Source organism: Seriola aureovittata, chromosome 18, assembly GCF_021018895.1.
Source record: "Seriola aureovittata isolate HTS-2021-v1 ecotype China chromosome 18, ASM2101889v1, whole genome shotgun sequence".
Lineage (NCBI taxonomy): Eukaryota > Metazoa > Chordata > Actinopteri > Carangiformes > Carangidae > Seriola > Seriola aureovittata.
In genome coordinates, this window is record NC_079381.1 from 15439668 (window position 1) to 15583846 (window position 144179).

At 38.9% G+C, this 144179-nt stretch overlaps 1 protein-coding gene and 1 long non-coding RNA gene across 3 annotated transcripts in view; both read right to left on the bottom strand.

The window, feature by feature from the left end:
- Positions 1-1588: 1588 nt before the first annotated feature.
- brinp1 (bone morphogenetic protein/retinoic acid inducible neural-specific 1) lies at positions 1589-112352 on the bottom strand. 2 transcript variants are annotated; one of them, XM_056403128.1, is made up of 8 exons: positions 111953-112352; positions 86795-87062; positions 62738-62928; positions 52827-52996; positions 37452-37557; positions 21580-21816; positions 17078-17300; positions 1589-7930 (listed from the first exon to the last, which is right to left on the bottom strand). In XM_056403128.1, exons 2-8 carry the CDS (start codon positions 87010-87012, stop codon positions 6790-6792), a joined length of 2286 nt encoding a protein of 761 aa, XP_056259103.1. In that variant the 5' UTR covers positions 87013-87062; positions 111953-112352; the 3' UTR covers positions 1589-6789. The 2 variants fall into 2 exon arrangements, with proteins under 2 accessions (XP_056259103.1, XP_056259104.1); XM_056403129.1 differs by lacking the exon at positions 111953-112352 and adding an exon at positions 111181-111716.
- Positions 112353-128180: 15828 nt separating this feature from the next.
- LOC130186617 (uncharacterized) overlaps positions 128181-144179 on the bottom strand; it is a 16403-nt gene continuing 404 nt past the window's right edge. Inside the window, exons 2-4 of the long non-coding RNA XR_008830315.1 lie at positions 143891-144011; positions 129652-129903; positions 128181-129108 (exon numbers count right to left, since the gene is read on the bottom strand). This is a non-coding gene — a long non-coding RNA (uncharacterized LOC130186617). The remainder of the gene's footprint in view (positions 129109-129651; positions 129904-143890; positions 144012-144179) is intronic.

Sequence of the window (144179 nt, forward strand, 5' to 3'; positions counted from 1 at the left end):
AGATGAAACTTATCTAGGTTCATTTGAAACATTACATATTGTTCACTATTAAATGCTCACTGTAAACTTCTAAATTTAAAACAGTGGTACGTGCATATTCAAAACTGTGGTCTTGATCATCACAAAAAAATCAATTCACTGAGATTTTAGAATTTATTCACCTCAGAGGACTAAACACATATCTTGCCTGCACTAATGTGAAGGGTGATACTGAGATCTCCACTGCAGTATGTAGGCCTAGTCCAGGTCTGGCTCAAAAACAGTGGTTTTGATGCGCAAGACGTCACGCAGGTGAGAGTCACTTAGTCTCGTCCTCACGCGGCTCTTGTTAATGTTCATAACCGAGAATGTCTTCTCGCACAAGTATGTCGAGCCAAACAAGCTCAGCATTTTCTTAGCAAATGTTTGAATCTCTTGGAACCTGCTTTCATCCAGCTGGTAGAAGTTGACAAGAGGGAGCTGTTGGTGCCGACTGCTTCGTAATTCAGTAGAATAATACTCCGATTTCCACTTGTCCTGGAAGCGGCGGCCCTCGCTGTCAACTTTTCTTTTTTTAGTTACAGTCGCCATGTCAGAAATGGGCTGAAAGGATCACACAAGGGTCACGGCGGCGAGAGTGCGGCCACAGGTCTACTATCTTCTGGTGAAATGTAAAATAGCTTTTTTTGTACGCGTGTATCTTATACTGTGGTCAACAGTGCTGGCGGGCCGCATATTATTGATTTTATGACAGAGGCTGCGGGCCGGTGAAAATTTGAACACGGGCCACAATTGGCCCCCGGGCCAGACTTTGGACATGCCTGGTCTAAACACACCCAGTATTAACACGTAAGTATTGTGTTGATGTGGTTTCAACAATGACACTTCCATTAAAAGAACTTAGATGTTTTTAATGATGCCATCAACACTTAAAATGTATGTACCACTGGATCTTTGTTTGTACAATATATGTCATGTGTATTTATTTTTCATAAAATGGCCACCAAAAATAATGCAACAACAGCTCAGTGTTCTGAATTCCATCCACACAGCCCATGGTGTTGCAAGTGTCAGGAAATGGCTTACAAATCGCTCACATTTCACCATGGGCCCATAGTTTGGATGTATACACATTGGACTTCTGCTCTGATGCTGGTGGCCAGCGCTGCTTTTAGCCACTTGAGTACAAAGACAAAAACAGGAAATGATGAAGTGGATGAAAGGATGGACAGAACTATTAGGTCTGTATGATACCAAATCTGGTGGTGATAAATGCCCCTGACTTACTTGGTTTGAATCCTTGAGCCCGAGCATTAGTTCTTTCCTTGCAGGCAGCAAACAATAAAATGTGAAGTCACAAAAAGAACTGGTTGGCCAGAGGAAGAAATCTTTGTTATCAGCAAACATCAGAGACAGGATAATGCTCATGGTGAGAATCTCCTGTAGAACCACAGACTCTCGTTAAGAGAAGGTATTTTGTCATACATTGACCAGGACACTAAAATTAGTTCGCTCTTAGGATTTGTCTACACAGAGTATGTACTGCTTTGTTGTGTGCTACATACTCTTGTAGTTCCTATAAAAGGGAAATGGTACAAACAAGCCTTGCTCTTCTTATTAAATATAGCCTTTTAATGAGAAATAGATTATAATATGAAACATTCATTTGAAATAAGCTGATATAATGATCCCAACAGAACAGCAAAAAAGTACATAGGCAAGGTATTAGGTGTAAAAATCTTCAGACATAGTAATGGATACATGTAAGCAACACTGTGGTAGCATAATGCCATACGAGTAAATGTGCTTGTTTTATGGACCTTGCAAGTGGCTCAAAACTAAATTGTAATGTACAGTATGTTTTGACAATATAAAAACAGTCATAAATTGTCATGAATCTAATTAGATACATAAGACATGGGTGCCCTGTACTTTGTGCTAGTGTACTCAAATAGAGGGCTTTTTTTTGAAGTAGTCTTTGTATTCCCTTTCAATACTGTTATATTTTTATAATATCGTTACTGTAGCAGAGCATTGTTACTGTAACAGAGTTAATATTTACAGATATATTGTACAACAGGGGACAAAAAAATAGCCACCATAACTTCAAGTCATCCTTTGTCTCTGTCTGGTGGTTGCATTCCCCACATGCACAAACCTCCTTGAAGCTTAGTCCTCAGGAGGAGATGAAAAGTGTGTTTTTGATCATGTATGGTCTTCAATTCTGAAGCGAATTCAGTGTCACTCTTCTGTGTAACATCTAAATGTTTTCTCCAGCTCTAAACATGTTAAAGGGATAGATAACAGGCACTTAATAATAATAATATTAATAATGAAAATAATAATACTAATAATACTAATAATACTAATAAGGTAACAATTCATTTGGATACTCCAATGTTGATGCTGAACAATCAATTCTCGTATTTACTGCATCTCTATTGATTACAGGATTGTGGCCATCTAGGTTTAGCACCAGTATGTCAGAATTAGCTCTACATCAGCTTAAGCAAATCCATTATGAGATACTGTCATGGCATGCAAATGTTAGCAATGGATGCTAACATATCTGCAAAACTGTAAAAGCACTACAATATTAGCATGAGCAAGCAAATAAGCTCAAAACTGAGCCTGACAAACTTCATCAATACCACAGATCTTTGAAACGGCTGCCCTCTAGAGAAGTTGGCGTTTGCCTCGGCAGCAGCAGGATGCGACTCTGCGGCCACAGCTGCCTTCTACACCCCAACAGATGCACTAGTCACGATACAGTACATTCAAATTCAATCCACCCGTCCGGGCGCCCCTCTTTCCTCGCTGCTGCTGTTTACTTCAGGCCAGCGCTGTCATCCTTTCGCACACAATATCATACCAGTGATGACTGCTCACTCTTTGAAAAGCAGCTTCAGAGGTATTGAGCTATTAATCTGACAAAGATAAAGACTGATGAAAACTGTGTACGGTGAGATCAATTTAATAACATAGAGCTGAGCCTGACAAGCTGAGCCTTAGTCATCCTAAACTGGCCACCACATATGCACTAACATACAATGGAAATCAAGACAATTGAATCACCTGAAATCCATTAGATTTTGGAGTGATACATTATTGTTACATAATAAATAAGTGACTAAGTTGTTATTTATAAAGCACCTCTCAAGTGTTAAAAGACTGACAACAGTAAAATAAACTATAAGGACAATCATTGTCACACAAAGCCAGACATGATTCCGTTTGCCTACACCATGTCCAGAATGCACATCGAGAGACAACTATTAAAGTTGTGATTGCGGATGTAGTGAATTTTTTCTACTCTTTATTATACTGCAGATTTAACGCTAAATGGATAAAATTGCAATTTCACTCATCGATCTACACTCAATAACCCATAATCACAAAAATCTGTCTGTTTGTAAGTCGGTTCTTTACAAAAGTATTCAGACCCATGATTCTGTACTTTGTGGAAGCCCCTGTGGTAGCAATTAACAGCTTCCAGTCTCTACAAGCTTTGCACACCTAGATTTGAGCAGTTTATCCCATTCTTCCCGGCAGATCCTCTTAAGTGCCATCAGACTGGATGGGACGCGTCTGAACTGCCATCTTCAGGTCTCCAAACAGATTTTCTATGAAGCTTAAGTCTGGGGCTTTGGTTTGGCCTCTCACTGACAGTCAGAGAATTGTCCTGAAGCCACTCCAGTGTTGTCTTGGCTGTATGCTTAGTTGTGCTGACAGCTGAACTGTCACCTCACCTGTACACTACACCACATTTTCTTCAAGGACCTCACTGTATTTGGCTGTATTCATCCTTCTGACCTGGCTTCCCTGTCCCTGCCACTGTCTGGAGGATGGTATGAGCCAGATGATGAGCAGTGCCTGGTCTTCACCAGACATGGTGCTTGGATTTCAGACCAAAAACTTTTGTTTCATCACATAGGGTGTCATATGCCTTTTACTCAAAGAAGCTTCCATGTAGCAACTCTACAATAAAGGCCTGATTGTGAGTTGGACATCCTTCAGGCAGGTTCTACAGAGGAGATGCTCTGTTAGAGTGACCTTTGGGTTCTTGGTCACCTCCCTTGACCAAGGTCCTTCTTGCCCTGTTATTCAGTTTAGCTGGGGGAGCAACTCTAGGAAGAGTCCTGGTGGTTCCAATCCTCTTCCATTTCACAATTACTGAGGCCACTGTGCTCCTGGGAACGCTCAGAACTTGCCTCACCACTGTTTTATCAAGAAGATCTACTGAGAATTCCTTGGAGTTCATGGTTTGTGTCCTGACACGCAGTGCGAATTGTGGGACCCTGTGTGTGGCTTTCTTAACTATTTCCAACTCAATTTGCCACAGGTGGACTCCAATCAAGTCCTAAACACATCTCAAGCATAGTGAACAAGATGCACCTGATGATTTGCTGTTCCACAGCAAAAAGTCTCAATACTTTATAAGTGAGAGATTTCTGTTTTTAGCTTTAAATCGATTCACAAAAATGTGTAAAAGCATATTTTGACTTTGGGTTATTGAGTGTAGACTGATCAGCAGAAATGGCAATTTTATCCATTTAAAATTAAATCTATGACACAATAAAGTGTGCAAAAAGTGAAGGGGTCTGAATACTTAACTAAGCCACTGTATGTCCCTAAAGTTTTGTTCCAGAGCTGCTGCAATTTGTTGTTTCAATTGTTGCCCCAACTTTGGCCACTGTATTCAAGAGGTGTTGAATCCTTTGAGGAATTCCAAAGCTGGTTTCCAGTTTCGTTGTTGCCCCCCCTCCCACAAACACACACATTTATGTCACAGCCCACAATTGTTATCCTGAGATATATTACATATCTCTGTTTACAGCTAACCCTGCAAGTAATCTTATCACAATGTAAGACAGCAATTACTTAAAAGTACACAAAAATTAAACAAACAATACCAAAGCAACCGAACTATAGCAACATCGAGAGACCAACAGACACAAAGAAAACAAGAAGAAAAACTGGAAAAGTATGAGTTTTTAGATGTCATTCTAAAAGCTTGCAACCGGGCTGGCAGCTTTTACACTGGGATGGTGTTTGAGTGACATGGCGGAAAATATTAAGTCGCCTCTTTTTTTCTTCTTTTTTTTTCTTTTTTAAACCCATGTATGGCTGAGACAGTTAAGTTGTACAACATGGGGGACCTTGCCTTTCTTGTTAATGAACATGCAAGTAATGGACTGGACCTACAAAAAGTCATCGGTAATATCAATGTTTCAGCATCGGATTACCCAAATAAAGAGTGACCAAAAATAGACACTGTAGGTAGTGTTTCATATTTAACTTTGATGATTGAGGGTCTTAAACAAGTTGCAGCTCTGTTGGTGTTTCCAGCAACATGCAAACAAAAAGTTAAAATTTCATATCTGGAAAGAAAAACAGACATTTTTACATGTGGGCATAAAAGCTTACAGATTACTCACTGCCAAAAAGGTATTTTAAGCTTTAATATAACCATTTCTTCTTCTTCTTTTTTTTTTTTTTTTCCTGTGACACAACATCGAAATTCAATGGCTTTCAACACAATTCGTATCCAACATAAATATGCCCTCTCTTGTCATCTGCCTTTTTGCTGTGTTCTTATCTGAAATCAACTGAGAGAATAAAACAAAAAAACACACAAATGGGACAATTCTTTTCCATGTTATGAAGTAAGTTCTAAGTGAAACAGGGATGAACTTTATGTCTTACTTATGTCTACCTCAGGGAAGTGTATGGCTTTAAGTTGTCTTGCAAATGTGCCCGAACGATGAATGTTTACATTTTGCTCTTGGTGCTGAAAAGCTCCACAAATCAGCAGTCACAACATGTACATTTTGCAAAGCTGTACAAAATAGCATTGATTGTTAAATCTTCAGACCACAATATTGCACTCACGCACCAGGAGGTACTGCCTTGTGAAAAACACAGCTTGAATTTCAAACACGGGAAGAAGCGCTCCAAATGCAAGATTCAGCTTAGACTGGAGTCAATCTCAAATGACACATTCAATTAACGAACAGCAATAAGCATCAAGCCAAAAAAAGGTATGTGCACACTTGCACACTCACATACACACACATTCACTCACATATATATGTATATATAAACAGCTGGCTTTTGTTATTTGACATGACTATCCATTACTGCCCTGCTGTGTGCCTTATGTGTCAGAACAATGACAGAGTGCCTCATAACTCACAAAGAGCAATGCAGATTCACTGTGGGTTTGAAATGTAATAAAGAGTCTATAAGTAATGTGTTGACTACTTATTCTCTAGGGCTATTTAATCCTTACAATGTATAAACATCTTTAATATTAAACTGTCCATTATGTCTGAAATATTTTGCACATTAGCTGAAATAAAAGGATATCTGGTCTGCCCTTGTGTTATGTCATTATTCCTTTAAAAATGTTTTTTTCTCAGTAAAGAATGGCAGTTTCAGATATAACCTTTGATCCCTCAGAGTAAAATCAAGGCCTCTTTTTCACCAGTACATAGATTTAATATTTCTTTTTTTTTTCTTTCTCTCTCTTTTAAGTTCTTTAAGGGAATGACAGACATGCTGGGACAAATATGATACAGTCCTTATAGTGGTTCCATTAATCTTCGTTATCCGCCTGAAATGCTTTTCATCACTGCCTTTTTCCTTTTTCTCTTTAAGAATTCTGCTTACAAAGTTAATATTACATCAAAAGGCAGAAAAGGTCCAAAAATGAAAAAGAGAAAACAAAATTAAGATTAATATCCCCTTATAGTTCATTTGTTGGGTTGTTTGTGTTTAGTTTGCTCTCTTGTTTTAATGTTATTATGTTCAGCAGAGTTTAGCAGTCAGGTGATCTGATTGTTTTAGTATCTCTGTGCTGTACATGTCCAAGGCATGATTAACTCGAATCATTTCGCTGTTGTTGAGCTTGAGCCTATGCTTTAGCATACAAGAGAAGAGGTCCAGCTGGGGTTTGCCAGGTGCAGATGGAGGGGCTAGGCGGTTAATCCGATCCCTAATGTCCAGTAGCAGGAGCATAACAGATGAGGATGAGTAGAACTGAGTTCCTTGAGTGTACGACTGGTTAACCTGCTGCACAGCACTACGGAGCAGGTCGGCATTAAAGCGCAGGCTGTAGCCGAACACTTGGATATCAGATATTTTTATATAGATCTGGCGCTTGTTAGGGTCTGCAAGGTCCACTGGGCCCTGTCCTGTGTCATTGCGTAGGCCGGTCGGGATCTTAGCACGGCTACGCAGGTAGATGTGCACGGTCTCGAAGAAGGTCTTCCACCGGTTGCCAAGCAGGAGAGTCCAGTTGAAGCACTGGGAGTTCTGCAGTCGTACTTTTTCCCAGCGTGGGTAACCATGTTCACCAAAGGGCATGCTCCAACCTTCTGAGTGACTACCACTGAATGGGTTGACGTAAACAAAAAACATGGGGTCGATACTGCTGTTTCGCATCTGGCAGATCTTCATTGATAGACCGATAATCATGTGAAGGTAGTCCATCCGGTTTTTGTTACTTTTGAGAGTCAGGGACATGCGCTTACGCCATCGAGGGTCAAAGAATGTCTCTAGGCGGATCTCATTACTGATGAAAGTAGTATGAATGTACAGTCGGGAATCCATTTTCTGTAACAGGTATTTGAGTTCCAGGTCCTGAAAGTCCAGATCAGTTTCAAAGCTGATGAACTGCTCACTACGTTCTGAGTCCACATTCTGGGGCTCACAGCGACCACGGTACAACTTGTAGCCCTTGTTGCAGGAGCCGCATTGTGAGATGTTGGCGAGGCTGCACATGGCACAGCTGTTGTTGCCACCTATGACACAAGGGATGGGTCGTTGGCACAGGGTGACACCTGTGTGGCACACGCATGTCCTTTGGCTCTCCAGGAAGGTTCCCCAGAACCCATTCTCATTGCAGTAGAGGAAGGACTGAACCCTGTTGAGCCACTGCATCACAGACCTACAAAGAGAGAAGGAAAAAAAATGGATAGAGGCATTAACAGTGGTCAGATGGAAAGCACCAATGCTGGCAAATCTTCCACAGCATACCATGGTTTTTGTTCATTTTTTTTCCCAGAAGACCTTTGGTTTTCATTCATCTCTGTAAAAATGCATTGTTGAACTGTGTTTTAATTTTGTGTAAATGCACTTGAATAAAATGTTGAAAAACATTTGACCCTTTCCACTGTTATACCACTCAATGGTACAGTAGCATACAGTAACTGACAAAAATAAACCTTTAATGAAGTTAACTGGGGTAGATTACTGTAATGTACCTATGTCAAGTAAGATAAAGTGTGTGCAAGTTGACTTAACCAAATGGCTTCAAGGTATAAAAACATATTAAAATGTTAAAAATCAATGAAATACAGTGCTTTGTTAAATTGTGGCATTAATGTATATATAAAAAAACATCTAGTCTAGATAGTGAATAGGATGATTTCTTCCCTTCAAGAAGGAGGAGTTGGGTTATTTCACACGAGTGGAAGACATTATTTGCTATTCTTATCTTGTCTCTTTATTTCCCCTAAGGCATCTTCTCTTGTCATCTTGACAGTCCTGGAACTTCTTTTCTGAGTATAGGAGGTTAATTCTGAATCCTGATTTTTGAGAGAGGAGAGCTAGTCAAGGTTAGCTTGACATGTTAATGAACCTAAGCATTAACTATGATGGATGACATTGCATTCTCAGCAGGCCAGCAAGCCCCCAAGCTATACCCAAAATGAGCCCAGAACAGATCACCTATAGAGGACAATGGAAGCACAGAGATGGATCCTGATAACTCTGCCTTCATACTGATGGGATAAAGTGACGGTGTGATATGATTTTCATGATCCCATATTCCCACACCTTTTCCCAAATATTAAGGCTTTTGAGGTCTGCATTTTCAGTGGTAACTGAATGGCTGGAAATCAATTCAGTGCAGCCTGTAGATTGTTGTCTTGTTAATTTCAAGGACTGCATGTAACAACAATAGCTTCTCAGTTGTGATTGGCCTTTCTGGTATGGCAGGCAAGAACTGTTTTACATTTCTTTAAAAATAATTCAATAGTTGTGTTTTAATAAATACTCAACTTTCTGCATGCAAAGTAACCCAACATAGATGTAGTGTTTCATCTACCTTTCACAATTCAGGGCTGTATAAGTCAGTGACATCTTTGTTAATAGTTAACACCAAGTTATCTGAAATGCTGTTAAACTGTTAAATGAAGGAAACTGAATCAATGCTGTGAAACTGCAGAATTTAAATTATGCACTCTTTGTGAGGTTAAAGCGCTTTGGAGGGGTTTGAAATGTATACCAATAAGTCATCAGCATAACATGATATTTTGTACTTTCTGGAGGGACATTGCACAACCTGAGATTGCAAGTTGCTCAATGATAAGCATTAATTGGAGAGGGGAAAGGGGACAATCGTCTCAACATGGTAACGTGACTAGAACTGATGCCCTTAAGCTATACTGAAGAATGAGGATGGGAATAGAGTAATTCCATTTAAACAAACAAATATAGGAACGAATCAAAACTTTGACAAGGACATAACAACTCATCTAAGCTGATTGACTGTAGCTATGAGTTGCGCTGTAATAGGATATATATATATATATATATATATAATATATATATATATATATATATATATATATATATATATCTACTGTATATATAGATATGTGAGTGTGTGTGTCTTGGTGTAAACCGGTCGTTATCATCAACCTGTGGGCTCACTTGCCTGTAAAAACATTTACTGAATCAGAGACACACTTGCATGATTAATTGTTGGGTCAAAACCAACATATCAATTGCCATATTATATATATATATATATATATATATATATATATATATCTATAAGTAGATATAATTAGAATAAAAGAGATTTAATCACTAAAGTCTGGGAAAGAAATGGATACTTAGTGCTGCATATTATGTGCAGCCTGAATAATTTCCTGTACAGTGATAGGTTTTTCCAGGAACTTCTTTCAATGTTTGGAACTTCAGAAAAGGAAAAAAAAAAGATGAAGCCTTGGTAATATTCAAAAGAACATAACTTTATATATGAAGATTTAAAGGTGTTATTTATCTTCTATATATGAAGTGTAATGTCTCTAATTAATCTACTTCTAAGCATTTCTTAATTTAGTATGCTTGAATTTTGCCAACTGTCATTAGCAAAATTTTTGTTTTGCATAAGTCACAAGGTTAGTTTTCTCCATGGACAAAAGCAGACTGGAGAGGAACGCTTGTCTTCATATGGAATCTGATGAAGGAGAAACAGAACAGATGATGCTGATCTCGTTTCTATATTTTGTCAGACTTTAAGTTTGAATTTTCTTTTTCTCTGTGCAGTTTCTTGATTAAAGTGCTGTATAATAGAGGATGTCTGTGAACACATGCTTTGAGTGTCTTTAGATTGTTGTTTTTAGATTTGCATTGTGAAAGTGGCTTTTTTTCTCTCTTGCTCTGCAAATATTTAGTGTGATAGAAAGTGCCACATCTTGGTTGTGTACTAAGGTTTTTTTTGTCGTGATATTTGTTTGCAACATGGCATTACAGACTCTGAGAAAGCCTGAAAGCCTCTGACTCATGCCAAAAACATGAGAGCTGGCAGCCCTTAAATATAAACTACCCTCAGATGTGCATTTTTTCATGTATTTTGTTGTATTCGTGTGGAGCTGCTATTTCTTGAGCTTGTTTGCTTATGTGCACTAGTGTGCTGCTATCTACTTTTGGCTCTTCCTGAGAGATGAAATGTCTTAATCTCCTGGTGCAGGCAGTGTATTTGTGATTTTATATCACTTTCCACTGCAGTGTTGCAGTTTGGCCCAGAGTGTCTTCAGAGAGATGGATGTATCATGTTATCCTCCTCCAGTTTGCTGTCCACTCCAGCATAAATATAAAAAGGAGCTACCAAGTACAGACGTGCCAATACATTGGGTTTACTATATACCGTGGTGAAACATTTGAATGGTAACACTGCCAAGAATATCTGTTAGCGTCATTATTATTTTCAGGGGGCACCGTGAGCACACCGCAGAACTCCTACCTTCTTTTGCAGTTTTGTTTTAATTAGCCATAAGGGAGGCAGAGCAGCAACCATCCTCCATGACTGTCTAGCTTTGAGCTCTATAGGTACTCTTGCCATTACTTGCTAGGCTTACATTAGCTAGTTAGTCTGCTGCTAGTTTTGTAATATTCAGTGAGAGAGTGAGCATGCATTTTACATACAGTAACTGGAAAAAAGGAAACTTTCTGCCTCAAGGTTGCGCAGACTATGTTCTTCCTCACAGGTGTGCTACACATGCCTGTGTTGGCAAAATATACCCATTTGACTTTTCGATTCTTTAACAGTGATTCTTTAACAGCACCTAAAAGAAAATCAGTGTGTATTGTGATGGCACATGCCCTGCCAGTGTGTGAGTGTGTGTGTGTGTGCATGTGAAGCCCAGTCAGCTCTGGAGCACCTGGACCCAGTGCGCCACAGGACATGAAAAGACCCAGCCCTCAGCAAAAAAAGAGATGTTTCCTTGTGCATTAAAACCTGTCACATGTGTCAGTTTACTGGAAAGCCGAATCAGAGCATTAAGCCAGCTCTACTGCAGCCTGTTCCCGCTGTAAGTGAACCACTTGAACATCTTATTGTAGACTGTGTGGCTCTAAATCTGGCTGTAAATATCTTCTTATGGAGGTTACAAGATATCCAGCTGCTTATCCACTGCGGTCAATAACAACTAAAGCTGTTGTCAAGGTGCTGTCTGAAATCATTTCAGCGTTTGGCATCCCGAAATTCATCACGTTTTCTAACGTTTGGCCAGGTGTTAAAGCTTTTATGCATAAACCATAACCAGACCGCTCACCAGCCTGTCTGTGTGGGCGCAAGTGTGTGTGTTTTCTTCCTTTTGTTGGTGTCAGAGGAGCCTGATTGCGAGGCCCACTCAGATCTGGTGCACCTGGGCCTAGTTCTCCCCTAAGGCCCTGCCTTCAGCATGGCTCTCGCTCGGCCATGCCCGCAACCCCATTCTGTTTTGTTTGGCCTTTGGTTTATTTCTACACCTTACAACACCTCTCACTACATTGTTCACACACACATTCACATTTATACCGCTGATGCTACCAACGCATACACCTCACATTCCAAACTATTTCGTTTATTTATTTTTTTGTCACGGCCCACAGGCTAGTTACGACAGGGTGCACTGCACATAAAATCTAATAGACACAGACAAATTTTTAAAAATTTGTAGTCAACTGTCAATCAGTCTAGATATGTAGATGTGTCCACCAAACCTGCAATACATAACTCACTGTTCAATTTGTTAGGTTTTATCAATTTTTTTTTTTTTCTATATCTCAGCTCTAATAAACATTTGATACCAATACATCCCTACTACTAGCTAATGCAAGCTAATGCATTGTGTATCTTTATAAGTAAGTAGATTTCAGTACACAAGGTCATGCTTTCATATTCATTTTACATTATGTAATTTGCAAATAGTGCAAACGATCTCTTGGCTAACCATAAACTTGGATGTGGGTAACACACTGGACATCTGTTAAGTCAGGATATTGTAGAATACACAACACATTTCAAATATCTTTTATTTAGAACATAAAAATCTTTGCCTGACAGGAAATGGCACAGAAAAGAGATTGGTTTCAGAGGTGCCTCAAATACAAAAAGTATTCCCATTATTTTTTATTGGCTATTCATTATTGAATTGGACACAGGCCCAGTCATAATGATCCCTCCTTTGAATCTATTTACTCTTGAAATATCCAGTCTGAAATACTGAACTGAAATATATTCTATCAAAGAACTGCCTCCCTCAATAAGCTACTTGAGTGCACCATGCAGCCAGTTTTATTTTTGCCTTATTTGTTTCCATCTGAAGCAATGGGTTGGCTCAGATTCGACATAGGAAATTAAATGAAAACACACTGGAATGGACGCTGTTTGTTTTCTGTGTTTGCTCTGTGTTTTTAATAGGGCATCAAACAGCCCTGGTGTTCTGATAACATGCATCATAGCTCCTCCCTATCTAGGAGCAAGGAAAAGAGAAGAGGGAAAGAAAACATCAGAACGGGAGAGAAGAGTCTGCCGCTGGAGGAAAACAGAAAAAGAAAGACCTGCAGATGAGGCACGCAAATTTAAAGATGTACATGAATGTGAGAGAGACCCATACCCTTGATGATTCCATGTGCATTAAATACTAATAGCTGGTCATGGTATGTATAAGCAAAAACTGAAAATGTAAGACCTGTAATTGTAGACATAGGCAGAATCACGTCAAAATCAATATAAATTAGGACAAACTAATTCATCATATGGAGGGTACAGTCATATCTGTAAATATACTTGACTTTGAACATGAATAATTAAAGCCAATGCATAGCCAGAATGCAAATGATTTGGCTGGGAGTGATGCTGCTTCATATCTGTCACTATTAATCATTTATACCAAAGACAAACTGTTATGTTCATTCTACTTGAAGCAAGCCGCTATACTCATTACAGGAAATGCAATCGCAAATCCAATATAGTTCACGTATAAAGTTTCCGCACAGTTATTGCAGTGGGTGTTCACAGCAGGAATTTACGATGCTTATAATGAATGGATTCCTTGTGGTGAGGTAAAACTAGAAAAATGATAAGGTGATATGCATTTGTAATTATGGACAGCCAACAATGCATCTGGTGCCTGTCTTTCATTAGCTGATGTAAATATGTTTATTGACTGACCTCATTTAATATGCAACAGTGAAAGGTGATTTAAAACTTAAAATCTTTTTTGGATAAGTTTGAATTGATAACACAAGTTTACATCATAATAATTGCACTGAGTAATAAGCAACTTCCCTTTGTTCCATTTTGCATCCATAATTTAATTAAACTAAAATGCACTAGGACCGGCATAATATGGATGCCCTGTTAGGGTTGCATGTAAGAAATGAAATGAAACTAAAGAAGAACTGCTCTATTGAGGATGCATTATCTCTGAATGTTTAATACAGTACCTCTGGACAGTTCCTCTATTTTTAAATTAGTTATGAATATACTGTACATTTACACACATTCACAGTTATATCTGCACGAACAGTGTGTACCTGATAGACATGACAGACACATTAAATTGCTAGTTGGTCACTCAAATGAAATATAAAAAAAAAAAAACACACACTCACTCTTGTGCGTCCAAACTCCATGAGTGAATTAGCTTTATTATCTAGGTTGCCTAGGCAACAAAGCATAAGCAAAAGCTTTCCTTTTTTTTTTCAGGCACCAGACATCAATGTAACGTAAATTAGATTGTGGTTGGGAATGAAAATTGGGTTGACGTCAAAACCCAGTGTTGACTAATTGACATTGTGACGTTTAAGCAGAGGTTGGGTTCTGCTCATGACTAGAATGGCGATATTGCCGTTGGCATGAGACATTTGGAAGACGCTGGATTTCGGTAATGTAACAACAAAACTTAAAATCAACAAAATATCATTGTCAGCTGTTGTCAGTATTCTATGTCAGGCTATGTTTCCAGCACATTGGAAAAGACTGTCTTGGCCACCTCGCAGCACCTTGGCAAAGCCACAGCTCTCTTAGAAAGATATCAGCCTTCTTTTCCCCCCTTCATTTCCCCTCTTTGTCTTTCATGTCAGAAATAGCAGTCCAAAAACTGATATTACAGTTTTCTTATTGGTTTTAATAAATCTGAAGGCTGACTTCATGAACCATTAGTACCTCATCCTGTTGTCTTGGTTCCCTTGACACCCTTTTCAGAGTCAAGGGAACAAATACAGACGGATAAAGTGTCTTAGTAAGTTGTTGGGCTGCCGCATGCCACCTGAATAGATTCAATGCACCTTGGTATTGATTTTACAAGTCTCTGGAAATCTAGTGAAGGGATGAAAACCCTTCCAAAAGATATTCCCTCATTTGGCGTTTTGATTAAGGTTGGTGAAGATCCCTCTCTGACATGTTGATCCAAAATCTCCCTTAGCTGTTCCATGGGGTCGAGTTCTCGTGACTGCAAAGGTCATAGGATATGATTCACATCATTTTCAAAGTCATCAAACCATTCAGTGACCCCTTGTGCCCTATGGATGGGGGCACTGCCATCCTATTTCTCCACTCATTTTTTCAGGTTTTTCCTTTATTTTGTCACCAGTCTGTATTTCTCCTTCCACCCCCTAAAGAGATACACTGCACTATCAACAAGTTTTCAGGGAACCTCTGAAGATGATTTTGAATGGCCCCTTAAGTGTAAGATGTAAAGTTTAAAGCAAGCAAGATAGTACAGACCCTGAGGAGATATTGTTTTTTCCACCTTCTGATCTGACACAGAGTGGAGTAGCGTTCAAAACAGTGGTACGCCAGTGAGGTAAGCTGTGATCCAAGTGACCACTGGGGCTTTTACATAGATAGCTCAGCGGATCTCTCCCAGTAGAGGAGCCTGGATGGTGTTAAAACCACTGGAGAAGTCAATGAACATGATTTTCACAGTGACTCTCCAAGTGGGAGTATGCAAAGAATAGCAGCTGGATGACAATGTCATCCTTCCCATTGTGGGCCTGATGTATGAACTGGAGAGAATCCAAATGGTCTCTCACAGGGGATCTGGCCTGCTGTCATTTAGAACCCTGGTGTGCCCATTCTTGGCCACTGGGGCCAGGCAAGATGTTTTTCACATCATCATCAGCACACTCTAAGCCTCTGCAGTCTCACTGACAGGTTGAAGATGTGCTGGAAGGCCTCCCTGAGGTGGTTGGCACACACCTTGAAAACACTTGGGCTGATGCTTTATGGGCCTTCAGCTTTGCTTCAATTCCCTCATCCTTTGATCAGCTGTTATAGGCTACCCAGAGGAGAGGTGGGACGGGGATTCATTCTTCTTGAATCAGGGACAAAGAAAAGGCAGGTAGACAGTAATGCAATGATAGCACAAGTGACTGATGACAAGCACTGGGCAAACACAAATAAGTAATAACACATAACCTTTTAACATCTAATCTCTCACGATACAGTTAAATATGAACAAATGACCATTTGTTTTCATTACACATGAAGATAAGGCATAATAGGGGTTGATGCGACTTGGGATGGAATGACACTAAATCATATTCTGGAAAACAATTCATCATACTCATATGAAAACATAACAATATATAAAGTAGGAGGAAAATGAGTTCAGAACCCTGTGTGAGCTATAGACCACTCACACATGCATCCAAAGCGCACTGTCACGCACAGAGGTGATGAAAACAAATAAGTCCTCCATCTGATGCAAAGCCGTCTCACACAAGCAAGCAAATAAACATGCTGCTCTTATTTCCAGTGCCATCAGGCACCCTTGATGTGTACTCCATGGAAGAGGAAGCGCATACTGCGGCTCTTTGATAACACTTCAGAACAAACCTTTGCCAACTCTCACACACAAATGTGGGTGTGCTCCTTTTCTGTCAGTGACAGTTCACAACTGCTCATTTTCAGACCACTTAAATGAATATTTTACGGATCCTGATTCCATTTACATGGTGACATCCCCTACATGGAACAGTTTTAGGGGGTGTTTCATGTGGCAGTCTGGAACTTATATAGCATATTTTGTGTAGTGTTTTCTGATATTTGCTAGAGCGAATGGGGAAATTCCTGGCATTTCAGGCAGTGCTGACACCACAGCACATCCGCAGCAAGGCTCTTAAGCTGCAACTGCAGTAGGTGGTGACAGATGTGTGCAATGACCTATCAAGAAAACTCCCACAGCTACATTTTCTTTTCAGACTGCAATATGAAATACAAGAGTGAGCAAGAGTGCTTTAGGCATGTGCAAGCCTCAGCACTAAGTTGACTTGATGGACAGAAACAACAGAACCATAAGTTGAAATATATAATGGATGACATACTTACTGTGCATGCTTCAAGAACTAACAATCAATATAAAGCCCCTACATCATCTCAGAGAAGAAATTTCCCTGAAAGATATCACTCTTCTGTGGGATGCATTTTCACATTTACTTTTCCAGCACTTGGAAAAGCAAATCTTTGGTTTATATTGCTGAGTAAATCCACATCCAATTTCCATCATGATATAGAGGTCGTATTTCTACCCACCTCTCCCTAGGCATCTGGTGGTTGGGGTTGTGGTGACAACGGATGCTGAGGCCAAAGAGCTTGCGGGCGGTGCGCTGGATCTTGAGCCGCTGTATCTCCAGGGAACTCTGGAGGAGCCTGTAGCGAGCTTGCAGGTCCCAGTCGCTGCCCCACAGGAGATGCACACTGCCGATGGGCAGGAAGTGAGTGGAGGGCAGCCTCTTCAGGAAGGACTTGAACTCGTCTGGGTAACATAGAGAGACGGAGTGAGGGCGTATTGCAAAACAGAGAGACAAAGAGTGGGAAGGGAATGTGGTGGTGTGACAGAAAAAGTGACAGATAATTACAAGTGTGGATTTATTTTACTGGAATACTTAGAAAGTGCTGAGTTAGTGAGAAGGGGCAATTACATTCTTCCTCTTCTGAATAAAATTAATTCATTTCACTTTATATGAATATTTTTGTATTGTACTTCTTAGTCAATATAATCATAATAACAATGATAATCAATATATAAGCAACACTTTGCCAGAGAGGTAAGTTACACTGATGTTTCCAGACCAAATTTGTTCAAATGAGATATAGAGAAATAAACAATCTCATGTGTGTACCTATGGATGTGTTTTAACCAAAGGCTAAGTGAGTAAAACATGAAAAAAGTGGTAAGTGGGTTTGTTTTCCAAAAAAAAAACCCACTCATTTATTTGTTCAACAATAATCTTGCAAGGCATCCTGGGTAGAATTACAAACAATGAGCAGATTGTTTGCGGGAGTCATACTGGTGAGTGACAAAACTCTTGAATGTGTTGTCAAAAGACTTAGTCAGTAAGTTGTCATCTAAAATGGATGTTTACTGTAATAACAATCAATTAACAGAGCAGAATGAACCTTTATTAACTCTTTTCTTTTGTATTGTAGCTTTCATGTATGTTATTGCTCTATATTCAAGCTGACCACTGTTATAATTTGATTAACTAACTAAATAACTAAATAAACGAAATAAAATAAAACATCGCACTCTTCTCTAGAAGTTTCCAAAGGTTTATACACATAGAGAAGACAACTGTCTAAGAAAATAATCACAAAGGAAAGTGCTTTCATGTGTATTGATGTTTATAGTTTATACAGTTTATGAAGGACATAAAACTGTTGTCATGAGCAAAATGTGATAATCGATAAAGTTTTGCCTATGTTGCTCTGCAAAAGGATCAAGGATTCTATACCCCTCACATTTTGAAAGAAACTGGAGAAGAAAGTCTATATTTCTATATTTTCAAATGTGGCTGAGGTCAGTGAGCTCCCAGAATCCTGACGCAACTTCGTCAAAGGTTGCTCTTATAACATGTTGTAGAATGTCTCTGGTTTACTCTTTTGAGTTGCTTCTATTGTGCGGATTTTTGAAGAGAAATAAGACCTTGAGAGCAGTAAACACCCTCTTAGTCTGTACTCCCACACACTTGTTGAAGAGCAACAAATCTGTTCTCAGCCGTGCTGATCACTGTCCTTGTGTTCCTCTCGCTGCCTCTGATAATTCTTGCTTGTCTCCTCCCTGGGCAACCCGTGAGCCCAGCTCCCTGACCCTTGTTTTCAACACTAGCTCCAATTTTTACCATCAATGGACATGAAGATAATTTTAAAACTCCAATGGAAAATACACAAGGACATGAAATCTTTTATTTGGTGTGCTAATTAAATGAGTCATGACTCAAAGTTGCTCATTACTATCTCTGAAGATAAATTTAAGCACATCATTAGACATAATAAGTAAACAATTCAATGCCGAAAAGGTCCCCTTAGCAATAGCAGCGGTCAAGCTCAAAAGTAGCCGTATACAAACAAAACTGTCTCTACTCTGGCTCTGAATTTTGTCTGCGTACTATCCACAGCTATAATCTTAAAATTAATGCACGTAATGTTTAAAACCTCCAGGGTTAAACAATATTTATTGTGGAGGAAAAGATAACACAAATATTCTCAGAGAGGAGGCAAAGCTTCTTCACACCCCAGATCCCCATATTGAAGACATGTAAAGACCTGTACAGTATGGCAGCACCCTCCTACAGACCTATCCAAGACAGTTTAACGGCATTAACCACAGAGCTCAGAGCTCTTTCTCAGCCGCAGCCGAGAAATGTCAGAATTTCCTCCACTCTTCTTCCAGGCGTGTCAAGAGTTCCCTTCCCCCTTTTCTTCACAAGAAGCCAGATTCCTTCTCCTCCCCTGTTTTGAACTTGCCATATTCCTCCACCCAGTTTTCAGAAATGTCAGGTGCCGCCCTCTCCCTTTTCTTAGAAAAGCTGGGTGTCTTCTGCACCCAATATTCAGAATAATCTGATTCCCTCACTAAAAGAAAAAAACCATTATCAAGTCACTCCCCAATGCCAGGTCAATAGCTGCCAAGTCCTTTCACATAAGCATTAAAGCCTTCAAGGATCCCATCCATGACATAGATTCCAAAGAGTCCACATAGTCTCCTTGAATGACTCTTATCACAAGTCACCCAGCACACCTTATCTAAAGATTACAGCTCTCAGTCTAACTCCACTTCGCCCCTTTGTGCCATTACATCACAATTTGTTCACTCTCCATACTCCTACCCTGTTTATTCACCATTGAGATTTATGTTGTAATTGTGCCAAAAAATATGCTACAAAAAGAAATAAAAAAAATAAGAAATGAGGGAGAGAAAGTGATGTACAACCAAATCAACTAAACTAGCTGGCACTCTTGAAATAGCTAGTGCACTTCTAAAAAATTGACATGTGGTAATTTTCACTACAGTGGAAGATCTTGCACATTATCTGTGGGAGTGGAGGATGGTAATATCAGTCATGATAAATCAAACCACCTCTTTTACTTCCTTTTAAAAGGCAACGGACTAGGCCAAAAGTTTCTCCCAAGAGGAAACAGGGAGTCTTTGTAGGGGAGGTTCTGAACATAATTACCATGAGCAGGAGAAAAGTGTCTTGACATGATGTATCTCATTTTCTTAGCATTTTACTTTGGTAATAACAGTGGTTACTTGCCCAATCAGATTTGGTGGCAGTGTGAGTTTTTTTCTTTCTTTTTTTCCCCCCGTGCACGAGGTTTTCATATCAGTGCTTACTTTGCCATCGTACAGTATGCTACTTAGACATTAATGGCACACTCCAACGTTGGTGTAATCATAGTAAGTCAGCGGAATACTAAGTAGGCTGAGGTGAGAAAAAAAAGTGATTCCTGATAAAAAAAAAAAAATGTCACTATGCAGAAACACATGACACATAACATAAAAAGCTGTTCATGTCAATTTGGCAAGTCTACAGCACATCTCTCAGTAGTGCTTAAGTAAGTGTTAAATGTATAATCACCCCAGTTTTTACATGTTCTTATGGTCACATACTGTGAATCATAGAATAGAATATACTATATTTTGGGGTTTTTGAATCTGCCATTGAGTATATAAATCAAGGAAACTCTGCTGTCCTGTCTTTAAACCAAAGACAAAGGATTAAGAGTTTAGTTAAACACTCCCCACACAGACTCTCGGGCACTGAGAAAGCTATCGATTCCTCTATTGCTTCTTTTGGTAAGAGTGTAAATTGCATTTTGGACCTGCAGTTCAGGTCAGTTATATATTTGGATAAATCCTTTTTTTGGCCTCTTTAGGCGCACTTCATTTTCAAGCACCGCTTCACAGATGCTGTGCACTCAGTGACCTCCATGACTCACATTAACTTTCTTTCTCTATGGGCCATAAATATATTTATCTGTTGCTGGCAGGTTTTATTGGGACACTTGTATATCACATCAATAATACATAGAGCAAGGTGCCTTGCCATGTACCAGCTGGGCACAGTTGTGCGCTTGTCTTCACTGTGTCCAATATTCTACTGTCTCCTGTTGTGTTTGCATTTGCAATCAGTGAAAATTTGCATAGAGGAGAATATTACTTGCCACGACATTCAAGCATCTGACATATGAAATTTGTCTTAGTCATTCCTTATGTCCAACAAATCCTCATACTGTACGTAAATAACAAAATAGTATTTTTTGTCAATGCATTCCAAAGAAGAATGTTTTCTGATCTGTTTCCCCTTCAAAACACTCACAATGATGGTTAAAGAAAATCAATGTTTACCACTGGTCCAAGACAGGAAGTGAACCGTCTTGTCTTTGGTGTGGGAATAACAAGGCTGCATTCTTCACACATTCATGCACCTTGACCTTCACACCTTCACTTTCTGCAGCAAAGCTTTAGTTTTCTATTAATTATGTAGATTTGTCAGTGAGCAAGAGATCTAAGATCTAAGCTGCCAAATAATGAAACATGTTTATTTAAGGATCCGAAAGCACAAAGAAAATAGTGAGACTGAGATGACCTTAACTGCCTGAGTTTTATAACAAGAATTATTCCTCTTCTACACCCCCCCCCTCCGAAAAAAAAAAACCTATACATCTCAATTTTAAATGCAATGTTGCTCCTCACATAGTATTTACATAATTTTCATGTTAAATAAAAATTGGAGGGATTTCCGTCTTACCAGAGTTCTCAAAGTCTTTATAAGAGGCAGCCCATGACTCAGACATCCCCAGCAGGGTGTTCTCCATGATCTGGATGTCGGTGATGGGACAGTTGCACTGGGGATACTCCTCGGCGCACTGACAGATGCACTGGTTGTTACGGCACACGTACTCTCCCTCTCCGTTGCACATAATGTAGCTAAGAGCTGACTGGACAAATTTTTCCTGCAGGTATTCTGGGAAAATGACCTGAAGACCTGAAACCAAGACAAATGGGAGATTTAGTGAAACATAATGCATAAAAAAAAAAATCATTACAGAATATTATATGAAGTATAATTTAAGAAAAAATAAAGTGCATTCCAGTGCTTTTTCAATTTTCTTCACATTAGAAATCGATGAAGCAACTGGACACAAAAGGAATCCGAAAAGTGTAGCCGTCACGCTTTTTACACCATATCTTTCTTTTAAAAAAGCTCAAAACAATGTCTGATAAAAAAATCATATTTCATTCATTTTCTAATTAAATGTATCGTATACTTGTGTTCTGAGTAAGACCACAACATAAACGGTATCTCTTCACAGATATAATAAACACATGGGGTCCAAAAGTGGGATCCACTGTGTGCGAGAACAAGTTAGCAGAAATGAGAAAAGTGGCTGTGAAAGGGTTGACTGCCCTTCCAAGATTGCTCCGTGTTATAAGCACTCATTTATTTTTCTAAAAGATGTGCTTCAAAGTTCGCCTCTATTCAACTTCAGCTGTCTGTTCTGTGGCGGGTCACTCAAAATTTGACAAAGTGTAACAATGATTGATGTCTGCTCTCTTGTGCTGCGCGCTGGTTTATTTAGCAAAGAGCATTTTTCTTTTTTTTTACCGTTTGTATTTGCTTCATACATGCAGCATTCTGCTTATTATACACTAATGACAATCGCTGGATTTGTAATCTAGAGGCCAATTTAAGGCTGAGGCTCAAAGTACCTCTTCACTCTCAACACTGACAAGGTATTAATAATTTTTAGACTCTGAGCCAATCCATATCTCACCCTGGGGATCTCATAGAATTGAAGCTTGGAGAGCTAACAGTAAAGGCTTTCTCTTCAGTCCAGGCCTGGGAAAATAAATCCCTAGCTCTACAAGCCACTGGATTGGAAAAGAACTAAATAGATTTTTTCCTTGTTGTATGAAACAGCATCTTGGCGAGGCAATATTTTCTTAATAGGTTTACTTGAGCACAAACAGTGCTTCAGCAGAAAATATGCAACCAGGAACCAGAACATAACATGTTATTGAATGATGAATGATTGCATTATTTTCTCCACTCACGTATTGTTTTCACCCAAAGGTGAAAATAGGAATCCATTTATGCAAAATCAACATAATGTTGCTGAAATGAAAGGGAAAGTAAGCATATAATTTCATACTATACACATGAATCATTTTCAGGGTGTTGTCATGGAGTCAAATGATATCTCTTATTATGCATGTGGCAATTAATGCTCAGCAACAACACTGGCTAAACGGATAACTATGGGTAATTTAAAGGAAAATTAAAGTTTTTAATATGGTATGTGCAAAGATTGGGCTCTGAAGACAAAAGACAACATCCATTGTCATGGCGACGGCCTTTGAAGAAGAGTAAGACATACCCTGCTTGTGTTATTAATCCAGCAATGTTTGCCAATTTCATATTCAATAGTCAAGTCATATCTATATATAATCATGATATAAATTACATTAAAAAAAACCAAAAAAAAAACAGTTCCTCCTGTTCTCATATGAGACTACCACAAAGGAAATGTTTTACCTCTGTATTTACACTTTCAACGGTGCAAAGCTTTTTATACTAAACAACCTTTGCTTGTAAAACCTTGAATATCCGTCGGTTCCCTTCTCCTCCACACCTCATCAGAACCACTGCCCATCAGTGATGAAGGGAACAGACGGAGGGAGGGATGGGGGGAGTAAAGGGGATGGATGGATCATGTCTGACCACAAAAGAGTTGGGTTGCACAGGGCTTTTTCTCCATCAGGCCTGTCTGCGGCCCCTGGATCCAATATTCATTTAGCTTGATGTATTCCTGGGCTTGAAACTTTAATGTGATTTGTGGGAGAATCCAGATGGCAAGTTCACGGATCAACGCTGCTCACTGACAGTGCTGGTGCCAGCGGCCGGGTGCACAATAACATCGAGTGCCTCAGCCCTCCCTCTTTCTCTCTTCTGTCTTACCATACCTCATACCCCCTAACCCTACCATCAACACACACACACACATTTCCCTTTTCTTTTCTTTTTTTTTTCCCTTTTCTTTTCTTTTTTTTTTTCCCTTTTCTTTTTTCTGATATCAATGTGTTGGTGCTTGGATATTGCAGAAGGAACCATTTGATATGCTGACACTCTGGTCAGTACTATCAGTCCAGCGATCTCTTGTTTCCACTCTTCCCACAATGTCTGTGTCTCTTCTCTGTCCACGCCTCCCTCTTTCTTACCTCTGACTGTCTCTGTTTTCTGTACACATCTCGTCTGTCTCACTTTATTACACTCACTCCTACTCCCGCCACACTCATGCGCATGCCCCTTGACTTGGCCCCCCCCCTCTCCCCATCATCCTTTGGCTCCCATTCACTCCATCAATCACTTTCCTCATTCCTGTTTCTTCACCTCTTCTGCTCTCCTCTACATTCTCCCACTGAGCACGTACGCAGCTATTGGAAATTTGATGTCTTGTCCACCCACTCCAGTATAGAAATGATGTCATGCAATAAAAGTAAATCCATCAACATTTGTTAGTGCAGTGGGGAATGAGTAAGAGAATTGGAGCCCTCAGGCCAAAAATGAAATGAGAACCTAATCAGAGTAAAAAACATTTATCTTGGTGACTTTTCCAGCTTTGCCATGTTAGTGCAGTAACATGTGAAAACACTGAGAATGATTGGACTATAAAGCTACAGTTTATATGGCTCTGAGGCAGGTTTTTGTTGGGGAAAACACTAGATATTGGAGGAGGGAGTCACACTTACCATCATTAAAGAGCTGCTGATGAAATGAAAGGTGCATATTGGAATTCCCGTGCAGCCATTTGATAACCTCCAACTTCATGCTCTGTCAGTGCACATAATTCCCTGCAACCCCTATGCCTGGCTTGCTCTAAATAAATAGCACCTCAAAATGGCAGTTAATCTCATTGCATACATCAGAGGCTGATATATTTTCTTCACGTATGCTGGAGGATATAGGCCCTCAAACATTCCATGAATACAGAAAACGGAGACTCTGCGACTGTGACTTTGCCTTTTCATTATGTGTCTTTCTAGAGTGCTCTATTTTTACATGGTGATAGATGGAGAGTGTAGGCCGCAACTGAGGCTTGTAACTGCCTTGGCAAGCAGTTGCCTGCTTATTGCAATGCCACGCTCCGCCTCATAAGTTACAGTTTCATTAAAGATTAATTGACCATTGTGTGGCCGCAATTTCGCAAAATAATCATTACTTAATCCACCGGTGCAATAAAGTGCATTACTTCAATGGGGGCATTAAATTACCATTGGAGGTTATCGTTGCAGCCATGATACAGAACCAAAGACCTCTGAACTGGAAGACTGCCTGTTTCTCCTCAGTCCAGGCTTTGCCCAGTCTGCCCTGCTGATCCCTGGATACTTAATACAGCAGGGGCATACAGTTTTAAGATTTGCTGCGTTGGCCCATTTCACGAGTGCTCCTCCTCCACAACTATGAGGTAAAGGTGCAGCTAAAGTAGCTATTTATCCACTTTTCATTTCTTTGCATAAATTGCTTTAGGTCTCTGACAGTGTGTGTGTGTTGGGCCTGACAGCGAATAACATGTTCCACTGGAGCTATTCTCAGCTCTCCGAATATGTTAGCATTTTTTAAAGTTCTGAATGAGGTGTACTTAGCATTGAAATGGAGAATGTGTTGCTGTGTCTGTGCTGAGTAGATTATCGTAGATTATCATAAGTGTTCTAAGCACTCTAGAAGGCAACAGCTTGTGTTGTCAAACAGGACTGTCGACTCCAAATGCTGTATTACAGTCTTATTTAAGAATTAGTGTGTAGAACATTTGTTATTTGAACTATCTAATCAGTGTTTTTATCTCAAATATCCTTCCGTGTTTTATGTGCAGCGCTTCTTTTTCTTCCATTAGTTTTCTATTGAGTTTTTATTTTTGGGGATTTTTATGGTACATGAATATTTAGACATGCATGAATTGGGAACAGCAAAACAACAGGGAAATGGAAAATCCCATTTCCTAGAACATATTACAACACGAGAGCTTGCATATGCATATGTGATACATCACACTGTATCTGTGTGCAACAGAAAGACTCGCAGATCACAATGTGTTTCGCACAATATCCCTATATAGCTTTGAAGAAACCTACTCATTGTTAACACAAAAAGCAGAAAGGATGCAGGTGCAGTAATCATGGTAAAAGCATAAATTATATATAAAAATGGTATTGGCATCCAGGGCTGACGGCTCCTGCCTCATGAAAAAAAAAAGGGAAGGGAATTGCTGAAATTGCACGTTGAAGCAGTTGCTGGATTGAGGAGGGCAGGCAGTCTGGAGAGGTAGATGAGCTCTCCATGGTGCTGAGTTATTGCCAGTTGTGTTGCACACTGGACACAGACACACAAGTTGAGTCAGAGTAAAAGTAAGTTAGTGATTACTTTTCTCCTCCCTCCCCTGTGTGCAAGATCACAGTAGGACAACAGCAATTTTGTATTTTATTTCTGGAATGATACCTTCCAAGAGTCAGTCTATGCAAGTTGAATGTAGTAATTTTGTTTTGAAGTTTGCAAGATACTCTCAAAACACACTGGATATTTACTGTGTTACAGATTATGGCTTCAGCATGTAATTATAGATGTGGTTGCTGTTGGCTGCTCGTGCTCTTCGGTTGCACTGTTCAAGCTGTTTCATCATGTGTTGCCATGTGTCCCTGCACAGCAGTAGCACTAGGGCCTCGGCTTGTGAGATTGTACTACTGTTACACATTCATGTGCATGCGCACACACACATACGCTCATGCATGCGCACACATACACACCCTTTGTGGGCTCTTGCAGAAATCACATGTTTTACAAGAACCCTGGAGAGGGGAGGAGAGACGTATGACAAGCTCTGACATTTCCATTTCAGCGAGAAAAGACACAACTGCCCTCAAAGTGTCAAGATGTGCTGTGTGCATGTCTCAGATCAAAAGCCCAGATTTATCACAGAAATTACATCAAACATAGCTAAATACATAAATAATGTTAATCTATCTGTATTGGAAAGCACATATTTGCTTTGCACTTTGTGCAGAGTTAAAAACTGAACAATCTGCTGATTCACAAACAAACTGTTGTGCAGTAAGTGAGATCTTGTGCGTTGCCTATTTAGCTATGTACAGTGGCCCTGAGAGTTCGGTGCAGCTTTATAAAACACATGCAAACTCAGGAAACATCTTTTTGTCAATTTGACAACACGTGCGACGCAAATACACACAACACAATCAAACAGACAGACGTGATACAATAACACAACCAAATGCAGAAATGTGCGCATTATTCAGATATTACTGCACGAAGCATTAAACAACAAGCGCGTCCGTGCTGGGTTCATCATTTTTTTTTGTGTCCCCTGGAAACTCTGTAGCTGTCGTCGTCTGTGCTACTTGCAGAACGCGTGACTAACTGGTTGTGCTGTGTGTATTTGCAGCGTGTGTGCTTTCAAATTGATGGAGATGTTTTCTGAACTTGCACGTGTTTTCTTAAGTTGCAGTGCGTTGAGCTTTCAGAGCCACTTTAGGTTTGTGTGGTAACATGTCACTCAAATTGTCAAATATAAGAAACTGTATATCATCTTACTGGCACCATAAACGAATCATAATTTTAACTGCCTCTCATATCAAATACATTTTAATTCATATATATTACATATTACAGTCTACTGTAAATGGTGTATTTAGTGCTAAATAGATTACACATTTTTAATATTGAGCTTATGGTGCACTAAAGTTTTATAGGTTATTATGACTTTTTAATTATGACGTGCCACTTATGCATACATCATAACACCCAAATGATGTATGCACATTGATTTATCAATAATTTAAGTAATGAATTACACAAAGTGTGTGTAAAAACAGTTCATGCTACTGAGATTTCAAAGCTGCGAGGACCATTCTAAATACAAAGCACAGAAAAGTAAAGAAACCCCCAATCAATTGATGACAGAGAGTCTGTCAGACAGAGAAAAAAGACCGAGTGGAAAACCATGGCACTTGCAGAAATGGCAGCCTGCAGCTGGCAAGAGTGAATGGGGGAAAAAGGAGATTTATGGTCATGCTGGCCCAAATGGAAACTCACTCTTGATTGACCACTTCCAATTGAAAGCTGACCTCCAGGTCAACATGGAAAGATTTCATCAGGTACTGGGGTTTCAGCATGTTAGAGAGAAGTGAAAAAATATGTGCAGCCATCCATCTTGAAAATGATCCAGTGTTATCAGTTCTCTCAGCAGAAAAAGAAAAAAAAAGAAAAGAAAAAAAAAGGCACATGTTTTCATGGACGCCTCCGTCCGACGCCACGAGCCTGTCCGAGACGTGGTTCAATACCACCGGACCACCACTGTGACAATCCATGGCGTACAGCCCAAGTTACCCCATTATTTCTAAGAATGATCACATAAATATGGATCTTTTGGTTTTATAGTGTGTCCATGTTTGTATGAAAGAAAAAGAGAAACAGTAAAAAGGCCAGACTATGTTTCTATGATTTCTTGTGTGTGTGTGTTTAGAGAATGACGCAGAGCAAGAGAGAGAGAGAGCTGGGTCAGAGAGAAAGATGATTTAGAAAAAAAAAAAAAAAAAAAGCCTCCGTGTGTTTATTGCTGCTCTTCCAACATTTGCTCTCCATGTTTTTCATCAAAGACTTTTCTTCCGTAAACGATTCTCTGGTTACCAAGGACGCTGTGTTTACTGATATACTTGAGTCCTCAAATCAATTTCTCAACAAGTCCGTCCTCAAAAACAACTTAATTGTTCTGTATGTTTGTTTGTCTTCCCCATAATGTTTGCAGCTTTTTCACTTGAAAAGAGGGACAGGCATCGAGCGACAGAGCAATGAGTATCTAATTCATCACTCTCCGCACGACTTGCCTACAGGGCCAGTTTAATTTATTTTCACTTCACCACTTTGAAAACTGTTGGCTCAGGCTATTCTAACATATTCATAAATCTTCCAAGATAGGCTCATGGCTCTTCCAAGATAGGCTCTTCAGGAAACAGGAGAAAGAGAAAAGAGAGAAAGCATGTGGTGGGGGTTGAAAGAAGCAAATTAGTTTGCTTTTGTTTTGGTGCTAATTTATGACAGCCATATTGGAGGTGATTGGGTCCTTGCAAGGTAATGGCTTGTGCAGGCCTTTCATCTGTCTTTGGCCCAGTTAAAATATGTAACCAATTAGCTATATTCAGTATACAAATTACGCGAAAAATATTCCAATCTTCTTCCTAATATACCAAAAGCCCCTACTGTTTCCTATAAAAAAACAAAAAACAAAAACAAACAAATTCAAATGAGGACATCAATGTGAAATACTGACAGACGGCAGGGAAATAGGATATGAAAAGAATATAAAAATAAAACCGCTTTCTCCCTACAACCTGAAACATACTGTATAATAAGAGTTTAAGTAAACAATGAAAATCCTGACAATTTAACTACCACATGCTAATTCCCTCTTTCATTCAATTCTCACCCCTCAATAAACTATTTTTACTTCTAGGTCTCAGTGGAGGCAGAATCCAGCCAAAACCAATATCGTCGGGTTTCTAAGCTTTAGCCAGGAGAGAGGACAAACAAATAAAGAACAAATTAATGTAGGAGAACAAAAGTGTATATAAATCCCAACTGTAGTAAAGCTTAATAGTGTGGATCTTTCATTCAGATTAAACTTGAGAGAATAAACAAACTAGAGTTCTTAAAAAAATAAAAAAAAAAAAGCGTCTGTTCCAATGATTCACAGGATCCATTAAAAATGTGAGGTTCTCATTTACGTTTATGGCTTTTTGCTACAGATGCTGAATTCGTCTTTTGTCCGGTTGCTAATTTGAGACACAAAACAGGGCAGTTATATCATGTTCACAGTCATCAGTGTGTGCAAGGGTAAACTGTAATTCATGTTGGGTGACAGAGCCAGGATCAATGAGCTCCTCTTGCATGTCCACAAATAGTCTGGTAATGGCACATTCAGATGCCCACTTGTGATGCACTTGGTTGCCAGTAAAAATGGTGCATATACATGCGCTCAGAAGCTAAACATGCCAATATATATATATATATAAAAACTGAAACCTCCACAGTCATATTAAGTTGGAGCAAAGGAAAAGTTTAATGTTTAATAGATCAAAGCTTTGCTAAGTCATGCATGAAATCTAATGTGAAAAAAAATCGTTCCAGTGCCATCCTTAATTCTGATCATTGTTGGGGGGAAAAAAAGGGTGAAAAAAAGGGAGAAAGCACAAGGTGTTGGTTAATTTGCCAAACATTTTACAAAGCAAAACTGTGGGAGAGAAGCAGACTGAGTTTGGGCTTTGATAGGTAGCTCCCTTGATGTCAGATTCCACTACAGCATTCTAATCTAAATCTAAGTAAAGCAGAGGGAATATCCAGGGAGTGTCATATCCGCATTGTGTTATCTGTAGTTCGCAGCCCCACCAGCTCACAAAGAGCAGACCACAAGGGTGAGAAGGAGAGAATAATAATAATAATAATAAAAAAAAACAACTTTTAAAAATTCAGCCTAAAGTGTCTCCAGGAGAAATTTGACCACAACTAAATTCACTAGCTTGCTTATTTTTTTGCCTGTTTATTCAAACCAGGATGCTGTCCAGACCATTCTAAAGCTAATCTCACCAAACCCAATCACTAAAAAAAAAAAAAAAAAAAAAAAAAAAAAGAAAAACCCAGTGAAAATGTTTGGTTACAGGCTTGTAGTTAATTCCGTGTATATATTTTCCACCCAAAGTTTTGCAGTTACATGTTTGCCTCAAGGTAGATAAAGTGCTGAGGTCTGGAGTGAAAAAATAGAAGTGCAAAAGAAAAAGGCACGATTAAAAGTTTAATTAGAAGAATGAAATGGAGTGGGTTTTCTATTACTGCATCCTTGTTGTAACTCACATGGTGCTGCATACTAATATGATCCCCTTATTTAATTCATAAGCAATTAAAATAGCTGGTCTAGATCAAGGTTTTTTACAAGTTTATTCATTTCCAAAAGATGGCGTGGGTGCAGCAGAATTATACATTAAGGAGTTTTTGTTCAATATTTAACAAGTGGTCAAAGATAATCAAAATGACATGTTTAAAGTGTCCAAAATATGGATCATATTTAGACAACAGATGGAGTGTGAACAATCCATATGAAAAACACAATGTTTTGATGGGAAGCGGAAAAAGAAAAGAAAGCTGTGCTGGACAGAAAAAAATCGAATAAAATTGGTAGAAAAGTGTAGTATGGGATAGATAAAGCAACATGTTGAAAAAGTTTCCAAAAGAACAATTATAGAAACACAAAACTGAGGTAAAAAAATAAGCGAAAATCCTGACAAAAAGTTCTTTGCATGGTTTGATCTTGGCTCACCAGAAATGGCTCCAGCAGGGCGGGAGATCACACACACACACACACACACACACACACACACACACACACACACACACACACACACCCACACTAACACCAGTCTGACATGCCATCTGGTTCACACAAATAGAAAAAGGAGATGTGCATGAAACTGTACTGTATGCGAGTCTGCAATTGCACTTTCTAAAAGTATTCAAAAAATTCAGAATTTGTTTGCGATCTTTTCTTTCCCTTACTGGCGGTGATTTAGACAGCCTGTCTGAAAAACACTTTCCCAGTCAATCTGAATGCAGGCAGAGGAAAACACATGGAGGCTACATGGAACTGCCATAAAAACCTGAATAATGGAAGTGAGAAAAAAAACAAACATTTGGTGTATGTTATTTTCAGTCAGATGACGCTGCATATTGTACTTGGTTATTCTTACTCAGCCAGGGCTAGGTAGCTTATTGTATGCTAATCTGTCTATTTTTTGTTAGCCAGCAAATATTTAGTTTAGGGTGAATTTGACAAAGTGGCCAGAGGCATCCCTTTGTTTGAGAACACACTGAAGACTCCTCGGGCTGAAAGCTAAAACCTTTTTCTGTTTTATTTTTCTGTGCTGATAAATGAGAAGAATGAATTTGGAGACTTGAGGCAAATTCAGTGAGCACAGACCTTCGTTTCTACATTTTGTCAAAACTTGTTTAAACGAACCAGAGCAAAGAGGACAGAGATGCACTTTTATGGTTTAGATGCAATCTTGTTATTTCAAATACCATGAATCAACACTTTTCCTCCTCAGAATCAAAAGCACAAATCATCTGGGTGACATAGTGTCACGGTCCTGTGAAAACCATGCATCTCCGCAACAAACACAGCTGGGGTTAAAGATGATTTATTCAGCTTAAGAAGTAGGAGAATTTCAACAAATCATAAAGGCAACATTAAGTTCACCTGACAATGTTACTTTAAATGCCAATAGTGGAGATACATGGTTTTCACAGGCTAGTGAAGATGTGCAGGGTGCGCGCCGTACAGGTGATTCAAATCAGTGAGCTGACAGGGCAATCAAAGTGAACATAGAAATAGAGTTCATGGAGAGGTCACTCGTTCAAGACGGGCCTAGAAAAACATTCAAATTAAACAGTGATTCTGTAAGAAATACAGACAGAAATACATGAAGGCATGTGTAAAACCCAGTAACTCTTCCTTTGTTTATCCTGAAATACCTCAAGTGCTGCTGGGACATGTTTTGGTATTCATGTGCTTGCTTAAGGCTCAATTCAAATTTATACATCAAATACATTTATTCATACATCAATGTAAACTACATTGAGATTTTTACTCTTTTGGTGGTTTTGAATCAACTGGTTTGGAAAATGAAAACATAAGAGTAACCTTTCTATTGACTCTGTTTCTGCGATTGTGAGCTCATTCATTTGAAGCAGCTGTCCTACACAACATATGTAGGTCACTATGGATGTTTAGGATTTTTCATCCAAACAAACAAAAATAAAACCCAAAACAAAACAACGAAAAAATATATCTATAAAAATAGTGACTGCATCAGAGTTAAAGTGTGCAGCTCTCCTCCTTTTTTAATATCTACCTGTGAGCTGTTACCTCCAAGGATAGGTGTGCATTTCCCCTCAGTGCCTTATTGACTGAACCACCAAAATTCTGTTTAATGAGGTGGTTGAGCACTGTGGAGATGTGCAACACAAGTTCAGTGTGTTTGTTTTTTCATATGAACTTGGATAGAATAAACAGGTAGATATCACTGTAGAGAAAAATCTGCAGTAGCTTTGGATAGAACTGTCAAGGATGTTTAATCTTTCTTTAGAGGTACATCTATATTGGGGTGAATTATTACATTTTTTGGCTTGGCAAGACAAAATGTTGCATTCGGTAATTACTATAAAATATAACATTGAATCTCAACTAAAAATGTTGCATGGTGTGCATATTTATATCAGACAGTGCTACCAGTTATCGTGATCTTCCGTACTAGACAGATGTGACTCCTCCCCACAGTTTAAATACCAAAACCTTGCATTTTAGCTAATTGTCTGGTAAAAGGTCAACAGGCGTTTGAAAATGAGCCACACGGTGGGTGTTCATTAGATGTGCTGAGAGCTGCTAGTGCTTATTAGAGCAGTCCTGGGCTCAGCCAGCATCGCCTTCCTCCAGGGATGGCTTGTGAAGTCCATTTGCAGCGCGCCGTCAAAGGACACAATGATGTTACAGCTGTTACTTTTTGGGGCGCTGGGATACAGTAAATCAGTCAGGAAATAGAACTGTGCTTTGTGTGAATAAAAAGTGATCAAGCCACTTTGGGAGCTACTTTGGAGGTTCACAAGTTGTTCTAAATCCCTCAACCATTAACGCGCAATTTTCTCCATATGCAGTTTTTCTAAGTGCACCCAGATAAAGGAGTGTATGTGCTTTTCTAATCAAACAATTGTCACTTTCACTTATCAAAAATCCATTTCTGCTCCAAACAATTGATCAGTTTAATTGGAGGCACAGAAAAATAGAAGAAGCATTTGTAGCTTGGGACCTGTTGGTTCCAGGAATTTAATGTGCAGCAGCGCACTTGGTGGTGTTTTTATAGAATACGTATGGCACACTCAGAAAGTGGTGTGGGATAAGAAGAATCCATTATTATACATACATTATCATTGGGTTTGTCAAGGGTTGGTTGGGGGCTGGCATCAGTCGTGGCCAATCAAATCAGCTCTTCTCCCTTCGTCCCTTTAAAAGCAGTGTTCGCCCCACCATGAGGGCCTGACAGTCTGGTTATGGAGTGACTTATCCATTTCCACTAGACCTACATGAAAGCACACATGCTGGGCAGTAAGGTGAAAAAAAAAAGGTGTTCTGTCTGGCTACTTCCCCAAATATTCCTTTGGTCAGTCATGCGCATCTCTTGATATTTTCTTACACTGATTTTGTGGATTTACCCCAAAGAGGCTCAATAAAATCAGAAAAAGGAGAACATCACCAAGGAGTACACTTCCTTGTGCCCATTATCTTATATTATCTACATGTTCTGGATATGCATGCTCCAGTTAAAAAAAAATCTTTTTAGCATGTTAATTATTTGAGAATATTTTAAATTTACAGAGAAAGAGAACACACTACAGGATTTCCTTGGTTTGGATTGTCCCCAGTTTGTCTCTGTGTGTTTGTGTGGACTCGCTGGGTGTGGCCTCCTGCTTCCTGCTCTCGCCAGTTCTCCAACGCACCTGCTCCTGATCACCTCTTCATCTCAACAAACTGCTGCAGTATATTTACCCTGGCTCTTCACTCCACTCCTCGCCAGACTGTCTGTTCGCCTTTGTGGTAACAGCATCACAGCCAAGCTCCTAGTACCGCTGCATGAGTTTTCTCTTTGTTTGTTGTTTTTCTGGATTCTGACTAACTCCTGTTTGCCTGTGCCTTAGGTTCATCTGTGGCTACCCTTCGTGTGCATTTTGTGCATATTGTCTACAGGTCTTGACTCCAGTACCTGTACACTGCCTGCCCAGCCATCCGCAACCACCCACCCTAGTCCGGTCCACTTCTCTGCTGCCTGTCCCTCTCCTCAACCCGATCCCCTCTTCAGCTTTACTTTGATAATAAATCATTCCTGTGCACTGTTCAAACTGTCTCTATATCTTGAGTTCTATGTTTGCGTCCCAAAGAGAGACTTTTTTGAACATAATGCTGCTGTAGAGCCAAACAGACAACTCACTAGTTGTGGCGTATGGTTTGAATGTGACTCCATTCGGACCGATACTTTGTAAAAGGGTGGTGAGGAGGCAACAGTCTGGGCTACGGCTCCACGGTCCCCATTTGTGTCACTGTGATACTGAAACATTCAAACTCAGTGCTCTAATATTATTACTGCAACTTGGTTGTTGACTGTTGCACATATGTAGTTCACCTTAGCCTCCAATACTTTTATAGCCCCTTAGTGCTTCGTTGTAACCACCCCAGATCTCATTAGCAACCACGTACAGACAAAGCTGTGACACCCTAGCAACCAGTCTTACTTACAAAGGAACCAGACTCAAAATTACTTTAGGGAATGTATCAATTTCTAGTCCATGGAAAAACAAGTTTCTTTTTCTTTAAAAATAATTAAATGCTTTAATCTTCAAAAAAAATGTACACACACGACAAACACACCCTCCAATGTTGTATGAACACTTTCAACTGCGTGTCATTTTGCTATTTCAAATGTTGTTTCATATGCTGGCAGTACTGATAAACATATCAAAGTAAAGACTGTGTCTGTGCTTCTCTGTCATCTGCTTGTTTGTTGACACAGAATGTGGAGAAAAAAAGAAAAAAAAAATGGCCCATGGACATCGCCTCATGTATCTTAATGTAAGTGCATATTTTTCAAAAGGAGAGAAGCCTAATGATCAAGAATAAAAAGCAATGGCTCTATAATGTACTTTCCAGTATAGGGTCAGAAAAAGTAACACTGATTCTGAAGCTGACTGACTTGCCTGGGCACAATGGGGGGGGTTCCAAAGCATTAATCCCACCAGCGATGGACTGGATGCAAACCACAGCCCATGAACCAAGTGAATGGAAAAATTTAACATAACAGCAATTTTATGTGCACAGGGGGAAAAATTAATTTCTAAATGCACATGGGTGGCTTGATTTTTAGAGAAATATTCAGTTAACTAAGAGAAAAGAATTCTAACTGTTACTTTTGCTCTTGTGTTCATGACAGAATGGAAAGTGTAGGGTGACTTAAATGATTGGATCTCATTATAAATATATTTGCGCAGCACAGACCTTAAAAGCTCTCCATTGACTACATCGCCGCTTCATGGGCTGTGTGAAGTGCCATCACTTTGAAGAGCACTGTGACTGTTTGAAGAAGTTACACCATCAGCTGTCTGTCTAATTAAAGGCAGAGACCATAATTGCTCTTAAAAGAATGCACTTTCAGGAGAACTCTCAGCACCTCTGCGCGCCTTTTGACCACACACATAAACACACACAAGCTCACACTCACCTATATAATTTGGCCCATAATACGAAAACTCTAAGCCGGAAACCAATCATAACAGCTTTTTGATTCTTTTTTTGGGGCTATTATCAAGTCAAAAGAGAATCTCTCTCAGGCCTGTCATCTATCAATCAGGTGACAAAACAGTCTTCAAAGCACAAGGCTAATACATTTGGAGCATGACAGTAAAGCTTTTCTCAAAACCTATAGAGTCCTTTTGAGTAAGCGGCAGTAGAGGACTTAAAAGTGTTTCTTTGACAAACCACTTAGTTCTCTGATTTTAGAGCCCGAGTTATGATTCCTTCGGTGGGGAATGAGAGAGAGAGAGGGAGGGAGGGAGGGAGGGAGGGAGGGAGGGGTGATAGGGATTGGATTGAAAATATGCCTCTCTGATTCTCAAACCAGTTTTAATAACCTGCGTAAACTGGAATAAATCAAAGAAGCAATCACTCTATTCAAACACTTGACCACGGTGACACGGTCTTTCATCATTCCTTTTCCCCTGGGTGACTGTCACTGCGAGCGATTCCTTCTCTTAGGCTAATTATTACTTGTGTCAATGTTTTAAGACAGAACTATTTTCGCTTAAAAGAACATAACCACTAATGGATAAAAGTTGCTATTTGAATCCACTGATGTGTGATCCGTGAGTGAAATGCTAGTAGATTCATTTTAGAGGAAGCACAATAAAAGTGACTCATTTATGTGTTGAATACATGTCTTAAGAAATATATTTCTTCTTAAAAATCCTGACGGATGACAAATAAATCTGACCTTAACCCTAATAGGCCTATTTACCTTTTTTGTATGCTGTTTGTAATCGTCTCATTATACATTGTACTTGCATGGGGAGTGCTAGTTTCTGCTTTAATGTCTGAGTAGTTTGCACAGTTCATGCAACTGGTTTGAATTTAGGCCCGTCTTTGATCACAGCCTTAAGAGAGACTTAAGAACACGATCACGTTAGAACATGAGCAGACATCTATAACCACAGAGAATCATATCACAATCCCCAGAGGGAACAGGGAGGCAGATCCATCCCAGTCCTAGCCCCAATTAAAAAATGCATTGACATTCAATTTCTGCGAATGCACAAACCATTTCCATTGTCCACCTATGAGCATTTCACATACGACTAAAGATCTCCTTTAATTTCAGAGGCCAAAATGGAGTTTGACCCTGCCGCCGTGTTAGGTCGAACATCGCGGGACAGCATATGGGAAATATTGGTAGGCTGGGTTTGTTTACCTTGCAGATGAAGCTTGCTCTCAGGGCTCTGCAGAAGGATTGAGCTAACTGAGTCCAGATTGTCATAGCTGCTGCATCCCAGTGGCCCCGTCCGTGTCTCAGTCACCTGCAAGAGAATTATGGCTCAAATGAAAGATACATTTGAGAAGCGAGCAAATGCACTCATGGCATGTGTGTGTGGAAAATGTGTGAGTCTGTGCAAATGTGTGCAGTAATGGTGTATGAGTAAGTAGCACTCTGTTCTGATGTATTCCTATTACAGAGCTTCACACAAGACGACAGGAAAGGTTCTCAAGACCAACCAGCCATTAACAATGTCACTTGTTAACAGCTGTTTATTACATCACGGTTATTTGGCAATTTTCTGATTTTGATTGACTTAAACTTTCACATGTGCAAACTGCATGAGTTCACACTTGTATATTTAACACGCTGTGGCCCACAGACACTGTGCAGTGACAGAATGTATGGAGACAGGTTCTCACACACAGGAAGCACGTTCTACTTATGAACCAGCCATAATGTTAGGACTAATCGATTCAAGGCTAAAAAGAAGCTTAATTGCATTTTAAGCAACACCTTTTTATGTAGTACGTCTTTAAAGCAGCAGCTGGTGACATGTCCAACTTGTAACAAGGATGAATTCTTTTTCTCCCTTCTTTTTAGAGGCACTTTAAAAAAAAAGGCTTTTTGGAAGACAAAACATTAATGGTCGTTTTTCTCCAACCACGTCCTTGTTCTGTTCCAAACAAAAGCAATGAGACTACAGCAGCGGTTCCTGCTGCCCATCCTAAACCACTGTCAAAAGAAATAATGACGCTATTCAGATGTGAAGAGGCCGCTTTTTAAAATATACAGCCTCCACAGCTGAGACCTTGAAGAGGTTGCACTTGAAAAGAAAAGGAGTAAAATCTCTCCTCTCTTTTGTTGCTCTTGCTCATTAAGTTCTTCCAGTTGTTCCGATGACTACTTTTTACAAGATTCCAAGAAAACAAATGAGACAGTGCTCAGCAAAGAACACTAAAGGAGACAATGGATGCATCTTGTCAATAACCTCAAGTGTTTTTTTTTTTCTTGCGGGTCTTTGTTGAGCACAAAAGACAAAACATACCAAGTAGCAGACTTCTGCTTTGAACAGACCAGAAAATTAAGAAATAATCCAATAGGAATTGGAAGAGTACTGGTTGTTCCAAACATCTTCCATTTAAGATCTGATCTGAGCCTTGACCTTTGCTCTGATATGTATTGTCAGCTTTGAGACTTTATATAAACAGGTGTGTGTGACTTTCCAAATCATGTCCAATCAGTTGACCACAGGTATAGAAACATCTGAAAAATTGTCAAGAGAAATGGGAGGCACCGGAGCTAAAGGGTGAATAGCAAAGGCTCTGAATACTTATACCAATGTAATATTGCTTTTTAATAAATTTGTAAAAAATTCAAAAATTCTGTTTTCACTTTGTCATTAGAGGCCATTGAGTGTAGACTGCTGAGGGGGAAACATGATATCTTTGGAATAGGGTTCAAAATAAAAAATGTGAAAAAACTGAAGGGGTCTGAATGCACTGTATATTGTCTTTAGCAGCAAACACAAACTGTGAACACATTGACCCTTTTTAGCTGATATAGTGAATTTGGTAGCAAAGAGTTGCTTATTGATGTGAGTAAAACATCTGGCTCTTAAGCTATAATTATGTTCATCAGCTTCTTGCTAACTTTGTCCCTCTTGCAGTGCTGAACAGACAGCGTGTAGTGGTTTTATCACAGCCTTTTGCTTCCAGCAGCAGGCCCGAAAAACCAAAACAATGAGCTCAAGGTTGCTGTAAAGCTCTGTAGAGTTGAGGGGCATTGTAGAGACGGATGTGAGACTGTCAGCCATTAAAAAAAAAAAAAAACAAACAACCCCATAAGTCTTTTGTGCAAGCAGCTTAGTCTGAACTTCTGTTTTAGCTTGTCGCTTAACAAATCGTGTGAGACAGCATCAGTTTATTCGTTTCATCAAATCGAATGTCAACATTGTTTCTTTTAACCATGACCGCAATCATTCTGACCTTAACCACATTTTTTTATTTTTTGTAACCATGGCAAAGAAAGTTCTCTCCCTTTCATTAATTCATTCAGTAGTTATTTTTATCCAAACTATGAACTTTCCCTAAACCTAACCAAGTTGTTTTTGTGCCTAAACCAAACCAAAGCTTTGTCATAAGAACATTTTTCAACTGATGTCTATCTGTGGTATTATCACCTCAAGCCTTAGGGGCACTAATTCAGGAAACTCAGGGTCATATCAGGAGGGAAAAACAACTTGTATGGTTGTTTAGGTTGGAGGACTTGTTATAATCCTCTGTGGGTTTGTAACTACATGTGACCCCTTTCACATTGATGATGCATCCATTTTGAATAAAAAGTTATAATGCTTTAAATGAAATCCCAGATGGGAGGGTAAATGGAAAGGATAAATAATTAAAAAAAAACTGTTGGTACCAGTACAAACTGAAAACCTTACTAATGAGTCAGAGGAATACATTTTTAGAAAATAATAAGCTTTGTATAAGAAATTACCTTTTTACATTAATATGATTAGAGAGCTTGGATACAGTTAGATGGTGTTCCAAACTGATCCACAGTATTGGGAGGGGGCTGAATAATCGGTTTTCACTGCAGCATTGTGCATCAACTGTCCAAACACTCCTTTCCATTCTGTTAAAACACCAAATATATCAGCTACTTTTTAATTTAACTTAATTGAATGTGCTTAAGACTGAATTGATGTCTTGAGGAAGGGCTTAACATCTGTACTGACACTGAACCTGACAAAGCATCACACTGATGGATAAACAAAAAAATACCAATTTGTCTGTAAGATGTCCACCACTATGGCCTTAGTAATTTGTGCATTCCACACTAGTGTGAGTGTGTGCATTTGTCTGTGATTGATGGTATGATACCATTTTCCCTGTCTTAAATGTTGATACTGCACCAGATGGTGGGCTGACAAGCAAGAAATTAGATAGATGTATATCTTACCCTTGGCACCAGGCTGAGGGGGGAAAAAAATGGAAAATAAGGGGAGAGACAGAAAGGAGCAGAGTCTGAGACTATACAATCTTAAACTTCAGTGAATTGGCTCCAGAATAAATCCTGCTACAGTGATTTGTATCATGTCTGGACACATGACAGTGCTGTAAATTAATAACTGTGTTCTTTAATCGCTTCCACTGTTCAGGAATATCTGAATACACTGCACTGAATATAACTGGCATCTAATCTAAGGGTGGTAAATTGGCACCATCAATATGCTACTGTGCATTGGAGTGGCATTCTTAATGCAAATTAGTTAAAAAATAAAAAGTTTAGGCTGGAGTGATGGAGAAACACCATCTATTATAGAAAAGCTCTTGTTCATATCACGGAATGATAATGCAATCTAAATGACACAGTATAGGATATTTATGCTACCAAGTTCCTAATGGTTGGTGAGATGGCTTTTTTTTTTTTCAAGCAGTTCTGTGTATATGGAAATTTATGCATAATGAAACTGAATTTGTTAAAACCTAGAACTGTTTCTTAACAACTTTTAGACTTTAAAATTGTTTACTAGATATTAATGATCATCTCATCTGCATTTTTCATCTAACTCCTCCACACTTCTCAAGCATATCCCCTTTCTTTATTTTCTTCCAGCCAAGCAGCGGACTTTGAAATGCACCGCATGGCCTTGCATAAAGTGCATGTGCAGATTGATTACAGAGCTAGACTTCCCTATCACGCTCTGCCATCTTGATGGCTGCTGACAGTGCTCTTTTCCCTCCCTTTTTGTTGTGCTTATCGCGGAATGAATTACTTCCTTCAAAAGGTTGTGTTGCATGATCCATGGTGACTGAGCAAAGTGAATATCTGTCCTCTGTCGCCTACGGACATCTTCCCAGGTGGCGAAGCAGGCAAATGCACCATCTAGCTCAGGCACATTTACATTAATAGCTAACACACACACATCACATATACACGCACACACACACACACTCAAATGCATGTGTATACACACGAGTGCAGCTTGCCACAGCCAGTTTACCATACAGTCATTTTTTCTCCAAGAATTATTTTTTTTCCAAATTGTGCACAGACATACCCAGCTTTATGGATTAGAGAGTGGCCCTTGTAATCTGAATGACCTTAGTGGAGCAGTATGCAGCACTTGTTAGGTTGTCTCTTTTCTTTCTCTCCAGCACACACCATAAGAGTGCTGTGCACCAGATTATGAAAATGGAGTATAACGTAATAAAAATACAAGGAGCAATCAAAGGACTGAAGTGGGCCGAAGGGGATTTAGAGGATTTGGATTATTAAGCAGAACACAACAGTGGAATCCCACTGGACCGAGACTGTATCACAGCCCACAGTCAGAAACCACGGTTCTGGAACATCCCCTCGAACTGTCATCTCCCATCAAGAAAATCATCTAACCAAGTAAATAAGAGATGATGCACATGAGATCCTAAGTTTCCTCTCTTTCTGTATTTTTTTTTTCTGTTAGCAACCAAATATACATGTACTATTCCCCAAGCCCCAAATGTTGGAAAACCAAGCTTCTCTTGTCTGTGCAAAGTTCTTCAAAATGAACGTTCATCCTGGTGACATGCATACAGCTGCAGCTGCAGAACATCAGGTGTGTGTTGGCGAACGTGTGGATACTGGATGTTTGTGTGTGTGTGTGTATGTTTGTGTGTTGAGAGTCAATTAGCCCATATTGTTTCTTTCTTTTCATATTAAAATTAATCCTGTGTCTCTCTTAGTTACATGCATAATCAAGTGTGGCAACAAAACACTGTGACCTTGAGCACTTTTGTTACATGTTTAAGTTTCATGCCACGCAGTCATTATAAATATCCGAAAGTTAGAAGAGAAATAGTTTGTCACTTTATGTGATTGGAAGCGGCCTTGTTGACCTACTCTAATTAGGCAGCTGAAGCAAACAACATACTGTATTTATCTTACAACTGATCCCAGCGCTGTCCGTGTGTTTCCAGCCTATTCACTTGTATGGTTGACCTCTCAAACGCACGTGCCTTTTTAATAAAGCACCAATTAAAAAAAAAAAAAAAAAAAAATCACATTAGGGATTCTGGAGCTTGACAATTTACAGTTTCTTAAACACAACAAGACAACGTGGAAAGCACAGACTGGCTCATAACGGGGGAAAACGCAAGCTATTCTTACACGAAGCAATGTAAATATTGTCACAGAGGGTAATTGCAAAACAGACTTAAATTATCATGGAGCACTGTGAAATATCAGGGATAATTGTGGGCTTCTTAGAACATCAATTGTAAAGTAAATGTCGTATGACTTCCTCATGCCTAATTAGAGAATTAGGTCATTTTTAACCAAATGAAAGGTTGTTATCAACTTCCTTCTAACCATGTAAAAATGAAATGTTATAATTTTAAGAGACTGCATGTGAGTTCTGCACATATGGTCTTATCTGAATCCCCATGTATCGATTGAAAATACAGTAAACATACATTCCTTTTTATTTGCAATACATAACTTAAAATGTATATTTCTATAGACGTCATTGGTATCAGCTTTACAATAGTACAGCAGCCATGTGAGAACGGAGATAGAGAAATCATGTGCATTAGATAGGCTATCACCCTTGGATGTGTCTGAGCGGTTCACTTGTGCAATGAAACCACTTCTCACCAAGTTCATTAAAATTATCACAGCATATGGAGCTCTCATTATTTCTATAATTCCTGTAACTTGTCATGGGAACAGTGTGTTCTCATTTCTGTTTTTCAAATCACACTGAGAGCAGTGAGTTTTATTCGCAGAAACCAAACTTCACATTATGCTGTGTCCCCAAGTTGTGTTTCAACTTGAAAGGCTGCGGAGAATAAAAAAAAAAGGTGGTTTGAAGCTATGTGAGATAAGGAAAACAAGGGATGAAGGCAATAAGATGGGTGAGTGGGACAGGGGAGAATACTGTAAGGTTGAACTGTCTTCATTACATATCGCCTCTGCTGAGCCTTCCTAATCTGCCCATCACCTGCCATTCTCTTAATGACTTGCTATTTCTGGCTACGCAGAAATGAAGAGACGTGCTCCTCAGTAATTCTCCAAGCCTGGTAGTGGAAGATCTCTGAGGACATTTTTTTTTTTTCCTGCCTCGTTCAGATCATCTCACATATGGCTACAGAGTTACTGTAAGTCACATTAGAAAGACATCCATATTTTGCAGAACTCGTATAGTAGCACAGTTGTCTTGTATATCTAACATCCATTGTATGAATATTTAAATAAGCATTCTTTGGAAAATTCTGAATGTGTCAAGCGTAAAAAATCATTTTTAATGTAACTCATTTGTTTTAAGTGATACTGAGAATTATCAACTTTGGGGCATTTCTAATTATAACCGTGGCACCCTCAAGTGCAAAACTCAAGCAACACTGCATATAAAATCTGTCATGCTCGCTTGTGGCGAATGCAAATGAGATGTGCACGGCTGCAAACTTGGCTCCTGCAGACGACAAAAATCTGGGTCATTTTGTTTACATGTTAAATTTCCTTTACCTCACACGGGGCACACATGACTGGACTGTGAAATGAGAAAGAGGATAGTGTGGCTGTGGGTGCTGCACTCACCACCGCCGCCACCACCACCACTACCACCACCAGCACCACCACCACCACCACCACCACCCACAGCACTGCAGCATCATCAGGAAATATGCATATTGAACGCTGGTATAAATCAGCCCAGAGTCACTGTATGGATAGGTGACCTTGTGAGAGATGCGGTAAGCACACTACCCCCCCCCGGCAGCAATGCATTCTTGCACAAGTCATGCGTGAGTGAATATACAGTAGACACGGCACAGTCAGACGCTCATACCGCATGCACACTCATATACATAAACACGATAGCGCGCGGGCACGTATACACACACAGTCCAATTCCTAATCATAATTCTTCCTGCATAATCACACTTTTCCACGGGAAGACACTCACTCGTAAAATTGACATTTTCTTTTCATTAAAACACTCCATTGGGTATCTTATTTTCATTCCTAAATGACCCTCCCTCCCCACTGGAGTTCTAGCTTGCAGCAATCAGGTTGAGCCACACCAAGACAAACAACCACATGTCATTTATTTCTATCAGCAAGGTATGATATTGTTCACAGTGGGAAGAGACGTCTATTTGGATTGACTTTATATTTTTTGTTTTAGAACCCAGCTGATGAATAATATAAGTGGAGAAATATGATCACGTCCCTATTATTAAAAGATTTATAAGAATAACTACATGAAGATAGAGAGAAGTAGTATTGGTATCTGAGCTGGGCAGCCTACTGGTTTTGCGTGCATGGAAGTGTAGAGTATGAAGATGATAATGAATACAGATTTTGGCACAAGAATGACTGACTGACTGACTGACTGACTGACTGACTGAGAGATGATTTATGAACCAGTAAAAATGGATAATACCTCTATACTAAATGGCTTCTGTGATATTTTTTCTGTTTAATAAAAGAGCAGCGATACATTCATGGAGATAAATGTTGCATCCTGAACCCCCCCCACCCCTCACATACTGTATGATCTCATTACATCATAACCCCAGGCCACATTGTTCAGTCCTGTGGGTGTACTGTGTGCTTGTTTGTTTGTCTGAGTGTAGACATGTATGCTTGCACGCTGCCATAGCTGTATGTGAGTCTGTATATTTCAAACAAGGGAATGACAAGACAGACGAGGGCAGAGAAGTTATTTTACAGTTTTGTACCATCAGTGATGGCATTTACCACTTTGTTGTTATGTCTACATTTGTTCTTTGCCTTTTTGTTTTAACTCTTACTTTGTGGTCTTCATTACACCACTGTGGTTTAGGGTGTATTTTTTCAGTGCATGAGTGGGTGGCAACTAAAAGCATTTCTTTTTCTTTTTAGCTGATGTTTTTCTGGATAGGTGGGTCTCGGGTAAATAACAAGACTAAGGTTCTGCTGAGGGCGCCAGCAGCACAGTGGGGCTATGTCTTGGTTTTGATTAAAGTTCCCTTGTAGCCAAGACCTCTAAAGCAGTGCAGAGGCTCAAAGAGACAGAAAGGGGTATCAAGAATGAAAGGTTAAATACATTCAGCTAGCCACTATGCACGTAGTCCATCAGTCCTCACTTTTATTGGCAAGCAATTGGATCTAGTCTGCACAGAGCACACACACACACACACACACACACACACACACACACACACACACACACACACACACACACACACGCACGCACGCACACGCACACACACAAAAAACTATCATTGCTGTTGAAAACATACCTCATGATACGTTGGTTATTATTGATCTTAATTACCACTGAATATTATTTAACAATAAAATCAGTGCTCCTCAGGGACCAATTTTACATCTAACCTTTAATAGTAATGTGTTTTCAGTATTCCAACCATTACTGCTTGCACAGCATGTGAAACCTGTAGGAGTCCAATAACAATCAAAGAATTGTTTGTATTTCTTGCTGATGAAACGACAACTGTGTTTATAATGAGAAGTTTGCATTAGCGTCTGCACAGATGTCTGATGTCATCAAAGACTGATTGCTATATGTCCTGCTGGCTGCCCTGATGTTCACGTACTGTTCTGCTGCCTCATTAGTAGTCTGATAATGACACACTTAATCAAATAATGCTTGCAAAAATTATACACAGCTGAAATTGTTTTTATATACTGCAGATATATATTTATTCATATTTTCATTTCAATCTTTTTTTTTTTTTTTTTTGTGAACAATTGTTCATTAGTTTTTAAAGTACATAGCACAATGCAAACCTGAGAGATAGAGAATATAATAATAATAATAATAACAACATATAATTAATAAATAATTAATGAAATAAAATATGACAATATGAGTCAAGTTAAATTACAGAATTCCTTCAAATCAGAATGTTTCAAGAATATGTGCAGTTGATTTAGCTGTAACATGAATTGTTTGGTAACAACAAAGTATTATTGTTATTATTGGTTTCAGATTTGCCTTTCTATTTGTGAGTTTTTCCCATCTTGTATAAGCAACCAATGTTAAATTTCTACAAGGGAAGGTAACACTTTTGGTTACTACTTTGTTTTGGTCCTAGGATAAGTGCTGTGCACAGGAAACAGTTGTGTGATATCAGGCAAAGAGCCAAACGAAAGTTGGCGGCAAACCATTTGGGACATTTTGTTGAATGGAGGGGGCATTCAGCAGCTTGTCCCTGACATCTGCACAATATGCAGCCATCTCCAAATTACAGCCTCTTTTATCTTCAAAATTCAGATTGGAACATTGTAAAACTACTTTTCTTTATTTGCTAATGGATGCTCCCCGGGATAACAAGTGTTTAATCACCAAGGTTTTCTGACCGCATTTGTTTGCCTGATATTGAAGTCTCCTCTGTTTAATCTTGTTGTAGACAAGATAAGATGGATCTTACATAGTACAACAGATGCAAATAAGGTATGAAAAGCCATTTGTTTGCAGGTGTATTTCCTAATTAAATGTATTATATAACCATTTTAATCTGTATTTTGTTTTAATCCAATGTTTTTAGGTTTTCAAATAAATTAGTTTCACTATTGTACTACTAGTTTGTGACCTAAGAAAACTCTATCACTGAAAAAATAAATCTTGTTGGATCGTAATTTGTCTATAGTTTAGAAAAGTGTTATCGGTAGTTTTTGGGGTGTTTGATAATCCATTTTTCAAAGTTAAAATAAAGTTAATAATATAAATAACAATAATTTCAAATGTGAGACAACCTCTGCTCTGATTGGCTGTAAATCTAAGGTATCTTTGATGGAAGAAAACATAGATACATGTGAATGTATTAAGTCAGGGAGAAAAAAAAATCTAAATATTCAGCAATTTTATTAATGGCACCAGTGGTTTTGCACGAAGCCATCTGCATACATTTGCTTATTAAATTCTGACCATATAGAAATGCTGAACAAAAGAAGGCTCTTCTCTCTTTGATCCTCGTGGGATCAGGGAAATGAAACGCAGAGTATTGGCAGGAAACCACAAATATGGTACATTGCTGACTTTTAGTGTATTGTACTGACTGATAAAATAATATAATTATTTTTCTTTTTATTTCTTCAGAATTATTCAAAGACATTCAGAAATTTCATTGAAAGTATTCATGTGTGTGTGTGTGTGTGTGTGTGTGTGTGTGTGTGTGTGTGTGCGTGTGTGTGTGTGTGTGTGTGTGTGTTAAATGCCAAATGCTATAAATGAAGTGGGTGAACTGTTTGGCAGCTGGTGAATGAGCTAATCGTGAATAAATGAGTGAAACGCTGAATCCCTGAGGCCAAAGTTACAAGCTGCCTCACAGAATATTTCAGTGAAACAAAGTGGACCTGACTTTTAACCTTCTTACTTGCAGACACAAAATGTCTAAAGCATTGCTGCTGTATTGACACGTGGTTTTCATCCTGATTGTAAGTTTGCACTCCAAAGCAGGTCTCGCAGCCATACTGAATCAATATTGGAGGAGCAAAGCCCTTGTTCTCTGTGTTTATAGATCCACGCCTTCTGCTGGTCTTTGCTTCCTCTGCACATTCTGATCACTGTCTGTCTGCTTCCGACGTGACTGGAGAATTGCAATTTATGCCGCCTTTATCCATAGTCGAGAGATACGCAGGATGCAGTTCTGCCTTAGATGATTTTTGGTCATAAAATATCAGACAATTATGCACATTGCAGAGTAGCACTAGCTCTTTCAACGTTAATTTCTGTTACATTTTATGCTATTCAAATTCATATGATGGTGCTGTCTCACAACATAATGATTAATATGTGCATCAATATAGCGCCTTTAATTTTTAAGGGGGTGATATTTGCATAAAGTACTAATTGTGTATGCCACTGTGTAACTTGCAGTCATCAACACAACTAGCACCAGACTTCAAGAAAAGTTTTTTGTGCACATCAAAACCTTAACTTACAGAATACATGGATACAGGTCTCAAAGTTTATGCAATGAAAATTATTGCATAGAGTTCAGGTGGTTTAGTTTGCTTTTAGTTTGTGGTAATTTGATGAAATGCAAATGGACCTTATCAATATGCATCAAATGAACTATTGAGCTAAATGTTGACACTGGGTTTCTCTACAAGACAAGACCTTGAGAGTATATAATAATATCATTTCAGGGAGCTTATCACTGACTTTGTTAATCAAATTACCACAGAGCAATTACACACACAGAACCTGGAGCTTTTAGGGCCCCTGGGGCGGTGGATTGTTTTGCCCAGTTGGTAATTAAGCTTAAAACTGTGCATCATTACACACAGAAAACACAATATGTCCCAAAATGTGGCTTCAGTGTATTGTGAAGCACCATAATAGGTATAAACATTATGTGTTCTTAAGCTACCCTGCCCAAAGTGTATTACTGGCACACTGTAACACCAAACAAAAAACAATGTAAGTTTACAGCCATTCCTACTTTACACTACTTTACGCCCCATTTCTTTCACTTGATGGAGCAAACCTATTAAACTTCAATTTTATCCTGTTAGAAGGGCAAGACACATCTATTGGGAGTTTCAGAAAAACCGTTGCTGAGTCTCAGAGGATGCAATATGTGATAGGTGAAAGGCAAGCTATCTTGCATGCACCCACCCCCTCAATCACCAATCCATTCGCAGCCCTTCTCCAAACTCAGACAAAGCCTCACCTCTTGACATATGCTACAGGTCCATCAGTCTTGATCAGCAGATATGCAGTTCACTCAGCTTTGCAGTAAGTTTGTGTGTGTGTGTGTGTGTGTGTGTGTGTGTGTGTGTGTGTGCGCGTACGCTTGTATGGATACTCCTCGCCTCGCAACACCTCCTGCCTTCCTTTCCAGAGAAACTGACTCAGCAGCCTCTGTCAGGTCTGCTTAATTTTGTCATGGTTGACTTCCTGCTACCTGGAGTCTCATCTGCCAGAGCCCCTTAATCCACTTGTCACTCACGACAACAAAAAGCTAGGAAGGTGCTCCTTGAATGAAGACAGAGAGGTGGAGCATTGGTGGGTGTATGGGAGAGTTGGATTGGAGGCTTTTGTGCGAGTGCACAGGTGCTTGGCAGCAGCTGTGGCAGTGCTGGAGTTACCGCATGGAAGATTTCAATGCTCTTACCACTGATCAACAAGAAGCCAGTAAATCCATCAATGGAAATTAAAATGCATCATCCCTCCATTGAGGCAAATAAAAAGTCTATAAACTGTCATAATAGTGTTTATAATATTAATTAATAATTAGTTTCAAATAAACAAACATCACTCTGGTTATTGCAATTAAAAATGCATTTTCATCATCACTACTTTTGGCAGACCTTCTGTCAAAGAGGGCATTAAAGTTGTAGTTGTTGCACCCCAGGAACCTAAGATAAAGGCAGGAATGGGCAGTCCTGAGGATGGATGATGATGTACAGTGGTGAGATAGATTTGAATTAGTTTTCATGGATCTCTGTTCTGTGTGTGTGTCCAATATGCCTCCACGACGCCTACACTCCTGCTGATCTTGAGCTAGAACACCTACAATAACCAACAAAAAGCTTTTTGATGTGCAGAGACTTTTCTGTGGTTATTTTACAGCAGTCTGGCTCTGATTGTGCATGATTTAAATGAGCTAGGCATGATAGATTAAAGTTCTGTAACTGTACTTTGTTTGATTTGAGCATGGATAGATATTTCTGTTGCATTCAGATGGCTGTAGGAATTATATGAAGTGAAAAATAAACGCTTCAAGGAGCCTACATGCAGTTATAGATAAAATATTCTGATATATCCCATTAAACTTTATCTCAGACACGACTTTACTGGCAATTTTGCCATATTCACATTAAAGTTTTTTTAGTGTTGAAAATAGGAAACATCCAGTCGCCAGATCAGGTGTGTCAAATTACATTAGACAGATTTTTAACCACATGTTAAAATGTTATTCAGCTCACATGAAAAAAATGAAAACATCTATAATCCATACTTAACTGTATTTATACCTTTTTACAAAATTTCAATTACGGTTTTGTGGAGCTTGGTGTGAAAATCATCTCATAAGACAGTGGTTCACAAAGCGTGGGCTCAAAATCTTGCAGGCTAAAGTTAGACTTCAGTATTGAACTTTAGAGAGTGTGTTTGTTGCAAGAGGTGATGCACTGTTGCAGGATGAAAGTCCATATGATCATGAGGCATTCCAATTTCTCCGTGGTGCAGCCTATTTTCACATCTGCAATCTGCTTTCTGCCAAGAATTGTGTGATTGCAGACCCATGGAAAACCAGAGAAGTCTAAATAATTATGATCACCAGGGCTTGAAATTAACACCGACTAACCCACTCAGTGTTGGTAAAATTTGACTGTGGCAGGTAGCACAATTCTACCTGCACTTTTTGTAGACTGAGGTTTTCAAACTGTGAGAAAATAGAGGCATCGTTCCCATTGTGTGTATGTTGTTGTTGTTGTTTCTGCCACGACACAGCGGTAAATATATCATTTTTGTGTATCTGTTTCGATTTGCAATTTTTACTTATAATTGAAAAAAATACTCAGGTGGAATAATACCAGAAACACACTGATGCATTTCACAGTCTGCACTCAATGCTCCGTTGTTCAGGGTTATCCGGGTCCCTACAACTATACTGGGAGCATAATAGAGGCAAGCAGCCCCTGCTGCTGAACTGCAAACATGTTAATCAAGTTGACGTCCTCACACAATAAAACATCCCAGAAGCAGTGCTGCACACTAAGGTTCACTCCAACTTAATTTTTTTTTTTGTGGTGGTGCATGTATTGTCTCGCAAACTAGGTGCATATGAGCAAGGTCATGGCAAACAGGGGATGTTGTCCAAGGCCCCTGGGCCCGGCAGTATTATTTATTTGTTATACAGGTATACACATGGAATCATAATGCTTATCGCTGCCAACCTGGTACGGGACTGATTCACTTTTAGACACTATGTGGGGCCTGAGTTGTTGTGGTCAAGCTTCTTTTCAGTTCTTTGTTTTTCTTGCAATAAAGCTGTCTAAGTGTTTCGTTTGAGTAAGCGTTTTATAAAATGTAGCCTCCGGCAGATACACATGAAGAAAAAAAAAAATGTAGAAAAACTAATTACATTTCTGACATCACATTCACGAAACTGGGTGTAATAAACAGCTGACAGCAATACTTTGATCTGTGTGTCGGCATGCCATTTGATAGTTCGCATGATTTAGTAAGTATAGACTAAACAGAAATGTATCTGGAGAAAATAACACATCAAGCCCTGTTGCGTAATGCATTTTTATCATTATTATAATTATTAATGATCATAATTATTATTTGAGACATTTTGTGTTTTATTAGTCGGTATTAAATTTTAAAAAGTAAAAGTAAGCGGAAATTTGGAAAAACTTAAAAAGAAAAAAAAAAAAAGTACTTGAAATGCATGAAAGGGAGTTTTAATACAGAACCTAACCTTAAGCTGATATTGCCTCCCTCCTCCTACGTGAAGCAACTCGGGCTAATTACTGAAACATAGTCACGAGGGAGGGATTTTCCAAAAACTCTGGCTTACTTGGTTTTGCTTGATGTTATTTATATTCTACAATTGCTTTCCCTAGACCACTCTCCTCAGTGTCCCTGGGTCCTTGGTCCCTGGAAAGAGCATGTGGATGTCTAGAATTGGCAAGCAGTTGCAGGAAGAAGGCCTCGTATTTTTCCTCTCGTCGTCCCAGACAGAAAGAGGAGACTGTCATTTGCTAAGATCAATCCATGTGCCCTGTTCCAGTTTCTTAATGTTCACAGGTTAACTTACTTCCAGAGCCTCCCACAATCAAAATGTTATGTTTTGAAACCGTTGTGTTTAAAACCGTTCTCATATGACCCTGACACATAATGAATATGGACACAGGAAATACGTGTTCAGAATCACAGAGACGCATATATGCAGGTAGATGTACATGTGTAACAGTCTGTCCTTGTCTGAATTGGTTTATTTTCACCACGTTCATTTACTTTGTAGTTATCGACCATCTGTCTCTGGACAAAGTGAAAATAAGGTGTTTATCTGATTGTCAAAACACATTGTTCGTGTGGGTACACTATGTTTACGTTTTCCTGACAGGCAACCACTTTCTAATAACTGTTTCCTCTCATTACCAGAGGTAGAACAGCAGAAATTCTTCAGGTAAGGCTGCTGTTTACAAGATATAATGTGAAAGTTTCCCTTACCTCAACTAAGAGGATGACCTTTCCCTTCTCTTGTAGTTTTAGTTATTAACAGTGGCATTCATTTTTCATTGCACAAGAAAAAAGAAAAAAAATATATAGTACGCTAATGTTTAATATGCAGCACCAACCTTGATGGCATTGGTGGAAATCTGGATCTCATGCAGCTTCCTCATTGTGCCGTCGCGGTCAATGAAGTATGACGAGGCCAGCTGATGGAGGGCTTCCACGTTCTGAGTAGCGTTGGCAAGCTTCCTGTCCAGCTTGTTTTTGGCCAGGTACATAGTCAGTGCCTCCTCTCCTACAGGAAGCACAAGGAAATGGAAATATGATTAGGATTATGCTCCACGTGTTAAGTGACTAAGCAGGGGGAAAAATATATATTAAAAGAGCGAGTATCTGAGGTCTCAATTGAAGAAATTATCTTTAGTTAAGGTGCGGTGAATAAATAATGTGAGTGTACTGTCAATGTCTTCATTTGTGAGAGTTGTCCAATTCAGGCTTATCTCAGACGCCAATGCAGCTCTTAACACGAGAGATAAGTCAGAGGCCTGAAAACCAAGGCAAGCAGTTTTAGCTTGAGAAACCAGATGCCCCACTTTTCCAGGAACCGTCTCCATATTTGCTGCTTTATCCCCAGCTGGCACCATCCCCAGAAATGTCCCCGGATTTACCCCTATTGGGATGGCATTATTTCCATGAGAGGTCTAGTGATATAGAATTTTTACTTCGATACCACAGGAATTTTATTCCTGTGGAGAACAAATACAGTTCAGTCCAAAAGTCTGGGACCACTTTCCGACTGTATCTCACATCTAGCTATCTTTATTCTCAGCTTTCCCATGTAGAGGAAAGACAAATAGAATATGAACACACAAATAGAAAATAACATCGCTGATTGCAGAGATTTAATTAGTGCCAAGAAAATTATCAAATAGGGATGAGTACAGAAGCTGCTGCAGCTGGTGTTACAGCTATGTGGAGCCACTTGAGGATTGTACCTTTTTATTTGTGCAGTGGCATTGTTTGGCATCTTCCCGGAAATTTATTTTTTTTTAAATTTTCATCTGGATGACTGAGTAAAATTACTCATGTGCATGGCCAATTCAAATCACTGACCCTGTCCGGGGATACAGACACTGCCTGGAGAGGTGTTAAATTATATCTTTCCTTTCTATTTCTTTCTCGTTTTACACTTTAAATCATAGAAAAATACCTTGTGTGTCAGGTTGTCGTAAATCAACTGGACTGCACACAATAAAGTTTCAGCAGCTAAAAAATATGTTGACATATTCTTAACTGGTCGTAAGATTAATTTGGCTCGTATTTTCCTGACGTAACAGAATGAAGCCAAACACTCCTGATGAGCCATTGTTGTAGCTAATGGTGGTGTTGTTCCCCCGAGATGTTCAAATGTGGACTTGGGTCGACCCTGAAATCCTCCATTTGCCGGGTTAGAGATAGATTTCCCACCTCTAATGTGATGTGAGTTTAAAATCACATCACCGCCACTGTAATAAGGTCACAACTACTGTGAATATAAAACTGATTATGCACACACACACACAAAAATCAGCATGTCTCTAATCTCTCTCCATAAATAGAGTCCTATGCCCAGACTTAAGATCTAAGAGGTGAGAACTCAAAAGCCCATACAGGACCCTCATCTCTTGTGTTTATGTGCTGTATGTAAAGTTTGACGGTCCACAGGAAATAGAGGGAGGCTGGTTTTTATACAGAAACCCTGACCTTTCGGTAAGTGTCTGAAAAGGGGGATGAATGTGAACACTTAGAGCAGCAATGGGACCAAATATTTGCAGAGCACCAGACAATCGCTCTGATTTTCATGGCGTATGTTTGTTTGTTGATACAAAATAACAGGCTTGAGCTGCTCATTCTCTTCACATCATATTTCTCCATCTTTCATTCCTACGAGCAGAAACAGATGCATAAAAAGCAAACACAGATTCACTTCCCCAAGCTCATGCAACCTTTCCTTCGAAGATTACTGCTCAAATGGCAAACCATATGCCTGGAACTCGTTCGAGAGCATGTCACATATGTTCAGGTTTCCAGTGCTGTGAATGGTTAGGTGGCCCCGAGCGATGCATTGGAATTGGTCACTTAACTTGTGGTGACCGTGACTAGGGGTGGGTAGCAGTCAGGGCCAATGTCTCATGCCTGGTTAGAGTACAAGCACTGAGGGGACAAGGCCCCATTCTCTGACGCTGCCATGCTCTCTCTCCCTCGGGGGTTAGCAAAGTTACTTACACACACTTGACTTACACTACTGCACAAGAATAATGGTGCCACATTAAGCCCTTGATCTGCCCTTTTTTTTTTTTTTTTTATCCCTATTGCGACTAAGTGTGGCCTAATGGAGGTCTTTTGAACATAAATATGTTGTGGCTATTGCGACTGGTCAGGCAAAATCATTACCTCTGTGGCTTAAAAAAATTAATTTGTGTGCACCTTTCTGTAAGTAATACAATGTGGTACATTATTACAGGGCACCTCCCTGACACTGCCAGAATTAATCAGCTCATGCAGAGCTTATGTGTTTAAGCACTTAAAAACACTGTACTGTTTCTCCTCAAAATCAGCAAAAGTGGATGTGCAAGGGCATCTACGATATAATATAAGGTATACATATATAATATGTATGTGTGTGTACTTGTCTGGTTATTTTTGTGACAACTAGGTTGAGTTTTATACCTTAGGTATCAGGACATTTTGGGAACCTATCCTGATTTATTCTTTTATGCGATTAAGGAGGTCTTTGTAAATTTTGCTATTGCTACATAGGCAACGTTAGCATTAACGACTGTTTACTTATCAGTGTAGAAGAAACGTGAGTTTAATATTAAACTTCATTCCTTTACATGCCAAGAGCAGTCTCCAGTAGTGGAAAGCAACACTTTTGTTTTGCTTCTATTTCTATCAATTCCTTTCATTTACTGAAGTTAGCATGTTAATCAGCTTGACCCGGCCCGGTCGGACTGTCTTGTCACTTTACGATACAGAGTCACTGTAGCGTTCAGGCTGCTCTGAAGACGTAGCGCTGCTCAGAGGGCATATTATTACCTTTTGTATTGTAAACACAGCAATGGCTGAAGCTCTTGCCAAAGTAAGTAACGCTGACTATGTAGCGATAGCAAAAAAATGACAAATATCTCCTTTTAAAGCTGTTTTCTTTTTGTAATTTTTTGGGACCACATCCTGCAATAATAATAGTCTATTGTTAAGCAATTACAATAAATTTATGTATTTTTATAGATATGAAAAAGGAAAGAAAATGGTGAGAGTGGTTAATTGTGAAAACATCAGAAATATATGGCCACTGGTTGCTGTTATAATTACTTCTTGGAAACTCGTGGATAGACTTTCTAAAATAAAATGTGTAATAACTGCATACATACAATACATCCAAATAAGCAGAGGAATGAAATGAATCAGTTTTATCCTCAACCATAGATTGTTCATGGTTTATGCAAGAGATATATCAATGCCAAAAACAGCTACAAAAAGTTTCAAGCATGATGTGGTAAAAGCTTCCAGTGTTGACAGACTGTATTCTTCCACTACAACCAAGGGCACAGCCAGAGTTCTGCGTACGAACTCTAGCCTCAGGCTTCAGTGATCTCAAGTCATTTTAATAAACTACATCTTCCTCCTCAGTGCTGAACGCATTAGACTATTGCAGTGAAAAGGTTTGCGATCCAGTCATAGGTTGTGTATTCACTCGAGAGTAGGAGGAGCACAGATGCAGTCTCTACTACATGTGAAGTCTTTATCTCGTCAGTGTAATAAGAAAAGAAAAAAAGTCATCAGACAGAAAAATGGATACATTTTTAGGGCACTATGTAACCCTTTGAGAAGAAAAAAAACATCCTATCTCATAAAAATGAAATTCAAATGATAATATATAAAATGCAGCCTTCAGCAATTGAATACAGCCTATGACCATAACCTCTTGTGGTATTGTTACACTGTGTATAGCATTCACCATTATCTTACATATGTCACTTGTAGCCACAGTAGCTTCACTTGGGGGTGTTTTTTTTTTGCCCTCCTTAGCCCTGTATGTTTGTACTCCTGCTCTCCCATGAATTTTTGCAATTGCTTCTCTCAACACTAACGCTATAGACCTTTCTGTGCAAACACCAACAGATTTCACGGTGAAGCAGCAGTGCCCTCACTCAAAGTAGAAAACTGATTTCAAACATATGGGGGAGTGGAAATGACAGATGTGCTGAAATATGTCCCTCACAGCTTTGGCAAAATTCAAATCTGTCCTTCACACTTTTCTTTTTTCTCAAGATCAATACCAAGAGCAATACCTTTCTATTGCGTTTATATACAGCCTTGGTTATGCAGTGACTCTGTTGCCCAATCTTTAAGCCTTGGGCACTTAGAAATGTTTGGGTTTGTCAATAAACTTAAATCCCCAGTATAGTTCTCTGCGGCTACAGGCAAATCGGAGATGTTAAGCATCTATGTCAAACTGTTCTGATGTGTTTTTCCATTTCAGCTTCAGAGCTTCAGTTAAATTCCGGAGCATCAACTCACAGTGGTGGTGTCTTTTGTTGGGAAATCTGAGACGTATTTGTTCTGTAAAAGCTTCAAGTCTCCCACGCGCAGTGTGCACCCAGGATGCAGTCGGGTCATATGTTACACTTCAAAATATACATCCCTTTTTTTTTTAAAACATTCACATATCCCAGAAAGGCAGCTCCGGTAGGTATGAGGTAGTTAAAATGTTCAGAAAGGAAAAAGGCAGGGGATAATTGATAATTACTTTTCATAATGTCTTCAGCAGACGGTGTCAGTCTGTAGTATTGAAAGAAAGTAACTGACAATCATCGTCTCTTAAAAGCTTAGAATGGAGCTTACCCAGTCATTACTACAGTACCGTACTTCTACATTTACTACTGAGAGCTACAGTTTGGAACTAACATGGTCCAATTTCCAAAGACAGCTAAAGTTAAAACTGGTGTCATTATTTTGATCATTCCAGTTATTGTTATGATATTTGTAAATAAATCCGATGCGAGCCCAATCAGCTCCTTAAACATCATTTTAATCTGATTAATCTCTTAAAATATGAAGAACCACAGAACAGTTAGTGCATGATCATCTCACTGCACCCTGAGCAAGTGCCTCATCATAGGTACAAAAAAAACAAACAAGATATATAAACCATAATATTCAGTGAAGACTGTCTCCATAAATCCAGACATAAACAAAGGGTATTGTCACAAACAGTTTTTGTCCTCTAAGCACTGTGTGTTGGCGCCTAGTGCTTCCAGACACCACAGGCAGCGTTGTTGTTTTTGCCATGAAAAGAAGCCAAAGAACATTTACATACAAACAAATAAATAAAATGAAAGAAGAAGAAGAAAAAAAAGAAGGTCACACTCTATTCGTAGCGTCCAAAAGTAATTCTGTTCTAAACTTAGAGCTTTAGTTTTAAAAATGGGATAAGAGACAGTGTTGCATAATCAGTTGAAATCATTCAATGAGTTTCCTCGCTGAAAGAACAACGCAGGTCAGCTGTAGTGGCAAGGGCAGAGTTAGTGTGAAGTTTCACTGTACACATAGTCTTCAACAGGAGGTCAGGGTGAATGACTGGAGATTAAAAAAAAAAAAAGTGTGACATCAACACAGGAGACTGCGGTACTTGCGTCATGTTCTGTCATGTTACCATGGACTTTCCCTAACCCAAACCAAGTGGTTTTAACTGCCTTAAGTTAACCTAACATTAAAGGTGCCATGTGCAGTTTCCTAAGTTCTGTTTACATCCAGTCTTACTCATCAAAACATATTAAGTGTGTCCTCAAAGCCTAAAAACATGTCGTATGCATTTTCTTCCTCAAAAAAACATTTGTAAAGCTGTTATTTTAATATATTAATTTGTCCATTGTTTACTAGTTCTTCGCTGTCTTTGGATGCATTGACTTGCTTCGTTACATGTTACTGCCACCAAATGTCAGCTAGTGGAATAATGTGAAACCGCAGTCCTGGTACTGGACTGCGTATCATCAACCATGTGACCTTGCACATATATGTACATCCTTGTGTACATACACAATACAAACAAAACAGGAATCCACTTGCAAATGTTGCTCCATAGCACTACACGACTAGTAGTCAAAAACTCTACAGGGTTCCTTTAACTGTGTGGGCACTAGAGCAGAAACTGTCATATAAGACATTGTTGAGAGAGTATCTTGTCATTCCTGAATGGGGAATTGCTGGAATTAAATATGCGTGTGACACAATGTATTTGTCACTTCAGTGCTGCATCAATCAATATGGACAAAAGAATAAAATAAAAATAAGCTAGAAAGTTAGATAAAATGTGACTTTCATATTAATATGCTTCCAAAATACATAAATGTGATTACTCTATATTTTTCAGTAATTATCAGCTCAGTATTTCGATCAGTCATGTGCCTTTGTTAGCCTTACACAACCAGTAGGCTCATAACAGAAAAAGTACATGTTATAGCTATATGACATTGGTTAAGCATTGTAACCATTTCTATTGAGTTCATAGGAGGGAAACTCTAATGGGGCTCTTTACACTTGACCACTCAACTTCACGTTGCCTGGGAGAAGAAGACTTCACTTCTTCCCTCTCAAGTGTATAATGAATCTTGAGATCACAAAGAGTAGGTGGCTAAAGAGAGAATTGGCTTCTTCTTACTTCATCACTAGTCGGCTGTGCACCTTTATTGGTTCGTATAACTGTGTTCTTTAATGGGCAATCACACGATTGAGATAAGAGTGTACTGACCCATAACATGAAACAAAATGGCCTCAAGGTTAAAGATAATATGGTGATAAGTCACAGGTAGAGAAGAGGAGCCAGAGGTGAAAAAAAGAAAGAAAGGCAAGAAATGCAAAGCGCAGGCAGAAAAAATATATATAGCGATGCAATACAATGAGACTGCCAATGATTCTGTGGTTGAAAATGATACTGATTATTTCTGTGACCCAACTATTCTCCAATTTTAGCCACCTGGTGAATCTGTGGCAGTGTCTTTCCTCCTAGCTTAGACACGCTTAATTACATTTTACCTTCATATAATGTTCCAGCCAAATATTGTATTTCCAATTTCCAAAATAAGTGTCAGAGCACGAATCTCCTTACGAAGTGGTGTACTTGATCTTGCAGCTTTCTAACCCTTCTTAAATGATATTGCTCTGCACTGTTTAGCAACATTATTCAGCCTTGTCTTTAACATTAAGTGGACTTCAAGCTTTTTAAATGAAAGGACTCCTTTCTTTTTTCTTGTAACTGCTTAAGCATCAATGGCTCTAATTAAAGTATCAGTACCGGCATACCAAAACTGTTTTAATTTGTTCTGCAATTACGAGACAAAAGGACTGGACAATACCGGCTGGCTCTGTTCCACCGCTTTTCTAAATACAAAGAATCTCCACTGAATTATAGGTTTAATAGATGTTTTAAAAATTGAAATAAATATACCCCAATTAAACCAGCTTAACGTGCGTTAAGATCCTGTACGGTGTTATATGAAGGAGAGGAAAAAACATGACATGAAAAGTATCATGAATATTTCTCAAAGGCATTTGATTGTGAGATTACAAAGCTACAAACCTCATTTTAGAACAAGTGGAGCGACTACTTGGCAATGTTTCATGCATACAATTATATAATACAGGGTTTGAGGAAAAGAGTGGATTATCTTACTAATTATATCTTTAAAATGCAATTGGCAAAGTAATCACAGTTAGCTGCCTCCATGCATCCCTCTGAGCTCGAGATAAGATAAGAGATTTGAGGGAGAAGCCATTTATATTTAGACTTGGACAGCAGGGTGCTTAACTTTTATTTTGGGAAGTACATTCAAAATACCGCAATCATCCATTACATAAATTCATTCCTCTTCCCGTGGTGAGTATTCCAACTGGACCTTTAATGTGCCTTTTAAAAATATATTTGCTTACAATTTGTGGGATATTTTTGGGGGGTTATTATTATTATTATTATTATTATTATTATTACTATTATTGCCAAAAATAACAGCCTTCATAAAATACCAGCAATACACATTTCTGTTCATGCTAGTTTCTGACAGTGCTTGTTCTGTAATGTTCACTATCTCAAAGGTGCTAATTGTTTCTGATAATGTTCTTTAATTAGACAGTGCTTGTAGATAAACCAGAGCAATACATATGATAATCATCCTCCTCCATTTACCTGAAAGGGCCATAGGTTATCTACAGGTGTAATTACCATATGTATGACTGTAATGGTCTTGGGATGTTTTGAATGAAATTGGAGCAGTGTTGTAGATTCTTGTGCAGTCATGGAGCTGATTCAGAGGATGATTTCTTATACATTTCATACAATTGGCACGTCTTTTTTAATCACATTTGATCTATCTATCCATTGTAGGAAAAAAAGCATATTGTGTTAGGTATACATACTGATTTAATCATGGCTATGGGAATTCTTTTTTTTTATGTGTCAATTTTGAGTTTTGACTGCCAGCTGGTGAAGAGTTGAAATAGCTGCACACAATATGCTCAAAGTCAGTTAGTCATCATGACATGTTTATACGGTATGTAGATCAGTTGGCTGGGCCACCATGTAAAGCTAGTCGTTCTGTGTCTGAATCTGGTTTGTCATACTTTAAGTATATTTACCCAGTTTTTTTCTTAAACCTGTTCTTCATCAGGAAGCGAACCTTAACACCCCACATTCATGAGATACAATATATGTATTATTCTAGATAGCAGAAAACTATTCATTGAAAGTCTGATTTCTGTATTTTGATGGGCAGCTCCCAGCAGCTACAGCTCGCTTCTGCATTTTTGCCGAACGCGAGAATTCACATTATTTCCATGATGTTACAGTATGTTTCCACTTTTCAAATGTCCCCACACATGTTCAGCGGGGAAGAGGTGCAGCGATTGATATCAGATAGCCCTGTCATGGCTTTGATGAAAGCTCCGGGTCACTGTCCTGCTGGAAAATCCACTTAAGCCAGACGAGATTGAAAACCTCTGCAGAATAGAGTGGTACTTCTCTTTAGTTAGTGTGGAGCTGATCCTGTGCAGGCCACCCACAACAGACGGCTGACAGATCCACAAACCTGGGCATATCGAAATGTAGGTCGTACATGCTTTTAAGTTGTCATACACTCTCAACTTTTGTTGTTTGACTAAAATGCTGAATGTTTAGACTTGTCGGCGAAGTAATGGTTTGGAAACTGCTACTCATGCTGGCTTTTCTTTTTTCCGTTTGGCTTGGCTTTACGGATGCAGATGTTGCTGTGTCTCAAAGATGTCTTATAAAATGGTTCAGTAAATCTGCTGGTCTTCCACTGTGGTTACTTTAAGATCACCCAAATCTTGCTTTGGCAGAAAGTTATTTGTTTTGAGAGATTTTCTCCAGTCTGCTTTGTCCTGCCCTCTTCCAATGTAGCTGCAGTTTTGCTGTAGTTTGAGTTTTTCATCACCTTGGAGAACAACACGGCCCCAAACTGTTTCACTGAAGCTGTTTTTGACACTGTTGCAAACAGGCAGATGAATAATCCAGGACACCATGCTGTTGCGGTTTCACAGTATAATCACATGGGGCCATTGAATTCTGACATTTATTTGTACAAATATACAGAGAAATATTTATTCATTAACTTGCTGAAAGGGATCTGTCATTTTTTTTGTAGTATGTTGCATGTATTCTCTATGATTGATAATTATCAATTCAATGATAAATGAACCAGCTTTTAAAGGATTTATATTAATTGTATTTAATTATTAAATTTCACATTAAATATTCATATCAAGAATTAACAGTTTGGTACCTAGTACAACTTTTAGATACACGTCCAATTTGCAGCCTAATTAATTTATTTTCTGAGAAGAGCCTTTCCAACCTCACCTTTAATTGACATGCATGTAAGCAAACCACAAATCATGTGTGAAAAAAAACATTTAAAACAGAGTGTAAAAAGTGGTAATCAAGCATGGGAGTGAGCAAATGAAACCAGTGAACCTCTCTTACCTCCCAGGGTGGCTGAGATGAGAATGTGGGTTCCATATTTCTTAATGATGGTGTCGATGAACTGCTGAGTAGTGGGTCTGCGGCCCAGCAAGCGGACGCTGCGCTGGAACTCAGGCATGAGTGGCACGGGGTTCCGGATTAGGTCCCTTCTCTCGATCGCTGTGTTCCTCACCTTCCAACGTGCAAATTCCCTGACAATCACAGGAAAAAACAAAAAAAACAAATAGCTGTTTACACCACAATTGCTGCAGTTCCAGTATTACATTATCAAAATGATAGTAAAACAGCATTAATTCCAGTGCGGTAACACAATAATTAGCCAGACTCTATCTCACCAAATGCATTTGTGGGAAAACAATACACATCTGCCGGTGCACGCTGTGGCCTAAACTGTCTGATGATGTTGATGATAAAAAAAAAAAAAAAAAAAAAATACTGGAATATCCTTCCCTATGTACAAAGCAGCTCTGAAAATTCACATTAAAGTTACTTTTGTTACTGGAAAGAACAATAGCAAACATCTTTAATGAGTGTGGTGATTAAGAAGCTTTATATTCTGCTTCTTCCGTTTTCGGACTGTAATTTGACCAGTGTCTCGTGATGCCCTGTAGGATAATTTTCTCTGTACGGTGCTCTGACTTGAATCTCATGGAAGACAACACAAAAACCAACAAGGAATCATATTAACCGATATTACAACTTGTTCAACTGCGCCTCATTCTACCCTTGCTGTTTTTGACTGCAGTTAAAGATGTACTTCACAGCACAGATGTTAAAAAGACCCCTGCAAAATATCTGCATGGATGTTCATGATGTTTGCCTCTGTACCCACTGAGAAACACATCAAGAATCCATTTCCACAAACAGACATTACAGGAATCTCTGTTACTCTGAGGGTTACAGGAAAAAAAACAAAAACAAATCACCCTGTCCCTGAAAACACCAGGCTTTCTTGAGCTGTGTGAAATGCAAAAGAAGACACTGTTATTGAGTCAGAGGCTAATGCTTAGCATATCCAGGAACTGATAGTCAGGGATTAGGCATTCATGGAAGTAGGTTTCTTATTGCGTGGTGAAATTGTCAGGATAGACAGTTGCATACAAATTTAGATTTTGTTATTGTTATAAGACAGTTCATACATGTAATTCTGTATATTTGGTTGTTCTGGGAGACGTGACGCCAGAGAGAATTTCTGATGTATTAGATCACTGAAGGAGGCATCATTTCAATGCTAATTTAATCAGAAGCTGTGATTTTCATCATCATCATCATCTGTTCTTTCTGTCAAATGCAGACATGTTTCTATTTCCATACAGATTGTGCAGATTCCCAACACTTCAAACACCTCTATCAAACATATATGTACGTGCACGGATGTGTGATACATACGCTCGCACTTTGAACTAAAAGGTGTGAGTATGTGTATATTCAGTTGCCCACATTCAAATGGAATGAGTATAAACAAGTGTGCACTCTCCACACTACTGAAATGACTTATTTGAGTCTATTGACAGGGGGAAATGTAATTTCCTAATTACTGAGTGATAGTTTTAAAAGGATTTCCTCAGAATTAGATTTATTTTGAATTTAGGTATATTTAATGCAGACTTTAGTACACGAATGATGAATCCAATTATAGTAAGTGTGTGACTTAAAGTACAACAGACACTCCACCACATCAAACACAAACAAAAGGTTTCATCGTCTCAATAACGCCACCCTAAAAGCCTGCTCTAATTGAAATCCGAGCTCTGCTCAAAAAAGGCAGATACATTCAACATAAAGATCATCCAGTACACACACACACACACACACACACACACACACACACACACACACACACAGACACACACACACACACACACACACACACACACACACACACACACACACACACACACACACTCCACAATTCACACCAGGAAGATTTGACTTGTTCTTTGAGCTTTATGGGTATTGCATTTTAATCCTACTAAAACATGTATTCAAATCATTCTTGAAGAAAGAAAATGGAGGTTTGCTTGCTGTCCACTTAAGTTCATGAAAAATAGAACCATAACAATCCAACAAGAAGATTGAAAAAGGGATTTCTCCTGTTCTTGTTATCATCCTAAAAATAGAAGTCAGTGCCTTTTTTTCAGGCAGAGTTTCAAGGTTGTTTTGTCAACAAAATATCCTGCAAACCACTCCAAAGTTCCTCACAATAATTACTTGTGGAAAAAAAAGACTTGAGACTGGTAAATAAACAACTGTTATGTTGTTGCAAACATTGGGTATGTCACAATAGTAAAAATTACAAATAGCTCCTTTTAGACTAATGTCTAATAGGATAAAATGATGAAATGATGATCTTCTAACCAAATGTTCGGCAAAAACACTTGTTGCCATTATTCCACACTGTAATTCAAGACAAGGAAGGAGATTGTGACCTATTATGATATTTCCTGCTACTGGAATGGTTTGCGGCAACATGCATACATTGTAGTTTCTCACTGATACTGTTGGTATGCTCATACTAAGCAACTTTCAAAATATGCAAAGACTCCTGCGCGCTATCTCGATTGCAATAAAAAAAAACATACCAAAAAATACACAAGAGGCTAAAATAAAAAGGCATTGTGGGAGTTAGTTCAGGCACATAACATACACATATTGATTGTAAAGGTTTCTTTAAGACACTATGATAGACCCAGCAGCATTATTATCACCCTAAAGAAAGTGATTTTTTTTTTTTCCCAATTCTAAAAAGTAAGCAATTTGGATAAAAGTCACAGCAAAGTGCTTTGTAACAGCTTCATTCAAAGGTTTCCTCTAAGTATTTTTTTTCCCAACCCTCAAGGGCTCCTCATAATGATTCAGCCATGAATAGGTGGGTCCCCTCAAATTGATTGGTTACTTAGTTTGAATTCTCTGACACACAGTCAGCGATGTGTCAGTCTGCCTGAGCACAGCTTGACGGCAGCACTTTTTAATGCTCTATTCAGCACTCTTCAGTAGCATTTAAAGTTTCATTCCTCTCTGCCAGTGGACTGTTACGTAATCACACAACTTTATAATGTAGCCCGCATTTCAAAAGGTAATGTCTTCACAGCTCCCAAAAAGGAAAGCAGGATGAAGTCAACATGAAGTATTGGAAGGAGTTAATGAATGCTTATAATTTGACAATACGGATTTTCACAATGGCAGGAATGTCATTGTTTTTTGGGTTTTTTTTTTTCAAGCAGATAATCAATAAACGCTTTAGCGGCAGATTTGCAGAAGTCTTCCTTTCTGACAACTTTGCAATTCCTCAACATTGCAGAGACACAAGTTCTCATCTGGCGGGACAGGGCTCACATCCCATACTTGTACATGCTGATTCAGCTTCCACTCCTGTTCCATGGCTTAGCTTCGGAAGAGGTACATGTTGCTGTTCTGAAATCTGGAGCAAACATTCAAGCCAAGAGAACTGAGAGAGACTTTCAGATTTCAGCAGCAGATGTACCAGAGTTTCTCTCTTTTCATTCCTTACCCTGGCTCTCACTGTATCCACCTCTGCCGCTATCTGCGGCTCTCTTAGATATCAATTCATTTTCATTGAATCCTCCTCATGGCTCCGTCACTGCCAATTATTATATAAAACTTTATGTGGCAGCCATATGTACTTGGACCCCTCTGCCCCAGATTAGCATGCCAGCAGATGGAACCTGCGACATGATTCAGTGCTTTACTTCACAGCTCCAAGACCGGTTTAATGACCTATCAAAGGAAGTTAAGAGGAGATAAATGGCATTGCAGCTGCATAGGAGGAAAATGGGAACATAGGTGATTATTGCTTTATGGTGTTCAAGTAACTTGCGTGGGAGGGTGGGTATGTTACATTTGCCTGCGTGGAAGTGTCTGTGACCTACAGAAAATACAGGATCTATGATATGGAAGTGGAGAGCCATGAATAAATACTTTCATTTATGTATACTTATTGTAAATGACACTGACGACCTTACAATTTTGCTGAAGCATTTAATGGTGAAGCCTTATACTGCTGTATGGTGGGTCCTTATGCAAGGATAATACACTCCTTGCTCCCACACATTCATGTTCTCTAACAAGCAACATTTTGGCATTTTGAACAAAGAGTTTGATGATGGAGGATTTTTTTTTTTCTTTGAAGAATCAGCTAAAGTCGGTTAATCCCTCAGTGCCCTTTATTGAGACCACCATTTTATCTGATTCCCTTCCAATGTTTGTCTCAGCACAGTTGAGTCGAGTAAACACAGACAGTGGTTGCTAGGAAATACATTATTGTAATCATACGGCCAACTCCCTCATCTCACGTGGATCAGGACGAGAATGTTTTTCACCAAAGATCATTTGCTTTAATGAATGTACCGATGGCTTTATCATGTCTGCTTCTATTTTAGACCTTAATCAAGAAAAGGCCTGAAGAAAAGTAATGTTTTGTGCCCACTGATTGTAATGAAATGTAGCTTTTTCCCCCACCTGGAGCTATCACTCTATACCAGACTCACTCATTACAGAGCAATTGTAAGATAAATATTAAACTCTGCAAAGAGAGAGTATATGAAGGCAAGCAGAAGAAACTCTGTCAAAGTCTGTCAAAGTCAACACCTGAACAATAAAGCCAATAAAAGAAGCTTTCATTTGCTTTGGACTTTTCAGCATGAAACATTGATATGAACTGTATCTCATATCTTGTGTCTTCGGTTCTCTCTGGGAACGCTCATACTTTAAAGTTATCTTTTGAGGATCAACTGGATGCAAACATATAACTGAGATGGCGGAATGAAAACAAATTAAAAATTTAATAGAATGTATTAACACATTTCTGCCAGTGTCCCGGTTTTATTATTTTTGGATTAATTGATGCTTACAAGGGGTGTAACGATTCATTCACTGCATCAATGCATCAACTGTAAATTATGCCAATTCAACTGCATCATTCTGTTAGAAGAAATAAACATGATGAATTACTCCGACTTCAGCAAAGATCATACTTGAAGGTCTTAGAACTCAAATATTTGCAGTTTCAAACAGATGATCATGGTCTCGACCAGGAGATTAATATTTTGCTGCTCATCATTAAAGTTGTAAAAGTCATAATATTTTTTATAAAAATCAAATGTTTCTGATACTGTTTGGCTGACTTTTTTTCCACTGCAATAGACATTCAGTGTATATACACTCGGTAATTCTACTCTTCTCCAGGAGTTTGGATTGGTTATTCTTTGTATCTCAACACAGCTGTACTGATAATGCAAACTGGACATTTCCTACTGACGCAGGTTCACATTAAAAGCGTTCACTGGAAAACACTACGTGGCTTTTATTGTAAAACTGTCTCAGGAAAATGCAATGTATTTGTCATTCAGGTTAGCGCTGACAGTGAACGTTTATCAAAATTGTGCCTGCTGAAAGGAGAAAACTGTCATTTTCTGTATTTTTTTTTCCTTTTTTTTGTCAGCAGATCAGTTTTAAATATAGCAGACAGTAATAGAACAAGACAAAAGAGCCACAGTGAGCCGTGAGATGAAGAGTTTCAGGCGACAGGCTGCACACCTCCAGCTGCTCACTAACGTAACCATCTCCATTACTTTGCCCTGCTGCTGCGTGGGAAACTACTCACGCTATACGCAGCAGGAAATCGGTTTGCGGCAGGTTTGTCCGGCTGCACTGTAAACAGAAACGCCAACTGTGGTGGCACATTTGCTTTTCTATTGTATTTTTAGTATATTCCAAAGGGGTATTTGCTGCCACCAGAAATGTGACAAGTTTAGTATCAAACTGCACTTTATCCACTTGTAACGACTGGTGTCGCCACATCAAGCAGGACTTTAAGTCTAAAATAAGGACGGGGGAAAAACAAAAGAGCCTATGTGTACCAAATCACCAGCTTGTTTCATTGCTTGTTGATGACCCACTAGACACAAACTGCAGCAGTATTACTGTATGTTTAAAGGACAACATTAAAATACTATATGACCTCGTCACTCTGTAAACTATCCACTCCCTGCCCGTATGAAATGTTGGATTTCTATGAACCCCAAACGCATAATACATTATAGTGCATGTGATTTCAAAGTGCATAAAGCTTTCATTACTTCATCACTACAAATCTTTACAATGACAATCATGTCTTATAATAGTTTCATGGCATTATAAATCTGATCATCATACTTTTGAATGTCAAGTATTATTTTGAATTGCTGTATAATTGCTAGTGTTGCAATATTTACTTCACACAGATTGTACAGTATTAGTTATCAGGGGTATCATACTGTCTTTATCCATAATGGATGGAAAGTATGACTATGGCATGTCGTAGCACCTTCCAGGCAGCGTGTTGTCTGCTTCAATTAGAGTTAGGCTGTATCGACATCCAGTGAATATTCCCTAACCGCTCTGACAGGGGCAGGAAGTGACCATCATAAAGTGTGTCACCACAGGCACTTTGTTGATCCTGACACTGGGGCCCAGATTAGAAAAAAACCTTGAGAGAGCATGACAGACATTCAAAGTGGAAGTGCGGCGGCACAGAGCGAAGAGAGGCACAGTCTCGTTGAAAGAAAATCTCTAATTAAGTGAGCGGGAAACTGGCTCGGCAGGATGCAGAGACAACATGTTCTTGGGCGAACTTGTCATTCTTGGCTTCTTGTTTACCTCTTGTCCTCCTCTCATACTGTATCAAAGTCCTCACAGTAAAATACAGTACGTATTCAGAAGGATATGTTGTTCACTTACAGCTTGACCTTTGACAGTCTGTGGTAAAAAAAAAAACAAAAACAGAAGACATCTGACAAAAAAAAAAAGAAGTCTGTGCCATTTTCTTTTCACTTGAAGCAAACTACAAGCATTTATGATGAAACAAGCCAAATAAAAAATGTTACATCTAGCTATAAACATGTTAGTGTTATCAAAACACCCTGACTTTATTTGAAGCAGACTAGATGTTGTCATAAAGGGCAACAGCGTGACACTCAGCATTTTACAAGGAAGATTTAAAGGATGCACCTGCTGTAGAAAAAATAGTACAAGAACAAAAAAAACAGGCCAAAATAAATCTTACATTATCGTACTTTTTTAGTTCAAGTTGGATTACTTTGTGCTCATCTCCTTCAGTGACCTCAGATGCGTAGCACTGTAATGTATGGCATAAATCAGAATATAGTTAATGAAGCTTTGTTTATTTACAGCTACCCTTTGTACACAGTGCTTTAATTTGATCTTTCTCAAGTGCCAAAGATATTACTTTTACTCCGTCATTGCTGTTAATGCAAACACTCATAAGTCCTCTGGTATTTTGTACAGTTAATTGTACGATGGAATATTTGATAAAAGTAACAGAAACATTTCGATCTCTTGAGCCTCAACTGATGAAAGAGTTATGAGTGAATACAGCTTGTTGCGTATTTTGGGCTCATTAGTTACTGAAGTAAATCATGATTTTAAAAATTGTAAAAAAGAGAAAATAAACTTGCTCTTGAATCAACCTCTCATGTTCTATATATCCTGTACGCTTTTGAAGCTTATAACGATGTTTTTTACACAGACTGTGTTAGAGAGGTGATGATTTAAGTCTGTTGTAATTGAGGAGTCTGATGGTTTATGATTAATTATAGATTAGTGTGAAAACCACTTGTAGAAATATAAAATTATAAAAGATACAAAATCTGTGTGGAGCAAACCCTAAGAGGGTATTTCTTTATTTTTAGCCTCACCGTTTTAATTTATAGATAAAGATACAGTATTCATCATGCTGGAACTCTCACTATACTCAAGGATACAATATTTATCCTGCTGCGGTCACACCAAATGTTTAATTTAGAGTTACATTATTTGGTTGTTATTCCATTGCCACTGAAAAGCCTCCACATCCATGGAGGCTAAACATACTTGGTGGTTCTCGCAACTTCCCATTCATTCTGGAGTCTCTCTCTTCTGCATGCCACCTTCCACACAGTACATGTTTCATCTGGTGAGTGACTCAGCCCATATTCCCATGACAGAAATTTGAATTAACAGACAAAGAAAAAAAAAAAAAAGGACTAAATGAGAGAAAAGCTCATGCTTGCACACTGGATGGTTGCCAGTAACTGTAGTGTATGAATGTGGCTTTGCATGAATCTGAAACCTAATGCCGTAGGCTAAGAGAAGAGTCAGTGGAATCAGCAGTGCAATCACTAAAGCCGGGCTCAGACTACACGAGTTTTAATATCCCAACAAGTTTTGAAATCGGGTTGCATCACGCACATAAGAAGAAAACTTCACAGATGTTCTTCTCTATAATCTCAAACATGCTCACACTACAGGATTTGAAAATAGTGGCACATCACATGCTACAGGATATTATTAAGATTACTGTGCCAGAGGAGCGATCAGGGAGGGATGCACCACCTCACATGATCTCATCTAGAGCGATCTCATGGGGAAGCAAATGTAAAAAACAAGGAGACTGTGGTGCAACAACCTATTGTAATGTAATACTTGTGATAAGAAAATGGTTTGCGAGACGCAGTCAACACAGGTTTCTTCACATATCAAACATGTTTGATATTAATCGAGGCGGCCCAGATGAGTCTGAGAGCAGTTCAGGAGGTTTAAGACTGAATCTGTAAAATGATCACATTACCAGATAACCTGGGCTGAACGTCGGTACCGACCAAGGTCCAGGATCACAGTTCTCCTCCGATTGTCAGGAGGCATGAATCAAGGTTAAATCAGCCCAAAACTCCTGTAGTCTGGCTGGATCCGGCTTAACAAGATGCTCACTTTGACATGTTTTGTAAGTGACACATATGCGCACACACACACACACACACACATATATATATATATATATATATATATATATATATATTTCTTTTCTAGATTTCTTTCTAGCTTTTTCTAAGTCAGATAAATGAATCGTTTTAACTTTAACTGAGGAAATAGTGTTTCTGCTGCAAGAATCCAGGTGTTTTTCATAGTGCCTGTGAAATGCAAAACTTCCCTGAGTAATCTGCACGTGTTTGGTGCCACTGATGTGGTTTTGAAAAAGTGTCTGCTTCCACTGATGTGAGAAGGAACAGACAGCATTGGTTTTCATGCTTTGATGAGGGATGAACCTGTCATTTTTAGTCATTTGTTCCACTACTTGTTTTCCGGGATGACTTAACTAATACTTCAATTGGTGGTTGAAAAGGATACAATACAACAAAATCACTTTGAACGATATACTTTAGTCAAATTCATTGTCACATAACAAAATACTCCATTTCCAGCAGCCAATCAAAGGAGCAGAGGAATCAGCTGCTGTCTATCTAATCCTCGCCCTCAAACTTTAAATCATCTCAAACTGAGCTCAGGGTTTGTGTGCATGCACAGTCAGTTTTGCATGTAAAAGAGAAATGCTCTCTGTGAGGGAGGATTGTGGATTGTGACACATGCATGCTTACTGTTACTGCAAGGTCATTTACCAACACCACAGTTTCTGTATTTATAAAACTATTTTTTAACATAATATAATGGCCCAGAAGCATCGCTTATGGTAATGGGATATTGCTCTGATTAGCATAGACATAATGATCCATCAAAACCATTAAAAAACAAAAAACAACAGACAAACAAAAAAAAAGAAGAACGGAAACAGCACTGAGCTCTCTATCCACTCTCAGTGAGAGCAGATCATGACATGGGCGTGTCTGTTATCGCTTTTGATTTTTTTTTTTTTTGCAAAATCAAATCACAGCAAGAGAGTGAAGCAGATCCATCTCATCAGCTCCTGTGTTGTATCACTTGCTCACTCTACCTTCAACATATTTATCAACTTCCTTTTTTAAGTGTTGATAAAAGAGATGAGGAAGTAGGTGAATCTGGCTTCAGGATGGCGTGGATTTGAAAATGAACAAACAGTCTAAACAGTCGATTGATGCAACTTCTTTTTTGAAAATGAGAGTTTGGTAAAACAGTATGAGCCAAAGGGCTGGGAGTTGACAGGGATTATCTTTGCCATTTCATTTGTCTATGACCATAATACTATCTTATTAAAATTAATTAGAAAATGATCCTACGCATGGGGATTTTGCATTATAGCATCCTACATTATTTACAAAAGCCCACTAAACATCCCTGAGACATCATTGATTGAATCTTTGCCACACTGTTCTTTACAGAGCCATGCTCAGCTGACTGATAGCCATGAGGGTCTCAACAGAAAACGCTGGCAAGCTGCTAGGACTGGGGGAGACTTTGATCCAATAATGGTAATTCCCCCATGAATGACTTTGTGCAGCTATTTTGTCTTCCCACACAGTATTGACTTATTCCCTTTCATTGTGTACATGGTGTTCCCACACAGAAACAGCGCCGCGTGATCTCATCTACTTGGATATCTTTTTTTCAGGGATGTAAGAAAAATGTTATTACATCTAGACCGCCATGTGGCACAGCAGGGTTTATGAATGTCCATGTGTGTCGCATTTCAGGGGCTGCATCCTAAAGAAGAATAAGTTGTCAAGGCTACCAACAAGAGGTTGCCATGATTTACATCTTATGGGACCTTTTTAATTTGTCCAGTTCATGTGATTTACCAGTGACCGATGGGCACCAGAGGGCAAACACCTGCTAAATAAAACTTCATTCAGGCTGTCTTCGACTTTACGAGGACAGACTGCACCATTACCAAATGGCAGGCTATTGATCCTGACATACTAAGCACTGCAAAGGGTACACTTCTAGAAAAAACGTTGTTTTCCGACTGAATTAGAATCTTTGTAAAGGTTAAGCATGATATTTTTCAATATATTAGTTCTTAAAAAGTAAAGAAAAGCAGACTTTGAAGGATATAGTCCGTGAAATGGGACACAACCTCTGGCAGAGCTATACATGATTGAATCAATTCTTGTTTGATTTAGTTTATCACTTAGTGTATGTCCTACATTGCTGTGAGAGTTAATGCGTGAATGACATTATATAGATATACTCTATTTGGCATTAGTGTGCACAGTGTGCTAAGTAGCCTGTGAAGAGCACACAAGCCACACAACCTTACTTTATTTAGATTCAGGATACTTTAGTTCAGAATAAATCTACATTATATAGCATTTAGGTTGGTTATTTAAATGCTTGTATTATATATCACCTTACTACAAGCTGTAGGCATACCTCTGTGTCTATGTCATTCACTCTTGTCACCATTTTGGTGTCCATTTTTCTGTCAGTATTTTTCATGGATTCATCTAGGTAACTAGCTAGCTATGCGGGACGATGACGTTACCATTCTTAATCCCATCACCAGTCTTGATCACAATGCCCTGATTGGTTAATTGTTTTTTCCAGCCAGTGGAAACAGCTGTCAGTGGGCACAACACCAAACCTATTTACATTGCTAGACAAATCAGAGATGTGGGTGGTGTTTCAGGGGGTCTGGAAGCAGGCAAGCATTTCCTACCTCAGCATTTGTTTTATCTCCGGGGGCCTTACTCAATCATGGTTCTGTTCTGAGCCAATGTGAAAAGCGGGATCAGTACCATATCTGGACAGAAATTCATGGTCTTTCTGACAATCGAAGTTCACTAAAGGTTGCAACCCTGTGATTCAAATGAACAAGGGGCAGATATACTATCTCGGAGCAACCAAGCGACTGGATTACTCTCATCATTTATAGTGCATTACATACTGCAGTAATAACATTATTTCTTTGGGAAAGGCCCCCATAATCTGAGTCCTAAGAATCCCTGTTCCTGTGCTGCTACAGTATTATGCAGAAGCTTGACAGAATGAAAGGGTAAAAAAAAAAAAAAAAAAATCCAGGCCTTTCATGGTAATAAGGAGGCAAAGCACAGTAATAAATCAAACAGACAGAGATACAATTGAAATCCTGTAAGAATTTCAGCCACCGAGAACCATTCAAAATATTACAGAATGAATCTTAATCCTATGCTCCAGTGCGCAGTGAAGGGCTAGGCAGAAAGAGGTGGGATGTTATTTTGGTTGGCCCGAGCTGTTTGCTTGTGCTTGTTTTATTTATTTTCACTTCAATTCTGGCATGGGCCGGATTTCTGAAGAGGGCATTGTAAATAGTGCAGGAAATCAGAAGGGCTATTTTGAAATTCTGTTATAGTGCTGCTGCTAAAAAAAAAAAGAGTAGATAACATCAGCACAGCACAGAGGCCATGTAAACAGATCCAAGCTAATGGGTTTAGATAAAATTAGATGTGTGTTAACAGTAAATCGCGTTACATTCACTGTCAATGCCCCCACGTCTGTCAAGTTGATGATGGCAGTGTACACACTCTAACAGAGACAGCTGCATGTTTTTCATCAAGTATATAAACATTCAGTTTCCCTATATACACTTTAAAAACAAAATCTCATACATAATGACTCTATCTTATAGGTGATAGTCTCACGGTTATAAGGAGCTACAAGTAGAAGCTATTTGAGGAATTGGACTGTAAAATATAGTTGCTATTCCTGCCAGAATTACAGGTTCTTTTGAGTGGCACAATCTTGATCCAAACTGTCCTAGTGTGTATCAAAAATGCCCCCCCCTCCCCTCCCTTTAACAACATCTTCACTGGTTGTGACGTCATGCCTGACGCCTGCAGAGCCCATCTGTGTAAAATGGAGGCATTAGCCTGGGAACGACCATACTGTTATCAGAGCAGAGAAAGAATCTGCTTGCGTAGAAAGGATTATGTCAAAGTAACGCTGACGCACAAAAAGACACACTGCTTTTAATCTTACAGTGTGATATTTTAGATTTTGTATGGGCTGGCAGAGCCCAATGTTACAGTTTTGCTTTTGAAAAGGTTTATTGTTTTATTCAGTAGACAAGATGTAAAGTACATACAGAGGAAAAAAAACGTGGAAAGAATGAGACGATTCTGTGAATGAATTTTCTTTCCATTAACTGCACTGTTGTTGGTGTATTACTTTTCTGAAAATCTGTGGGCTGGGTCATCATTTTATTTAATTTTGTGTCTGCAGAAAATGGACTGACCCCATAAGAAATCCTCAAAAGGCTCAAGCGAAGCCAAAGGGGAAATAAACAGCATAAATCTAATTTACTTACTGCCATGATGACACAGTTAATGCAATAAAGTATGCTCAGTGGTACCACAGCACAAACTACAATACTCTATCCTCAAATATCCAAGAACTTTATGTAGCATAATACCTAAAAAGAGTCTACTAACTTCACTTTCACTTCTAAACATCTTAGTTATTAACCATTAATTGGGGCATATCAGTAAATGGAACGTGATTGCATAAATGGAATATGATTGCTGGCATAATAGCTTTGTTAGTGCACTCTGTAATTGTGATGAGGCAATGAAACGAAAATGGATCTAATCAAAAACAATCTCTTAATTTACTTTAATCTCAAGAATTTGATGGGACATGGTGCCGGAAGCAAATGCATGGGTGAGTGACATGAGCATGTGTTTGAATCTAATTAACTGTGTAATGTGAGAAGTTGTGCTGATGAACTAGTCAGACTGTGTGGGCAAGGGCTGAATGGAAATTATTATGAGCCTACACAACAAATAATGGGATGAGAGACTCTGAGTTGCATTCAATTGAAACCAGAAATTATATGGAATCTCAAAATATCTTGAAAGGCTTTGCTTTCAAACAGGAGAACATATGGACGTGCGATTGCCTCGAAAATATTGTTTACATTACATCCACCAAAGCCAGAGCAATTCAGGAGATAATTCCATCTATTCTAGCATGTCTCTATCTCAAACGTAAAGCCTTCCTGTATTCTGGATATTGTTTACAGCTGATGAAACACTTCATCACCTACTCTGTACTGTAATGAAATCACAAACAATGCTCTCGCGTTCTACATATAAGGAAAAACAACCAAGGTCAAAGCATTCACGCAGTAAAAAAGAAAGCACTGCTATTGTTAGCGCCTGAGATTCAGCTTATTGTATATCACCCATTTGCTGCTGAACTCAATATGCCCCGTAATAACTGTCAGTCATACCCCAAATAAAACAGCATTATGTTGATGATTTCTATGTATTGTATTCGCTGTGAGTGTAATGACTAAAATAAAAACCATCCCTTTCAATTCAATAATCCCGTTTTATCTTTCTATCTACCGGAAACAAAGCTTCTTACGATTTACTTCACTGTCTTTAATTTAAGGATATCTAAATGGCTCCTGCACGGCCATGATACTAATATCATATGCGGCTCTGAGATCACATCAGAAAAATTAAGTTTGTTAAATATTGCTTGGCAGTCAGATAAATGAAATAATGTGTTTTGTCAACTTGTTGAGAATTGCAGTATAAACTGTGAAGAGTGCTAGAGCGAATACTATGCTTGATTTCAGCACCTTGGACAGAGATGGTTTCCTCACAAAAAGAAACCTTTGAGAAAGTGCTATTTAGGGGAACTGTCTTTACAAACTGTATTGGAAAGCACCTCACAAAGAAAAAAACCAAACAAAGGATGTCCCTTTCCAGTTTGAGATTTGCTGTTTGCTTAAAGTCACACATTCAATACAAAAAGGTTGTGATGCACTTTTTTTAGGTTGTATTTGGGGTTAACATTCACTCTTAAGGCACAATATAGTGCATATGAATATTTCCAGACTATCTCCCTGTGTTTTGAAATCTTTAGCTGTTAGATATCATGTAAGAAGTGCTGTAAAGGACACAAGCATGCACAAGTCAGTAATAATCTATAATATCATTTCTGCTTCACTGCTCCAAGTCTGAAAATTAGAAACATGTCATTACTTGTTAAACCCACTTATCGGGCTGTTGCTGAGTGAGCCCCGGGAGATCAGAACAACCTTCCAGAGGATATCAGGCCGGCTAACTCTGTGCCCTCTTTCTGAAACTCCCTTTATACACACAATGCACTTTCCCCTGAAAGAAAAAGGATGTAATAAATCTTTTTTTTTTCAACCAATTACCATGGCATGTTCTTGTTATCTGTCAAGAACCCACAAAACAACCCATTTTCACTGAGCGCTCATGCTTCAGCCTCCCTATAAATGTATGTCTTTAAACTGATTTTCATTGGGTCAGTTTGACCTGAAGATCCTTAAATGACACACGTTTTTTCTTGCATTCTAATACTCCATTATCCATTGCACAGACAGTCAGAGAAAGACAGAGAGAGGTTGAAGGCATTTCTAATATTCTCTGACCTCCATGAATTATAAATGGGAGTGGACATTAGAACATTACAAACACCTATCAATTTAATGCTTTGACTAAATCCTCAAAAATTACCATAGAGTTGAATCAACATTTTCTGGCACACTGAACATTATAAGGCGGCACGGAGATGGGATTTACTGAAGAGCTGCTGTATTGGTTCATGTATCCTCTATAAACCCGTAACTCAGTGCATGTTTGTTATTTTTAATATTCACAAATCCATATTTGCTTTGTTTACTTTATGGAAAAGCTCCCAATATCTTACTTGTTGGTATCACTAAAGGTGGCAAAAATATTTTTTAAATTGTTAATGTATTTGGTAGGGATGTCAGCTCCATTACTGCAATCAGCTCATGATGTTAAGCACCCACCACAATAAATTTGCTCTTTAAAGCTGGCTGACAAAGACTTGAGCGCTTATCTTATCTTATGGTATCCCTATGGGTTCATGAGAATGTTAGCAGAAAGAAATACAGGTCATTTGTCATGGAGGGTTTAACCAACACCAACAATATGTGTTGATATGATATGGTTTGCATATTAGAGAGGGGAAAATGTCTCTATTTCTTAAGGTATCTATATCTATCTACAAGCTATCTTATCCAAGAAAAACAACATTAATACATTTAAAAAAGTGAGTATTACATAGAGCTAAACACTACAAATGCCAATGGTGAAATTTAACTCTAAATTGTGCTTACAATAAATAGCCGATTGCATATATTTACATAACTATGACTTTATAATTCTAAATGGAGCTATGTAGCAAATAAATGCATACATCACATCGTTGTGTACCCACTGGATCGCAACACAAACTGGCAGACTTCCAAAATATTGAATTGGATAGCACATAAAAGACCTACTGAGATTAATTTTGGACATGTAACCTTTCTGAATTCCCACATCAGAGGAGAGCCTGTCTGCACTACGTTTACAACACAGCTAAGACAACATGTCCAACATTTTCAGTGTTTTGCTGGAAGTGAACTGACTCAGATGTTCTGCAGGAGGCCTGAAAAAAAAAAAAAAAAAAACTTTTTGTGTTTGTGTAGGTCACACACAAAGGCGTGCACGGACTGCAGGACAGAGGAGTGGGAGAGGAACGACACCTCCGCTGAGGTGTTTAGAAGAGATGCTGTGCACTGACTCTGGGGCTGGAGCATATTCCCAGCTTGTGTATTTTTAGACCTGTGAAATCTATGCTGGAAATTGTTTGTCTCTTGTTTGTTTATGTGAGTAATTTGACCTTTAATTGTTTAGGCGTATGCGTCTTATTTTTCATGAAATGTATTCACTTGCAAAAACACAATTCTTTGACATGACCAACTGTTAGTTTTCCTGATTGCACCTTTTCCCAGGATTTTTAAATGTAGCTTGACTGACATCTCCCTGACCCCTCTATGTAAGTTGTGTTGTAGCTGTTCGGGCAAACAAAACTAACAGCTTTGATTCCATTGAATAGATGGGAGTTCGGGGACCTGTTCTGCACCAAACCTTAATCTGAAACAGTCTAATCAGCTAAAATGAAAAGATCTGTGTGGGCTGACAACATCTTTAAGACATAAAATGTGAAATAAAGAATAGTATAATTTGCAGAGACCAAGGAATGAGTCCTTGGGTTTTGCTTTTGTGGATTAAAAGTCAACAGCAGTTCAGTGTGCTGAAAATCAGTGTATGCACCTTTCGGGCAATGACTCACTTTAGTGGAATACTTAGTAAATATTTAGAAGCAGTAATACAAGACATGGCTGCTTCAGCATCTTCTCTTCAGCGCTAGTTGCTCTTGTGGTGACGTTGCATTGCCTGTCTCAAGGGAGAGTGGCACAGGCATCCCACGCAGTGAATTAGTCAGTACTTAACCCTGACAGTTTCTTCTAGCCTCCTGTTTCTCCTCTAATTATCATCCCTTTCTTGCCAGTAATTAAGTCATCCCACAGCGGGGGCTTTTTACCACTAGGTTGGAGAAGGGAAGTGGCATCGAGTCCCTCCCCAGATAAGCCCCCGTTGATTCTCCCAAACTTATACAGCTGAGAAATGCAGATCAACACCCAGCATCAGCACTGCTCCAGTGATTGTAATTGCAGTGTAGCCCCAGGATAACATTGTGTTTATTGTGTGTGTGTTTGTGTGTCTGTTTCTGTATGTGTAAATGAAAAAGTAAAAATTGAGTAAAGAGAGTAAATTGTATTTTAATGTGGAGTAATTTTCCCATCCTGCATAAATGCTGTTGTATTATTACATTTTAGATTTATTTTTGTCTACCTATGTGCCAGCATATGGCACATATTTTTATGTGCCATACACCAAACAATACTTGATAAGAATATTGATAGCAATAAAATAATTTTGTTTTCACATGAAAAGTAAATGCTCAGCTGCTGTACAACAGTGATGATGTCAACTTGAGAAATTTTAGCTGTGATGTAATTTCAGATTTCCTGATTGGCTAAAGCAATTGTTTGAAATCCAAGTGTTGGAAGTGGTTATTGCTTCAGTCAGCAAATGGGAATTCACACTGCTGCCAGAAGGTGCAGAGCAACAGCCAAGATCCTGTTTCAGTGACAGCCTCCTAATTTTCTCAATCACTTAGAAATCACTTTAAAAATGTGCAACATATATAGATTTTACAGCAAATGTCTCTGCTGTGATATTTATATATTTTAATGTTTAAATTACTTACACTATTATCAAGTTATACAAACTAAAATCTGGTGTCATGTTAAGGAAATGTCATTCTCATCACTGTCTTCTTTTTTTATTTTAAAGTATATTTTTGTGGGAATTTTTGCTGACAGGAAATGAGATGGGATGACTTGCAACAAAGACCCCCCCCCCCCCACCCCCACCCCCATCCCCCACCCTCTGGGTACATTTAAATTGGAAATGCTGCAATTACATGGTCAGCATCTTGAACCCGAGAGCCACCAGGATGCCCTTTTATTGAGTTCTGCTCAGTGACAATATAATAGAACAGGTGCCATATAGCAGACTGAAATTTAGCTTGTTTAAGATAATGTCAATGTCAAAAGTTATTGCAACAAAGTGAGTTTGTATTGTAGATTGGTGGAAGATGAAATAATACTAAGGCATTTTTCTTCCTCTTGCGAGCGATATTGTTATTTAATCTAGTTGTATTGCAGCAATTGCCCCTGTTATTATTCCACATTTATCCTGACTCCACCACAATGTTCAACCTTAAGACAGTGTCTCTGTCATTCCCTCACTGCTGAAAAATAAATAAAGAAATAAATAATAAACAAATAAAATGATGTTGTGTAACCCACTGAGCCTTGGTAGATAAGAGAAGGGAGGAATGAAAAAAAAAAAGAAGTTAAATAGTATGCAGTTTTCTAGAATCCTGGATTTTAACAGATGATGAACACGTGATTTTCTAAGTGCAGCTATGATAAAATGCAGGGAAGGCTTTAATAATAGATGGGGTTTGTTGTTTTTTGTTTGTGAGAGAGAGAGGTGCATTTGGGTATGTGGTAATTGTGACTCATCTGAGCCACTCCAATGCCTCAGCGAGGCGGCTTCTCCTCACCTTGACTATGACCTCACTGCCAGTGTACCTGTCTGCTTCCCCATCCTTTGTTTTGATGCTGAACTCACCGGACCCCCCTTCTATGTCAATAGCACTCCTATATGTTTTCTTCATCACACACTTTTAGCACCTCCCTGTCTCACCGCCTAATGGCATCTCAGACCCCCTCGATGTCTCTGTCCTCTTTCTTCAGTCTGTTTCATCCCTCCTGACTTCCTGACTGCCGCTCTCCCTCTCTTCCTTTGGCTACAGCCTGCTGAATTAAACATTGCTGCAGCCTCTCTCAGCAAATCTGCCGACTACATCAAATCCGCCTTCCCTCGCTCTATCCAATTACAGATGGCTCATCCAAACTAATTCAAGACCTGAGTCGGACAAATGTTACACCTTGTTACTGTTTAAAACAAATGGGGCCCAGATCAGCACTGACAGACACATCCACACTGAGCACATGAGGAAAGTCAATGTGTTTTTGTCAAGTTGTATGTTGGCTAAAATTGTATGTCGTCCTATGTGTATGTAGTAAATATTTTAACATATTGCATCGCTGCAACATTGTTGTTGTGCTTATGACAAATTAAAAGAAAAATGAGATTTAAAAAAAAAAGAAATAAAATTGAGAAGAGAGCCTCAAGATGCCGGGCTATCTGATGAACGGTTTAAATTAGAGACTGAATAAAAGAAGTTGTTTGCACATGCAAATTGGAACTGCAGATAATTCATTCAAGGTTTAATGCTGATCAAGTGGATGTCTGCGGACTGATTATAGTTAGAAATAATTAATTCATGAAGGAAATGTTCAGTTAGAGATACGCATTATATGCTCATATAGACTATAAGCATGTCACGTCTGTCAAACTTTACATCAAACAATGGTTTTAGTTAGGAGTGGAGCTATAGATGGAGGATAAAGGTCACCTTGGATATCCATGTTATGAATAAATATCATATTATAACACATTATGAATTTGTGCTTATTTAAAACTTCAAAAAAACAGAAGGACATATGAATTTGACGTGTCCTTACAGTGAAGACCATCTGGAAGTAAAGAACCTGCGTAACACTGCCTGGCTGGTCAACATGCAAAAGCTAGCTATTAGCCTGCTTGTTAGCAAACATTGTGCAAATAAGCAACTGACAACTTTCTCCATTTATGTGACGTGATGTGTCGTATATGACGCATGTATTTTCATACATACATATATATTTATATATATATATATTATATATATATATATACCGATTTTGTCCTTGTCATTTTGTGCACAGTTCTGCATGAGTGTGCAGAGAGAAGAGGCTCTATAACTTGACTGTTTACCAAGCTAGCCACTGGCTTCATAAACCATGTTTATTTTTGTGTTGGGAATCAGCAGATGTAACATTAGTCACATAAATAGCAGCTTTTGCTACTGTATCGTCCTGACAGATCAAAATGGAATAAAGAGGGAAAGAAAAGCATGTAGGTCGAGACAGACTCTGATACGAGTGAAGCTAATATAACACTCTCGGTTGTGGAAGATCTGTGTCAGATGAGGAGCAGCAAGTGATAAATGTGATTATTTATTATCTTTTTAAGTGGATACAGCCATTTTAGTAACATATGTATGTGATAGTAATCTTGAAAGGTTTTAAAGAGTCAGTAATTTCAAACAGTGATAACAGATATGATAACCATGGCTTTGCAGTTATCTGAGACAGTGTAGTAAAACATATAATGGCTCAATTTTCCCTTTCTAGTATAAACTAAATGCCACTTGGTTTATACATTATGTTATCATGCTTGCAGAGCATAATGCATAGTTGAAATTGTTTAAAGATTCTGTCAAGACTTTGCAAGCATCAACCAAATCCAAAAATGTGTTAGCTTCTGTTACTACCATTAACAACATCTTGGTTTTTATTGAATTTATTGGTATTTTTCAACAGGTCATTACAGGCCTTTGTTCAGTTCCTTGTACAGATTTTGAGGTTTTGATGAGGCCTGCTCCAAAGACAAGAGCAGCTCTATCAGTCCCCTCTATTCATTCACTTCAGTATGGCTTTTAAAAGTGTGATCAATCAGAGCTATGCATTTTCATAAATATTTTTATTCTAAATAACAACCCACCACATCTCGCTTCTTTGATTACAGTGCAATTCTGATTTGAGGCCTTTAAAATGCATTAATGGCTACCAGATTTGCATTTATATTGGATTTTCACTCAGGCTCACAAGAACCTGAGATAGAGCAATGCGAACAAAGGCCAAACAGAGAACACGCATCATCTGAAACACATTCAACCCCCATAATAGAGTACAAGCGTCAGAACGAGAGATGCTAGTGTGACCAAAACAGGCCATCGAATTTCGCCCCTAACTGAAACACACATTGATACACATTATTGAGCTGTAGCTCTGATACAAGAGCAGTGCACAGCCAGCAGTGAAAGCGGCTTTCTTGTGACTGATGAATACTATACAGGAAATGTACACTCATGCATACAATAACAGGAAAGAAAGGAAAAAAGGGATTCAGTTTGAAGATTGCAATCAGCAGTGACACAGAAGTGAAGATTGCTTACTTCAATACAAAACGCACTCCAATCATTTCTTTAAGAGACATAAGTCTAGAGGGAGAGGGTAATTGGTGCCTTGTGGTGTGTCTTTACCCTTCAAGCAACACTGACCTTTTCAGAGCACTAGACAAGAAGCTGGCACCTCCTAAAAATCTGTATTTATCCTTCAAATTAGGCGCAGTGCCCATGTTATTAAAGATGGGGCAGATTTGTTTGTTGCTGATCAGGTTGGCATTGTCCGTGCAGCATGCCTCCGGGGTAATCTCTCTTGATAAGAGAACCCGAATGGAATGGATGCTTTGTCTCTCTGCAAATCTGATTCAACCACTTTCCACCGCTAAATCGTCGAGGCAGAGAAAGTCCCCGGGGAAATTTACAAGGCGATTCAGTCCTCATTGCTGGTTAGAGTAGAGCACGAGCTGGGCAATCATGTGCCGAGGAGGACTGAGGGTATGTATGATTTCATTCCAACTGAACACTACACCAGCTGATGTCACTTATTTCCTCACCCTCTCTGGTTGAAGATGTACTAATCGTTGAAATTAACTGCTGGTCCATGTTGGGATGAAAATCCTTGGAAAACACTTGGACCTTTGGGGGAAACGTTTCTCACCCTTGCCTCAAATAATGTATATGATTAATATAAATATATAGATATGTATTCCATGCTCAGAAGCATTTCTCATCCAGTCCATTCTACATACATATACTCTATGTGCTATAATGCTGCATAGAGAATGTTCTCAAAGGCATATTCTGAGTGAAATCACTCCGTCTTCACTCACTCTGACAGGTCTGCAGATGTCTGACAGATGTGAAAGTGCATTGTTGATTGTTGTCATTTATTTTTTAATGAGAAATACATCCGTTTTTTTTTGTTTTTTTTTCAGACTCTCAATGCAAGATTTAATTGTCTTGTCATGAGGAAAGGGATATCTAGCACTGATGGGCGAACTTGACGCCACTAATGGTTTGTTAAGAAGGAGAAACAACAGGAGCCACCTGGGCCCAGCGACGCTCCCAGCAGCACCCAACATCCAAACACACACACTCTATTTTAATAAATCACCGCGGCATCACAGACAGCACTCGACGGCTGTACAGTGTCTGTGGAAAGCGGCTTCAGAAGTTTTGCCTCTGAGATTCATGTCTCTGTGCAACATCCCGCTCTGTCAAGTTACGCATTATGCAAATGCATTGTTTACTGTTCATGTGACAATATCAAGGCATGAAAGCCAGTAGGGACCGGGGGCTGTGGTAAGTTACCAAGAGAGACGGAGGAGAGGGAGAGAACAAACTCTGTGAAAGAACTGCCAAAAGGAATGTGGCAAATGACTCTCTTACTCTTTCTCAGTCTTTCTATAGTTCTGAGTTTGCAGACTGCAGAGGGATGCAAGGGAATCAAAGCACCTCATTCTGAGAAAGAGGGTTTCTAGCCACCTGATTTCTGTACCTGCACCTCTGTATGTGAACTATAAGGAGATATGCAATTCAAAGGAAAGTCTTATTTTATTTATTTATCTTTTATTTGGACAGGAAGGTCCCATTGAAATACAAGTTCTCTTCTTCCAGGGAGCCCTGGTTGAAACGACTGTACAAAGTATAAGGTTGAAAATATAATCAATGCTCCAATTATTGAACGTCAAACTGTATTATATGGTCACAAGTACGGAAGCAAAGATGGAAGTTTAGTAAATCAGTGATCGGTGTATTTGTAATGGTCCTAATACAGTTTAGTGCTGGGGTTACCATGAAAAACTGAGAACTAATAGTTGTCATTATGTATTTTGATAAGTGTGAAATTCAAAAGCAGGAGGACAGATTAATCAATTTAGTTCTTAAATATATTTTATCCCTTCCAGCTTAATGTGACTTTATTTATTTTAGTCCCTGGATCATTTTGGTGGTGAATCATTTACACATTTTTAATGTGTCATACTATGACGGTGTCAATTCAACAAGGTTAGACATTGTTTAACTAATAAATGTCCATGTAAATGTGTTTTATACGGCTGCTAAATGCTATTTTTTTTCTCCACAGTTTTAAAAGGGGCATTCCACCAATATTAAACATCAGTTTACCTGTGAAAACGACTGCATAATGTATTCAGGTAGAAAATAACCCTGGTTTAATTTATAGCAGAAAGTCTGTGTTACAAATCAGGAGTGTGTACTGTAGTTGTGAACGACATAATGGGAGGTGGTGGATGCAGTATTTTTGGGTGTTGACACACACAAAGGAATAAAGGTCAGACTATCTCAGTCTGTGCTTTACCATTTTTCCTCTTTTTTGAAATCTGTCTCTCTTAAGTTGCCCGTCTCTTTGGAAGTACCTCATTATCTGTGCAAATTTGTCCAAATATTAATAGTGAGAAGTGAGGCAGCACCTGAGTACACGACACCTGCCAATACTATCTTTCTAGCGTGCAGAGAGTCTATTACTGACCAGTAGATTACGACAAATGACAAACGTTCGCATGTTTAGTTAATAGGATCTTAAAGGTATATAATGACCATTATTTTTCTATTGTGTGTCTGTTTGGGGGGAATCAAATTCGTCCAAAAAAAAGATAGGATAGCAGAAGTCCGAGCAGAACATTTCATTAATATAACAAAAAGAAGTTCACAGTGTTGAGAGTGTATATAAAAAATGCACACTTAATAGGTTAAAAATGTACACAGTGCTGCTTTTTGCAACTAAAACCTCAAAATAGAAAAAAACATTAAAACAGACAGTCTCTTAAAAAGCCTGTGTGGCATCAGTACACAGGCTGAAAGTGAACTCACCTATAAATTTTATATCTGGTCGTAAATCCTTGGCGGAATCTTTCCACAAAGGACAGATAACTCCGTGAGTGGTGGAAAGGTCCACGGTCAGAGATGAGCCAGTCATATTGCTTGGTGACATGTTGCTCAGTGGCCAATGGGTCCTGGCGGGAAGACTGAACTGTTATATGGTCCCATATAAACAGGAAGCAGATGACCTCAATAAACCTCCAGTTCATGCTTTTTTTTAAGCCGCTCTCTGTTCATTCTCGCTCCATTATGTGGAGACCTGATGGGAGACAAGAAAAAGAGAAGGAGAGAGAGGGAGACAGAAAAAGAGAGCGGTTACGTGACAAAGTCTATTTTAGTAGTACAAGAAAATGTCATAGAGTTAGGTTAATTGTGTTGTACTGAACAAATAAGATAGTGCCCTTGTCACTGTCACTTTACTGTGACATGATGTGTATTTATTTTCTGCTCTTCCTCAGACTGTTCACCCTTCATGCCACCCCAGTGTTTTTTATGAAGCCACACACATTGTGCCTCTCCATACAAGATTGTTACCCTTTTGCAGATGAGCATGAAGTACACCCTGAGCCGCGTGGCTGTCTTTTTTTAAATCTAATTGGTGTCATGATAAATTCTGACAAGGTTAGAAGGCTGCTTTATGATATGTTATGACATCCAGCCACTAATGTGGAAGAACACCATCTCCCTTTACCCAGTGGTGTCAATTACCGTTCAGATTACAACTATTGACTTGCGACTTCATGAATTGTTAAAATAATGTGCTATAAAATGTTGCCTTTTTTATCAAACACAAAACAAGATCTCACTAAAGCTGCTAGGGATAGTTAATACAATTGTAATGTTGCCCTTAATATTAGACAATGGCACTATACACATAACCCAGTGTGATATGAATATTTTAGAGAGAATGGATTTAAAAAAATTGGACAGATGGAGCGCTTTGCTTTGGTAGCTGAATGGTTACAGCGCAACCATTCAGCTACGGCAACATCCACCATTCAATTCCAGCCGGGATCTTTGCTGCATGTCATGTTTCTTGTCTGACTGTCAAATAAAGGCAAAAGTAGCAAAGTCGGAACATGTCATCTAAAAACAGATCTGAAAGAGGCCAGATTTATGGTGTTTCTTTACTTAAAATATCATCGAGACAGCAGATAATAAACACCTTACCCTACATAGACTGGGCGACTTAAATGTAACTCAAGCTAAAAATACAATAGCATGACTACTATTCTTATATACTGAACAGCACTATATCATTTCCTATTTGTTTCCAGTTACAATAACCTTGCAGAAAAAGCCAGAATTCCATTACACTGAAAGGAAAACACAATACTTAACATCAAATCTTGGTTAATGGAAAAAAAAAAAAAATTACCATTTCAAACAAAACATTAAAATGACTGTGAACATTATTATCAACTTAGCGGTGAAATTGTGTGTCTTAGTTACTGATAAAGAAACGATTTTCATCAGTAATTGCATTTAAGAACTTTGGCCCCTGGCCGTGGAGCACCCAACAGTCTGCTATCAAGTGCTAGTGTATGCAAAAATTCTCCCCCCTTTTTCATGGTTTATTAGACAATAACACATCATAAAAGAGCAGAGCAAATTTAATGGGTCTAATCCTTTCTTGTTAAATAGATGATGAACTACTTGATTGCAAAAGTTAAAGTACTCACTGTGGCATTCTTAAAGGGAGAATTTTCTTCCTTTTTTTATTTTTTGTTAAAATTAGTGTGTCATTTTCTTATGATGCCTTAAATTAATTCTGCATTTTATTATTTAAACACTGCTTCACCTACTTGCCAAAGTACCAGGATAAATCTGGACATTTTGAATATATCTCCTTGTGTAACTTATAATAATTATGCTGCCATATTTGAAGTATAGTCAGTTTTTAAAATCTGATTGTAATGGAACTTCAGCTATCAACTAAGAATACTGCATTTCAGCTATAATTGGATATTTGACAGGCAGAAAACAAGTCTTGTTTTCCGCCCATCAACCAGATACTCAGTGGCAATGACAAAATATGACAGTGTACTTAACAGGCCTGTTTTAAGCTAATTACGTTAGACTAATTTGAGTTTGGCTGTCAAAATAAAACAATGCATAATCTGATAGAGAGGGAGGATGCTGGGCAGGGGATTGATAATGATACGTCTTTGTGCAAAGATGGGGCGTGAGTGTTTTATGTGAAAACGAGACATGTATGAGAAAATGTGTCAGTTGGAAAATGCATGTAAAAAACATAACCACTGGGTCATAATGGTTACTTTATTTGACAAATGTTTATACAGCAGCAAATGTTTTCTTAGAAAGAAAATAGCCGCAAGCTACAATTAGAAGAATTCTTGCACGCTATGCCAATACATGGTGAAGATGCCACTCAGGTGGACAACAACAACAGAACACGTGTCTTATTCTTTGCATTTATAAACCTGAGTCCATATGCTCACATCAAGGTTTACTGTATGTAGGCAATGGAACTGACATATGTTACTACATAATGATGTGTGAATATACGCAAATGCTACTATTATCCCCCTAAGCATTTAATATTGGCCATTTTGAAAGTACAGCAGTACTTGACTTAATTGATGATTAATTAATTTCAATGAATAACTTCACTCGATGACGATAGAGTTGACTATAAAATCGTTATAAAATCGTCTAAAATAGTTATGAGTCCAAGGAAGGTTGGAGGGGTTTTTCTTATAAATACAAAAGTGGTGTACATTTTGATTATTTATTTCCATCACTCATTCTCATATTTTACACTTTAAATAAACCAAATGCAATAAATTGAAATGGCCCTTGGGCAATTTATGTAAAATTTTATCTAAAAATCCATTATAAGTTACTTGTATTTAAACTTCATGGTGGCCCTTAGGGGTAAACCACCAATCAAACTTTGCAGGACAGGAGCAGTCACACTTGGTGAAATCCCATTTTTGTCAAATTTAGTTACACTAGCACACCTGATTTTGCCAGTTAATAGTTAGCTGCACCTACAGGGGGTATTGAGTGTAGATTGATTGCAATTGCAGGAACACAATACATGTGCTAGACAAGTTTTTGTTTTTTCGACCATATGACAAAGTATTATTTTTGTTTTGGTTGCCAGGTGTTTGAAAGGATAACTGTTGCACATGATCATGAAATTGTGTACTGATAGACAGCCATGTTTTTTGTTTTTTTGGTTGTTTTAGGATGAAAGCCTTTCACATACAGCTGTAGAATCAGTTCTGCAGTTGACCCAGAGGCTTAGTCATTTCCACCACCTGAGGCGTCGCTGCTGTCTGAAACCCTGAAACCTCCTGCAGTGAGTACATTTACATTCATATGGCCACATGATGAGAATAAATCCTCAGTGTCTATTCATACATTAAGATCTCTCTGTTTTGTACTGCGATGAAAAAAATGCTCATCTCATGCCAGATTTTCTGCATGTCTGCTTTGTGAGTTTTGCATCTGAGCATTCTCACACCTGAAACAAAAATTCATTTGTTAGAAAGAAGGGACTCTGATTGAACACTTGGCTCTCATGATGACATGTATGTTTTCGTGTTAAGACCCCATTTGTTTTGATAATGACAAAAGCTACTATGATAAAAGAAAAGCCCTTATATTGAGGAAATATAATGGCTTTTTGTTGTTATAAAACATCTCATTATGAGAAGAAAGGCTGATGGATTGATCAAAATGAATGACAGTATGCCCCCTTCACAGTTTGAGGGTCTCACTTTACTGAATCAATGCACATTGGTGCAAAACCCTGTCCACATGGGGTGAGGTGATGGACTTTTGGTATTTTGGGGGTTGGAGTCATGTGGTGCAGTGCACCAGCTGCACAGTTGGAAATGGACTGTGATTTGGAATCAGATACACTCTTATTCTTCCCTCTAAAAGATGCTGCTCTTTCAGTTTAAATATGGAAGCTACAGAGAGCTGTCTGGAGTATTTACCAGACACACACACACACACACACACACACACACACGCACACGCACTCACTCACACACACACACACACACACACACACATACACACACAAAAAAAGTTTTTCTCAAGTATAAACCGATGTTCACGTGCAGGGAAAAGCTGACTCACCAAAACCAAATATCCAACCCTGTAAATAAGCCACTGAGGGCAGATGATGTTAAATTAGCTTGGGAGGAGATAACACATTTGGTTAATAATTGTTGCCCAAGTCCTGTGAGAATCGATGCAGGAAACAGTTCAATGCCATCACAAGGACAGCCAAATAATTTGGCGGAGAACCACAGGGACAGTTTAACAACTGGATGGGGGCCATCTACTATAGCCAGTCCCTCACTGGTACTGAGGATGTGACTGCATCTGCAAGCCAAGCCCAAAGTGGAAAAGGTTTAAGGGGGTTGGAGGTTGGCATTTAAAGACACACTTATAACTACTTATGTTGATGTTTTGGGGACATGATTCCCAAAATCAGTAATATCTTTAAGGTGAGGCACTACAAACTGCATATTGTCAAACACTGGTCCAGTAATAGGGACAAAACTTTTATGCTTGGGCGAGACTTTCCCAAATCACACTGAGGTTAAAAATAATATATAATTAAAATAGTGCCAGTTATTATTGAAACACTGCTCAGAAAACAGCAATGACAATATTGTATGTGGAGTGTTGAACAAGTCAAACTTCAGATAGAAGCATATTTTCTCTATGTGTTGAGAAGAATACTCCCAATCCCTCTGTTACACATGCAGAGCTACAATAGCCAGTGTCAAACCTACATCAAGGTCAGGGTAGGTTGTAGACAGAGGAGCAGTGCGGCATTGAAGTGATGCTGGCACCCGGCTCTACCCTGTTCTCCACTGAAGTGGATTTGATATGTTCAGAAAGGAAATGGCTTCCTTGAGAGGGATGCTTAAGGCCAACCTCACCATGATGGAGAGAGATATACTCGCAGGACCTGCTTGCCATGAGAGAAAATGTAAAATGGCTGAGGCTACAGAGCAAACAACCCCCAGGGGAACTACCAAAGCATCCCATGCCAAATTTATTTTATTTTATGTTATAAAAAGTACACCTTTCATCATAAAACGTAGTCACCCTAACCAAAACCCTAAATGTGCTGACAACTCCATCCTGATATCAAGGACCTAATTTTGCAGGGCTGGTTCAATTAATCCCTTCTAATGTGTTATAGTGCAACCAAATGACAATTTTTTCACATTTCAAGAGTGCTTGTTTGGTTACTCAACGAAAAAAAATAATGCACTCCACTCCAGTGTACTCTCATGGTAACATATTTTTTTCAAACTCTTTTTCCAACCTGAGGTATATGTGCCCTGCTGTTGCATCAGAACATTACATAGCCTACGCCGATCCAGAAATTTGAAATGTGTCTCACAAATGTGCCTGGTGGAATGAAAGAAATATCCTTTATTTTCTGTTATTTGCAGAGTGGATTAGTGAAACAGAGAGAGGAAGAGACAGAAAGTGGATCACGTTTACCCTTGAATAAGCAGGGTAAAAAGGGGAGGATGTCTGCTTCAGGAAATCACAAGACAGGACAAGGGAGGCTTGTTTTCTCCATCCTCTTTTTAAACAGCCTTATTCATGCTGCAACTCCTCCTCCATTCTGGTTCATTCAAGGGGATTCAATCTCCATTCTGGTCCTGTCACTAGCTTTGCCAATCAATTCCTCTCTCCCCTGTGTGGGGCCCTTAGTGTCCCTCTTTATTCTATAAAGTTCATAAGAATGGGGAGGCTTGTTCTCCTTATTTGTATTCTAAATCCCAGGGAGGCAAGAGATCATGGAAGAATGAAGCCTTTTGCAAGGGGACAGGTAGACTTGAGGGAATTAGAGCAGATATACTGTATTCTCCAAATTATCCATCCATCCATTTCTTGTGCATGACACCAATGGTCACCAATATGTATTATTTATTTCCTGCATTATTTGAGTTCTCTCCGAACTGTTATCAACAGGACCGCCTCAGAGCAAATTCATTCCTAGAGATACAGGTAAATGCGTGTGGTGAAGGAAAACCTTTTCTTAAGGTTACGAATGGCTTGCAGCCTAAAAATGAATTTTATCCTCCTCTGGGTTATTTTAACTTAGTTCATATTGATATGACTTCATCGGGACCCAAGGGTTATATGAGACTGATGCAAGGGAATGACAGAATGAGGCGAGAGAGAGAGAGAGAGCAGGGTTGCATCTAAATATGCCAAACTGGTGTCATCTGAGTTCTGAGAATTATTATTGCACAGCTCACAGCCATGTCTGAAAAGGCGTGGTAATGGTCTGCCACTTGCAATTGCTGGGAAGCAACAGAGGAATGGGAAGGCCGGCCGTGGCTAACTTCATTTGTACTGGATTCCCCCCCACCGACCCCCCAAGTCTCTCGCCTTGGTCCTGTTGTGTCTTTAAAAAGGACTGCAGTGGCACCCTGACCTTCAGAAAACATGGCTGAGCAAGCAACACTCCTGTTTGATAATTAAATTCTCTGGTTGGTCAGCAACCAATCAGCTCGGCTCGGGAATCAATGGCTGATTTTAAAGAGCAAACTAATTCACTAATGGTTAGAGTTATTCCAATTTACCTGGCTGCTGAATTATTGTGTCCAAATCTATTCTGGGAGGGGAAGGATCAATGCAAGCCGGGGAGAGGAGCGCCAGCGGGGGAGTTGGTTGCATCTGTCATGTGAAGCGGTGCGCGGATTTGCTGTGAGGTTTATTTGATAGCTGCCCAGTTGAAGAGCAAGAACGTGGGGGCGGTTTATGAGATGGTTTTAAACAAGCACCGTCTCTGTCATAAAGCAAACTAATTAATAAGGTTTCAGGCTAAGCAGGAGCGCAAACACTGTGGGTGGTAAAGGTAGAACGTTTTTGGTCATGTGATTCAGGTGAATGAAGTACATTGGCTGATTGAATTGAGCATGAAATAAAAATGAAATTCACTCGCTTCATGGGGGATTCTGCAGCAATAGAAACATTGTGACGCTTGAATTCTTCTTTTTTTTTCAAGGCAGATTTCCCCCTTCAATCTGTTATTTTCATACACAGAGCTTCACCTTTTCATTAACACTGTGGATGGGAGAGCTGAAATGATTATCAGTAACATATGTCTCTTAAACACATTAAGTGAAAAAGAGCATGGCGCCACTGATTTACTCCAATGTTCATCTCATTCCAGGAGAAGGTGTTTTGAGCTGATAGGGAAAACAGAAGCACTCTCCCTCTTTAGCCAAGCGTCTTTCAGCAAAGAGAATGAGATGCTAGGTAGAAAAGGCACGCCATTTGTCACCACATCCACCACTGCTGCTTTATGCTACTGTGGCTGCGTTACAGATGAAGATTGATCATTTGTCAACTTGCAAATTGGCTTTCAAGTGCTTTCTCTAATTACTCTGTGGTTTTATTGATGAGAAACCACTGACTGCTTTCCTTCGATTTACCTCGCTGGGCACAGTCTTTCTTTTGAATATGTCGTCTCTCACCTTTCTTTCCAAAGGCAATAGAGGGTCAAATAAAATGGGGCTAAAATGCTCCAACCTTAACGGATTTTGCATGCTGCCTCTTGTTCTAACGTTCCACTGAAGCAATGTAAGCTTAAAGGTAAAAATGGCAGAGCGAATTCCATTCCCGTAGCTGGTCACACTCAAAATGCACCCAGAGGAGCCCCTGACATGAATCAGAGGCTGAATAGGAGTTGCTGGGAGGATGTAAATGACACTGTTCGCACGGCAGTTCCTCCTTGCTCATGCATGTAAATGTCAAGTGATGTTATCCACTGTATGGTTTCCACTGACTAGACTCTAAAGGTCTAGACCAAAGGAAGGGATGAACAGGGAGAAAAAGGAATGTCTCAGAGGGAGTCTAAATGCGTTTATCTCGTAGAGAGTGCATATAGTACAAATGTCTGTAAGATAAATATAATATAAATACACCCAGCTTCTCTCTGAAATGCCTGCATGCATGTAGACTTTTGTTGTTTTGTTTTTTTTTCTTTTTTGCATTTTTAACTATGCAATCCGAGCATTCAATAAAGGAAATAACCCCAACATGCATTTAATGAGCCTGCAGTGAAGCTCACATCAGGGCCCCTTCATTCTTTTTTTTCTTTTTTTTTTTTGACTGTAATTACCAGCAGAATTAAACAGCAGATCCTCCTTCCTCTTTTCTCCCTTCTGTGACTGATCTGTCATAATTGCTTGTGTCTGTAACATTTTATTCAAATCTCACTATCAGCGCCATGGGTTGGGTTGTGATGAAGTGTTGTTGCGAGGCAACTGTGACACTGCAATTGGATTGCAGAGCTGCATTTTATTTTAGAAAGACATATGTGAGGAAAGTATCACCTTATCAGGGTGAGGACTTGATTTGCTCATCCTATTTCATTATCTGAGGTACAGGACTATGGTAGGGAAAAGAAATGTTGCTCCACTTCCCATCCTGGATTTTATCAGCTTGTGCACAAGATGAAGCTCGAAGAGAACAATGTGTTTCTCTCAAACCTGTCCCTTCCCCCTTGCACTCCTAACGACCATCAATTCCTACTGCCAGATGTTTATATATCACAGGAAAAGAAAGTGTGTGGAGAAAAAAGGGAAGGATAAAGGAAAATGTTTTGCCAGCACATTTCTGAGGGTTAATGCTGCTTCGCCTAACCTTTTCATGACAACCTTACAGTTTTACCCACTTTTAAGGAGGGGGTGGTTCTCTGACAGAAATACGTAACAGCTGCTGCCCTCTCAAGGGACTGGACCACTGGCATTACGAGGAGAGAGGTTTTGTCCAGCTGCAGTGGGTTATTTTTGTTTGCCTTTGCTCCCTGCACTCTGATGCGATGCCATTCCTGAATTTACTGACCTCATTTCCTTCCCAATTTGATGTTTACTTTCCTGTTCACCCTTTGACGAATTGCTAATCACCGGACTTTGGCAAGAGTTCCCTATATCTGACCAACCGCCTTGCTCTCCGGCAGCAGGAGGAATGGGGTGTTAAGGCGATGGTCACTGCTCCTATTGTTCCTAATTCAAAGCCATAAATTTGTGAAATACAAGAAAAGCAGAGGAGCAAGCACAGACTCAGTGGGCTCAATAAATCAGCAAAATCTGCAGAGACGCAGAGCAGATGGTGAAAAAAAAAAAAAAAAAAAAAAAATAGTTCTCCCATCTCAATTCCTTGCAGATCAAGCATTGCAAAGCTAAACTACTCTGTGTGACGTACGCTTCGTGTCAAAGCTGTGTATGAATATCAATATTCTATGGGTGTTTAGTTGAGTGCCAGGCTCAATCTCCCTCACAGTTAGAATGAACATACTTAACTTAATGTCATCTATTAACCTACAATATGTCATTAGTGTTGTAAAGTACATTGCAGCCTCTGTCCCACAAAGACTCATATAGAATACCTTGATATTTTTCTTTGTTATGCTCAAAACTAGACTACATCTGCAATATTCTTTAAAGGATGAATTGTTTTATTTGCTGTAGTCACCAGTTGCATTGGATGCATCTGCCATTCAGCCCTGGGAGCATTTTTAGTGATTACGCTGCAGTGCCAAGGACAATGAAGTCCCAAAAGGGATGGAAATAGTTATTTTGGACATATTTAGAGAGTTTGTCACTGTCTAATCAAAGATGCAAATACGATTAGCCAATACATCTGAAAGATATATCTCAATGCAATTCAATTATGGTAAAAACAAAACAAATGGAGGTCACAGCTTTTTTCATAACGGTTTTTTTTTTTGTGGTAAATGTTGTCATGTCATGACTTTCACTGATTTCAACTGAGAGCTTCAAATAAAGATAGTGTCTTTGTATCTTAGAACAGAGATGAAAAGGGTGCAGCTTCAGGGAGATGCTCTGTCGAATAGCATATACACAAGCATGCTCACATGCACGCATACAGTCATTGAGTACATGGATCCACGTGCGCAAAGGCATCCTGAGCAGACATTTCCAGGCCTGATATGACTAAAGGGATTGTGAATTTTTGCTGAGAAAAGCGTTTTTCTTTTCTGCACCATATTCCGTCTCCTCTTCTTGGGAGGTTATCGTTTGCAAAAATGTGCCCTTGATATGGGTTATAGCAGCCAACTTGTACCCATTCCCCATGTTAAGATTGAAAATAGAGTGCTCTTGACCTCATGCCTTTAAAATTCTTCCACTGTCGCTGTATTCCTCCCCTAAGCTGTCCTCTTTTTATGCCATTGCTCAGAGGTTTTTGCCACAAGGCTAGCATTTTCATTTCCCATGCTCCAGAGTTTCTTTCGCCTCCTTCCTATACCAAGATGGAGGTAAACTGAGTTCAAATCATCTATGGATATTAGCACAGAGTAAAACACATAATAGCCAATAACAACTCGGCTTTAGCTGCTTAATAATTTACAGGCCAATTTTTCCAAACCACAGAAGACCAGGGGTGATTTTCTAATGTCTTCCTCAAATTCTTATGTTGTAATAAAGCCAGCAAATGACTCTTTACCATTTATAATTTAATGATGCAATGTTTATACTATAGGTAATCCTTCCTTTTCATTGGGTAAAAAGCTTTTACTGTAATTCAAATACTAACTAAAACTAAGTATTGTGTTGAATTTTTGACAATTTCGGACAAAAAGGACGGGCTTACAAACAATGAACAGAGCAATCATTTACAGGCCATATTACCGAGTATTCTTTCTAAACTTAATTACTGTACAATACAGTAATATTCTTTCAAAATATAAAAAAAAAAAACATGAAAAGAAAACAGATTGATGTGGATGGTCATGAGGGATGAGGGAGGGAGGATTTGATGCAATGCTGTGAAATGCTGTGAATCCTTAATGACTGAAACTGCTGTTTCAGAGTTACCTTTCAAGCCTATAAGGGGGTGAGAGTTTGATAATCAAACAAATACTTCTTTCAGTGGAGTACTCACAAAAGGTATTAGAAATGATGAATAGACAATTCCATAAATGGTTATTAGCAAAAAAAACCACAAAAAAACATACGTCACTCTGATACTTTCATATTGTGCCAAGCAGTCAGAGTGAACAGAAGACTGTTCTGATGGTGGGTTTATATACTCTAAATCCAAATGAGTAAACCATTACATTTTCTATCTATTTGGCTGGTTGTTAGTCTGCTCCAATTATAGTGTGTATTAAGACGTCAGTAAGTTTTCAAGTTGGCAAGCTAGTTTGTGAACTCTAGGGTGCATACCAAGTGTTGGCTAATTTTCAGTAAATATTAAGCTTTAGTTTGTGTGGGTCTGTATTCTCCTTAGCAGGGGCAGGGTGGCCATGATAGATCAAAGACTGCTTTCTTGAGTTTTTTTATAAGAGAAAATGAGGAGATAACTTAAAGCAATATTATGCTGTTCAGAGAAATGATGCCTAAGTGATGGTCCCAATAGGAGAACCATTTTTGTTTGGTCCTCCTTTGTGACAAGGCTCTGGCTTTGTGTACTCATTGTTTAAGCATGATGTGTGTGTGTGTGTGTGTGTGTCTGGTTCAACTCTGGATATAAAGGTGGCAAGATTGGGTTTTTTTGTCAATGTGGTAAAGCCACTGCAGACATTGAGAGGCAGTGAGCCTCAGAAGCAGTTCAACGGGTTAATAAAGAGTGCGCTGATTAGTGATTAGCTCCCGTGTAGGCAAGAGAGAAGGAGCAAATTTTCGGCTTAGTTGATTGGATGATGAACTAAGAGGAGGTTGCCTCTTGAATTTTAAACTGATAGGATAATGGAGGGAGGCAGGAATGAAAGGATGGCAGACAAGAGGCATGGCTCAGAAGAAGTAATGAATGAAAGAGTAGCCTAGAGGTGAAAGAATTAAAAATGAAGTAGTCTTCCTTATTAAACTTTCGCTAAGCTCAATTACAGTGATAAATGACAAAGATGACAAAGACTTGTCTGATGAACCATTCGCACAAAGGAACACTGGAACAGAGCATCAAAGTACAAGCACATTTTGTGGAATCTCTACTGGGCTCAATAATACATTGGCAGAATATAATCTGATGTCACTATCCCTTTCTCTTTTAAATGTGATCTGTTTTCAGAACTACTGTTCCTTGAATGTAGACAGACTGTTATCCAGCCAAAGGCTACTACCATTGCACTTTTTTTCTGCTCACCGCCGTGACTTGAATGTGCCACGTTGCCTCTTCTCTGTCCTACATCGGTGTCACGTTGGTGTGCTGAGTGTGCAAACACACTGGAGAGGATGCTGCTCAGGCTAGCTTCACCTGCACTGGCCTTTCCATCATTAAAACTAACAACACCAGCTCCAACAGCAAGGCAGCACAAAGGTCTCTGGGGATGGTACATGCATGTTTGTGTGCGCGTGTGTGTGCTTTTCGAACATGTGTGTGCATATGTAAATGCCTACTAGTCCTTGTCCCCCTAAGATTCAATCAATGCTTTTCTCTTTGCAAAACATGACACAGAGTACATGTATTTATGTGGTTGAGTGAGCAGAGATACAGAATCAATGGACAGGATCAATGTAACACATATTTCTAATGTGTCCTATTTTACAGAAGACTACACATATACTTATAACCATATGGGTCACTAATAGTAAGATTAAGTAACAGAATGAAGATTTAAATATTGTCTCATAAATAACAATGTCAAGTTGTTGCAACATAATTCTATTACAATAATGATCATTTTATCCCTTCAGCTGAAGTCCGGTTCTGAGGCCAGTTCCTCAGTTAAAGGTCACATATTTTACACTCTTCCACTTGCAGTTTTGATATCCGTAAGAAGATATATTTGTGGTTTTAAGTACCAAAAACCATCTCAATTAAGTTTTCCATTTTTCTCAGGCTTCTCTCTGAAGCCCCAGTAACAACAGGTCTGTGAGCCAATCAGCTGGGAGGCTCTGAGCCTCTCTCTGATTGGCTGACTGTTTTTTGAGTGATCGAATAGATATATAGCAGATTTCAGGTAAACACTCCCGCAAGGTTGGGTGGTGGCGCCAGGTAGGCAGGGCTTGGGGCATGGCTAAGAGTAGTGACTGCTTTGTTGTGACATCACAAAGTTACAGAAGTCCTGACAGCTCGTTTTAAGGTCCAGTTTCTGTATATGGGCTGCGTACATTCCTCTGTGGACTTAGCACTTTGATACTTTCACAGTATTAATATAGCACCTAGACCTGATTTATAATTAAAAAAGACATGGGAATCTTACTTTATACATTATGGGACTTTTAAGGAGACTGTCCATGTAAACACAGGGAACAATGAAACACCACACAAAGAGGACCACGGCCAAGATTCAAACGCAGCACCTTCTTACTGTGACGCAACAGTGCTAACCACCAGGTAACCAAGCTGCAAAATGTATTTTCACCACACAGCAAATGTCTAACAAGCATCATATTAAAGCACGATGTAACTTTAACATCAGACCGGAATACCCACATCATGGTAGCAATACATCCATAATTAATTTGAGGGGAATTAAACATTGCAGAACATTTTCGCAGTAAGTCACAGCGTACAGTGGCTGATTAAATCATATATGAGATGCTTCTGTATTTACACTGCGCACCGTACATCTTCCCCCAGTCAGCACACTGTCAGCAGTTTGATTCAAACACAAATCACTTCCCCCGTCTGGCTCAGGTGTGCTTGTTGGATTGTGTAGGGTTTTCATGCTAAAATGGCATTTCAGAATAACAAATGAGCCCACTATGGCCTGATTTGTGATTCTTTATTCACAGTTCAAACACTTAAGATCTCTCTTGTGTGTCTGTCTTTTTCTGCATAAAGAATAACATATAGGCCTGATGGAAATTATCTTGGCATTAGGTGATTTCATGTTACTGTGTTAATGGAGTGAGGTGCCAAGGTTGGCGCTGCATGCTGTTCAGAAAACAAATTATTCATGTTAAGAGAGTCAATGAATGTGTGCTTCCAGTGCCTCTGCTTTTCTGATAGAAGGCAACAAGTGTGTCACCAACTGATGTGTTGAAGATTTAATGAAATTGGGAATATTTTGATGTATTATTTCTTGCACATGGATTGACTTAGCGGAGGTATCCAGTTACCCAATTAAAAACACAGAAAGAATGAACTGTATCTATTTGGCTTCTTGGGTCTCTTTTTTTTTTTGCTGCAAGATATAGACTCAAATCAAAAGAGGCACTTAAACATATCATTTGGCCCCACTTGCATCTTCATCAGCTGATTTATGTTATCTGATACATAATCATCCCAAAGCATAATATAATTACACCCGACATTTTCTTGATTGTGTTTGACTCAGTGAAAAGCAAACCCGGGGGGAGCAGCATAAAGACCTGTTCTGCTTTACAGCTGAATTTCACATCATTACGGTTGTTTTAGTTCATCTAAAAAATCAAATTAGTTCACGTGTCCTCTGGCAAGTCTTTCGTTCACAGAAGAAAAGCTTACTGAAGATTCCCTAGATGGTCCCTTCACCCCACTTCTGTACACGACCTCTTGAGTTTTGAAGACCAGTTCCATAATTGTCCCAGCTACTACCTCAACCTCCATCTCTTGTCGACCTCCTTCTCCCCTCACTCATGTATCCCCGCTACTCACCATTTCTGCCACCCCAACTCCCTTTTAAAGAGGATCAGGAGAGAGGCCCCCTCCAATTTCGCTGCACCTCTAATAGGCACTTCCTTGTGTTACATGATCATCGGGTGTCAAGATTAAAGAATGGCTACTGCTTCCCAGGGCAGCCATAGATGGGAGACAGAGAAAATAGCACTCCATAATTACTGATAAATCGAGCACACTGCCTCCTCTCCTTCCACTTCCTCCCTATCCACCTGGCCCTGATGTCAATGTGAGGGGCTGAGCAAGTTAAGCCGGGAAAAAAAGTTGACCACGCCAGCCACTTTTTTTTTGCACTGCTGATATTGCAGTTAAGTTCAGGCAATTCAGGGCCAATTGACTGACTTGGAGCTTTTATTCACCCTCCAATCGTCTCCTCTTTGAAGTGTGACTCGCAGTACTAGGCTCGTACAAGGCAGCTGCAGCCAGTGCACAATGGCACAAGCTCATACCGCAGCAAAACTACACCACACTACATTCTCTACCTAACACAGGTAAACTGTCATTATAAACATATAACAGTATAGCTCTTGCCTTCAGGCCCTGACAAGGTTATAATCTATAGATGATGATGGATGCACAACAGAGCAAGCACTCCTCTCTACTGAACACTACACATGTGCAGTGTAAGAGACAATGGCTGGCACAAGTGGTAAAGAATGGCCAGCTGGCTCTATCTCCTCTCTCCATCAGGCAATCACGAGAGGTGGCCAGGTGGCAACCCACTGCCATTGTTTATTAGTAATCCCAACAGCCTTGATGGAAACCAAAGTGGTGGTGAATGGAGTCCAACAGTGCATGAAAGCCTCCGCTGCAGTGAGACTGTTTTGGTCCGTCCTGTCATGAAGGAGAATTTGGATGTTTAGTCAAGTCGGCAAGGAACCAGGTGGTGATGAGGATCTGGATATTCACATCACACACACTCTAGCTGTGAAATAATAGGGTTAATATAGTGTGTTGTATATCTGCCACAAACCTTCATCTTTGTTTGTTTAGATGAGCTAAACCAGGCATAAAAATGGGCCATATGTATATATTGTATTAGCCCTATAATCAAACTGAATTGCCGTCTCATTTCACTTCATTCATTCAGCTTGTCATTGTTATCATGCAAGCCAATTTCTGATTGGGAAGGGGGATTATTTTGTTTTGTTTTGCCCTAACCAATCAGTCATGAGTGGTCTCCCCACCAATGTCATTTTCAATCATAGCAGAAGCAGCGCAACCTGTTCCCAGGCACATTTTCTATTACAATCCAAGCACTATGTCGATTTTACGAATTTACCTAACTCAACTTACTTTCATCTTACCATTTTGTGCCCATTTCTGTTGTTGTTCTTTTTCATGGTGAAACTAGCTACATAGAACATGCTACGTAGGAAGATGACACCCCCATTTTTAATCACACATATAAAAACTCTGATTGATCACTTCTTTCGCCAACCTGCAGGAAACAGATGTCCTTGAGCACAACACCAGACATTCATGAATCCAGAGGTCTGGAACAAGGCGTCTTTTGAACTCTCAACTGTGCCAGGGTTCACATAACATAATATAGTTTGTTTTTTATGAATCTGCCATAGTTGACTAATCCTAAAGTTCAGTAGCAAATCCAATTTTTTTCTTTAAATTAAAAACTAGCCCCTGCAACTGGGCTAAAAAGTACTTACACTGGCAATTTAACTTAGAATTCAATATGAAGTTGTGTCCCATTCTTGCAATGACCCTCTTCATTGCTATCGATTTTATGCCATGTGAAAAGCTGTGCAATGGATCTGGGGAATATATGACACTGAAAAGAGCAGCAGCCATCTTGAAGCATATTTCCAGTTATACACAACATGACCTGAGTGTTAAGGACTTTCATGGGCAGACCAAATGATAAAATTTTAAACGAGGTGAGAAGAATTACGAAATTACATAAAACAATAAAAGAAAAATGTGTTTGGAATCTGGTATTAAGTTCAGTCTGTCCTGTAAAATTGTCCCACTACGTTTTGTTTTATTCTTTTTATTTCATTTTGTCTATTCTTAATAGTTCTCCGGCCACTGTTCCCTCTCGACTGTTAAATATGCAATGTGTGATCCTCTTTTTCAGAAACCATGCTGGCAGTTGACCTAACCCTCTTTGCTGTAAACTATGAGCGCTTTTGTAGATTGACCTTTTTAATCCTGGATTTTTTTTTTTTTTTTCATAAACGTTTAATAACCCAGCTGGTATTCTTTATGGGCGAAAATAATATCTTGGTATTAAGTGCCCTACAATGAGAGTGAAATTTTTCTCTGCAGTGTCCCAAGATTGAAGAGTGATCTTCTTTACTTACTGGGGATTCATTTGTATTACAGACTGTAGCTTTTCAATAGATTTCTTTATTAGAGCTGGTTTAAAGCACGCAGTTCCATCTGCTTCAGTATCTTTCAGTCAGCATCGGCCTGCTTCCTTCATCTTCAGTGGACATTGCAGAAGGGATTTGGCTAAAAATCTTGGGTAATCTGGAAACAACAGCAGAAACTACAGGCCACATCCACCCATCTTTACATTTGTCGCGTGTTATTTTCAGTAATTCCGTGATTTTACCGGCTCCTTCCAAAGCACATACAACTTTAATAACTTCAAGACACATATGAGCTGTATCGCAGGCAGAGGCCCTCAAGCTGCTCGCTTTTTTAACACAATGTAAATGTGCATAAAAACAACAGAATTTGTTTGTTATTGTCAAACTTATGCATATTGATGCCATGTTTGCTTTTCTATGCATGTATAGTTTCAACATAATCATAAACACAGAATTTAAAACATTAACCAAAAACCAAAAGACTATTTAGAGACCAGGCAATAACAGCAACATTGGACACTGAGAGCAATTTCATATTTTAGTCATTACCTTTTAATCATATTCTTCATCCTGAGGCAAATCTAGTTTATATTCAATACTGTCCAGAACAATATTACAGCCTTCAGGTGAAAATGTGCCTTTTAAACACAAGTGGTTGTGAAAATCCAGCTGCAGCAATTGAATCCACATCATCTGAAAAGACAGGTCAGGACAGGTCTTTTTCTCATAATTCATTCACTGAATCAATTAAATAATAATAATAATAATAATAATAATAATAATAATAATAATAATAATAATAATAATAATAATAATAATAATAATAATAATAACTGCATGAATGATAAGGAGAAATTAAGCAAGACAAAAAAAAGGAACCGGTTGAAGATGTGCTACAAGGTTGTAAGAGTTACTATAGCAACAGCCCTGAAGGCAGTGTTAAATGATCACAGATATGCATAGATCTGTAGTCAATCAATGTTCCTTAGGTTATATGTGACAGGACGCAGTGCTTAGGCAGTAAAACTAACATACCAGGCAAGCAGATGTACTAATGGTTCACCCATTGGGACATGTAGGATTGACATTAGTGCACATGAAGGAGCTATGTTTAGAATTCTAATTAATATACATGTCTGCTGTCGTGGCACATTTCCAGCCTCAGCCACTCAAAAGATGCTCAAAGTGCTTGAGAAACACACACACACACACACACACACACACACACACACACACACACACACACACACACACACACACACACACACACACACACACACACACACACACACACACACACACACACACATTCTGGCAGCAGCAAGGTCAGGTACATTAAAAAAAATCTATAGGTTTGTACTTCTGTGGAAGTGCTGTGTCAGGTCATTCCAGGTGCTACTTCTGGAGTCAGAAGTACAATACCTAATACAGCAGTAAAGTTGTCGAGGAAAAGAATGCTAGGCTAATCAGCTGTACCTCCTACAAATGTGTCTATTTTGCATTAGCATTAGCATCTTAGGGGAAACACGACGCTGCCTTGATTGTGTTTTCCTTCCACAGTTTATTACTGTATTGTACCGCAAATATCCACAAAACATTCACTGCCAGTGATTTTACAGGACTTATCAACAGCATAAAGCATTGGTAATATATGGTTAGGGATCAATTTACAGTCAATGCCATCCATAAGGTTAAAATTAGAAAAAGAAAAGGTTGTGTTTAAACCTACATTTTTCAAAACTGTATTGACATGAAATGAGATGTACTGTTGTATGTACTGTAGTTTTTTGAATTTTGTCACATAAACACATTAAAATGCAAGTGCTCTGTATGTAGAAGAGAAACAGTAAATATATACTTTAATGGACAAAGATTAGGACATCAAACAGTGGTGAATTGAATAGGCTATGATATGAAAGAGTGAGTGTTTTCTGTTTTCTCACATGTTGCATGACTTCTGGATTTTTTAAATTATTTTGTTGCTGAAACCTACATGAGGGTCGCTTGCTACTCATATGATTTTGCAGTAGTTTAATTGATATGACCTTAATATTGTCACAAAATCCAGTCCAAATCCAAAAGGTTCCTGATCAAAAATCAAACCAAAGGCAAGAATCAGAGAAAAGATCCTCACACTGAGCTAACACCTCCCTGCCATTTCAAATGAGCAACGTTTGAATTTTAGCAGAGATCTTCTTCAGCCTTTGTCCAAAAAAATAAATAAAAGTGCAAAGTAAATTTACATCATTTGTGGCTGCAGGTTGCAATCAGAGTGTCAGGGAACATACTCACTTCACAATTAGAAACCAAGTGAGGTCACAAATTACTACTAATAGACCAAACTAAATGGGTACACACATGCTGATCCAATAGCATTTTTTTTTTTTTGCAATAAGATTATAGAGCAAAGCTAAATCTGTGGCGTTATTGTATGTATCCATAGCAGCTCAGCCACACTGACTACACTCGACAATATTTTTCCACTAAAATGTGAATTTTCAAATCAGATCAGTCATTTGCTGCCGCTGCCCTGAGCTGCAATATAGGTCATTGATGCTGGGAGCCACTAGCATGAGCCAACAGTGCATTGACTCACCAACATCACATCGGTCACGGGTCAGTCTATGAATCTCCTCTCTCTCCCAAATGACTGCTCCACTGTTTAATTTTTCAAAATTGGGACATACTGTATGTACTGAAAATAGCAGCTTCTCATCTCCTCCTGGCTTCATGTGATAAGTCCCAGAACTATTTGAAATGTTTTAGCAAATGTTTCTCTATTCTTAAAGAATAATTGAGGGTACCTAAAATATTCCAGTAGGGAGTGCTTCTCGCTTGCTAGTCAGCACTAGGAAGATTGGAAAAGATTAAAACCCTCTCTGTGAGAGGCCTAATTAAAATTTTTCAGAGAGATTATCTTCCCATGATTGTTCACATCTTAAAATGTGGCTTTTTACACAGGCAGACTCTTGGCTGACTCACAGAAATGAGCAATGTTTTAGGTTTGCTTATAAACTATAACAGTCGAGCCAGGAATTTGACTAACAATAAATAACTTCACAAGTTTTTCAATCAACTGCAAAGAGAATTTGCACTCAGTAGGTGAATGGCTATATCTGCATGCATGCAATACAACACTCGTTGCTAACTAATTGAAGTAAGGCAGGCATCCACAAAAACTCTGAGCTATAACCAACCACTTGGATGTGTGCCACAGAAATGTAAAGAACACGAACTTTGTACAAGCGCAAGGCAAGAAGCAAATCTTTCACACAAGCTGCCTCAAGTGGATTGTGTGTGTATTATTTTGTTGAAAGAATGTGTTTGAATGTTGAGCGTATACTGATCATAATGGCTGAGATACCTGGGTTGGGGTTTTCTTCAAAGACTATACACGATGTTTACGCGTAACCAATTTACAATATTCATCGGCTAATGCAGGAAGTGGTGTCTGCATTAATAGATCCTTTTGGCCACTCGGGGGCAGTGCAACAAGCAATCAATGTCTTATTTATACAGTGAGCAGACACAGAGCAGCACTCGCATTTGTGTTTGTGTCCACCTTGAGAATGTATTCACTCTTCTAGCTCTGTTTTGGTCTCCAATTTGCTGAAAGAAATATCTGTTAGTTGTTTAGCGGCTAAATGCTACACTATGTTGTACCAGAAAATCGCAAACTTTGTCTGTCTGCTGTTGTGTGCTGGGTGCTGGGCAGGTAACATCCAGAGGGTTTCTCTTTTCTTTCTTTTTTTTCTGACAGTCTGCTCCATCTGTGATGATGTATTTATGAGCAGCAAGAGTGAACGGGAACATTAAAGTTGTGGGGCCTAAAACCAAAGCAAGGAGCTGAGGTGAACTGCAGAGAAGGGTGGTAATTCTCTGTGGGTTCATCACTACTTGTAATCCCTTTCACGTAACACAGTCATTTGATCCATTGTTAATACAGAAATACTGATTGAAGCAGCTTTAACAATAGTTAAATGATGCTTCACTGCAGCTGCTACAAGTGGATATTGTACTGAAAAAGTGAGCAGTATGCAAAAATATGTTGTTGCCGACAAAGTTTTAGTTTAGTTTAGAGATATCAACATGATATGGCAATATAGAACATAATCCATACAGCATTATATTTCCCCCAAAATGTTTTTTATACCATGGCTACCCACAAAATTACGAAGCAGATGCAGGTGAGGGAAGAAATTCACCACAAGAAACTTGCTAATTGCCAACTCGTGGTCACAACTGCATTTCATCTCAATACAAATGGGGGTCCTCTGATATTTTAAAGCTGAGAGGACTTTATTTTGTTTGAAATAGCTTAGGCATAACTTCTAGACCAGATGGAATCTAGGTATACTGCTGCAGGGAACACGGGTGGCAACAGTTCTATGTGTAATCGCCGCCCAGCGCAGACCCGTACTTTCAAGCGTGACGTAAAATACCACAGCAAATCAAAATATCTCTTTCCCTCACCTACTCACAGAAACACTGGGCAGAAAACTCAAATAGATGTACAACCAGCGCTGTCACCAGGCCAGCAAAGACCAAGGCAGTGTCAAGAAAGATGAATTGCTGTAGTTATTAGTGTGTTGTCAGGAGTTATCATATTTTTTAAAGAGTAATAACTGAACTCCCTGGCAGCGCTTAATGACACAGGGGTCAGCTCTGTGGATGCTCAATTTAGCATCACTTTTCTATCCAGTGTCTCCTCCCTGGCAACCACTAAATGTAAGGTCATGATGCATAGTTTGCAGAGAAGTATGAGTGTGTTATCTAAATATGCAAGGTCTGCTGTTTTTGCACATTTGAAAGCAAAAGTCTTCAGAACAAGTAAATAAGGAGTATTCTTTTTTTTCTTTTATTAGGTTTCAGTCACAAACCCTCAACAACCACTGATGATATATACTAGTTATAATATGCCAGTCATGCCAATATCATTTAGGTATTTCCTGACACTGTCATGTTTGGTATGTCTCCAAATCTAAACTGAAAACAAAAAAATATATCGCCAATTATAATCCAATAAAAAACTCTACACAACTACAGCTCGTGCAAATAAAGTTTATATTTAATGTTTTTTTTTGACATAACATCACACCCAGGTTTCTTTCAGGTGCATATATATTTGTCTAATAAATAATAGATTTCTGTTTTCTTGCTATCTTTTAATGTCCAATGTATTTCTTGGTTGTATCATAAAATGGTGCTCATGTTCACAAACATTCAGGCTGTGGTCTCCTGCTGTGAGAGAAGAAAGAGGGGGATCCAGGGAGACGAGCGAGAGAGGCCACTGCATTCAGATGCAGAATTGTGTGGATAGAATGCCTAAATAGTTTATAACAATAAAATTATCCCTGTTGTGAAGATTTTCTGAGCCCAGTTTCAGCTCCCCTGAGGCTTCACACTGTGCCCAAATTTTGTGGCTGCAATAACTGACAAAGACGGTGAAGAAGGGAAGAACCAGCTATGAATTTCAAAACGTCCCTCATCAGACAATAAGTCGGTGTCTTCCTACAGTTTGAATGTATGCACTGTACAAGGAAGGTAGGTTTTCTTTGAGGGCCATTGTGGAGAACTAAAACAAAATTTCCTTCTGCAATCGTTAATCAAGGCTTAAGATGGTTTACATTTTATCATGTGCTAGACAGCAATTAATTACTTCTGATCAACTACCAACCCTTTAATTAAGAGCCTCGGGCTGAGAACTCTTTTTTTTTTTTTTTTTTTTTTTTAGACGTAAAACTGTACGAGCAGGGTTAGACCCATGTGGTCTTACGGGACTGATAGCAGCAGCATACAGGTCAGACGGCCCCTAGTGGAGGTCAAATGATTCAGCTGCCTTTCCAGAATATTGTAAGCTCGCCAGCAATTCTGTGAGCTTTTGTCACATGTCATTATGTGACCCTGTTGTTTGTTTCTGATAAAAACAGATTTTTTTTCAAACCTCTTGGGAGACAGCCTTCTGGCCACTACAGCTGCAGCCAGCACCCACATAAAAACAATGCTGTGCCAGTACAAAAATACAAAGAGAGAGACAGAGAGAAAGAGAGAGAGAGGTGGTGGGTTCTGCCAATACAAGACTTGTACTGTTCTCTATCCTCCACAAAGACTGTTTGTAAATGATATCCATATCTATGCACAATGGGGATGTGGCAGCACTGTGTGCATAGGGTGAATGCATGAATTGTATCATCCACTCCTTCTAATTAAGGTGATGGGTGTTTATTTCCGTGCATCTTAAGAATCACGACCACATGCTTTGCACACAATTCAGCAGGAAGTTGCACTGCCAAGGTCTGTCAAAGTCCCTCTGCTGCCCAAAGTTCTCCTTTCAGGCCCTGAAAGCATCATCAACATCGGGTCATCTAAAGCCATGACACAAATACAGTTTTAAGCTACTGCTGGCATTTTCATTTTGGCAATGTCATGTGGAATGCTTTCCCTCAGAAAATGATTACATGTTGCCAGCATTTTGCCATTGAAAAGGCCACCAGATTGAATGAGGCATACTGAATGAGGCAGCTCTTCTTCTGCAATTTCCGCCGCCAAGGCAATTTTCTACTCTGCACATGCGGAGAAGAAGACAGCAGAACCATATCACGGGATGGATTGATTTGCTGTCAGTGTAATGTTAATTTCAAACAGTGAAGCTTAATTTGAAGTTCAAATTCAGTAGTGGGGGATTATTCACAGCTGGGTGCCGCACAGTTTCTTGCTCTTTAAAGAGCAGGCTAAGCTAAACAGTGTTTCAGTTAGATTCAGATGTTGCGTTGTTCATTGTGGCCCATTCAAATTTTCTGAAATGAGGCAAATGTCTTATACTCTAAACCTGGCAATCATGAAAGCATAAAGTGCATTTACTTTTGGATATATTTCTCAATTCTACACAAATGTAGCTAATTAGCCTCAAAAGAGAAAACAATGACGAACAAAACAAAAACTGCAGTGGCAGTCATGGAAGTGCAGATGAATGCTTCCAGACCAATTTGAAACTGAAGACGCTTCTCTATTTTCATAGAGTTGGTATCAGTATCATACACAGTTATCTTGCCTTTAGCCACATAATGACACCTAGTCCAAAAGAGCATGAGCTCCCCTCGCAGTTAGTCAGTGGAACAGCAATCAAAGCAACTTAAGGGAACACGGAACGGCAACTTTGCCTCAGTGGTGACACACACATACACACGCACGCACACACACACACATACACACACACACACACACACACACCAAAATAAGCATGTACGTGCTCGCCTTCATGCACGCGCACAGAGCACGCGTACAAAAGAGACCAGCACGTACACATAAACACAGATCCAGCTGACTATCTGCTTTCACAGAATTCATTACAGGCAGCAATCCATCCATAACACGGAATGTAGAAAAAAAATAATAACAGGAAGCATGACTGCAACTCATTCCATATCCAATATCCAAAGCTGGGACGACACTCACTTTAAGTTAATGGATCTTGCAGTTTCCGGGATGAATTGATCAACATGGATGTAAAAAAAAAAAAAGAAGAAGCCACCACAACTGGACTGCAAACGGAATTAGCTTGAATACAAATATTGATGCCGACTGCACAGTGATCTGCAGGCCTGCTAATACACCTTCACTCTGAATGTTGCCTCTGTGGTGCCATTCAGCGAAGCCGCGGCAGGTCTGCGTAATGTGCGAACCCAAAATTCTGATCATTGTTTCTCTCAGTGTTTAATGCTCCTTTATATCCGCACTTCTGCAGCATCACGTCGGGAAGATGCTGTCTCAGACCGTGCAGGGGGGGGAAATGATGAGCAGTCGAGTGCACTAAATGCGAGAGAAAAAACTGGTTTGCAGAATGTTTGGAAGATGATGTGTTTATAAGACACTAAGTCGCATGATATAATTTTTAATAGCCTCGGAGCGCTCCGTCGACGTTCAGTCCGGGCGGAGCAAGAGAAGACTTGCGGACCGGTTATGTGTTATAAAAGGTAGCTTGACAGTGAAAAAGAAAAAAAAATGCCTCCATCCTGCAAAGGACACCACCGGCCACCTCAGTAACATGCTGACCACGCAACATCGCCATAATTGTGCCACAATATAGCCCTGCCTACCCAACCACTACCTCGTGGTCAGTGATACACAGAAGAAAATTATATATATATATATATATATATATATATATATATATAATATACACGTAAAGATACCTTCAAATCATCTTAGAGGTCCAAGCCGCACTTACCTAAAACTGACTCTCCCCTCTTCGCTGTATTTGTGGTCCAAGATTTGTTAGTTCTCTAGCCAACAACTTCTGCTGGAGCATATGTATCCAGTGCTCATGCTGGTGGCTCAGTCGGTGATGTTGGATTGCGGATGATTTGGCAATCCTTTTCATGCTCAAGGGAAAAAAATCCTTCGTTTCGGCGTGGTCTCGGGCATTGGCGCGCAGAGGAATAAAGTAATGAAGTCCGTCAGGAGGGAAAGGAGAAAAGGGAGCTCTGAATGTGAGATTTATGCCGACGTGTTTGAAACTGTTCCGCTCTCTTTTTTTTCCTCACCGTAGGAGCCGTTTGCGGGTGGAGAGGTGTGGGATGGATATCTAGGAAGGGAGGCTGGGATGCACAGACTGAGGGCGAGAAAGGGGAGGTACAAAGAATACAGTCTCGTATTGTAGAGGACGGTCATGGCAGACAGTAAGGGGTGGGTCTGGACTGTATGAGCGGAAGGCGAGGGAACTGAGGGTGGGTGAGGATAAGTAGCCGTGTCGTGACTTTTCTTTGCTGATAGGTAAATATTTACACCAAGGCTATGGTTTGACCACCATAGAGGGCTTGGCCTTTACTGAATAAGGGGGCAAAACTGGGGAAGATCTAATAGCTTAGAAGCAGATAGGGTGTATGGTTTAACAGGCATGAGAGATTTTGAGAAAACTGAAACCACTACAAAGTGAGAAGGCGTTGAGTTGCTCAGAAGGTGCCACACTATGCCATGTGTAGGCTGTGTACTTTGCATAAAATACAACGTGACTGTATGACTGTGTTCATGTGAACTTGGAAAGACTTGCTGCAAAACTCTTTGCTTTTAAAAATCCCCCATAACCTAGGGTCTGTAGAATATTTTGCTCTACCTGAAAATGAAACACTGGTGGTTGCTGTCCATGGTGCTGCAACTCAATATAAGAATGAAAATCTGGTGATTGCTGTCCATGGTTCTGAAACTAAATATAAGAATACATTTCTGGTGATTGCTGTCCATGGTGCTGAAACTCAGTGTAAAGGTGAAAGTGTGGTGTTTGCTGTCCAAGGTGCTGAAACTAAAGAGGCCTAGATATACTATACATGTCATGTCAACTGAACATGTGACAAATGTACTGCTGAATTCACTGTGGGACATACATACAGGACAAAAATCTGTTTGTTGGATGACTGACAGGGCCATGGCTCCATAAAAAAAAAGCTTCTGTATTGTTTCTTTGGATTTAGGGGGTTTAATGAAATGATCAGGACTTTTACACATTTCACATGGTGAAGGTTGATTCTAATATTAGTGTCCATATTCCTAAATCTGATTGTTTTCGCCTTAAGACATAATTAGAATAAAGGGATTTTGTATTTCTTAACCACAATTATATTTTTGGCATTGTAGGGAAGTCTTTGAAAAAGCATTAAAATCTACTTACTGTGTTGTATTCTGTGTCTACTGTGTTCAACATGAACTCACAATATTATCAACTTGCACTACCCTTGATCACTTCATAGTTCTAATGGCACATGGTTGCACATGCAAATTATATGAATATCTGACATAATTTCAGCAATTTATGAATCATACATTCATCATTTAATTGTTGCTTAATGATATGCATGCGTCTAGCTTTTCAATATCTTAGTCATTAGAAACCATTTGGTTTACTTAGGGTGTCAAACTTGCATGGTGGCAATATCACAATAATGTTTTTATCCTCAATTAGAGTTTTAAATAATGTAAATCCATATAAATCAAAACTCTAAACTAGAAGCTTAAAGTCCCAACAGAATGCTTTTTTTTTAAATTTTGTTTTCTTTTTTTAATGCAGTTATTTGAGCAAATCCCCTTACAACAAACTATTATTACAAAACTATTGCTATTAATAACAATAATACCACCATGTTGAGTTAGACTCTTCCAGAGAATTCCCAGATCATGTGTGCATATGAGAAGGTCACAGTATGGACTGAACAAATCTACTGTTATCGACCGGAGAATGTAAAAAGAATGAAACAGAGTGCACACTGTCTCTTGCTGTTAAATATTTACTTCAGTCTTAACATGAAAAAAAAATGACAAGTCCTGTGACAACTCCTCTTCAGGTAATCATGTATCCCTCTAAGTTATTGTTTATACTTAGTACAACCTGCTCCTTCCTCTGACACTAGATACTTAAGAAACTATATCCCACAGCCTTTACTGCTGAACCTCAGAATGTGTGGATGAATACTAAACTTAATATTAAACCATTTTTGGTCAGATTAACCAAGATTGCTTAAAATCTAAGATTGCTCCTGGCCAGTTTTTCCCCTGTGAAGTTTAGAAGCTGTGCTAGTTTGGAGGCTTCGTGCTGATTAAGTGACACAACACAGTACACCCCGATGAACAATGGGTGGGCTTATGTCAGTTTAATTTAGTTGAACCCATCAATGTCTTTGTCACATTCAGGTTTGCCCCTCCTCCCATACTTCAGAATAATCAGTTTCAGAAATGCAATGAAGAGACATTCTGCTGATATGATATAATATGATGAATAGCCCTTGCAGTTTTTACATCTCAACTTATTATTTAATACCATTATTATAGTTATCAAAGGAAACTAGCTAATTTCCCATCTAGTAATCCAACAGTTGAAGAGGATATGTGACAGTACCTAAAAATCTTCATTGTAGATCAAAGTCCCAGCATGTTTTGAACTGATTTTGACACCACTATATCCATTGCAGTCACAGACAGCTTTGCAACTCACCAGCTCTCCAATGGTTCACTCGCAGTCAAGTACTTGAAGCATCCACCAACGGGCAAAGAACCTGGCGGGCCCAGCACTGCATAGAACTCAATGAGGCTAAATGGATAAATGGTGCCATTACAGAGTCATTAGCCCTGAAGTGGTGGTGACACGTGACAAGTTCCCTTTGCAATAGTAGACATATTATTCTCCAGGGATCATTGAAGTTGTTATATTTCATAATTCTATTGGTCATAGAATTTAATTTGAAACTTTCCTTCTAACTTTGTTCATTAGGGTAATCTGAGATTTACTGTCACTGGGGGTAGTGAGTCTACAAAAATATCTTACATGGATCTTTTGTTAATTCTGCTGCGTTTCTGCCAACATAGATTCATTTCATTTCCACAATTTTCCATTGTAAGCAAGACCAAACAGCCAAAAATGATTTTAAAAAAAAAAGGAAACAAAAATCAAAACACCTTTTGCGGTTACTTAAATACACCTTAGAATAAGCTTCATGTCAGCCGGGCTACATTACACAAGACAATATATGAGACTGGACAGACTGGATTCTCAATTACCCTTTCTGAAAATTTGTACTTGCATACTATCAAACAAGCCTTCATCAAACACACCAAAGAAGGCAAAGTACATCAAGTGAAATTTTCAGGTTGTTAGTTTAGATGTTCTGTCTGTTACTGCGGTGGGTTCAGGAGTACTGAGGATAAAAACTACATATACTAGCCATGAATGCCATAGCCATAGTGAACCATCAATACCACTGCAGTGGGTACACCTGTCTGTTGAAATGTGCACTGCTGTGTGTGTGTGTGTGTGTGTGTGTATGTGTGTGTGTGTGTGTGTGTGTGGTTGGGTGATGACAAGCAGAGTGTTGGAAGGATGCATATTTTACATTCCCCCATCTCCAGAGGGGAAGTGCTGGTGAGGAACTGTTGGCAAACTAGAAAGAAAGAGGGGGATTAAAAGAGGAGGCAAACAGACTGAGGAGACAGAAAAACTGGAAAGAAAGCAAGGTCTATAAATTATTTGAATTTATATACATTATTAAATTCTTTGAATGTTATCTGAAGTTCATTGCATAACACACATTCACAATTAAATCAAAATGCTCTGTATTTTAAGGCCATCAAATGCCTTCTGAACAGGTAACTACAGATTAAGAGCTCAAGATCTTCCATTTTGATTGCTTGTGTTTGTCGATCGTGGACGGTGATAATAAAACTGGTGAGAAAAACAGACTTCTCTCAGACTTGTAGAGATAAAATAAGGTATTCTGTTGTTCTGATTCCATACCTCACAGACAGGTTAATTCAGGGACGGTGTGCCTCAGGCAGAGCCGACAGGGACGACTGATTTACAGACAAATGAAGGTCTTATAGCGAATGTGGACTCAAATCAAAACTTTTGAAGTCCAACTGGAATTAGACTGCAAGTTTTTGTTGGGTTTTTTTCCTTGTTGTTCTTGTTGTTGTTTTCTGCTACAGCATACAAATTGGCTCTCTTAAAATCTCTAAATGGGGTGTAACCATTTTCGAATAACGTGAATGCTTCTAAGACAGACTTGCAATAATTTCCAACCCCTTTTTTCCCCACTATGTCAACATTCAGCCAAAATTATTCAGTAGACATCAGCAAATCAGCAGCTGTCAGTAGCATACTGAACAGTTTCAAAACGCACCTGCAAATGTCAACACCGGTCTGTTTAGATGCTAAATAGTTTGCTCCTTATTCTTCAGTGCCACCGCTAACAAACACTGTTTGTCCTTAGGGTGTAACCTACATCACAGGTTTGTTTACATTGCGTCTCAATGCCATCGCCTGTTCTGTCAGAGGCTTTGAGGATAAAGGAGGTTTTCTTCTTCCTTTCAGTAACAAGCAATGAATTTAAAAATTATATTGTGACATAGAAGTAACTGAAATAAATACATGTCTGTGGACTATTTAGATGTTACTGAGTGAACTATATGCCATGCTTTGTAATGAAATATGATAAAACTACACTTGTGTAACTAGATGTCAAATATCTGAGAAAATAAACACAACTTCAATTCAGAATAGTAAACAAATTGAACTTGATTCAGGGATATTCTGGCACTAATAAAACTAATACATACGTTTAGTCATAACAATGAAATAATTAAAAACTCATTTTACCAAGGTATAATAAGAGTCTATCTGAGAGACTTCTTAATGACTTCTTGTAAGGAGAATCAAGGACCAATATGCTAATATTCATGGCATTCAGCATTTAATTAGCATGTATTCCATATATTACTTAAATTATATCATTGTCAAGTACAAATATATTTTTATACTGTGCAGATTTGCCTCCATTATCCACATGACTACAGTAATTGTCCCATATCCTACATCAGCTCATACATAATACCCTTATAGGAGATAAATTTATCTGCCCTGTAATGATCTCAAATCTACTTCTTTGTTGGAAGCCATGGACTAAATCTTCCTCCTAGCTGCCCAGAAGACTGTTAGCGCTTGCTAGATTGACAGCCTACTAATGGCTGATCTCTAAGGCTTCAGCCACAGAGATGTTTCTGCCCAGTGTTAGTACATGCAGAAGCTTGTCACACTGTACCCAGACCTCTCCCTGCCAGAGTTATGAAGGAGAAGACAGATGTCCAAATAGCCAGCAGGTCCATCAGTCATGTGGGTTTTTTCTCTCGCACGGCAACGGAGGGAGGGTCAAGTGGGAAAAACACACATGAATGAAGATGACACCATTTCAGCCTCTCTGCTACTCTAATGAAAAACAAACTCATTTTCAGGAAGTTTTCTGGACAGATCTGAATGTAGAGACGACAACTTTTAGAAATCTTTGATTTCAAGCCATTAGACAACCCCCGAGTATTAAAAAACACAAAATATTTTAGCATGCAATGTCGAGTTCAGTAGAGATTCATGCAATTAAAAGGACAAGGATCAGATTTTTTTTTTTTCATTCCTCATATAAAATGGAGAAAAAAGAGACAAAATACATTCAAAGGTACAGCCTAGGTAGAGTTGTAGCTAAAAACACTCTGATACAGAGTTAATTCAGGGCTGTACCCTGTTTGTACTATATATCATTGGTTGAGGTATAGCTCAATAAAGCAATAGCGTTCCTTGTTGACATCCTTATGACACTGGTCAAGGTGTCATATTCACAGATACATTATGTATAATATAATACATATATAATGTTTGAGTTTTTCTTTTCTTTTAGTCAAGCTAAAAAAAAAAAATAGTAATATGTGTATGTTGATAATTTATTTATCAATTGAAGAAAGCCCTACAGTGCTTTCAAGTTTTTCATGAAGGTGGATGTTGAAACTCATGAATGTGAAGTGAATGTCAAACTATTGATTTTAGCCATATGCAGCTTTTATAGCTGAGATGGAAAAACTGTCAACCCAAACCAGAGCTAATGTTAAAAGATACTTGTACATTAGTTTTCATACACAATATGCCTAGTATCCACTTTTTTTAATAAAAGATAACGATGACCATAGCTTAAGTACAATCACTCCGTGGTATAACTGGATCCTGGAAGTCTTTGCAGAGGCTTTCTAAGGACATAATAATGTTGTGAATAAACCATTTAAAACCTGCTGTGAAAAGATCACAGATTTCATCTTTTGTGTACAATAGACAGAAAGTTTTAAGCTTATTGACAAGGACCTTGAATGAGGTATACTGTATAATATGAGTAGTGCTACAGGTAATCTCACCACATGCGGTAATGTTGCAGTCAGTGTGTGGGTGGCTGCTCAGCATGCAGTTACCATATTTCTAATAGCCCATCTGGCACAAAAGCAAAGGACTGAGCACACTGAGGTTTCACACCTAATCACAAAGTTTAGCAGAGCATTAAAACAAAAACAAGTTTGAGGGTTTCTCTGAAGACATTCTTGAGAACTGCGTGAGATTCAAAAATCTGCCACACTGCTTTTGAACGACTTTGCTGAATTCTTAGTAGAGGAGAGTACTTGTCTGCTGGAGTGTAGCCTCTTAGGTCTCACTTTCACTTCACCATCAAAGTTTTGTTTAGTCATATCCACTTTTCTTATGTAACCTCTGCTTAAAAGTTCATTGTGATGTAAGTCGCATGGAATACAAAGGATAAATTATAACCATGGGCTGTAAGTATGTGATGCCCTTGAAAAACAGGTTGAGTTTTAATCAGTGTCTTTGCATGAAAGCCGCTGTATCTTGTACTATGGTAGGTTTCATTTACGTTTAATTTATCCACTGAGTGGATGAATTTATGTTGCAAAAAGCATATCTCGAGTCATCCATTGGCTCATACTAGAAAAAAAGTGTTATTTTATTTATTTTCCCATTCAAGTGAATCAGGTCTTAGACTTTACGACTCGACTGTATAGTTCTATATTCTATAATAATTCATTTATGTCTATTATAGTATAATCACGTAAAGCTTGTTACAAAGGGAAAAAAGTCATCGTAACTTTGGTGCATTGTAACTTGTACTGCAAAATGTGTAGAATACTGAGTAACAGCCAAGCAGTTTGGACATCACAAATGCATTATTATGAGCACCCCGGTGCAGTGTGTTCAAGGGTAATTCAGCTATGAATCACTGAGGACAGAAGACTGCTGCTGCAATGCTCTCTGTAGGTCAAAACTTTCAAGCATGTTAAGACCTCTCCCCTAATAAGTATAGCCACAGCATAACACACACACACACACACACAAATATATATATATATATATATATGCGCCAAACATCAATATACATTTGGCTGTCTCAATATCTAATGTGTTCTATAATAAAAAACACTAACCCGTATCACATGAAATCACCAATAGAAATTTAGGTCAAATTAAGGAAGACTAAGTCTTGTAACTGCTGACTATGGGGAGCTCTCTCTGCTTTTACTGCTCTTGGCAAACCATGTAATTTCAACAAAAATGTAGGCCTTGTTTGTTTCTCACTCCAGACAGAAGAAAAGAATAAACATATGCAATAGGATTACAATGGAAAAGAAAACAAAGCAGCCTTAAGAGCAGTTGTTCAGTCTAAATAATTAAGCAGTGATTAGGATGTGGCCAAAGGCTGTCTGATGGGCTCAGTGGCAGGCTGTGGACTGGGATGAAGGTCTCCATTCACAAAATACGCATTATTGGAGCCAGCAGTGAAGAAATCACATGCCTTCCACTTTTCCATTTTCCACTTGAGAGCAACTCTTACTGTCCTTACCAATCTCTTTCTCCCTCTAACTCTTTGTCTACACATCTTTCTTTGTTCCTTTTCAGATTATATTTTGCTTCTCTATCTTTTTCATGTGTGTACCCACTCATCATTTATGTATTCTGCATCAGCACTGTGAAGACTTGCATTCCCCAGCTCTGGGCACGTTTTGAAACATATTACACTCATGATACTTTGTTTTCACATTCAGTCAGTCATTTTGAAATGTATTTCTTATAACCCAATATATTTTTTGTTTGCAGAGAGTCTTGGCTGCTCCATTGTAGAATGACTGGTTTTGCTAATGAGGTGCAAATTTAAGCTGTGATGATATTTTAATCACCCAATGCAAAAGGGGGGCTAATAGATGCCTGAGCTTGGCGGGAGTTTAGTACATGAAGCTGAAGCTTTGGTCCAAGATATATAATAGTTTTAGTAGATTTGCAAGTAAAATATACATATACAATTCCTTGTCCATGAGTAGCCGTGTCTATTACAAAACACCACATACACCTGTGTCTCATTATGAATCACAGCATGAAGGCAATCAGCAGAACAATACATCTAAGGAGAAAATTTGAAAGCAACACAAGTGAAGAACAGCAACATTACTGAACGTGAGGCTAAACCCTCAGTAAATTAAGTTGAAAGAAGAAAAACAATATTGTTTGGAGGACTGAGTTCTTGGATCTGGGATAAAATACATTGCAGAGTGACAGAAGGTCAGTGAGATGGTGGATCCTGCCGGTTCAAAATTGTGTACTTTTAACAACGTAAAAGAAAACCCTGCCTGATTACAAAAAAGATGATGGAAAACACTTCAGCTGTTACTGTACAGAGCCAGTCTTAAAGTGAGTGGGGAAGGTGAGGGGAACTCTTTCCAATTGACACAAGCATTGTCAGTGGCATTATGCCTGAAACAAGGGTGACAAAAGGCCCAACTGCAGGTGGAGTTGGCCAATTGAGTCTATGCCAAATTGATTACAGCATAAATCAAATAAATGGCAAAACAATATCCCATGGCATTGCTTTACCGCAAAATATATTCAGCCTCGTGACACTTGTTAAATTTTTGACTTCATTTAGGACTTGTTGGTGGTGATGTTGACACCAGTCTCATTGAGGAAGGTGCAGTTAGGAGTGTTTGTGAATGTGTGTGTGTGTGTGTGTGAGTGTGTGTGTGTGTGTGTATATGTGTGTGTGTGTGTGTGTGTGTGTGTGTGTGTGTGTGTAGCAGTACAGGAAATCTGCCTCACAGACTGCCAGCAAATGTCCTGGTCCACAGGGCAGATTCTAACAGGTGCAGTGTTGAGAGCGCAGAGGGGGGAAACAAAACAAGCTCTAGTGAGGCATCAAGGCAAAGCCATCTCCCTCATGGTCTGTTCAGCTACAAAAAAAAAAGAAAAAGCCATATGTTTTGCATTGTAGTGTGCTTACTGTGCGGACTAAGGGTCTGGCACTTGAGTGTATTGTAAGTATCTGAATGGGGCTGGAAGATGGAACTGACCCCAGACATTAATAAACCTGTAGTTAAACCAGCGGTAAATTTTTATAGTAGCGGAGAGTCATCGTACACGACTACACCTTTAAGTTTCTCCCTCATACTATTAAAAGAAATCAATCCATAATGTTTTGACCTCTGGTTTACACCAAGAGGGGCTTGTTACTGGAAGGTCACTGGTTCGATCCCGACTGGCAGGAAAATTGTGGGTGGAGAAAGTGAGAGAGCATCACTTACTCTTCCCTCATTATCCTGAGCAAGGCCCTTAATCCCCAACTGCTCCAGTGGCAAACACATCAGATTGTCACTTTGCTGGGCAGCTTCAAGGTGGGAATGTGTGGAAAGTAACTGAGTGAATATGAACAGGGTCATTTTGAACATGCTGAAAGGAAAATGAAATAATTACCCACAGTTAATTTGATTTTACAGGCTTTCTAGATTCTATTAGCTGCGCTCGATAATGCTGTGTGAATGTGCAAATAACTAAAGCAGATGTCTGAAGGAGAAAGGGTTCACACGTAAAAGATAGCAAACAGCGTGTCATAAATATTGACATCTCACTGTGACAGCTACAAAATCCGAAGTTCCTGTCTGTACCCCCTCGGCAAACACAGACACAGACAAACACACATACACACACACAGACTCGGGCACACGCAAACACCCTTTTGTGTCAACAGAAGATTCTGAGTTGTGTTGAAAGCTCATACAGTAGTAAGAGCGACACTCTGTCTTCTAGGGAAAAAAAAAACTGACTGCCACAAAGAGATGCTGGATTTGTTTTCTGGGACCTGATTGAGCCGCCTGGTACTCCTGCAGCTCACTGTGCCACACATCTAGAGCATAATCTAGTGCAGAATATAAACAGATGGCATTTGTATCATGACAATGACGATGATGTTTAAATGGCATGGGGAAAAAAAAGTGAAATTTCCAATGTGTAAGACAATACATTTACATTCTACTCTTTTTTTATTTTTTTTATTTGATCCTTGTCTGATTTGATTAACTCACTCAGTAGCATCGGGCTCATCTCCTGCTCCTCCATTGCAGCTCTCATGTTGGTACGGGAGACTATAGCAACATCTTACATCTGAATGATGTTCGGATGACAGCTCAATCTCATAAACAACTGGGATGGGCTTGAAGTTATACAGCGCGGTCGGTGGAGCTGTGAGTGGCCAAATCACTTCATCGCATGTGCCAATCTTCTTCTAGCTCTAATGTAATTAGTGTGGATCTCCTCTGCCTGCTCTGGCCTTTTGTTGTTTGATAAATGTAATTAGATAAAATGAGCATCAGTAAGCTAAGGCCTCACTATGTCTGAGAAATGTGACGACAAAGTCATTGTCGTTAACTAAGTGGCTGGAAATGCGCTCGGCTCACTTCTCCTTGAAGTGAGGTTAAAAATCGTAACAGCACACAAACACTAACACACACACACACACACACACACACACGATTGTTTTCCATATGGTACCATCTTTTTTTATGCAGTTAATTTTTTTGCATGTGCTTCATCTTAGAGTTTTTCATTTGTTATCTAACTTCTCCTTTTGTTTTTTTAAGTGTGCTTTCAAGAAGGATTAACTAAAGACTTTGCTAATGACATCCCAGGTTTAGCAGTTAGGATAGGGGGAGATAGGAGAGGTAAAAGAGGAAATTTTTTGCAACATTGCAAGGCCCATTGAACATTTTGGTATATAGTTTGACAGGAATAAACACTGCAATCAGCTAATAGCCATTTTAAGCCACTTGGGCGGCCCTTGAGCTAAAATCAGTTCAATCGTTGATGAAAAATTTAAATTTTTAAGTGTATTGCCCAATAGTGTAACAAAGGTAAACATACACAAAAAGAAAGGAGTTTGGATACTTCAACTCATTACAGAACACACTATGAGCCCTTAGGTGGCACCACACTTGAAAACAATCAATAAAACATTCAAATGTTTTTGAGGGGAATCTTTGGACTCAAATGGCTGCATGCAATGAGGAAAAGTACAACTGGAAAGGACTCAATTTAACCATTTAACTGTGCCAGATGTTGGAAGAACAGAAGGCTGCCTTGATTATAATGGTGGAGCCTGACATGGTGCCATTTGAGGCTGTGTGAAAAAGATTGTGTAAGCTGTTATGTCAAGCTGTAAAGGTGCATTTACCTCCATGAGTGAGTGAAAAGGAAAATAATGAAGGGAATGATTATACAACAGATTAATTCAATTTTCAAATGTATCACCACTGCGATATAAAGATGTGGGATTGACTCCAACAGTGAGTCAAGTGGTATTAGAGATATTGATGTATTTGACACCATTAGGTGCCTTAAATATGAATCTATCCATGTAAGCTGCTTTTCAATTATAGGAACTTGATGACCCTGAACGACTGATTGATGCTGAACATAGTGACAATATTCAGAAAAAAGGTGGTTTGTTCTGTCTTGCTTTTTCACCGTTTTAAAAACTGGGAAGGATTGGATATATGTTCTTCACTACAGCCCATCCCCCACACTAGACACTAGGGATGGGCATTTTCAGTAATTTCAATATTCGAGTACTCTCATTACCTTATGAATGAGTGCTCCATTCCTTGCAAATTAGTACTTGATGACTCGCAAATTATACATATATATATATTTTTTTTTTAATTGTAAAAAAAGAAATACGGGAGGTCCGTGTCCCACTGGAAAACCAAGCAGAATGTTAAGCTTGTGGACATGGACCTCCCCGTCTAAGCCCACTGTTTGGCTGTCCAAGAACATGATATTCAAGTTTAACAATACATATCTTGCACTGCACGTTATTGTCGTCTTTTTTCTCAAAGTGTTTCCAGACATCACTTTTCCTGGTCACGGCTGCCATGTTGCATGTAACGCCAACTGAGTTGAACTATTGTAGCCAAAAACAACACGCACAGATGCGCAAGTAGTCAAACTACTAGCTACTAGAATAATGACGTCAATGAGTACTGTCTTGTTCCTTGCATGCTATCAGTACTTGCTGTCTTACTAGTGATTGCCCTTTTAAAGGCGCTTCTGCTGAGAGTCCTGAGGATAAGTGCAAAAGCTAGTCAGAGGATATTGTACAGGTAGTTGACATTGCTCCACTCGTTTTTTGTGCCTCACTCGGGTGGAAAGCTAGCACAGGAGTCCTCAGTTTTGTTACTGCCATAGAGTGAGGCAGCACTTTTCACAAAATCAGTAACAGCATCATCATTCTTGGTAATTTTGCCATCTACGGTAAAGAACCCAAAACACAGACATCAGATGCTTCGGTGTTTTCATTGTGTTGTCCAATTGACATGGCTTTGTTCATTAATGTCTTCCATTTTTATGAGTTTAGCTTAGTTTACTGACAGGTCCATAGGACATGCAATAGCCCAAGCTAATAGTGAATTTCATGAGCGCCCTTAACTACTTCAAATGGCCTATGTGCTTGTAGACTATAAATATTGATTTCAAACAAGTTATTACAGTTTGAATATTTAATTTTTTCAAACAAATGTTTGAAGTTCAAAGAAAAAGTGACAGCTCTAGTCCTTGTCGATGAACACACTAGCACAATCGTATCAACTGTATTTTCATATTGTTATGTTGTCATTAGAGATCACCAATGGACCGTCAGCTTTCTTCATTCATTTCAAATGTCAAGATAGCCTCACAGCACAGATGCTGTCATTCACATGTATTTTGTTCATTTTATCAGACAATGTAGTATTAAATTAATAAGCGTGTCTGCAGCAACAACTTGCATCAGAGATTATTTTCCTCCCACCTGTGTCTGTCTCTGTCTATTCACAGGTGATTTTTAGGCTTCAGATAGAGATTTGAAAAAAAGGAACCAGTGGATACACACACACACACACGCAGAGGCTAGAATCAAGCAGTAGCATCAGGCATACAGAGAATGGAGATCGCTCAACACACTTGTCAGGATTATCAGATGGACGAGGGAAAGCAAACGGGCACAAGCAGGGTACAGAGAGAATTGAACTGGTGGTTACTGCTATTTTGTTGTGTTTGCATCCCACAAGTACCTGGAACTTGATTTAGTACCACCTCCTGAATTGTGCTGAAATTTAGCTCTCAGAACCAGTCTCCAGTGTGGGCGGAGGCCAGTGGAAAGAAAAGCAGACACCAGGTCAACGGGCACAATTTGAGTTACAAGTCGGTAAGTTCCTATGGTGGAATGAGTTAGAATGCACAGAAGAGTCTACTGTGAAGTCTTTACTCCACAGTAATTTATGCAATGTCAAACCATATGGATAGAATAGGTACTTCAGAAAACCATATGGGTAGCTATGGGCAGAAAAAAAAGACACATTTATCCGTAAATGACTGCCAACAGAGGTCTGTTATTTCCCCCCCGAATGACATTTTTCTAATGTGCATGTGCCAAATCCAGCAGTGATACAGTAGGTTCAAAGCTGCTCCTGAGGATTAATTTGACTGGGTGGATAAACCTGACTGTGCAGTTGCACAGATAGCCAGCAGTGATGTTGGAGGGTAAACACTGCGTGAGGGATGAACTCAAAATGATCCCCAAGTAAGATAGTACAATTATATCCAATCAGAATTAATGCTATGCAGGATTAACTGGAAAAAAGGTTTATCCTTCAGTCTAACGCATGCAGCGCTACATGATTAGCATTTGTGTGATCTCTGTATTAATATCATTGATTCTCTTTTTTATTTTCTATATATTCCAGATAATTACTTATCTGTATCCATGCTGGGATTGGCAAGGTAGCAAAAAGCTAATGGAACTGGCTACGCTCATAAACAACATGATCACATGCAGTTTAGGCAAACCTCTCAAGAAAAAAATATGTTCAACTTTTTTAAATTGAAATGCTATGTTGGAAGGCTCTTCAGTCTGGTTCTAAAGAAATGGGAGACACAAACGCAAATGCAACTACTGTTGTGTTTGATTGACTGGAATCTGGGATTTAAAATCTGTGTGCAATGCTTTGTCTCTGTACTAATGAAGCTAGCTTGTCTGGTAAAACATTGGGACATTAAATTATACGGCAATGAAATCAAAGTGTGAGACCATCTCTTAGTTTTAAGTTCTTTAGTCTGTACATTTTTTTCTTCATAGCCAATTTGGGTCCTTACTTGAAGTAAACACCTTTTTTTCTCTAACGTTCCTCGGGGCACTGCACAATTTATACCACTAACAAGCATAAATTACATCGGGGACTAGAAACCATTTGGCTCTCCATGAATTCTTGCTTTTGCAGTATTGAAAAGAGAGAATTGCAGAAGCATTTCCTTAGCCATTTTGCATTTTGAAAGGTAACACTCGAGGATGCCAACACCGTCAGCATCAAAAGGCTGAGACTAGGAATGTTGAATAGTCTTATATGAGACACATCATTTCAATTTTCCACAAATAATGTGCGTAACAAGAGTGATGGATAATTCCCCATCTTCTGGAAGTCTTTCATGGGAAGACGCTTAGTCAGACCTAGCATTTAACCAATCCAGTGGCAAGAAGATGAAGACGGATGAGGCAGCACGACGAAACAGTAATAATAACAGAGCTGAAAAGTTGTAGTTTCTCAATTCATGGAAAGTTTGGAAGAATTCTTCCTGACAGTAAAAGAGACTTAATGATAACTTTGATTTCAACCACACAAGACAATCCCAATAATCACTCTAAGAGGACTTTATCAATCATTATGACTCAATAGGCTTGTGACTGTAAACCACATTGTCATACATGTTTGAAAAAGATTTTATCAAAAGAATGTCTAATTTATATGCCAATTGCCTTCAATCCAATGTTCCGATCTCTATTGCTCATCTTCCCTACGGTATATCTAAATCCCTCAAAGCCTTTGTGCTACCTGCCTGGTAGGAAGGCAAACATCCCATCCTTTCCATACTGTTTCACAAACTTGGCAAGTGCGGTGTTTGTCATCTTACGTGTGCAGAATTGAAACTCAGAGATAAGGCAGGGGACATGAAACACTCAAGTCCAGCCTTGGCAAACACCTGATCGAGGTTTTTTTCCCCCATTTGCCCACAGCATCTCTGCACAATGGTCAATTTGATTGTCTGTGTGCACTTTTGACTTTGTACATCATTAAGTATGTATTATCAGTTTAATTACAGGTTAATAAGCTGATAAACAGATTCCATACATGAGGTAGTATTCATAGTCTGTACAGTACACTTGAACAGTTTATTCAGGGTGTACTGGCATGATATTTTGTTATGATATTTTATAAAAACCTGACAATATGCACCACTGAGCTAAAAAATGGACTGTAATATCAACTGAATCTTATCAGTTAGCTGTGTAAGCTGTATGGCATGGAAGCACAGCACCATGCAGTGTTTTGTTGAGGTATGGTGGTCTCTCTCAGTCCAAAATAATGAGCAAGTTGTAGATACCAAGAGAATTTTCTTCTTGCTTTGATTTGAGTGGCTCTTGAGTATTTTTTTTCTTCTTTTTTGGCCACAAACAGTCAATGGAGTTTCTCTGACTGGCATTTGCTATGACAACAAGCCATGAACTTGTGATTGTGACCAATTCTCATGAGGGGTGGTGGCTTTCTTTGCTGTGAGAGCTTGACACAACCACTAGGAGACATCGCAGTCAGAAATTTCCAAGTCCCTTACATAAGAGCATTAAGTGGGCCTTTTATTTTTTCATTTTGCACTGAAACTCATAACATTATTTTAGAAAACTATGAATGGTGAAATTTTTGCACATTTTATCCAATAAGGAGCAATAAAGAATTTTAGACTAAAATGAAGAATAAAGAATCTTTTATTTTCATTCAGACGCTGGTTCAAGTATCATGCATCAAACACTGAATGCATTGAAATTCAAACCTTTGAACAAATTTTTCGTCATCTTATTCACTAAAGTCTAAACCAATATTTCCTCCCAGTTAACCTTGCAGGTTTGCTACCCACTTACATCTCAGATTATACTGTATGTCATTATCCTTGTTTAAGCCCTCTATCATATATTACAAGACAATTTTGTTACTGTTACTTAATGAACACATCTTTCAAATTATTAAAAATGTATAAAGTCTAGGTTCACAAGTCTTACCAGTCAAAAATTGATGCTGTCCCAAAAACAAATTAGGTTCATTTCCTAGAACTCTGTCATCACCATCACCCACCCACACAGTGTGATGTCTGGCCAGGTGGCAGAATCGTTCTTCAGCGACAGCTTTGAAAAAATCTTTGGATCTGGTCCTCATTTTCTGCATTTACAAGAAACGTCAGAGCAGCACGATTATGCTGTGGTACACACATCATTTACAATGACAGTATTTTTTTCACATTTCATGCCTTTCTGTCACTGTATATCTGCAATTAACCTTGGTAATCACTAATTTATATGTGGTGCATTCCTTAGCTTATAAATTGTATTAAAGAGACCTCCATTACACTGTCTAATGCCATCCTTTTCACGAGACACTGAACATGGTACCCCTCAAATCAACTGCAGCTGTCTACAAGTACACAGTGTACCCGGTGCCCACCCCACCCTCTTTGACTTTAGTAGCAGTAACAATCGATTTATATGATCCATTCTGCTCATATGCCTCGCTGCAGAACCAGTCTTCATCATCCAGAGGTGCATGTTCTGGGTTTGTGCATGACAGATGAAACCCGGGGACCTCCGCAGAAATTGCTGCAGCATTGCACCATAACCACCACCTCTATTTCAAATGAGAAAATTACCGAGGTGATTTATATGACAACACAACTGTTGTTGCATTAATTAAATTACATGTTGCATCAGTTAGAAGCATCTTAATTTGAATCATCTCATATTCAACTGCAAAACCTACCTTGGTCGAAAACAAAACGGGAGTGTTTTGTTCCTCTTGTTCTATTCATGTCCTCTTTGTCTGGGGTATATATGTGCCTTATATACCCTGCTTTTCAGTAGCCCTGTCATTTGTCAACTGTCCTCTTCAAGGAAATCCTCAGCTGTTTATTCAACATCTTTGACATTGTGCAGTGTATCATCAGTGTATGCAACATACTCTGCAACCTACGCCACTGTAACAAGCTTGAGGGAGTAGAAGGTGGACTGCTGTTCATTATGCAAACACACATTATACATAATATCCTCATTCTTCATCTAGATTGAATATTGGTAAAAAAAAAATATCCTTTGTGAGCACCTTGTAAATTCTCTATCTGTCCCTAGCGATGAGTGACACTGAGTGTCTAAAGGTAATAATTTGTGTGTTTACCTGCTGGAGGACAATTTCGTTTTGGAACTCAGCAAGAGCATCCACCAACTGATCCAAATACAGAACAGGAGTTGCACCGTTGCATCTGGCATGAAAATGGTGGACCATGTGCTCCATGCTCACGCCATCTCCACAGCATAGGACAGGCTGCTGAACATTATGGACAACCAGCATGAATCCCTGGCATCCAGCTATGATTTCCAGAACTCCGGCGTTGGTACTGGGGCTGGACAAGACCACACTAAGGCTGTCCTATTCAGGGAGGAAAGGCCAGTGTGACTGAGGTTTCTCAAGAGAGAAAAAGCATGTTTTCAGTGTTGACAACTTTCCCAAAGGACCTATCTGCTAAAGCTTGGCCAACATTTCCTTTTTAAAAGTTTAATCATAGTAAAAATAGAGCTAGATTGTATGGAAATTATATAAATTCACTAGCAAAGAACACCTTAATAATAACAACAGTCTGGCGATAGCTTTTGTGTCTCTCCTAGAAACTGGATGAAAGTAATAAACCTGTCCGCACATGGATGAGTAAATGAACTTATAATTAATCTCAAATAAAAAAAATTAAATTAAAGATTAAACCGAAAACATGACCAAACTTAAACTTTTAGAAATTAGATCTGACTTGCTAGAGATCAAAATCCAACAGATGTGCCTGGGTGTCTTCTGGATACATGAGAAATCCATCATTTTTCACTCGGTGCAAGAGAAACAAGCCTCCCTGAAAGTTACTTGCCAGCAACGGAGGGGGCTCTGACCCGAAAACACAGGGTCAAAATACAGTTCAACATTATCTGGCAGAAAACTTCACTCCCCAGTCCGATACGTGCAAACACATATTTTTTGGTCATAACTTGAATAGTTATTTCTACCACTTACCTCGCGATCGCCGAAAACAAAAGATAAAAATGATTACCACCAGGGTAATTTTTTCAGAGCAGTACAATCCTCCTCATAATAGTCTTTCTTCATAATATTACAAACTGGTATGCAGTGTTTTGGTGTCTGATAAACCATCAAACTGATCATTTATTACTCAGACTGGACTTGTGAGATCATATTTCATTGTCTCATCAGTAGATGAAGCAACACATTCCTACCAGCAGAGCCCCTTTAATTCTTAATCACCTATATCTTCTTACTATGAGTAATGTATCCCTGATGAACACATAGTTGACTGCCAAAGTTTGGGTTTGGGTTATTTCACATGAGAGATTTCTATTTTTCTTGTTTTAGCTGTGTGGTTTGAAGTAGGCGAGGGAACACTTAAACCAAACTGTGATGACATTTCTAAGCCACTGTCAATCCAATCTGATGAAACCATACCCACGCAGAGATGATAAAGCAGGTTTGTTGAGTACTGGAGTGTTAAATAAACCTAAGAATTAAGGAATATTTAATGTTTTACAGAGGCTTTGTGGCACTATTTGTAGCCATACTTCTTTACAACAGTCATTACAAGCAAAAACTGGTTCCTCTTAGGGAAATGTAAAAATAGGATGTTTTAAGGATTTGAGGAAACAACCAATGTCGTCCTCTTTTCTGGTGGGCACAGTCTTCCTCAGAGATATTTTTGAGGTAATATAACCATCTCTAAAAACAGTGGAGACCAGTCACACAAAATTAGCACCACTGAATGCAGTTGATTGGCTGAACCAGTTCTAAAGTCACAGCTAAGCTAACCTTAACCACTCTTTAATTACAGCCTCTGATTAATTCTTACACTCACATACAGATTAATTTTCTGGGGCGAATGAAGGATCAACTGCCTGTTGTGTTAAAAGACAATGAAGCCTTTCACCTCAGCATATTAGAGCATTTGAGACACTTAGTGACACAGTATTACCCTGATATTCAGAGACTATTTTCAATGTGTTGCATAAGCCCATTAGGTAGCAAAATGATTTGTTTGTTTGCGTCTGGTTTTTTTTGGGTTTTTTTTCAAAAAAATCCAATAACTAAGGCATTAAACTAAGCAGCAGTATCTGAATTTCACTGCCCACAATAGATCCAGCACCGCAGTATTAATTTGCTTAACTGCTCAATTAAAATGCATGTTCTGTTTTCATTGTTGTGTTTGGAACCTACACAAACATACACCACTGTCTGGGAAGAAACTGAATAAATAAAAGGGGAGAAAAAATGCAAACAGTCTGGGTGTTAGACGATACACAGCAAATCCGTCCTGCAGACTCTGCTTCAGGGGTGCTTCGCAACAGTGGAACAGAGAAATTTGTGACTGCAACTATGGACGTATCATGAGAATGTGAATGCTTAGGGGAAAAAAAGTCTGCTTCTTGTTTTTTTATTGCATTTGTGGATGTGTTTGGGTGGATTCGTGATGGTGGAGATGTTTGCGTGTTCACATGTCTGTTACCGAATATGACAGGCATATGTAAGAGTAAACATCTGGGTGCAGACAACAGGAAAGAATTTAAATTGACAATTGTGAAAGCTTTGGCTATTCTGGTTAGATATTCCCTTCAACACTCAGGAAGAACTTGGATGGTTTCAAGCCCAGTGCAGTAATGCATTTTCAAGAGACGCATCTGTCATAAGCTTTATATCTCTCTGCGACTGCGGCCCATTGAGCAGCATCTCTGCACCACAGCTTGATCCATGGTCATTCCTCCCCTCTTTCTGCTCCCTGTCCACCCCACCCCCCGCCTTTTTCTCTACACCTGCCCCTCCAATCATGGATGATCCTGGTTGATGGTGACTTCACCAAGGCCAGTATCGAATGCATTACTCTTAGGGTCAGAGCTGAGGGAGTTTTGGCCGGTCAGATATCAGCCTCAAGTAATATAGTGTGTTTTACAGCACAACAGCTTCTTGAAAATACGAAGACCTTGCAGTCGTTCATGGAAGATAGCAGTTTTTTAAAACTGAAAGGTAATGCAAGTCATGGATCCACTGTGACATTTCATTATCGCTTTGAGAAATATCACAGTAATGAAAGCACTTTGTCTTGATAGAGTAACTTGGCTGGTGTAGTTTTATATTTCACATTTTAAATACATACACCTTATGCTTTAAGACCATAGTCCTATTCTGCATAATTGTCAGGCATACCCTTTAGATAATACTGAATGACCTTTCGCATACTGGCAAGCCTTACTCTCTGGGTAATCTAACCCATCAACATTAAAATCATTTACCAGGTGGGGGGCTGATAAAGCTTACCTAGCTTTGATGATACCACAAGGGCAGCAGCAAATTTGCAGATACAAATCAGAAAATGATTTTGCATTAGCAATCATCCCTGGGTATTTGCAAATGCCCAAGGGGGGGGGGGGGTGCAGAGGAAAAATATGATTATATGCCATATTCTGCACTTCAGTCAGTTTTTAATTGAAGGAAAACTGGCATTTAATTAACAATTGACCAAAAGGAAATGAGTTTTATTGATTTGTTTGCTAAGGTACAACATTCATCTATGCATGTGCAGCTCACTAGTTCAGTCCTCAGAGGGAACAGACAGAAACCGAGTTGTTTATCAGCAAATATTGTAGCAAACACTTTGAATTCTTTGGTGAATATTCAATATACAGACACATGCCCTCAGGGAAGGGAATGAGTGGCCTGAATAATGGTGGAGAGTCTAACAAATTTATATACTCAACATCTTGACATCTACTAGGACAATACATCGAGCAAATTCAAGTCCTGCTTTTATTGAAAATGGCTTAATGTTCAAATTCAGGGACAACTATCTGAGGTCTGTGGCTTTTCATCATGTTTTATTAAAAACATAAAATTCTGTTATGTTAGCTGTTACATGTCCTCCAACTTTAAATGATGTGATAAGATGAAGAAACACTGATTTAACATTTGAAAGACAAGCATGACCATGGCCCACATGCTACATTCAGTATCTAGTTGCTCTTGCTCTTCATCGGTAGTGTCAGATACAGAAACCACACAGTCAGCAACAGCTCTGAGGACTCAAGGTCACACAGGTCCCAGTGAAATTGCTATATTTTGACAATATTTAGAGGACTAGTTCCAGCAGTCAAAGCTATGATATGTTATTGCATCATGATGGGAATTAGTTCTTGTTTGTTTGTTTGTTTTTTACCGGAAACTAAATGTATGCATTTTAAGTAGGACTGAGAAGCTACCTAGCAGTTTGAATTGTCTGTTTGAAAACACTTCCTGGAATCTGTCTCCATCAGGAATTTGTAATGATATTTTCTTAAATATATAATATATGAAGTGGTGTTAGGAATGGATATAATCACCAAGACTGAAAATAAAATTGTATTTGGATCAGACTGTTGACAGTGTGCAGTATATGTACAGTATATAGGACATGTCCTACACTGCATCGTAATCCGTGCATCAGGCAGAGCCATCCGAAATTGCCACAGAAGAAGAATATGAACGCGCTGGATTTTCTGCTTGCAGAAGGAGGCGGCGACCTGATTTTGCAGGTATTCAAACATGTGAATATTATCTCTTTTACACCCAAGCACACGCAGCTTCTTGAAAAGTTTCCCCAAATTAACGTTACATCCCATCGTTGTATGTTTTTTTATTTTGTAGAAAGGTCTCGAATCACAGATTATTTTAAAAATAGAGTTCACGAGGAGGAGAATCGTGAGTACAGGTGAAACAGTAATCATCATTAGTTTGTTCTAATACGGGGAAAAACTGAATTCATGTTACTGAAGAGATACGGTTAATTTGTCAGTACTGAAAGTAGGCCTAGTTCTCAGCCACAAGTGGACGGTGCCCCCCCCCCACCCAATTTTCAGCCAGGAAAAACCCTGTGATTATTACACAGCCTTCTTTTTTTTCTTAGTTTAGTTTGTTCATTTTGAGAACTGGTTTGTCTTATTTCTCAAGGCGAAGTAATATACCTGAGTTTTTAGTTTGTATATTAAATGCTGCTTTTTACACACTACAAGCAATTTATATGCATAAAACATTTTCTTTATTCTGGTAAACCATAGAAAATTCGTATTACCTACTTGGTAAGAGTACTGTGTCAAAATGGTGCAGCAGTAAGCAGCTGAAACAATGTAAATGCAGAGGGCAAAGCTAAGATACAGAAACACTGGGTAAAACTGCTGCAACTCCAACTGTGCTTTAACTTCTAGGGTAAATGAATAGATTTTTGATTGCTGTATTTCAGCGCACACACACACACACACACACACACACACACACACACACACACACACACACACGCTTGACAATTACTTGTTAGAGGGCTGGTGGTGGGCGGTAAGGATGGTTCATTCCAGATCTCCTCACTAGCAGAACTGCGTGGGTGGAGGAGCATGTCTGGAGTATGAAAACAGTGCCAAGGTTGTAGCTCATAACACTGGGCAAACACATGGCAGTGACACTGCTCATGCACCTACACACACTCATGGGTACACAAACTGCCCCTCAACACAAACACGCACGCATATTAGCTCGCACACACACTCTGCCTTGTTAATGTTTGTGTGCTGGCAGGATGCCTGCCTTGAACAAGTGGACAAAAGCATTTTCACCATCCAGCCCCAGGTCTGATCATTACAGTCAAAATTAACTTAACATCCCGTGGCCCCAAATCTCCTGTTTATCCTCCCTTTAATTTCTTTTACCCCTCTCTCTATCTACGCTCCATCTAAAGTGCTTAGAGCCACACTGAAGTAAAAGGGTCATGAACGAGAACAGTGCTGAAGTGATAATAAACCTCTTAGTGCTTTCCTTCCTTTTATTACTTCTGCCGCATTTCATGACATTAATATGTTGTCTACTGCACAGGATTAAGTAGAAATACCCAAAGGAGAGTGAGAGTAAACGCAGCGCATTAAAAGTAAGTAAAAATGACTGATCTCTCGTCTCTTTCTTGATGGGTCTTGAGCTTGTGTTGACTGCTGATTAGACTGACAGAGAAGTTCTGACTTGGTTTCAAAGCAGCCTGTGTGTGCAGGGCTTTTGTGTGTGCATGTGTGTGTGCTTGGGTGCTTGTCTTTTATGTATGAGTGTGTGTGTTTGCATAAATGAGCAGTCCAGTCATTCATCATGGTTTCATTTCTCAGCTTCATGAATAATGTCAGTGTGTATGCATCTATTTGATGTCTCCGTGTATAGGACTGCAGTGCAGCTAAGGAGATCTCTATTCATTGTAAATCAAAATTAATCAATTAAACTGAATCAATTTACTGCACCAAATGCCATGTATATTTTGTTTAACAGTGCATCCCACTAATATGGAAATTGTCAAGCATGTGTTTGAATACTTATTAATAAAACAGGAGGACTGTTGGCAAAATAATTTGAATTTTCTTTACTCATATTCATGTGAGGGTAATGGGCCGGTGAAACTGATAAAAAAAAATGTGCATGTCAAATGAATTTTAAGCAAAGAATAGTTTTATAAAATAGTTGTTAAATAGTTTTCACTGCAATGGAATAATAGTTGGGTGTTAACAGTAAATCAACAAAAAACCTGGCAATAGGTGGAGACAGAGCAAATCATAGGCACATAACATATGGTGTAATAGGAATATCTAGATATGGAGCACACAATAAATATGATTTCCTGAATAAATAAAGTATCATTCATTGTGGATTGCAAGAAAAATATGTAACCAGAATAAGTATCACTGGTCTTCATATTTAAAGACATCTAAACATGGCACCAATACGGACACTTTAGACAACACTGCACTTATTCCAGACACGGCTATTCAAATTTCAGCAGTATTGGAAGAAGAACTCTCTATTTTTCCCCTCAAACACAAGTGTCTGCTACCACCGAGACTGAATAAAGATTGAAAGCATTTGAAAGGGGCAGTTTTCATATGTCCTTAGTAAAGAACAATACCACAACTTTGAAAATATCTCTGGCCTCAATGTGAATTTTCAGGAAGCTGAAAAACAAGACAACCAGTGTCGCTGTACAATCAGCATAAAGAGACGACAGACGGATGACAGCCCTCAGCTGTCTTCAATTCCCACTTATCATCATCCTTGGGTTTGAAACCAAACAAAAGGGACAAAAAAGATGGATGGAGTTCAAGGATGTCTGACAGACGGACAGTAGAGATGCAGGGCTAGCCCCTAGCAGTCGTAATTAAGTTGCGTAATTGCACAGATAATGATTCAGTCTGCCTTCAAGTCAAAACACTCCATGACACACAGCAAGAGAAAGACTTTGTCATCTGCCTGTGTTATGCAAATGTCATTCAGAGAAAAAAAAAATCTTTTAGTGGCATCTGCAACCAATGAATCAAGACTTTACCAAAGCAGGAGCAGGCTCCATTGTTAGACTGGTGGTTGATACAGTCCCCACGGTTACCACTACCATAGGCCATAGTGAAAAAAAAAAAAAAAAAAAAAACTCAAAGAGCGTAAAAAAACTGTTTTATAGACACTTGCCTTACAAGACGAGAAAACAGGCAAAACAGTTAAGGCTAGCCACAAAGAGGCCAACAACTTAAAAACACAGAAATAACGGTTTAAGATTTGTGGATCCATCTAATAGAGATCCAGAAGAAAAAAATTATAGAGTTGAATTTGTCAACAATGAGTTATACACAGCAATACATCTAGACACTGTGTGCAGTGACTTTGTTAATTACTGGTTCCCGTCTAATGCCATAGATGCCAGGGCAGGTGCAAGTTGTAAAAGCAAGAGATGCAGTAAATCTCTGTCTGCATTGGTAGTTTATTAAACAGACAGTGTCACATTTGAAAAATCTGAACTCATGAGATTATTATCAATAATGTCCGAGAAGAATTGTGTGCGGTGGAGAATAATGTGGTGAGGTCATTAGCACACTGGCTGCATCAAACCAAGAGGCTGCAGAGTAACTGTGTGTGTGTGTGGATCAATCAAAGTCAAATCCTCTATCAAAGATAACCTGGCAATGAACCCTTCTAATCTGGATCTGATGTTTGTATGGTAATATTCTAATGAAAAAAAGATGATGGAGATGTAGAGTGTCCCTAAGATACAAAAATCACAATATCCACCTTTCTTTGTGTATTCTACGGTGTCCCCCAGGCCAAAACAACTACACTCACAGTTTTCGCCCTCATCTTTGTGATGGAGGTAAGAAGTCATTCTCAAAAGCATTTGGCTGCGAGCACCACATCAAATGTGGCTTAAGACACAGGGCCCATCTCATTCAGTTTGCCTTCAAATAGGCGCTCAAACACAAGTGAATGAGTAGACATTTTGAAGAAGATACAATGCCAGGCATTGCAGCCTTAAGCTGATGCACAGAGCTGGAACAAGCCCAGAGTAAGTTAAGGTTTCTAGTGTATTTGTGTGAATGTTGTGTTGCCTAGTGCTTTGTATCCTGTGTTTAATAATATACATTAATATTAATTCATTATTCAGATGTTTTTTTTTTTTTTTTTCTTGCGTAGGATGTTTGTTGTTAATGGCATTATACTATGTCTCATATGCAAGTGCACCTGTTGTGGTGCCAAAATCTTGTCTCACCGTAGGCGTAAAATCTTTTTATTCTCTAATGCCCACCAATCATCATTCAAAGTAAAAATGATTGCTGAACAATTTGTTCACTCATCAGCCCAGGTTCTGTTGCCATCCCTGCCAGATATTTTCTGTTGTGAGTCATGTCAGACTTTTATTTCTTCAGGACTCAAAACTAAATTTGAGTTAGTCACCCTTATTATCATTAAGTCAACATCATTTAAAGTTTTACTTGACTTTTGAACAGTCAGCTGACCAAGTAATGTGAAATTGCAATTAGCTAAATACAGAACACACTCTCCAAGGCTTGGTGCTTACTTTTTTCCCCAAGGAGCACGTGTTTTTCCCTAATAAAGAAATACGAGGAGACATTTAAAAGCTAAATTATTAAATTTATTTCAATACAAAAAAGTACAGTAGGTTTTTAATTATTTCTGCTTTAAACTGTATTTATTGAATAATTGTGTAATTTTTATTATTCTTCAAACTTGTTTAAACGGTACAAACAATACTTCTATAATAAAGTAGTTCCTAGTTCTAAACGTCCGTTTAGATATAAAAATGGGTGTCAAGAGGGCCCTCTGCACTGATGGGTGAATCACATGATTTTTTTTCAACAGACAACATTGCTCCAGCGCAGGTACTGTATCATCGTCACTGTTGTTGTGTTATCAAATGTTTGTTGAAAAAAAAAAAAAAAAAAAAAAAAAAAAAACAGAGGCTGCACATGTTCCTAAATGCATTTTACAGTTTACACGCATCTATTTTTAGTCTCAAGCCGTTGAGCCCTGCTGTAACATCCTGTGCAATGTTTGAATCAGAATGTATGCAGTGAACTGTTGGTATTCTTTCATAAATGTGCTCTAGCAAACACTAAATCTGACATCAGTGACAGTGGCCATACATCCTCTGTCTCGGTAAAGACAAAGAAAGACTCCCCAGACGACATGGTTGTTGCCTAGGCTTCAGATTGAGCATGTATCAAGATTAAAAAAAAAAAAAAAAAAAACTGAAACTCCTCAGTCTCTCATCTTGACACTCATGTGTTTGCCGTGTACTAGAGGTAGACAGACACAATTAAGCATAGGCTTTTCAGATTCAGATATAGATTTAGACAACTTTATTGATCCAAAGAAGAACAATTAATTTGCAGCTCACCCAGTCCGCACAACTTCAAAACTCACAAGCAAGGCATTAAGTGAATTCTTTGCTCTAGATGCTTGACAACCGAGTCGCTACTACGCTCCTACGTAGATACATGTGTCGACATTTGAACACCCTCACCATGTATAATACTAAGCTTTGGTTTGTCACTATTCTGCCTTAAATCAATGAGATTGGGGTTTCTTTACCTGCTTATACACTCTAACATGGATGAAGAGTTTTGCATCCTCTATCAGCTGGTAAACAAGCTGCAGGGGGTCTAATCCACTATCAATGAGGGAGACAATCATATCTTAAAATCTTCTTGAATTTTTTTACGACAGGGGATGTCAGCTCACTTAGTTCTTTAGCATTTTTTGATTTGGGAATAGGTCTTATAGCAGATGCTTTCCAGATTAGAGTCAAGACCTCATAAAGCTGGTCAGCTCAATGGCACAAATTGTGCCCACAGATGGCATCATCTGTGACCAGCAGCCTTCCTTATGTTCACCCATTTAAATAGGGCCGTGACACAATCCTGAGATATCACAATATCATTCTGAGGTACAAGAGAACCTCTGAGCATGGAAACATTTTCAGAGAACTCAGACCTTTCAAAGCAGGAAAAAAAATGAGTTGAAAATGTTCAGCAAATCAGAATCATCCGCCCCATTTACACTGATGGATTGTTTTGTATCCTTTGCACATTGATTAATGGAGGCCATTGTTTTAATCCCTTGCCAGGCTGCTCTAAGATTGCCACTGCTGTATTTCATTTCTATCTTTTCCCTACTTCATGTCGCACTTGTCTGGAGTCAACCTTTTTCTCCAGTGAATCCTTGTTATAATAGGTCTATTTCCTTTTATTAATAACTAATTTATTTTCTTTTGTTGCCTAAAGCTTCTTCTCTATATAGGTAACAACCGTTTTAGTTGGACACAGAATGTAATGTATGTCGAGACCGTGCCAGATAGTTCATAAATATCATCACAAGCATGATAACATTACTGCCAATCTGTACAATGACACTGTCCTTTGAACAACTCTCTCTTTTCTCTCCACACACTCAAGGCTCCTGAAGACATAAGATACACACTATCCCTGAAGGTACATTTAGGGGCATCCGGGCAGATTGAATCTAGCCTACGCATTACATCGGCAATCAGTTGTGCGGCTGCAGATGCACTACTTTGTGGATATATGTAGACAATCATGAAAAATCCCTGCTAGATAAAGTAGTAAGAGTGGGGTGAGATTGTCAGCAGTTCAATGTCCGGGGTACGAATCTTCTCCCACAACACAAGAGTGTTACAGATCCTGTGGTTGTCGTAAAAGCATACACACTCTACACATTGCATGTTGGTAAGCGCTGGTAATCAGCCAGGTCAAAATGGGCTACCAAACCCACTTATTAACAGTTTACTCAGCCGTGTTTCAGGAAAAGCAAGAGGATGGTTTTCCTTCCCTTCGTGTTTGAACTCAGCCCACGTTTTCAGCTCATCCAACTTGTTGCGGATAGACTGCTGTAGCTTACAAGTCTACAGCGTACTCCAGCTCATCTCCCTCTTTTGATCCAATATGCAAAGCCTCATTAGGATACTTGCTGGCCCCATTTGTTGAAGACTGTAGGGGCAGGAGAAGCTCACGACTGATAGTGATTTTCGCAGGGATAACGCCATAATATTGGCCACCATCATGTCCAATCTCAGGTGTAAAAACCCAAAGATATCAAGTGTGAAAACTCCTCAAATGTCACATACATAAGATTTTGCATGTAGGATGGACGTTAAAAATTATATAAAAATGCTAACCATAAAAATGATTAAACAGGATGGAGGCTACTGGAGTCGCCCACTGTGAAGCACCCTGTGCGCCGTGCCTTCTTCTCTTCTTTCCACCCCAGTAACTTTCTCAAAGCTTGTCTCTTACTTGCTATTCTTATGTCATTTAGGATTTAGATTTTCATTTTAATTTGATTCATTTAGGAGTTTCGTCCCTGTCAAAAACATCAATACATCTACAAAAAAAAATAAAATGAAATAAAACTGTCTAATCAGTGTCCTCATCATTAAAACTGATCCAGCCTGAAGGATTCATTGGATATGTTCCACATGAGTAATTAAGTACAACTACGAGTGACATGATTGTGGGTAGAGAGATTAGTCTAAAAAGCAAAAATAAAAATAAGGCATCATTAACATAGTATTCAAGTACAGTTTGTATATTTCTTCCAGCACTACAACCTCTGGTTTTCACACATTTAGTAGAATGGAAAACTCAAGACTTATATCCACTACTACAACATATACACTACAGTATTAAACATTAACTGCGCTATTTGATGTATTTGATGTAGCCAAGTGAGCTTTGAATTCATTTAATTGTAAGAAGAACACAAAATTATTAACCTATTTTCATAGATATGCAGTTACATGTACCATTATTTATATCAGGATCCAAACAGTATGCATAAGATTTGTTTTTGGTAGACTGCAAGATCCAAATAAGTCAGTATAGTATTTATATTGTTTACTATTTATTGGTTTTTAGATTTCCCACACTTTTATGTTTAACAAACTTTTCTTAAACTTTAGATGTTACTGTTAAAATGTATCTAGTTATAAGTTATGAATGGAAATTCTGGGTAATATACAGTTTTTATAAGACCAGCTAAGTTTAGTTTTCATTATTTAACATCTTGAAGCCATGGGATTGGATACCGAAGTTCAACGAGACAGTCTCTTTTGCATATTACACAATAGACATCTTGCAAATCCATCTTTCACTTGCAGTTGAATATGAAGATGATATGTTGATTTCGAGTTTGCCCACAGACTTCATTTAGTACTCTTTGTGGATACAAACAGTGGGCAATGGGCTGCAACATGAGTGAGTGCTGACATGGGGTTATACTAATGATGCAATGCCTGAGGCATACTGACAGGTCTGCTGGAGGGGGCAGGCCTGAACTCCAGGCTGCTGATGCTTACTGCTGACAGATATTGACTTCTGAAGCAAGGCCTTGTGTGGTTGCGTTGGTGATTACCATGTACTGCTTGTTGACATGTGGAGAGTCGGCATATTCAGAGGTGTGAGGCTCTGCACCATAACACTCAGGAAGCCTTATAGAGTAAGTAAGTAAGTAAGTATGTCTTGGTTAGAAATGGGTCCCTTTCATCGATTTTATGTTTCCCCCATCTATGTGCGATGTCTGAATTATACGTTCTCATTTCTTTCAGGCTGACTGTGTGCACTCTGTTGCCCAGCCTCTACTCATTTCTAAGCAACTCCCTTTTATGCTAATCTTCTCCCGTACAGTAGCTTCTTTATTTGTCGCTGTTTTCTTTGATTATCCAATTAGTCAACTACCTCCTTGCTTTAATCACTCAATCGGTAAGCCTAGTTTTTATCCCATGTATAACAAAACAAATCTCACCCTAATTGCATAATTGCGGCCCAATACTGGGTTCTCCTCCATTATTAGCAATCATACTGAAATGGAGCAACTCTGTCTTAAATTATGTTGATAAACAACTAACTAACTAACATTTTACTGCTTATACAGTTAAGTGAGTGAACTGCATTTAAATGGAGATTTTAAAACAACACAATTTACAATTTGCCTCTCATTCACCCATTGACACACATACTCATGAAAGCGAGCTACCCTGCAAGGTAATGGTCTAAGAGTTTGGTTCAGCACTTTGCTCAAAGACACAGACACATGGACAGAAAGAGAAGGCCCCCCAGGGTTAGCCTCTGAATCCTCTCTACCTGCTGAGCCACAGCCAGACCAATTTTTTGGAGCCCCATATTACAATTTTTTTTTTTTTTTTTAAATCAACATAACAAAAACACATCCACCAAACATATCTGTCAAACTTTCTCTGTCAATGTTGCTGACATTCTGTCTGTTCACAGAGACTTGAGATAAATAAAGCACTTTTTAAAAAACACTAAAAAGTTTTTTTTTTTCCTGCTCGCCAAGACAAATATACAGCTGGATCACTAAATAAGTCTAAGCCTGGCTCAGAAAGCCATTCAAGCCAAGCTGCATAATTTGTTATTGTAACAGTTTGACAATCTAAAGCCAGGGTGTCACTCAAAGAAGTGAAGTTAACAGCAGAGTCAAATCCCCAGAAGGGATTCCTGAACTTGGACCATAAATTTCGTGAACCAAGAATTTCAACCAACCAAGGGAAATACTTGCAGATATTCAATATATATCCCAGCAATGCACAAAATACGCAAACAAGATTTCAACTCAGATATTTCAAGCAGCTGTTACTTTACATAAGAATAAACAACAGGAAATATTATTTCCACAAAGCAATTCAGTATGTTCACTTCATCCACTAAAGAGCACTAGGCTCAACCACTCACAATCTCCACCTGAGACTTTCCACCACAAGGGCGGCAGAGGAGGCATTTTCTGCCCCCTAGTTTAATGTTCCATATTATGGCCATTTTGCAAAAACACAAGGGAAAGGTAAGGTATACAATAGCAGAAAAAGATTTGACCCCTCACAATTTTAATTGCCCCCCTCAGTCACTTCATCCTGCATGAACCTTAAAACAATCAACACTAAAAGTAATACAGATAGGCTACACTGCCTCTCCCAAACAACTCTTTGTAGCTCATTTAGTCTTACCTGTATGACGAGGTGTGCCGAATATTCCAGGAAATTTAGGAAGTTTATAAATTAAACCACAGGTAGACTCAGGTCTAACAGGATGGACTCAGCATCGCCCACAACGCCACACAGTCTTCACCTGTAAACAAAGCAGTGAGTAAGTGGCCTGAATGTGGTGTCTGTCTGGATGAGTGAGTGAGGGAGTGTGTAACGTTGGCAAAAAGCATGAATGACCTTATAAAATGAGAGTGCATATTGTTGCAGAAAGAACATGTTACAGACTTTTTTTTCTTGTATCGATTGTGGA

What these genes read in the sequence shown, in the direction of transcription:
- brinp1 (XM_056403128.1), bottom strand. Translation starts at nt 87,012, where the DNA reads ATGAACTGGAGGTTTATTGAGGTCATCTGCTTCCTGTTTATATGGGAC. An exon ending in ACCAGATATAAAATTTATAG is followed by an intron (nt 62,929 to 86,794) that starts GTGAGTTCACTT and finishes TGTGATTGTCAG; the next exon opens with GGAATTTGCACGTTGGAAGG. An exon ending in TTTCCACCAATGCCATCAAG is followed by an intron (nt 37,558 to 52,826) that starts GTTGGTGCTGCA and finishes ATTCTCTTGCAG; the next exon opens with GTGACTGAGACACGGACGGG.